Consider the following 144,179-nt stretch of genomic DNA (forward strand, 5'->3'; position numbering starts at 1 on the left):
ATAAGGGAATTTGGCGGTTCCACTTCAAAAACGTCGACTTAATAGGGTTGGCGAGTTAGCTGAGGTCGAGATAAGTGGGTTCGACTGTGTATTATACAGTCCTCACTCATGGTGCTTTGATTACATTTGAAATATCTAAGACTAAAATTGAAATACAAGCAACTATAAGGGTAATGTAGAGTATATCTGTGCACATATGTACATTTCCACACTTCATAAATAGTCATATTTTAACAATTTACAAAAAGTCCCATGAGTCTTTGCTTATATTGTTGCTACTGTTGTTGTGATGCTGTTGGACATGCACTCTTTGACATTTTGCACTACATGTGATTACAAAAGTTTAGACGTGCTCTAAATGCCTATATATGACTTATTTGTCATATTTTGTTTAATGTTATTTACACAGAAAGGAAGGTTAGATAACTGTTTGATAAATAAAAGTAGCCTACTTTACTTTACTATTAGTGTTTGTATTTTGTGTAAAATATTACATTTGGCCCGCGGTCCTCCGATAGATTTTCATTTTGGCCCACTAAGGGAAAATGTTTGGGCACCCCTGGTATAGACCCTCTGAAATCTATCCTTGGCCCCCAGGTTAAGAATCCCTGCTTGAAACAAAAATACTGATGTAACATCACCTGATTCCTTGCTGATACACTCATAATATTCATTAGTTACAATCAATAGGTATATATATACACACACACACACACACAGACCTGCTCATTCATTTCTATAGGAAAAATGCTAATGCTAACTATGACAACCTTAACTTCTACCCAGCCCTAACCTTAACCATAAGTTATCAAAGAAAACTGCCAGACTTTTGCCATTTTCAGTTTTTTGATTGCATCTTGCCGGATGCAGATTTGCCAGCTCCAGACCCTGAGTCACCAGCACCTGACTCTGAGGGGGCTGCGCTGCCAGCACATTACTCTCCTGTGTCTGTGTTCTCATCTGTGCTCAATGAAGGCTCATCCACCCAACGCCCCTCATCCAAGCCTACGCCAGTCCTCAATGCCCAGCCTCCTATGTCTCGCTCGACATTTGTTGTTTGACCACAAACGTCCCATAGATTCCAGTCTGGCACTGCACTTCCCAGAGTCCTTCCCCCTTTGTTTGCTCACTTGCCTCCGGACCCTGTCCCCATAGGCCCTCAACCCTTTTATCTGAGCCAGCCATGATGCCTATTTTTGTCCCCTGGCTGTGTCCCTCCTGCTTATCCTCATTTGCTACATCCTGCCCCCAGTCTAGTAAACCCAAGTCCCCAAATCCAGATCCCATTGGTCTTCCCCTATCTTTTGGGTCTGCTCCAACTCCTCTTGTTCCACTTGTCTGTCCCAGTCCCTCTCTGTAATGTTTCGGTCCAGTCTTTCCTATTCCCCAGATGTTGCTAGGTCCTGGTGGTTGTCCTATCTAGTTCAGTTGTGTCCCATGTCCCTGTCCCAGTCATGGTCCTGGTAGTACCTCTTGCACCCAGAGTTTGGTCATAGAGAGGGGGGTACTGTAAGGATCGGTCCCTGTCTTGTCCTGTCCCATCGTTGTTCCCTTGTTAGGCCAGCAGGTGTCACTGGTCATGCTGTCTTTTCTGTGTTTAGTATCTGCCACAGTCCCTAGTGTTTGCCCCAGTTCCCAGTTCCCAGTGTCTAAGAACCATGTTCCCTGGCGGCCGTGAGATCGACCCACTGCCTTCTGGGAGACATTTCAGGTCTCGGCACTGACTTTAAATTTACATTTATATCTATGTTCACATATTTACATCTATGTTTCTATTTGCACTTTTGTACATTTATTTCCTATCACATTCACAGCAACCCAGGCTTCATCGTGCAATATCCTGAAATGCAGTATTTCAGCTGCTATTCAGATTACAATAACATACATTCTATTCAACAATATACATTCTTACATACAAAACCAGACAAATATACGTGCACATTTTGTCACAGGACGGGGCAGGAAGAACTACTCCCAAGATGGTGTAGCAGATTTTATTAGGGTAATCAAAGTCAAAAGGAAAAACAGGTCAAAAGCCAGGTGGTCAGATACATTAACAAAAAGGAGCAACAAATCCAAATCATCAGGCAAAATCTCAGAACCAAAGGAGAAAACAGATTAAAGATACCAGAATAAGACAATCAGAAAACAATCACTCAAAAGTGCAAACCAGGGAAATAATCCCATAAGGAGTCAAACCAAACAAAGGGTTTAAATAGCAGAGGTAACTAGGCACAGGTGTAACTGGTTGACTGATTTTCTTTTTCTGCCCACCACCACCATCCCCTCTTCGGAGGACAACTTTATTTTAAATTAAAGTTACAATGCAAAGATATTCAATTCCAGTGTGGCCACTCCGAACTCACGCACCCTAGTACCGTGATTATACAAAAACAAAGGCTATGAAACATCAGCACAATACTTTGCGAGGAGTATTGGGTTTGGTTCTGCTTTTATACGTGGCTAATCATTAGCGGATGCGTTGCACCTGCGCGTTTTTTGTGTTTGCAGCGCGTTCGTGTGTTTGCTGCGCGTTCGTGTGTTTGCAGCGTGTTTCCGTATTTGCAGCGCCTGTGTTGTCAAACTGATGGAGACGTTTTCTTAATTTGTTGTGGTTTTTTTATGTTTGCATGTGTTTTCTGAAGTTGCAGCATGGTTTTTTTCTGTTTGCATGTGTTTTCTGACGTTGCAGCGCGTTGAGCTCTCTCAGCCACCGTATATCCTGAATTTGAATATCGTTACAGAAAATTTGCTCGATATCCAACCAGTTAAGGTCTAAATTATTTTGCGTAGTCCATTTTAGGACATACATCAATCTATTGACAAGAAAGTAGTTGTTCAAATTAGGAAGCTCCATACCACCACAATTTTTGGGTTTCTGTAAAGTTTTTAAACTTATTCGTGCTGATTTGGATTTCCATAGATATTTTGAAATTAAGGAGTCCAGTGATTTGAACCATGCCAGCGGGGGTTGACTCGGAACCAATGAGAAGATGTGGTTAATTTTTGGCAAGATCATCATTTTGATTGTTGCTACTCTTCCCATAAGTGATGTGGGCTGATTATTCCACCGTGCAAGGTCATCTTCTATCTTTTTAAGCGGACTGTGATTTAATCGCGTCGGATCTGACAGCTAATGTTCCCTGATTAAAGTGGGATAGTTGGATTGAACTGGAAGGCACAAGATATTGGAAGTATAATTGACTTGTTACAATTAATACAGTAATCTGATATGGAGGAGAACTTACCTACAGTATGAGTCTTATTGTCCTACCCCGCTCGTCCGCTCCTTCCGTGTACCACGCCCCCTCCTTAACCCCATGTGGATTCCCCATGTTTACGAGCTGTTTTTGATTGTTGTTATTAGTCCAATGTATTTAAGTCTGCATTAGGTATGTTTTACCCAGTCCGGTCATTGAGCGGCTACAGCTTCGTTCCCCATGGTTTCAGTCCCTGCTTCCCCCCTGGGGTTCCAGTTTCTGCTCAGGGTCCCGTGGCTCCTGCACCAGCGGTGGATGCCCAGTCCCAGGAGGTTTCTGCGCCACCCATTCCGGCTGTGCCCCCGGAGGTTTCTGCTCAGCCCCCTGTGGTTCCTGCTCAGTCCCCCGTGGTTCCTGCTCAGTCCCACGTGGTTCCTGTGCAGGCGGTGGATGCCCTGCTCCTCGTGGTTCCTGCTCTGTCCCCCGTGGCTCCAGGTCCTGCTCTGTCCCCCGTGGCTCCAGACCTGGCGGCTTTGGCTGTGCCCCCGGAGGTCCCTGCTGCGCCGCCACCCAAGGTTCCTGGCCCGGCGCCTCCTGCTGCACCCTCGCCTAAGGTTCCTGGCCTGGCGCCTCCTGCAGCTCCCCCACCCAAGGTTCCTGGCCCGGCGCCTCCTGGCCCGGCGCCTCCTGGCCCGCCACCCCCAGACGCGCAGCCCAGGGAGGCCCCAGTCGCGCCGGTCGATGCGCCGCCCAGGACCCCAGTCCCGCCGGCTGACTCGCCCAAGGCCCCAGTTCCGGTGCCTGATGCGCTGCGCCTATTGGCTCCAGTCCCAGCGGATGATTTGGTGGCCTCAGCCCCAGCGGCCGACGAGCCACCTCCTGGGGTTCCCATCCCGGCGGTCCTTACGGCGCCTTCCCTATGTCCTGACCCCTCAGCCATCATCCGCCCAGTCCCTGACCCCCAGGTTTCAATCCCTCAAGTCCCCTACCCTCTGGTTCCAATCTCCCATGTTCCTAACCCCGCTCCCGTGTTTCCAGCTTACATGGCCCCAGTCCCTGTCCCCAAGAAGATCCCTGATGGCTGAACCACCGCTCCTCCCTCCTGGATGGAGCTGGTGGAGGAGCTTGAGTGGCACCCCTTGGGGATAACTCTGACCACACCCTTGGACCCCTCCAAAGGGTTACCCCAGCCAACGTCACTGTATCATGGCGGATCTCGGCTGGATTCCTGCCTCTCTGTCTCCCAGAAAGGGAGGGGACACCGACATCGGGGTCAACTCCCTGGCTCGCCTTTGCTCCCCCAGACTCCAGCTTAGCAGGTGCCCCTGACCTCACCCATGGAGCCTTGTCAGCCGGCTGTGGCCCGGTCTTCGATGCCTCGTCGGTCGCTTGTGTCTGGGCTGGCTGTGCCCCCGCCTGCCATGGCTACAGTTTCCTCCTCCCCTCTGCCACAGTCTCCTTTGGCTCCCTCCTCGCCATTTCCACCAGCCCCTTTACCTGCCTCCTCACCACCCTCGGCGTCACCAGCCCCTGTTCCGGCCTCGTGGTCACCTGCTGCTCCAGGGACCCCCGCCTTACACACACCTAGGGTCCCCTCAGCTCCCCGTTGCCCCTTGGCTTCCTTGCCCCCTGTGTTTACTCCCCGTCCTGCTCCACCATTGTTCCTTTCTGGTTCCTTTGTGCCCCCTGTGTTTCCTTCCTGTCCCTCTGTGTCTTTGTTCCCTGCTGGTCCCTCTGTGCCCCCTGTGTTTCCCCCTCGCCCTTTAATGCCTAGTGGTTCCTTTGTGCTCCCTGCACTTCCTCCTCGTCCCTCTGTGCCTTTGGTCCCTTCTGGTCCCTGTGTGCCTCCTGTCGGTGTGGTCCCTCCGTTGTCTCCTTTAGTGTTCCCGTCTTTGGTGTCTTTGTGTTTGTCTGCGTTCCCCGTGATTTGTAGCTTATTGTTTGAGTTGTCCTCCCTGTGCCTATTCTGTGTGTCCGTGCTGTTCCCTGTGGTGCATTGATGTTTTTTGCTTTTGTTTCCCCAGGTTTCATTGTGTCCCCGGTCTCGTCCTTCGCTCCCCTTATGCTACGTTCACACCGCGAGTGTCAAAGACGCCAGCCGTCGCTCCCGCCGCCCTGAACGCGACACTAGCCAACGCCGGAGACGCTCTCTGACGTCATAGAGTGGGTGGGGACAAGGCCGCTCAGAATACCAGGCTCTGAGAACTTTTTAAAGGGGCCGCAAAACAAACAAACGTGTAGCTTATATCTTTGCGCCGACTCCTGATAGGACATAATTTGTCAAATAAATATTGTTGTGAGCCAGTTATTTGCATTCCCACTTAAAATCAAGCGTTCTGGAGGGAAAATGTTACCTATAAATAGTGTAGCGCTTCTTTACAAATTTACCTTCTCACAATGGATGATCGCCAAGTAGTTGCTTGTGCAGCACTGATTTACCTGCAGCGACGGAGACGTAGGAGATCGCAGTGGGTGCACCCGATTCTCCAGGCGCGTCAGCAGCACGGGGAATATCACCGGCTGGTGCAGGAGTTGCGTCTGGATGATGGCAGGTTCCAGACGTATTTCAGGCTGGACAAGGGGCAGTTTGACAGCCTGCTGTCAAAAGTGGGGCCCCGCATTACGAGGCTGGACACCAGCTATCGGTGTGCTATTTGTCCCGCTGAGCGCCTCGCAATTTGTCTACGGTGAGTTTTTGAATAAATAAAATTATAATCATAATTTGCTTTGCGTTTTACATGATCTAGACATGTCATTCAGCTATGGTACTATTTACTGATTGATAATATTGTTTAATGCTCATTCTATCATATGTGTGTGTGTGTATTTTTCTTCCCCCCTTCCAGATTCTTAGCCACTGGTGATTCATACCGCACCATAGCTTTTAGCTATCGTGTCGGAGTTAGCACCATGGCAGGAATTGTGGCTGAGGTTGCCAGGGCCATATGGGATGCCTTGGTGATGGAGTTCATGCCAGTCCCCACCACAGAGGACTGGCAAAGGATTGCCACTGACTTTCTCCATCGGTGGAACTTCCCCAATTGTCTTGGGTCCATTGATGGGAAACATGTGGTGATCAGGACTCCTGATAACTCTGGGTCCCTGTTCTATAACTATAAGGGAACTTTCTCTATTGTGCTCCTGGCAGTGGTGGATGCCCAGTGCTGCTTCCGGGTAGTGGATGTGGGCAGCTATGGGAGGACGAGTGATGGTGGCTCACTGTCTAACTCCACCTTCGGCCAGGCACTCCGAGATGGGACCCTTGGCTTGCCAGAAGATGCTCTGCTGCCAGGTGCAGAGCATTTGGGGCCACAGCCACATGTGTTTGTGGCGGATGAGGCCTTTCCGCTCCGTCGAGACCTCATGCGGCCTTATCCAGGAGCCAACCTCTGTAGCAGGCACAGAGTTTTTAATTACAGGCTGATTGTTGAAAATGCCTTCGGCATTTTGGCTGCTCAGTGGCGCATATACAGAAGGGTCATTGGCATCAGTCCTGCCAATGTGGACATCTGTGTAAAGGCTACCTGTGTCCTGCATAACTTCCTGAGGAGGACCGCGAGCACCAGGGTGATGCCCATGGAATCGGCTGGAGATGGAGAGGCTGCAGGTCTGCAGGAGGTCACCCAAGTGGGCAGCAACAACTCCTCACAGGAGGCTCTCCGTGTCAGGGAGACATTTGCTTCATATTTCTCTGCAGAAGGAGCTGTCCCCTGGCAACCCATGGCATAATCCATGGCTGCTAAAAGGCTTTTTTAAGAGCCACCAATTACTCAAAAAAGAGCATTTTCTTTTCAATTTAATCATAAGATCCTACTTTGATGTCTAGAACATCCCCACACTGTCAGTTAATAACCAGCCTATAGACAGGGTTGATTCATGCAGATACCTCAGGATAATAATTGATCACAGTGTCACCTTTCATCCAAACACTGAAAGCATCTTTTCTAAGTGTCAGCAGCCTCTACTAAAATGTATTAGTTACTGTGCTATTTATTGTGCTTTACAAGTTTTACTTACCACTGCTAATTGCTTTATGTGGTATGCTGTATATGATATGTGCAGGTGGGTGGGTAAACTGGACACTGATCTCTCGTACTTGAGATGCTGAGTTTAGTTACAGTAATATTGGAGTACAATTAGCAGCTGGGAAATGAAATATAACAAGTCTACATTCACAATTAATTACCACCGTTTGGAGCAGGCTGCCAGAGGTGCACTGTTAGATAATAAATGTTGCACTGAAAAATCATATGACAAATCTAATGAACACAGCAGTGCCCAAGATTAAGATATTTTCAACACTGATGTATTCTTCACAGTCATTTAAAAAAACTGTGACAACACCCACTCTCCCCCACGTTTTCTGTTATAGTATGATACATTTTGAAAATAATATAAAACACAGAAATGTTGTGAATTTTTTTTTATAGAAAATATTACAAAAACAATTGTATGAATAGGGCCTCGAACAAAATGAACATGTTGGCAACTTTGTGTGTCTGTCTGCGGGTGTGTGTGTGTGTGCGCATGTGTCTGTGTGGGAGAGAGCACAAGGTGCAGCTGACAGCGCTGTGAGGGAATTAAGCTCACACCCTCACAGCGCTGACAGCAGCACCCCGTTACTCTCTTCAGTGTTAGATGCTGTCTGTGTGTCCATCCTCTTCACATTTAGCCTCATACACTAATTTGTGTATCTGAAACTTCAGGTCCTGCCTTTTCCTATGAGACAGTGACCTGAAGTCCTCCAAGAGACTTTTAAAAAAAAGGCTGTCACTGTCCTCAGGAGGAGGGCTCTCCCTTCTATTCACTGTCTCCAAAACAGTGAGCATCCGCTCCTCAAATTCTGTGCCCTGCTGCCTCTTTCTCCTTTTCTGTTGGGGCTCTGCCTGCCCCTCCAGACCTGACTGGCTCTGGCTTGGTAGTGGTGGGCTCTGGCTACGACTTGGACTCTGCCTCAGCTCTCCCTGGATCCCCTGGGCTGCCTGACTATGCCCGGCCATGGCATCCTCACCTTCCTCTGGGGTCAGGGCAGCCCCCCACCCATCCATATTACTGGACGTGGCCCTGTCGTCCAGAAAGGGGTTGAGGAAGCTTATGACCCCACTGTAGCGCCATGGCCTGGCACTGCTCGCTCCTGCACCACTCCTCTTCCTCTCTGCCTCCCTTTTCCTCTCTTTCCTATAGGTGTCCCTCAATGATTTCCACCTTTTTTTACACTCGTCAACTAGTGAAAAGACAATTACCTACATTTCAAAATGCACAGTTCAGCTTGTTTGCATGGTAACATGTAATTGTATCAGAATCCCAAAAAATTGCTTAATTTTCCCTAAAATGTCACATGTGCTTAATTAATAATATAATGCTCGAACTATACATGTGCTATCGCTTAATATTTTAATGCCATTTTTAATGCCATTAATATTTGAATGCAATATCATTATTTTCTTTAGTTAACATAAATAGTACTTAAAATGTATCACGACAGTTCTACTACAACACATAATTATGTTTTGACAAACACTAATGCTATAAATAGGTTTAACATTACCGACAATTTGTACAGTTTTCTCTGCTATGGCGCCAAAATTACTACTGCTCTCCTTCCTTTTTCACAAAAAAATATATTATGCACTTCTCACCTGGAACATCGACTGTTTCGGACACTCTGGTCCATGCCTCATTTTTTTTATTTATGTCCCTGTATGCAAAAAGAGACACATCATATATAACTGGGTACCCGGCCACAGCAATAACAAGTATCTCCTCCATTGTGCCTAGGAACGGTTGGGTCGGAACAAAAGTTTACACGCTGTGATGGTCTGCTGGCCTTGCCTGCGGTTGTTTTGTGTTGTGTTTTGTAGGTGCGGCCGCAGCCCCTTTGTGGAATTGGTGACACCTGGGCCCGGTGTCCTAATTTCCTTAAAACCACTCCTACTTCACCATCTGGGAGGCTTTTCTTGTTTCTACTTCCCATTGTTTGCTTCGTTATGTGCTCTTTGTTACACTTTTGTTGGTTATGTAGACCCTCGCGGTTGATTGTTTTATATGTAGTAGGTAATGTAATAAATTGTTTTGGCTTTCATCGCTGCGTCCTTCGATTTTGCCATGGTCTCTGAGCTGGGTCATGACAAAATGGGGGCTCGTCCGGGATTTTTCGTTTTCGTCTTTTTTTTTCGTTTTTTTTTTTCGGCCGGAGGGGGGAGGTTTCCTTGTTGGTAGAGACGCAGTGTGTTTGTATGGGTTACATGGTGCCTTTTGAAAGCTCGATTTCTGTGCGCAACGATTGAGGCAAGTAAGTGTTTGACTTTGGTATTGTATTTTGGGTAAGTTGGCGGTGGTACGTAAGGTATGTCCGTGATTTAGTGGAGTAGCGCTGTCCTTTTTGGACTGCGTCGGGGGTGGGTTTGGTGTTGCGGTGAAAGCGGTTAGAGCAGTTGTCTGAGTTGTCTGTTCCATGGTGTGAGAGGAGTCGCCAGTTTCTGGTTACTTTTTCTCCCTACTGGGTTCTTGCACTTAATTTCCCACCGCTAGTAACTGCATGAAGAAGTTGGTCGCGTCTTTGGTGGGTAGGTTGAGGGGTTTGTGTATGGAGTTACGCACTTGCTTTTAGCCTCTAGCGTTGCGCACAGTGGTATAATGCTGACGGTGGAAGAGTTTATTGCTTCTCCGTCGGAGGACATGTTAGATCTGTATACCAAAGAGCAGCTGCTTAAATTAGCGGAATATTATAGGCTTGATGTAAGCAGTTAGTTTGTGAAGGATAAGGTGAAGACAATTGTTAAAAGTAATTTGGTTGCGGCCGGGATTTTAGTTGAGTATAAACCTGTTCATGCTTCCTCCCCTTTTTCTATGTCGGTAGAGGGTTTGAGCTTCGACCAACGTAAGGAGTTATTGTTGTTACAGATAGAGCATGAAAGGTATAAGGTAAACGCCACGTTGGAAAAAGACTTGGCGCTTGAAAAGTTGCGTCAGGAGACGGAACAGACACGTTTGGATTTAGAACACAAATTGCAGGTCATGCGTGAGGGTAATGTGCCACCGGTACCTAGGTTAGGTTCTGGCTCACAGTCGAGTGTTGATTTGTTAGATCCAACTAATTTCGATGTCTGGGGAAATTTGCGCTTGGTGCCTAAATTTTCCGAAAGTGATCCGGACACATTTTTTCTTTTGTTCGAACGTTTAGCTGATGCTCGGAGCTGGCCCAATGCCGCTCGAGCATTAATGCTTCAGTGCGTGGTAACGGGTAAAGCGCAAGAGGCGCACTCAGCTTTGTCGACTGACGACAGTCAGGATTATGACAAGGTAAAATCAGCCGTGTTGAGGGCTTATGAGCGAGTTCCTGAACATTATCGGCAGAAATTTAGAACGTGGAAAAGAGGTCCAAAACAGAGTCATCTGGAATTTGCACGTGATTTGACAATGCACTTTAATCGCTGGTGTGTGTCGGTTGAGGTCACAGATTTTGATGCTCTTTGCGATTTGTTGGTGCTGGAACAGTTTAAAAACTCTGTTCCTCGTCATGTTGCTACTTATGTCTGTGAACAGAAGGCGCGCACGGCAGCTGAAGCAGCCGCTTTAGCTGATGATTATATGTTGATCCATCAGAACGTTTTCGTTGAGCGCCGATTTCAATCGAGTGGTGGGGGGAGCGCACCCGCTGAGGGTTTTGGTCGTGCAAACGGATCTTTTCTGCCTGGTAGGGGGCCTAGTGGGTCCGGTGAGGCAGATAAGATTTGTCAATTCTGTCATAAACGGGGGCATTGGAAGGCTGACTGCTTTATGCTTAAGTCTAGTAAAAACAAACATCCTTTAGGTTTGCGTCCTAAGGGTGTTGGTTTGGCTGCACCTGGTGATGTTGAAACGCCTGCTGCGATTGATGTTAAAGCACTGTTAAAACATTCATGTGGCGCTGCGCTTAACTCTTATTTGCCATTCATTAGATCAGGGGTCGTATCTATGGTAGGCAGTGATGTGAAAGTGCCAGTTAAAATCTTAAGAGACGCAGGGGCCTTTGATTCTTTTATTAAAGCTGGTGTGTTGCCTTTATCTAAAGCTTCTGCGTTGGGCAGGTCGGTACCCGTTCAAGGTATGAATTTGAACATTCTGCGGGTGCCCCTTCATAAAGTAATGCTTGATTGTGATTTGTTGCAGGGTGAGGTTGCACTTGCCGTTCGCCCCGCACTGCCCATTGAGGGGGTCTCTGTGATTCTCGGGAATGGCCTGGTGGGTGCTCGGGTCTGGCCTGATGTTATTCCACCTTTGGTAGTGGATCCTGTGCCCCAACGGCCGTCAGGGGTAGATGAATGTGCGCAGAACTTTCCTGAGACTTTTGCGGCCTGTGTGGTAACCCGTGCTATGGCGCGGGGGAAGTCTGAGCGTCAGCCTCAGCCTGGTGAGGGCAAGATGTTGAAATTTTTTTTGCCTTTGACTGACCTTCCGGTGCCTCTGGCCCGTAGTGAGTTGGTTGCGGAGCAGCAGGCTGACCCTTCACTGGCTGGGTTGTTTGAATTGGTGCGACCTGAGAGTGAAATGAGGGACAGTGCCTGTGGATATTTTCTTCAGGGTTCGATGTTGGTGAGAAAATGGGTTTCGCATACAGGTATGTTTATTGGGGATCCGGTGTTTCAGCTTGTTTTACCAGCTAGGCTACGTCAGTCTGTGTTACAGGTTGCTCGTGATGAGTCGGGACATTTTGGGGTTCGGAAGACTTATGATCGGTTGTTGACATTTCTTTTGGCCTCGTATGAAAAGGGATGTCTCTGCGTATGTTAAGACTTGTCACACGTGTCAACTAACTGATAAGCCGAATCAAGTTTTAAGGCCGGCCCCGTTATATCCCATTCCTGTTATTGGCCAACCGTTTGAGTATCTGATAATTGACTGTGTGGGACCGCTGCCGCGTTCTAAGGCTGGTGCTAATTACTTGTTAACTATTATGTGTCAGAGCACCCGATATCCGGCGGCGTACCCGCTGCGAACTATTTCGGCTAGGGCAGTAGTGCGTGCACTATCGCAGTTTATTTCCATTTTTGGTATCCCCAAAATTATCCAATCGGATCAAGGTTCAAATTTTTTGTCCCATGTGTTTGCTCAGGTTTTAAAACAGCTTCGTGTTCAACATAACCGAGCTTCAGCTTACCATGCCCAAAGTCAAGGGGCGTTGGAGCATTTTCATCAAACGCTCAAGTCTCTCCTTCGTGCATATTGTGCAGAGTTGGGTAGGGACTGGGAGGATGGGTTACCCTGGTTAATGCTGGCAGCTAGGGAAGTAACACAGGAGAGTTTGGGGTTTAGCCCGAATGACCTTGTGTTTGCTCATTCTGTGCGGGGCCCGTTGGCGGTCCTGGCCGATGCCTGGAGGGAAGTGACACCTCCAAAGAATTTGATTGATTTTGTTAATGGGTTTCGTCATCGTCTTTATATGGCAGGTACCCTGGCAAAAGAAAAGTTGGGCAGGTCGCAACAAAAAATGAAGTCCTGGTATGACAGACAAACGGAGCGTAGGGTGTTCGCTTCAGGGGATCAGGTGTTGGTTTTGTTTCCCACTCTTCAGTCCCCATTTCAGGCAAAGTTTTCGGGGCCGTATGTGGTGGTAAAACAGGTGTCTGATCAGAATTATTTAATCTCTACACCTGGGCGTAGGAAAGGCACACAGCTCTGCCATGTTAACATGATGAAACCGTTCTACACCCGTCCATCTTGTGGAACCCAGTTGGGTAATGTTCCACAAGCGGCTTGTGTCGCTGGGCCTGTTCATTTGTTTACTGCTAGTGATGAGGAGCGGCTTGATGAATGTATGGTGCCTGAGCAGGCGTTCCGGTCCGGCCGTTTAAAAAATTCTGAGTCCCTCTCTAATCTTGGTGTGTCGTTGGCACACCTGCCCACATTGCGTTTGACTGAGTTGATGGATTTGATACATAGTTTCCCTTGTCTGTTTTCTGATATACCGGGCCGCACACATCTGATTGAACATGACATTGAGGTTGGGGATGCTAAGCCGATAATGCAAAGGTTTTATCGTGTCAATGCAGATAAACTGAAATGGTTGGACAGAGAAATTGCATACATGTTTGGGAATGGCATAGCAGAGCCTAGTTCATCTAGTTGGGCATCGCCTTGTTTGCTGGTTCCAAAGGCTGATGGAACACCACGCTTCTGTACTGATTTTCGCCGAGTCAACGCCATTACTAAGCCTGATCTGTTCCCTCTCCCTAGAATGGAAGATTGTATAGATCAGGTAGGCTCCGCAAGGTTTGTCAGCAAGCTGGACCTTTTGAAGGGGTATTGGCAAGTGCCTTTGTCAGACCGTGCTCGGGAGATTGCCGCCTTTATAACCCCTAAAGGGTTGTATTCCTACTCGGTTATGCCTTTTGGTCTTCGGAATGCACCGGCAACGTTTCAACGGCTTATGAATCGTGTTATTGGTGATATGGAAGGCTGTGCAGTGTATTTGGATGATGTGGTGGTGTTTTCAGATACTTGGGACGTTCATATTCGCCGGCTGCGGGAACTTTTCACACGTTTGGCGGAGGCAAGGCTAACAGTCAACCTCGCGAAGTGTGAGTTTGTGAGGGCGACTGTGACCTACCTTGGCCGCGTGGTGGGGCAGGGGCAGGTTCGTCCTGTTGAGGCCAAGGTCCAAGTTGTTCAGCAGTTTCCCGCACCAACAACAAAAAAGGAGTTGATGCGTTTTCTTGGCTTAGTGGGCTATTACAGGGGTTTTTGTAAGAAAAAGGTGGCCCCTCTTACCAACTTGTTGAGGGAGAGGGAGAAGTTTGTTTGGTCTCCTGCTTGCCATGTGGCCTTCCAGCGGGTGAAGAATCTTCTTTGTGAGGCTCCAGTTTTGGCGGCACCACGATTTGATCGATCTTTTAAACTTTTTGTGGATGCTAGCCTTGAGGGGGCTGGGGCCGTTTTGGTGCAGGAGGATGATCATGGTATAGATAAGCCTGTTAGTTTCTTCTCCAGAAAGTTTAACTCTTATCAGCGGAATTATTCTGTTGTGGAGAAGGAAACGTTGGCATTGGTTTTGGCTTTGAAGCATTTTGACGTATATGTTGGTAGTACTCCGGTCCTGGTTTTTACGGACCATAATCCAGTCACATTTCTTAATTCTTTACATTGTCCTAACCGGAGGTTAGTCAGATGGTCTCTCTTTTTGCAGTCCTATTGCCTGGAGATCAGTCACATCAAAGGGACTGACAACGTGGTGGCAGACGCGTTGTCTCGGATTCCCTAGGGTGGTGGCCACCTGTTGTTGCTGTTTCTTTCTTTTTGACCCTTCCTGTACTCTTAAATGTGCTTCCTAGGTGCACCGGTTGCTGGGTCAGGGAGAGGACGAAGGGGTACCGAGCTGTGGAACAGGGGGGTATTCCAGAAAGCTTGGTTAACTTACCATTTGGTAAATCTTAACCTCTGGGTTGATATACCCCAAACCCGCATACCATGAGTATGTCGGTTCCAAAACACCTGAGAAGAGTAAGTTCAATCAACCTCCTATTGGTTACCCAGAGTTAATGCGCGTGCACCGTGCATACATAAAGACGTTTTCAATTGATCGCCGATTTCACGAGTCAGAATGGAAAATCAAAATGAAAAAAAGAGAGCGGCATACTTCACAGAGGCGGAGTTGGAAGTTTTAATGCACGCATATGAGGAATTCAAGCCAATAATAATGAAAAAAAGCAATACGGCTGCATCGGCTAAAGAAAGAGTTGGCTTGGCAAAAAATAACGGACAGAGTAAATGCGTGTGTATTAAATTGCAAATTTGACATCGCCTCCCCTTTTATTATAATGCAAAATAATTAAACAGATAACCCTTCCGCATCCTTTTTACTGTTAAATCACTATGAAAGCATTTACTTTTCCTGCCATTCATTTCTTTAGGTTAAAATAACAATGTGTATCGACTAGGAATATATGGTTTCTTATTTAATAAGGTGTAATCCTTCTGGAGACAGAAGAACTTTGAGCCAAGTCAAAATGAAACACAAAAACATTCTGCAAAAAGGTAATTGATTACACGATCACTTAACTATTTATTAAACACGATTTAGTATATTCTTTCTGTCATGTAGCTAATAGAAAAAAGGCTGAAGCCCGTCTAACTGGCGGGAGCCCACCACCACCTCCCCTCACCCCATCTGAGGGCAACCAGTGGTAACCAGCATTGTACTGTCCTGTAATGATTACCTATAGTTAGTGGAAAAAAGTAATGAGTTTGATGATTTTAACAAGGCAAAAAATTAAGGATACAAAATCAAGTTACCTGCACATTGATACTATGAATAGATTTTCTCCGCTATCTTGCTGTACTTGTATAGTGACAATAAAGACATCTATCTATCCATCTATCTATCTATCTATCTATCTATCAACATAGTCTCCCTCATTTATTGAAGGAGCTTTAATAGGAATGTAGGTGCCATCAATGCACCCAATTATGAATGAATGAATGAATGCCTTTTATTGTCACTATACATGTATTACATGTATTCCAAATTACATTTGGAAACCCTGAAATAGAAAGTCATATAGGGAAGTATCAAGTGTGTGTGTGTGCAGGATGAATACATGTAGGCTATAGATATAAATAGTATGACTACATATTAAATATGCATCATAGATTTTACTACAAAGGACAAACCTACCACTCTGTGGAATTCCTCTTTAATAACACGCAGAGCTTTATGGACAGGGAACTGTACAAACGTGTGTAAGAAGTGTTAAGTACCAGACATACTGTGCGAACGGCTCTACACACAGTTGCCTTTCCTATATGCTCTGCGTCGCCCATATTGTACAAAAAATGCCCTGACGCAAAAAAAAATGTTTTCTGTGCTAAGCGCAGACCCGCGGTTTGGGTTTGTGACATTTGCAATATGCGGTTTCAAGAGATGTTAAGTAAATGAACGATTCTTTTGAAAACTGATAACGCTTTTTCAAATAATCATTAGGAAATGACAAGACATCAATACGCGGTCTTATAACTCTCTCCCGGCGAAAAAAACCTTGTATAATTTATGCCTCCACGTTCACAGGATCGTCATCAAAAGGGCACGCCATGCTCAGTAACCTTCTGCAACAAACTTACCCTGGAACATAACCTGCTCAGTAGCAGGTTATCTTCAGAGAGTAAGCTGCTATGGTTACGTACATACCCAGAAAGTTAACCTCCGTTTTTGGAACCGAAAGTTGAGGTTATCCACTAACTTACCCTTAAACTTACCCGGGTATGTCACATAACCTGCTTTCTGGAATACCCCCCAGGTGTCAGGTATCACCAGGGTACGGGTCTGAGTGTTTATAGCAGATCTATTATCCTGTGTTTTAACTAAGATAATTAATAAATAAAGTTTTGGGGAAATGTGTTGTTTTGTGTATTGCTAATGATTGGATAGCTCTTTATTGCAGGTAGAACTTTTATGGGGAGCCTGTTTTTGTGGGAGGGGGTGTGATGGTCTGCTGGCCTTGCCTGCGGTTGTTTTGTTTGTGTTTTGTAGGTGCGGCCGCAGCCCCTTTGTGGAATTGGTGACACCTGGGCCCGGTGTCCTAATTTCCTTAAAACCACTCCTACTTCACCATCTGGGAGGCTTTTCTTGTTTCTACTTCCCATTGTTTGCTTCGTTATGTGCTCTTTGTTACACTTTTGTTGGTTATGTAGACCCTCGCGGTTGATTGTTTTATATGTAGTAGGTAATGTAATAAATTGTTTTGGCTTTCATCGCTGCGTCCTTCGATTTTGCCATGGTCTCTGAGCCGGGTCATGACAACGCTTATGTTCTGCGGCGCTCTCTTTAGCGAAGCATCTCTACATTCCCATTGGTTGCCGCCCAACCGCGTCACAGCTCATTACCATAAAGTTGACTGGGATTCAACTTCTGTCTGACGCTCCCGCCGCTCAGATCGCGCCGCGCCGCTCCTCGACGCCTTCCGACGCTCCCTCCCATAGAGAATGAATGACTTCCGGTCGCTTTGACGCTCTCGCCGCTCGCAGTGTGAACGTAGCAACGCAGAAGATGGACGCTGTTCATGCCGCGTGAACGGTCTTTAAAGAAGGAAACCGGAAATGGCGAAGCCCGTAACTGCCCCCACTACGTCATTCCACGTGACCTGGGTGTAGCCCGGTATCTCTCCACCCCAACACGGCCGATGACCACGCCCACCTGTCACACGTATTTCGTGTTTGTTTCAGCCATATCCTCCTGAGACCCATTCATTTATGTCCATTGCAGTGGACATTTTATTTTTGCATATATCTTTTAACTGACGTAAGGAAACATATGTATTCCTGTTGTACACTAAAGAGGACATGCTGTGAAATTAAAAATAAAAATAAATTTGAAAAAAGATGTCTTATTTCCTCCAAAGACATAGAAAATCACAATTAACCTAAAACTGAAGGACACTTTTTTTCCTTGGGTCTCAGGAGGATATTTATATACAGGGATGCGCATAACTAATACGCAAACACGCACTCAGACACAAGTGTATGTGCTATACAGAACTTTTATTAAACATACAGAGAACACAAAGAATCCAAAATCAAAATATCTGGCTGATATTCTGGGTGTTACGATCCAGTCTAGGGTTGGACCGCAACAAAGTGAAAGGGAAGGAGGGACTGGGGAGGACAGGACAACTAGGGCTAGTAGAAAGGAACACTGGACACAGAGGGAGTCTTTTTTTATAGTTTTTCACAAACACTAGGTGTAACGAACGTCAGGATTGACAAAGGCCAAAGAAACAAACAAAAGCACATCTACCGAGTATCAACACAAGCTGAGCTACCTAAGCGAACACAAAAAAGGTGAAACGAAACAACAATGCCTAAATCTATCTCCCTGACCAAACAAACAATAATCCCCACGTTAACGAATAAACAAAAAAAGCAGACACTCCCTACACACCTAGTGAACACGAAACACAAAGCCAAAGCAAAGGTATCAAAAGGGAAAACCGAGAGGCGAAGTCGAAACACAGGCGAAAGTCCAAAACCAATCAAGCAATCAGAAACCACGGCAAAAGTACAAATAAGGGCGAGGCGAGAATCGAAAGTCAAGGGCAAAACAGTCATACACAATCAATCAATCAATCAATCAATCAATCAAACAAACAAAGTAAAGCGAACGGAGAGCGAGCTAGCAGGCGAGAAGCAAGTAGCGGGCACTCGAAGGGACGAAGCGGCGATCTCTTCAGCCGATGAACCAGAAACGGCTCCGAGGGCAAGGGAGGCGGGGTCAGGTCCAGAGGGCGGAGTCGAGCGGGCGGCTGACCAATCGGTGAGTGGGCAGGACGTCCGAAGGACCTGCAGGCATCCTCCTAAACTTACGGCACGTAACTCTTACGGCACGTACCCGAAACTTACGGCACAAATTCCTTACGGCACGTAACCCGAACTTACGGCACGTAACACCCCCCCACACAAGAGTGAACCCACACGGGTCACCAATATACACAGATCCCAAACAAAAAACAACAAAAACCACAAAATAAACATAAGAAAACAAACAGAACGGAACTTCAGGGGCGGTAACAGAGTTATCAGGAACCGGGGCCACAGACTCAATTTTCAAAGGTTTGTCCAACACTGGCACGGACATGAACGTGTCCTCGAGGTCAATGTCGGAGAGCTGGCGCCGCTGTGCACGAGTAAGCACACACGCAGGAAACACCGTTGGGTGTTCCACCGCTACTGTACATCATTTTCACAAAGCACAGGGTCCGGAACGACTTCGGGTAGAGGAACGATTCTCTTCCCCACTATATCATTCCCAAGAATAAACGTAATGCCTGGGACAGGTAACTGGGGCTGGACAGCTACTCGCACGTATCCCGAGAAATCGGGAGTACTCAAATGTACAGTGTGCAGGGGAACTCCAGCCACACATAAATCGATTCCCTGCACCAACACATCCGTACCACAGTACGTATTGACAGACAGGGGAATAACCCCTTCCACCAAGAAGGACTGAGCGGCTCCCGTATCCCGCAGGATAGTCACAGGGTGCCGAGCATCAGTCACACTAAGCGAAACCAAACCAGAGAATACAAACGGTTCGAAAGCAGCATCAACACGAGAGGGCGAAGAACTGTCGGGCAGGCAGCAACATTCACTTTTCTAGCTGCTGTGCGAGCTTCCTTGCGCTTTAACGCAGGACAAACAGATATAATATGGCCCACTTCGTGGCAATAGAAACACTCGCGTTTCTCCACGGGTGGTGGAGACGATGCTGACGAGGGGGAGGATACAACTGGACGAGGGTGAGTTTTGCGAGGGAAAGGAATCGGAGTAAACACAGTTTTGTGGGTCAAAATGAACTCGTCAGCGAGGGTGGCAGCTTCAGTTAGCGAAGTGACCTTTTGCTCATTCAGGTACACTACCACTCGATCAGGAACACAGTTCTTAAATTCTTCTAACAGGACCAGTTCCTTAAGCTGGTCATGATTAAACACACCACTAGCGCCGCACCACTTATCAAATAAGACGGCTTTCTCGCGTGCGAACTCCACGTATGTTTGGCTGGCGGATTTGGGAAGCTTTCGAAAGTTCTGCCTATAAGCTTCCGGCACTAACTCATAAGCGCGAAGCACAGTAGCCTTCACAATGTCGTAATCCAGGCTCTGCTCTAACGCAAGAGCCGAACAAACCTCCTGTGCCTTACCCACAAGCTTACATTGCAGTAACAATGACCAGAGATGTTTGGGCTAGTTCAACGTCATGGCAATGCACTCAAAAATGGAAAAGTAGGCGTCTACCTCGTTTTCCCGAAACACAGGAACAAGACCGATGTGTCGGCTCACATCAAAGCTCGATCTACCAATTTCCGGGGAGACAGGCGAGCTCAAGGGAGACCGGGGACTGGGTCTAGGAGCGTCTTTGGCGTCAGCCTGGTCTCGGGCGGAGCGAGCTGCGGGTGGAGGCGTACCTGGTGTGGGTGCTTTACGCGGAAGTGGCATCGGTTTTTGGTCGCCCATGCTCATCCAACGTAACTCCAGCTCCTTCTCAGCCTCCATCTCCATAGCCCGGACACGGAGTAGCTGAGCCTGGTACTCCTGTCTCTTAATCTCAAGCTCGAGCTCCCGTAGCTTAATCGTCAGCAGTAGGTCCTCCCTGGTTGAGCGGGGATCTCCAAGATCCATGCGGTGTCCACTCCCTGGATCGTCGCTGCTGGCCTCCGCTACAGCAGACATCCGAACCGGGGTGGCAGCAACACTAGGGGATCCACTCAACTCAGGCAGTATACCTTGCTGAACCAATTCATCGAGCAAAATTTTCTTAACGACCCGCTTGGAAGCCTCAGCGGGAACCAAAATGTTAAAGTCTGCTATCTGCTATCTATCTAGTGGAGATCGGGCTGGGCTGGTGGGGATCGTTCAGAAGTCAAATATTACATTGTAGAAAACGATGTGGAAAAAAGAGATAGAAATATGCAGGTTCTGTCTCATCCAACTATTTTCATACAGATGGAGACGATTCTAACGATTAAGCAAAAATTAATCGCGGCCATTTCAAATAATCGGAATCAGGTGATTATGTAATAATTGTGACAAACCTAACTGTGTGTACTTGTATATGGCTGGGCTGACAATAAACATTCTTAAGTCTTGAGTCTTAGTCTTGAATTCACTGAGCTCTTCAGAATGACTCATTCTTTCTCAAATGTTTGTAAACCTGACTGCATGGCTAGGTGTTTGATTTTATACACTTGAATGAAACGCCACGACTTAAGTGATTAAATAGTGTGCCCCAATAATTTTGTCCTTATAGTGTACATCCCCCAATTTTACATCTCCATTGCCTGTTGAAACACTTCGACAGCCATTCCAACTTGAATTGTTTGCATGCTTTATTTACCCATATGTTTTTGCTGGATATGCTACTTAGTTTACTGATGTCCATAAATCGGAACCAGGAAAATTCACGCTCCTCTCACAATAGTTATTCCCAGTTGCATGAACAAGATAACTTATTTGGTTAAGTTAGGCATGCACTTTCAGAAAATACGTGATGTTTCTTTGCTTGATTGGCTGAGAGATTATAGGTCTACTGGTCACTCAAGAAGAAGGATACTTTCAACATTGACAAGTGTTTTTGTAATAGCCGATAATTATTATTCCAAACGTTTTGTTTTTCTAGAAAATAAAAAACAGCAATTACAGTTTAAAATTTATATCAGACTATAAAGACAAATAAAAATACAGTTTATTGCGGGCGCGGGTTTGTATAATAAGCGAGAGCCCCCGCAGTAGTGCGCAGCTGCGTTAACGCGGAGCTTAAAGGGAACATTTCCCACAACCTCTGAGATGGAAAACCTCAAGTATGCTGGCTGAGCCACTCAGACACGTGCAACAAATACAGCACAATGTCGTTTCTATGCAAATATTCTGAATGGTTACAGGAGTTTCCTGTAAGAGTTTCTCCTTAAGAAGGGGGTGATGTGATCTCGCTTGACATTTGGGAAAAGCCTCGCGGTTTCTGTCATCTGGGTGTTAATTCACATATTATGGATGCAAGACACAGGAGATTATGAAGAAATACTGAAAAAGATAGAACTTCGCAATTCTACGGCATTTAATTTTGAGGAACACGGGAAAGGATGACGCGCCATTCAGGTAAAGCAGGCAGGATTTAATTTTGGCAAAATACAAACTCGAGGTCGACAGCCCAAATCAAAGACAGATGGCAAGACTATAGGATCCGAAACACAAGGCAAGCCGCAGGCGAGGAACAGGCGATGGTCGGTTGACGCGCGTCGTTCAGCAGAGGGGCGAGACGGAGACGGTGATCGGTAGGCAGACAGAGGTCGGGCGATGTGCGTCGTCAGGACTGAGGGCAGGACAGGTCACGTGGTCCGTAGACAAGCTCGGGTCAGATGAAAGGAAGGCAAACAGAGAAACAAATGCGCTTGAACTCATGAGAACCTGGGAGATAGAAACCTGAAATGGCGTCAGCTGGGGGAAGGCGTAGCCTCCAAACAAGAAACACCTTCAAGGGAAACTGCAGACAGGACGGGACTCCAAAAATGAGAAGACCGAGACAGACAGGGATTCTCTAGGAGGTGCTGGGGATTCCCTGTGATGTCACTGCATGGGGGATCCCCAAGGACGATCCCTGACATTAACAGAATCACAGGCAGAAGTTTATTTAAAACATCAGTCATATACTCGCTTAGGTCAGATAACATATATTTGTAACACAGGCTTTTTACTTGTTAATAATACACTTATAATATTCTTAAAGTTTTCAGCATATTTAGTTTGTCTAAGTGATAAATATTATGTCTGTTTACTGGAGGTTTTATGCATATAAAAATGTTAGATATATTTGAAACGGATTATTAGTTGCCTGTATTGCGCTGCTGTGAGGTTTTTGTACAGCGGCTGAAGCGCCGTGAATCACTGTGGGTCACTTTCGGCGGCGGTACCAGGCTGGACGTTGGAAGTAAGTGCGTCTCTTTGTGTAATATTGTTTGAACTTTAGTATTAATAATTCGGATCAATCAGAGCTCTAGCTCGGCAATGACATGTCGACAAATAGTTTTCAAACGAAATAAGGAGATTCTGACTGCTGAACCTTCATTGTTCTATAGACACAACTTTTGCGGTGCATATCTCATGCTGCGAATGTTCTGTTGGATACTCTGCAATATTTCTAAGTGTCTAAATGTGTCAATAAACGTTCATAAGTGTATGGAACATAGATATTTATTATTATAAACAATGTTATTATATAAAGTTAGATTTTTATAATCAGCCGAACGTATAATATCCAGTGATAATGTTTAACGTCCTTCACTTTCGGAGTTATATATACGTCCTACATATTTTAAACGTTCGTTTCAAAAACCCATATGAAAAAGAATTGGTTAAGCTGTGATACCCGACAAAGGCAACATTGTTTATGGAAAGCTCCCGGTTTATGGTACACGGGAATGTTTATGCAGTCTTAGATTCGGTCCACTATGTCATGCTGCACTTTGTATATCGTTATATCAACGTAGTTTGGATCGGAATCTGACCTAAAGTCTAGCTCTTTGGTGCCTCATAGGTAACAGAGCCCCCACCCTGACGATCCTGCCCCCCTCCACTGTGGAGGTGTCCAGCAAGAACACGGCCACCCTGATGTGCCTGGCCAACAAGGGCTTCCCCTCCGACTGGAAGCTGAGCTGGAAGGTGGACGGTAACAGCAAATACTCGGAGACGAGCCGCGGGCTCCTAGAGAAGGACCGCCTGTACAGCTGGAGCAGCAGCCTGAGCCTCACTGCGGACGAGTGGAAGAAGGCGGGTTCAGTGGTCTGTGAGGCCCATCAGGGCTGCCAGGCTCCTGTCACTCAAATGCTGAGGGGCGGCGACTGTTCAGAGTAGATGAGCTCAGTGTCACCTGTGATGAGCGGCTGATTACTGTGTTTTTACTGTGCTGTGCTACAGGCTTCTGATTTACTAACTGAATATATATTGTGCTTTGCTTGATCCATGAGTGAATATCTTTACTGATATTTTATTAGTTTTGGTGTCTCCTTGTATTATCTTCTGTGTCTTATTCCTGAATGCTTCATAGATAAATAAAGATTTTATTCTGTCTGATACACCGACCAACATAATTGGTTATTTTAACATGCACACAATGGTGCCATCATGACATAGAATATGATCCTGAACTACAGTATTCAGGGTAGATTTTTTTAAGTCTGAATGTAAGTCTTCTGTCAGAAGGACAAAATCTTCCCTGTTTATCTTCCACATTATGAGGAAAGTAAAGTATAGATACATTGAGGGACTTTTCATTTATGTTTGATAAGGTTCATACTGAGCAGTTCCTCTATACTGATTTTGCAAACCACACCCCAAAATCATTTCCAATGAAGAGTATACGGCAGGGGTGGGCAATCTTATCCGCAAAGGGCCGGTGTGTATGCAGGTTTTTGGGATAACCTGTAGGTCAGTTGTTCAAACCCAGGTGTGAGGACTCTTCAGCCTAATTAGGGAGTTGCAGCGAAAACCCGCATACACACCGGCCCTTTGCGGATAAGATTGCCCACCCCTGGTATATGGTCTCAAGAAATATATTGTCATGACGTATCAAAAATATAATACATTTTTAAACAGCAACAACAACAACAACAAATTTATTTTTGTATAGCGCATTATCACAACATTACATTGTCCCAAAGCGCTTTACAGCATCCCCACCCAAAGCCCCCAGTGAGTAAGCCATAGGCGACAGTGGCAAGGAAAAACTCCCTAGAAGGAAGAAACCTTGGGAGGGACCAGACTCAAAGGGGGAGCCCATCCTCCAGGGGCCGGCAGGGAGAGTCAAATACAGTTTAGTCTGAAACACAAACGGGGAGCAGGGGGGAGATGACAAGCCGGTGCCAACACTTCCTCCAATCGCCAGGCAGCCAGAAGGCAGGGAGCGGGTCATACAAGGAAGATGACACTGGCAGAACGGCGAGCTGGATGCACGGTCGTCATTGGCAGTGGCGACGTCACATGTTGCAGGGTGTGCTGGACATCTTGATAGATTGAAAGCTCCAGGTAGCACCACCCAGGAGAAGGTGGTGGAAATAAATGCAATTAGTCAAAGTAAGGGAGACTATAGGCAGTGCTAAAAGTTAGATGAGTGCAATATGAAGTGCAATGCTCCGGCAGATATGGCTATGGCAGCATAAGTAGGAGGGAGAGGCAGGTGGGAATGCAGGCACGGGGAGTCCCTGAAATGTCAGCACTCCAATCCCACAAGCAATTGTGAAGCTAGAGTGACAGCACTGTCAATTCAGTTTATCCAAAGCCAATGGCACCGATCCCCACCCAGCTCTACACCTCACACTATAGGTTTAACTGGGAGTGAGAAGCTAGCTAGAGCTAGAACTAGTGTCCCTATAAGCTAAACTAAATAGGTGTGTTTTTAGTCTAGACTTGAATATTGAAAGTGAGCCTGAAACCCGCACATCCGGTGGAAGACCGTTCCACAGCTGAGGAGCTCTATAGGAGAAAGCTCTGCAGCCTGCCGTAGATCTTTCTACCCTAGGTACTAACAGATATCCCGCACCTTGAGATCGAAGCAAGCGTGGGGGATTGTATGTGGTCAGCAGATTATTAAGGTAGTCTGGTGCAAGGCCATTCAGTGCTTTATAGGTTAGCAGCAGTATTTTATAGTCAATCCGAGACTTAACTGGTAACCAATGAAGGGAGGATAAGACTGGTGTGATGTGATCAAATTTTTTAGTGTTTGTGAGAACTCTGGCTGCCGCATTTTGTACCAGCTGAAGTTTATTTAAGGAACCAGACGGGCAACCAGAAAGGAGGGCATTACAGTAGTCTAGTCTGGTAGTTACGAAGGCATGTATTAATTTTTCTGCATCACGAAGTGAGAGCATCTTACGAAGCTTGGCTATGTTTCGTAGATGATAAAACGCAGTTCTAGTAATACTTCTTATGTGAGCATCAAAACATAGATCTGAATCTACTAGAAGACCAAGATTTCTAACCACTGTGTTAGGTTGTGTAGGAAGGCCACTAATGCTGAGGTGGTGAAACTTATTTCTTGCAGCCTTGGGACCAATCACCAGTACTTCTGTTTTTTCTGTGTTTAACATTAGAAAATTTTTTGCCATCCAGCACCGAATATCTAACAGACAATCTTCTAACCGAGATAGGAGTGATGTATCATCAGGGTTAACAGATATATATAACTGTGTATCATCTGCATAACAATGAAAACCAACACCATGTTTTCTAATAATGTTACCAAGCGGTAGCATGTATAGTGTAAACAGTAGTGGGCCCAGTACTGATCCCTGTGGGACACCGTATGTGACTTTGGTGGCCTTGGATGATTCGTTGTTCACATGTGCATACTGATAGCGATCAGTTAAATATGAGCGGAACCAAGAGAGTGCTGTCCCTGTAATGCCAACTACACCTTCTAACCGGTCCAAGAGGATATTATGGTCCACAGTATCAAATGCTGCAGTTAAATCCAGTAATACCAACAGCGATATCAAGCCACGGTCAGAAGCCATAAGTAAATCATTCATTACTTTGACTAGAGCAGTTTCTGTGCTATGGTTTGGTCTAAAGCCAGACTGATACAATTCATTATTATTATTTTTTTGTAGGAAAGTAGACAACTGACGAACTACAACCTTTTCCATGATCTTTGAAATGAAAGGAAGATTTGAGATTGGTCTATAGTTTCCTAAAACACTAGGGTCAAGATTTGGTTTCTTTAGAATGGGTCTAATAACAGCCAATTTAAAAGGTTTAGGAACATATCCAAGCTTAAGAGAAGAGTTTAACACATTTAACAGGGTATTGCTAATCTGTGGTGCGATTTCCTTGAAAAATTTTGTAGGAATTGGGTCTATGAGGCTTGTAGAGGATTTACAGGAGGAAATTAAGCTCAGGAGTTCTGGGTGTTTTATAGGAATGAAAGATTCAAAAGTCTCATTATTGATAGGCATAAGACTAGCAGGAGTCTGGCAGTCATAGGTAGCTAAGGATGTGCACTGGATGGTCTGTCTAATCTTAGTTATTTTACCATTAAAGAATGTAATAAAGTCATTACTCTTAAGAGATTGTGGGACTTGCGAGTTTAATGGAGAATTCTGTGTTAACCTAGCCACGGATTCAAATAGGAATTTTGAATTGTTTTTGTTCCCGTCTATTAATCTGGAGAGATACACAGACCTAGCAGACACTAGTGCTTGTCTGTATTTAGACAGGCTCTCTTTCCATGCAGATTTGAAAACTTCTAGTTTAGTTGAGCGCCATTTGCGCTTTAGCTTGCGTGATGCCTGTTTGAGTTCACGTGTATGATCAGAGTACCAGGGGGCAGGTTTCTTATCTCTATGCTTTATTTTCTTAAGTGGAGCTACAAGATCTAGTGTGCTACGAAGGGATTTATCCATGTTTGCAGTCGCCTGTTCAAGTTCATTTATACACGATGCTTCAGATGTAAGGCTGAAGGACTGTGGAAGTTGTTTCATAAATGTTGTTGTAGTTAGTGAGGCAATGGAACGTCTGATTCTGTACTTTGGAGCTGCGGTCAACGGAAGGCTATACTGGATTTCAAACGTTAACAAGTAATGATCAGAGAGAAGGGGACTCTGAGGCATAATAGATACATGTTCCACCAAGATGCCATGACTAATAATAATAATCAAAGACAGTCAGTTATCGTGTGAGACAATCTGCTGCTCTGTGATACGGGCTGAGCCCCCACCTCACTCTAACCCCAGGGGGACTGGGGGACATTTGCCTGCTCTATTCTGGGGGCAGCAGAACCTGCTCAGCTCATGCAAATATGAGTTTCGCTCCAACGGCTCAGAGTTTAGTTTCATGGCTTAAAACAGGCTGGACTGGGGCAGCTGTGAGGGGGAGGGACTGACCCCATTTCTGATCAGGGGACAGGAAGCAGAAATGTCAGGTACTGACTGGGTACATTAGTACTTTTTCTATTCAATTGTACATGAAGAAATATTTAGTCTGAGTGCAGAAAATTATCCCCATTTTAGAATCATTTTAAATAATATATTCTATTTTAAAAAGCTCTGTAACACCTGGAACAGTGTACTATTGCTTAAAATACCTTTAGTAAAGCACGAGTACAGGGATGTCAGCACCTTCCCATAACAATCCGCAGTGCTGGGCATCGCCGCCTGCCAACCCCAGCTGCCCACAGCCGATGGCTAATATACCCACCCAGCTGCCCACAGCCGATGGCTAATATACCCACCCAGCTGCCCACAGCCGATGGCTAATATACCCACCCAGCTGCCCACAGCCAATGGCTAATATACCCACCCAGCTGTGGCCCATTTCAGGCCGTCAGCCTCAGATGAAATGTTCGGCTGTGTGACTCCCCTCAGTTAAGATCACAAACACATATCGATACTCCTTTCGTAGATTGCTACCTTCAGGAAAGTCCCTTGAAAAGTTGCCGTGGACCTTGGTGAAATGGCTCTCCACATTACATCTTTTACCGACTGACATGCTTGCACCGCAGATCAGACATACACTCTCGTCATTTACATTTGTGAACTCTGTTTCCCATTCTTCATGAAAATAATACGTTTTCAGCCTCTTATTGGTATGGCTACCTGCCGCGGTCATGGTTGCTGCCCATCTCACATCATCACCCCTGAATCATCAAGCTTGACAGCAGCGCAACTATTTGATCGATAACTAATGGGCAAATAATAATTTAGTGTAAGAAGGGGGCGGATATGATTGGATATACATGCAAGTTGGTTTTCCGAGTGACTAATCAAATTTGACTGGTCAAGTTTTCAAATTTATGTAGATTCGTTAACCCTTCGGCGAGCTACTTGGAGAGGGGTTGCGAGCTACTGGTAGCTCGCGAGCGACATGTTGGAGACCCCTGTTCTAGAGAATGAAAAGGGTTCTGTTTGTAGGGGAACATAATAATTTGGCCAAACAGAGCTGCCCAAACTGAACCATCCATCCACAAAACCAGGTTTTCTGCTCACTGGCCCCCGAGAGCTCAAACAGGTAACCAGCCAAACTTGAGGCTGCTATGCACAAAAGGCAGCGTCAAGTGCAGAGCACTGGAAAAGCAGGAATAGGAAGCAGTACCCAAGAAAAAGGAAGTGGTTCTGAAACACAAACCAGCATGCTCACGGCAAACCTAAGAACAAGAGACCAGTTTCCCAGCATACCGGCTGTGGAAATTTGGCTAATGAGGACCATGAACCCAGGAACAAGACACAGGCTAACCAGGACCAGGAACTCAAGGCAAGATACCGGTCATCAAGAACCACTGACCCACAAACAAGACGCTAGTACACAAACCAGTCACCATGCTGGCATCCAGTGCCAATCAACCCATTGGGTGACATAGGAAAACACCTTGGGTGCCATCTTCTGAGGGGGCACCAACCAAGAGAATCACTAGAAACTTATGAAAAGGGGGGATAAGCCTTTACTAACAGAATCTGATCATAATGAAAATTAATTATATCACACTATTTAAGCTAAGTACTGTAGAATTACTGGGGGGGTAGAAAGCCCTAGTGATGCCCTTGATGCCGAGTTAGCAAGACAAACACCCAAGAATAACACAAGCTAAGCTACAGCAAGACACACAGGCACACAGCTCAAGCTCTGAGCCCTATGATCTAAGAGCAATGACAAATTACATAAGATTCAGAGCTCAGTACCACAGGCTCAGAGTAAGATCACACAGTACAGGCTCAGGCACCTGACCACCAACTGAGGACAGGTGTGAGTTACTGACATCCTGGCTGAAGGAGACAGTAAGAGTGTTTTCTTATATCAGCAGAGACTCAGGTGATGTTATCATGTCAGTGTGTCTGTTTAGAGAGATGCAGCACAGATACACTGAGGTTTATTTCTCTTGTGGTTTGTAACAGTGACAGTGTCGCCTGATCAGGTTATTTTATTTGTATCTTATTACATATTAGTGCATATATCTGTTGTATACATAACCTATTATCTTGTTTGCCTATAGGGTATCAGCAAACCTCTTAAGCAAAGGTGCAAAGTGCCAAAGCGGTTCATACGATAATACATCTCCATTATTACTTTTTAATCTTGATGTACCTTTAGTTACTATAATATGTCTTAGAGTTGACAGGTAGTGTAGTAACAACTTGGGATTTCAAGCATAAGTCTGGTGGAACATGGAACTGCTGTGGGCGGGGTATTTTAAGGCTTAAAGTATATAAAAAAATGTTTATTTACATGGTCTTCCTATATCGCGGATTTTCACCTATCGCTGATGGGTCTGGAACGCATCTTCCGCGATAGGCGGGGGATCACTGTAATATGTGATTTGGAAGAAAAGAATGCCACATGCTACCACTAGAGGGAAGCAAAAGAACACAGAGTGCGATACAAACCCCTATAAAGGCATTAATGCATGTTTACTTTGTAATCACAATAATCATACAATGAATTATTTAATCCTAATTCATCACAGCATTTTAGCATTTAAGGGTGATGAAATTGAAAGGACAGGAAGCAGGAAGGACAGAAACCAGGGCTACAGGACTGAAGCTGTATTGGGTTTGAGACTGACAGTCTCTGTAGGGGCAGATGGTAACAGATTTATATCAGATTTATATCAGTCATCACTGTGACAGTCTGGGGTGAACAATCTGCTGCAGAGCCTGGTGGAGGTGGGCGGAATGATCCGGAACCTTTATCCAGATGGAAGGGGGGTGAACAGGCTCTCTCACAGGTGCCCGGGGTCACACATGACAGAGTGGGCTCTGCTGCTACAGCCTTAAATATGTTCATTGTTGAGGGTAGAGAGGTTCCTGCCATCTTCCCTGCTGACTTTGGTCTGAGGCTTTGTGGTGCCCGTAGCAGGCGGTGATGCCGCTGGTCAGGATGCTCTCTATGGCTCCTCTGTAAGAACCTGTGAGAACTGGGGGGAGACGAGCTCTTCTCAGTGTCTGGGGGAGATGTAGTTTATATCTATGACTGACTGTATAAAACAGGGCTGAACAGCTTAAATAGGCATATAGACACATCACTATATACAAAGGTATGCAGACTATTAAAAGGTTTGCATCATTTTGAATAACACAAGTTTCATGTTTCCTCTGTAGTTATGATGTCAGTCAGAAGGTACTTTGCATTTCCAGCTCATGCCTCAGTGCTCTGGAAGGGTTTATATTCCAGGAGGTTTAACACTTCATGACTGACAGCTGCCCTTCATCACAACAGACTCCAAACAAACATGACTTTGATCAGCCTCAGCATCTTGCTCTTCATCCTCACTCACGGTAAAACAGAACAAGCTTGTCTTTTTTGCAACATATTGTTTAATGACTTGTGAGTTTTGCTAAAGATTTATATGTGTGAAGATTCTTAGTGTGGTAATTTTGTATGTTTTTACATACAAGAGATATCTGGTGTGACTTACAATTATCTTAATGTTGTATTAATTCTGTTAAAAATTTATTTTCAGAATCCAGAGGACAGGTGACTGTGACTCAGACTCCAGGGCTGATATCAGCTTCCTCAGGACAGACAGTCACTATAAACTGTAAATGCAGCAAGCCAGTGTATACTAATAGAAATGGCGAGCACATGTATTGGTACCAGCAGAAACCTGGAGAAGCTCCTAAACTCTTAATATATTTTGCAAGTACCCGTAACTCTGGGATTCCATCTCGATTCACTGGCAGCGGATCTAGTACTGACTTCACTCTGACCATCAGTGGAGTCCAGGCTGAAGATGCAGGAGATTATTACTGTCAGAGTTTCCACTACCTCAATAGCGAATATGTGTTCACACAGTGATACAGAGCCATACAAAAACATCCCTCAGTCAGACTGCACAGTGACTGCACTGCTGCAGCTGGGACTCACTGCAGGTGCTGAGGGGGAAGATAAAATAAAATCTCCCAGGAGATCAAACCAATTTAACAGACTGAATACACACAGGTATCTTCCATTTTACTGTAATCATCCAGTATAGTAAATACATAAACTAGTAACATAGTTATTTTCATTACCAAGTATTATACACTTTATATAATTCTGTGTGCTATATATTTATATGTTTGGCAGTGCAGTAGGTTTGTTTACACCAGGATCATCACAACATTACAATGGCTAGGACTTGTCTAAAACATAGGAATTTTTCAGCTTCATCATTGTATAACCTTACAGGCTTATCAGTTTGTGGTGGTGTGGGGTGGTTAGCACTGTTACCCCATGCCGCTGGGACTTGGGTTTGAGTCTCCGCTGGGGCTTCATTTATGTGGAGTTTGCATGATTTCCCTGTGTTGTAATGCAGTTTCTGCCAGGAACTCTGGTTTCCCCCCCCACAGTCCAGAAACATGCTGAGGCTACAGTAAGTGGAATGACCTAATTGCCTATAAGTGTGAGTGACTGGTGTGAGTGTGCCCTGTGATGGGTTGGCATCCCATCTTGGGTTGTTCCCTGCATTGTGCCTGTAGCCTGTGGGATAGGCTCTGGACCTCCTGTCACCCAGAATAGGATAAGTGGTTTCAATAATGGATGGATCACCAATGTATATCTGGTCTATCGCTGACTGATACATCATTATCCAGCACATGACTTTATGCATGGTTACTACTGTAGGAGTTCAGTGGGATCAATCCAATTGAAACGACATTTTAAAGCCATTGTCCTGCTTTGGTGTCTATCACAGTTTTGCATGATAGGTTTGATCTTGATCTATTTTCATGTATCATTTGAGTAGGATGGTGCTTTGAACATCTCAGTCCTGTGCTATTAATCAGCAGAATATAAGTTTAGGTACTAGCAGAAGGTGGAAACTCCTTAAAACTTCTCAACCTAACAACCATTAAGATCCAACTGGCCACCAGCAGTTTCCACAGAGGCCACATCTAACTGTGACTGGCTGCAGCAAGGCCACCAGTGACTGAGGTTTCCAGGCCCTGGGTAACATTACTGCTGATCCCTTCTGCAGCAATAATTCTTCATCCATCAGGAAGCCCCCTGAGAACCGGACCACTGCTCCTGCTCTCTCTCTCTCTGTCTTCATAAACTTAACACTTGATCACCGGTGTGCAGATGGGCTTGTTCCCTGACCTCATCCCTCCCCTGAACTATCCACACCCTCCCTGTGTCTGACATACACACTCACAGTTTTCTGTTATATCACACTGATCCTGCTCCCCCAGGTTATTATTACTAATATTACCTCAGTGAACCATCAAGTAAGTAAACCTCAGTGTGTTTATGCTGATGTGTTTCATCTCCATCTCACTAGACCAGGAATTCCTGACCTTTCTGTATCATGAACCCCTCTGTGCGTCTGGCCTGTGGGCCTCATCAGAATATTGTTTTTAACACTTTATTGCTAGAGGTCACTGGAGATTAAGATACAATTTTCCCATCCAAGTTCACAGACCCCCTGTAATCTATCCTTGGCCCCCAGTTTAAGAATCCCTGCTTGAAACAAAAAGACTGACATGACGCAACATCACCTGATTCCCTGCTGATGCACTCATAATATTTATTACTAGTCACAGTTAAAAGGTACACACACACACACACACATAGATCTGTAATCATGTCTTTGTGGGGACCACTCATTCATTTCTATGGGAAACATGCTATTGCGAACTATGACGACCTTAACCCCTACCCAGCCCTAACCATAACCGTAAGTAACCAAACAAAATATGAGATTTCCGGCATTTTGAGTTGTTTTGATTACATTCACAGATTTTTATAAATTTGACGTTACGGTAAAATGGTTTTTATCACAATGTGGGGAAATTGGGTCCAAAATCACGTACATAAACACACATACACACATACTGTATGTGATACATCATATCACTCATTTGCTGAAGTTGCCGACACCTTAATACAGTATGAAATCCACAGCAGCATGTTTATTGTGCCTCAAACAGCTGTCTGTCCCCTGTGCTGCATTGTTCTGCTTCTTTATTTAATGTGAGGCACACATAAAGAACAGAGATATGAACTATTATCTATCTATTAGGCAAGGCAAGATAATTCGTATAACACATTTTCATACATAAAGTCATTCAAAGTGCTTTACAGAAAAAGCATAAATTAAAAGAAAATGCTTGTTACCAATAAAATCATAAATTAAATTAAATTTGATAATTAAAAAATGAAAACAAAATGAATGAAATTAAGATAAGGAAAAGACAAACATTGCTCAGTCGAAGAATCAGAAGAATGATCTTTTTCCCCCGTATCTAAGGTTTTCTTGATTGACAATTTTATTTATGTACACAGTTATGCACGACAAACATACAGTGACACATAAGCCGGACCCACTCCTGAGACTGTGTAATAAAGAGAACAAGAGATGATTTAGAAAGCTAAGGGTCAAAATTAAATTAGCCTATTAGAAACCTAAAGATGAAAACTATAGCCTAAATGGCTAACTGCAAAACTTAATAAATAAGAGAAAATTAAAGACAAATAAACGTATACTCTACGTAACCACTGAGTAACATCCGATCCCAATTAGGTAGTAATAAGAATGCATTACATGACCGCAAATCACCTACACGGCCGTTGTAATGACCTGCTCGTCCGATCCTCCTGTGTGCCACGCCCCCCTCGTTACCTCGTGGTTATTCCTGATTGGTATCACCTGTTGCCTGTTATTCTCTGCTTGTCTTGTGTATTTAGCCCGCGTTCAAGTCTGTTTCCCTAGGTCTGTCATTGATGTTCGTTGCCATGTACAGTACCTCTGTTTCCCTGCTAATAAACCCCGTTTGCCTGTATTTACAGCTCGACTCGCCTGCACATGGGGCAGTGAGGGAGGGGGGCATGGCACACGAGGATCAGACGAGCGGGGCATGACATATTTGGCATCAAATTTTATTTTTTGCTCTTAAAAACTTGACTTCCGGACCTCAGTGACCTCATAGCTGGCTACTGCCCTGATCACCAATATTATAAAAACTGCAAGCAACACATAAAACCTTTAGTCTTAAGATGTGAATTCTCAGCAATGATTCGCCGAGATGGGAAATCTTGGACAAAGGCAAAGCTCATTCGCTGTGAATTGTTTTGTCAGAAAGATGGAGATTCTCAGAGGTGATTGGCAGAGATGGGCAATATTGGACAATGGTCGAGCTCATTGGCCATAAATGTTGGAGAAAGGCACAGATAATTAGCTGTGAATATTGGAAAGCTGTAGAAGTGTTGGCTGGAGATGCACAGGCAATCGGCTTCCAGGTAGAAACACTAGGAGCTAAGGACACGGGATGGCCAGCGACACCTGCTGGCTAAACAGGGAACAGACATACCGAAGGGGTAGGACAGGGCCTGATCCTGACATTTCCCCCCAGAAAGTAGAAAAACAAGCTGGTCTCTCTGGACTGATAAAACATACTCAGCAGCTTGCTACACACCAAAAGATCAGAGCTTCCTCAGAGTAGGGTCAACAAAATAGAGTCTGCTGTTGCATTTCTTGTACAGAGCCGCTGTGTGTCTGCCCAGTCCAGTCTACTGTTCAGGTATTTAAAGCACTAAAGTTTGTGAGGACATGCATGCTAAAAGCTGCAGAAATCTATCATTTTGGTGACATATATGGTTGCAGATAGATCTCACCTCTTTTCATTGTTTTCTTTAGTCAGTATCGCCAGTTCAATATCTCTAGATTGATTAACTGATATGCATCAGATTGAGTCCAGCATGACCCATTAAGAACATAAGAACATAAGAACATAAGAACTATACAAACGAGAGGAGGCCATTCGGCCCATCGAGCTCGCTTGGGGAGAACTTAACTAATAGCTCAGAGTTGTTAAAATCTTATCTAGCTCTGATTTAAAGGAACCCAAGGATTCAGCTTGCACTACGTTATCAGGAAGACTATTCCATACTCTGACTACACGCTGTGTAAAGAAGTGCTTCCTTAAATCCAGTTTGAAATGTTCTCCCGCTAATTTCCACCTATGGCCACGAGTTCTTGTATTTGAACTAATGCTGAAGTAACTATTCGGTTGAACAGCATCCAAACCTGTTAGAATCTTATAGACCTGGATCATGTCCCCCCTCAGTCTCCTTTGCTTGAGGCTGAACAGATTTAGCTCAAATAACCTTTCCTCGTATGACATTCCTCTAAGACCAGGAATCATTCTTGTGGCCCTACGCTGCACCTTTTCTAAGGCCGCTATGTCCTTTTTAAGATATGGTGACCAAACCTGTACACAATATTCTAGGTGAGGTCTCACCAAGGAATTGTATAATCTTAGCATTACCTCCCTTGACTTAAACTCCACACACCTGGAGATGTACCCCAACATCCTATTGGCCTTTTTTATTGCTTCCCCACACTGGCGAGAATGAGACATGGAAGCATCAACATACACACCAAGGTCTTTCTCATAATCAGCTACCTTTATTTCAGTAGGTCCCATAAAATACCTGTACTTTATATTTCTGCTCCCTACATGGAGTACCTTACATTTGTCTATGTTAAATTTCATCTGCCAGGTGTCAGCCCAGTCACTAATTAAATTAAGATCCCGCTGTAGCTGCTGAGCCGCTAGTTCAGTATCTGCTACACCACCCACCTTGGTGTCATCTGCAAATTTCACCAGTTTACTGTATATATTGGTGTCTATATCATTTATGTAAATTAGGAACAAAAGTGGTCCTAAAATTGAACCCTGCGGTACCCCACTATGAACGCAGGCCCACTGTGACATCGAGCCTCTTATAACTACTCGCTGCTTCCTATCCGTTAACCAGTTATCAATCCAAGTCGCTACAGTTCCTAAAATACCTGTCGCTTTGAGTTTAAGTGAGAGCCTCTTGTGGGGAACAACATCAAAAGCCTTTTGGAAATCTAAATAGATGACATCATAGGCCTTCTTATCATCAACTTCCTGAGTAGCTTCCTCAAAAAACTCCAACAGATTTGTTAAACAGGATCTACCTCTCCTAAATCCATGCTGGCTATCCCTCAAAATGTTATTTGAGTCCAGGTAATCTACCATTTTCTCTTTGATTATAGCCTCCATAACTTTACCAGTTATACAAGTTAGACTGATTGGCCTATAGTTTGACAAATTACTTCTATCCCCTTTTTTGAAAATGGGCGTTATGTTGGCATGCTTCCAATCAGAAGGTACCACACCTTCAGATAAGGATTTTTGAAACAGTAATGTTAAGGGTCGGCAAATAATATCCCTCATCTCTTTTAACACTATAGGTAAGATGCCATCAGGGCCCTGTGATTTATTTATTTTGAGCTTAGCTAGGCTTTGCAAAACATCAGCTTCAGTTATATATATATTAGTTATAGACGATGTTGAATTAGTAATAAGAACTGGTAAGTTACTAGTGTCCTCGACAGTGAATACCCGTGCAAAACTATCATTGAACTCATTTACTATGTCAATGTCGTTTTCAATTATAAGACCCTTACTATCCTGCAGATTAGTAATTTCAGCTTTTAGAGCTCTTTTAGAGTTAAAATACTGGAAGAAACTTTTAACGTCATCCTTAGCCTCCAATGCGATCTTCCTTTCGACATTCCTTTTAGCTCGTCTAATGTCATTTTTTAATTCAGCCTGTAGATTTAGATACTCTTGCTTTATTATGTCATCATCAGTTATTTTCCATCTCTGGAACAAAGCCCTTTTCCTCCTTACTTTATACTTTATGTCCCTATTAAACCACCTAGGTTGCAATTTCCTAGATTTATTCTTGCTAGAAACAGGTATAAAGTCCTCTTGTACTTGCAATAATGTGCTTTTAAAAAATTCCCATGCCTCTTCAACAGTTTTGTTATTTAACTCCATCCAGTTCACGGTTTCTAGTTTTAATCTCATACAATTGAAGTTAGCCTTCCTAACATTATATATTTTTGATTTGGACTTTGCTCTTCGGGCACTAAACTTAACCTCAAATTTAACCATGTTATGATCGCTACTGTCAAGTGGTTCTAAAACATCTAATTTACCAATCCTGTCCTGGTTATTAGACAAAACAAGATCAAGAATGGCATCTCCCCTGGTAGGGGTGTTAACAAACTGAGTAAAAAAACAATCCTGTACTAATTCCACCATCTCAAGTTCATTTTCAGAAGAGCCAGCAACAATGTCCCACTGTATCCCCGGTAGATTAAAATCACCCATAACTACCACATCATTTTTATTGCTCATAATCCTAATATCACTGTATAACAATCTGCTTTCCTCAGCAGCTACATTGGGTGCTCTGTAACAAACACCGACAATTAGGCTATTTGAGTTTGTAGCATCTAATTTTACCCATATAGCTTCCGTACTTTTACTTATATCAGTAAGCTCCCTTGCCTGCAAGATTTCCTTTACATATACTGCAACACCACCTCCCTTCTTACCTATACGGTCTTTACGGAACAATGTGTAACCATCCATATTATATTCTTGTCCATCCTTATCACTCAACCACGTTTCAGTTATTGCTATAATATCATAAGAGTCCGATGAGATAAGAGCCTCTAAATCATGAATTTTATTCCTAATACTCCTGGCGTTTAAATACAGACAACAAAGGGTAGGCTTATTACAGTGCCTACTTATAATATGATTTTTTTGGGCTTTCCGTTTCCCCCCAGTTACATACTTAACTAACCTCCCTGCCCCCCCAGTCCCTAGTTTAAACATTCCTCAACTACTCTACAAATACGCCTTCCCAGTACACTGGTTCCCCTCCGGTTCAGATGCAACCCATCCGGCTTGAACAGGTCCCACCTGTTCCAGAAGGTCCTCCAGTGCCCCATAAACCTAAACCCCTCTTTCCTACACCATCCTTTTAGCCACGCATTTAATCTCCTTATCTCAGCTAACTTAGCCTCACTTGCGCGTGGCACGGGGAGTATTTCGGAAAATACCACCATGGACGTTCTGCTTCTAAGCTTATTGGCGACTTCTATAAATTTATCCTGCAGAACAGCCCTTCTACCCTTGCCTATGTCGTTGGTGCCAACATGCACCACGACAACTGGATCCACCCCAGCTGGGGCCAAAAGCTTGTCCACACGATCTGGAAGGTCTCCTACCTGGGCACCAGGCAGGCAAGACACCGTACGGGACCCTCTATCACGCGTGCACACATAACTGTCTACTCCCCTAATAATTGAATCCCCCACTACCACAACCTCCCTCTTTCTGGGGGGAGGGGGCTCCTCAGTGCCCAAGGGCCCACCTGCTTCCCCAGTCCCTTCCGGCTCTAAAGCTGGAAGCACCTGAAACCTGTTAGACACAGACACCTCAGGTGATGCCGCCTCTGTAACGTGTGTACGCCTTTTCCTGCGTCTACGACCTACGGTCACCCAGCTCTCTCGACCTCTCTGCTCTTCATTTTCCCTCCCCCCCGTTAGTGGCGTACACACCGTCTCCCTAAACGGCGTATCAACTAGCTCATCTAACTCACTGTTGCATTGGATGCGAGCCAGTTGCTCCTCAAGGTCGCGAACCTTGACCATGAGTGAGTCCACTAGCTTACATCGCTCGCAGATGAAGTCCGACTGGACACTAACGTCCAGAAGGGCAAACATCTTGCAAACGCAACACTGAGCTGGCCCCATAATTAACTAACTCACTATGACCCCGTACTCCCAGCCCAGTAAATTTATATAGTGTATTTAACTATAAAGATTAATTTGCGTAACAATAAATGCAGTAACGTGCGGAGTACACTAAAATAAGTTATTACTTGTGTTAAAACGGAACTTAATTATTATTTTATTAAAAATTTTAAACCTGATAAACTTACTACTACTTACCAGAAGAACTTCTGCCTGAACCAAGTATGAACTAAAAACAAGGCGAAATCGAAGTTGCTCTTGGGAGGTCGAAAAACCACAAAAACCCCCTCACAGCAGGCTACTGCCGGAGCGGGAAAAAAGTGGAAAATGTCCTCCCGGCCCCGACTGGCGACCGAGCAAAGCTCAGGAGCAACTGTCCTTTTCCGACGCTTGGTAGCGATGCCGACGTTAGATGTTATTAGTTATAATCGCCCCGCGGGTGTTTGTTACGAGTTTAAACGCGGACAGAAAAACGCCGCGCACGCGACACCCGCAGCTCTCTGTCGGTAATAATCGCGCTGTTGATTAACAGACAGGACAGACAAGCACTCACGCTGACCGAAATAAGAACAATAAATAGAAATAAACAGCCACCCACGTAAACAGGTAAAGCACACAAACACTCAAAACACTCCAAAAAAACAATCCCAAACAATCGCTGCAGCTCAACACCACTCTCTCGCAGCAATCCCAGCAAACCTCGCAGCAATCCCAGCAATCCCTGCGCCTATCGTGTGGACAAGAAGCATTCTGCTTCGCAACTTTCACTCTATGGGCTTGAATGCCCAGGATGGTAATTTGCATAGAGGAAACACTTTGCATAAGCAGCACATGCTTCAGTGCCTTGATGGTGCTTATAATCCTGTTCATAACACTTCATGACTGACAGCTGTCTGTACTTCACAGCGACAGACACCCACACAGCTATGGCGTCTATCAGCATCTTCATTGTGGTCTTTGCCTTTTTTGCTCAAGGTAATATTCTGTACTTTTTATTGGCAAATAATGCTCATTATTCATATAGAGATTCAACAATGATATGCAAACTTAATATAGATATTCAGTTCATTGTGTTTTCGCTAAGGACAATCACTGATATTCTTTTGTTATAAATAATTTGGGTTTGCATATGGATTTATTTACAAAATTTAAAATAAAAAATTTGACCTGTTATTACTTATCTTTTTATTTTTACTAACATGTTTACATTTTGATCTTACTTGCAGAATCCAGTGGTCAGTTCATTGTGACTCAGACTCCTGCAGTAAAGGCTGTTCTCCATGGACAGACTGTCACTATGAGCTGTAAAGTCAATACAGCTGTGTATAGCAATAATTGGTTAGCATGGTATCTACAGAAACCTGGAGAAGCTCCTAAACTCCTGATATATTATGCAAGTACCCTTAACTCAGGGACTTCTTCTAGATTCACTGGCAGTGGATCTGGTACTGATTTCACTCTGACCATCAGTGGAGTCCAGGCTGAAGATGCAGGAGATTATTACTGTCAGAGTTTCCACTACCCCAATAGTCAACATGTGTTCACACAGTGATACAGAGCCGTACAAAAACCTCCCTCAGTCAGACTGCACAGTGACTGCACTGCTGCAGCTGGGACTCACTGCAGGTGCTGAGGGGAAAGTTAAACCAAAGCTTCACTTTTCTCTAAGTGTAACATGGTTAAAAACACTTAAAAAATATTACATGTCTTTCATGAATATGCGAAAAACCTTGAAAAACTTAGAATTCAAAACAGCAAGATCTGTGCCAACTAATTATTATTAATTAAGACAATTCAATTAGCATGTTTATTTTAAACATGATAGTAATAAATAAGAGTTGGCACATGTTGAGGATCCCTATGGGAGAAATCTCTTTTTGTGATGGGTTGGTGCCCCATCCTGGGTTGTTCCCTACCTTGTGACTGTATCCTCTGGGATAAGTTCTGGACCCCCACACCCCGCCCCAATAGAATAAGTGTTTTCAGAAAATAGATGGAACACCATTGTATATGTAGTCCATCGCTGACTGACACGTCATTATGCAGCACATGACTTCATATGCATCATTAGTTCTGCAGGAGTTCAGTGGGATCAAACCAACTGGAATGACATTTCAAAGTTATTGTCCTACTTTGGTGACTATCACATTTTTGCATGATCATTTTCATGTTGTTGATTGTCATGTATCATTTGAGGAGGACAGCGCTTTGAACATCTCAGTCCTGTGCTATTAATCAGCAGAATATAAGTTTAGGTACTAGCAGAAGGTGGAAATTTCTTTAAACTTCTCAACCTAACAATCATTCACATTCAACTGGCCACCAGCAGTTTCCACAGAGGCCACATCTAACTGTGACTGGCTGCAGCAAGGCCACCAGTGACTGAGGTTTCCAGGCCCTGGGTAACATTACTGCTGATCCCTTCTGCAGCAATAATTCTTCATCCATCAGGAAACTCCCTGAGAACTGGACCACTGCTCCTGCTCTCTCTCTCTCTCTCTGTCTTCATAATCTTAACACTTGATCACCGGTGTACAGATGGGCTTGTTCCCTGACCTCATCCCTCCCCTGAACTATCCACACCCTCCCTGTGTCTGACATACACACTCACAGTTTTCTGTTATATTACACTGATCCTGGTCCCCCAGGTTATTATTACTAATATTACCTTTATGAACCATCAAGTAAGTAAACCTCAGTGTGTTTATGTTGATGTGTCTCATCTCCATCTCATTAGACCAGGAATTCCTGACCTTTTTGTATCATGAACCCCTCTGTGCGTCTGGCCTGTGGGCCTCTTATCAGAATATTGTTTTTAACACTTTATTGCTAGAGGTCACTGGAGATTAAGATACAATTTTCCCATCCAAGTTCACAGACCCCCTGTAATCTATCCTTGGCCCCCAGGTTAAGAATCCCTGCTTGAAACAAAAAGACTGACATGACGCAACATCACCTGATTCCCTGCTGATACACTCATAATATTTATTACTAGTCACAGATAAAAGGTACACACACACACACACACACACACACACATAGATCGGTAATCATATCTTTGTGGGGACCACTCATTCATTTCTATGGGAAACATGCTATTGCGAACTATGACGACCTTAACCCTTACCCAGCCCTAACCATTACCGTAAGTAACCAAACAAAATATGAGACTTCTGGCATTTTGAGTTGTTTTGATTACATTCACAGATTTTTATAAATTTGACGTTACGGTAAAATGGTTTTTATCACAATGTGGGGAAATTGGGTCCAAAAACATGTACATAAACACACATACACACATACACACATACTGTATGTGATACATCATATCACTCGTTTGCTGAAGTTGCTGACACCTTAATATGAAATCCACAGCAGCATGCTTATTGTGCCTCAAACAGCTGTCTGTCCCCTGTGCTGCATTGTTCTGCTTCGTTATTTAATGTGAGGCACACATAAAGAACAGAGATATGAACTATTATCTATCTATTAGGCAAGGAAAGCTAATTCATATTACACATTTTCATACATAGTCAGTCAAAGTGCTTTACAGAAAAAGCATAAATTAAGAGAAAATGCATGTTACCAATAAAATCATAAATTAAATTAAATTTGATAATTAAAAAATGAAAACAACATGAATGAAATTAAGATAAGGAAAAGACAAACATTGCTCAGTCGAAGAATCAGAAGAATGATCTTTTTCCCCCGTATTGTCACGCCCCGCTCCGTCCGCTCCTGATGTGTGCCACGCCCACCTCGTTACCTCGTGTTCAGCCCTATTGTGATCACCTGTGTCCTATTAAGTCTAGCTTGTCTTTTGTATTTAGTCCTCGTCTGAGTCAGTCTTCCCCAGACTTGTCATTGTATTGTCCGTCGATGTCCGTGTCTTGTGCATTAAACCCAGCTTTACCTGAAGTCCTGGCTTGCTCGCCTGCTTCCCTACTCGCTCACCCGCGAACCGTGACAGAATGACAAGTCTCTACAAGAAAGGATCCCCCCTAGCCGAGGAGGAGTACCTCGGCTTGGTAGAAGAGGTCCTATACTGGCTGACCCAGCCCGAGATCCAGGAGGATCCCGCGGCTCGCCGGTTAGCTCACCGAAGCCGGGATATCCTGGAGGGGATGTCTTTACCCGGCGACGCGCACCAAGCGAGCGTGGTGCGCGAAAACCTCCAGCAACTTCGGGAGGTAGCGGCTGCAGCCATGCAGAGGCAGGTAGAACATGACAGCGGGCTGGTGTACAGCTCGCCACCCGCTGATGCGACCCCGCTGCCGCCTACCGGTTCCGGACGGAGAAAGAAGAGGCGAAGGGGAAAGGCGGAAGAAGCCGCCCCGACTCTCTTCTTGGGAGCGTGCTCCCTTCTCCCCGCCTTGGAGGACGCCTGGGTGATAGGTGAGCCCCAAGACGCGGAGGACCTGCCTCCTTTGGAGACTGGGGATGCCTGGCCAGAGCGCTGTCCCGGGAGATGGATCAGCGCTGTCAGAGACGCCAGTCCCCGGGTCCCTAAAGCGCGGAAAGGGAGGGCGCATACGCGCTCAGCACCCCTCCTTCCTGCACCGGACCAGTTCGATCCGGACCTGCCGGCTGCGCTGCCTGCTGCCGCCGCCGATCTGCCCGCGGCTGCGCTGCCTGCTGCCGCCGCCGATCTGCCCGCGGCTGCGCTGCCTGCTGCCGCCGCCGATCTGCCTGCAGCACCGCCTGCTGCAGCCGCCGCTCTGCCTGCGGCACCGCCTGCTGCAGCTTCCGCCGCTTTGTCAGCGGCACTGCCTTTCCTGCCTGCTGCAGCTTCTGCCGCTCTGCCCGCGGCACCGCTTGCTGCAGCTACTGCCGCTTTGCCAGCGGTCCCGCCTGTCCTGCTTGACCCGCCTGTCCTGCCTGGTTTGCCTGCAGTCCCTGTGGCTGGCCCCGCTCTGCCTGCTGCACTAACCGCCGCGGCGCCCCCTGCCGGCTGCGTGGAGGCCGCGCCCGCCGAGGCGCCCCCTGCTGGCCGCGTGCTGGTGGCGCCCGCCGAGGCGCCCCCTGCTGACCGTACGCCTGAGGCGCCTACCCAGGCGGCCCCTGCTGGTCGCACGCCTGCTGCTGCCTCCGTTCTGTCTAAGGCGCCTCCTGCTGGCCACACGCCCGCGGCCCCGCCTGAGGCCGCATCTCCTGTCCTGCCCGCGGCCCTGCCTGAGGCCCTGACACCCTCGCCAGTACCCCGGCAAGGCCGACGCCCCCCAGGACCCCGCCTCTCCGTCTCCAGCAAGGGACGGGGACATAGGCGTAGGGCCCGGGTCCCACCCGCCCTGCCCCCTGGCTCGCCCGTTCAGCCCCTGGCTGTGGCTCGGTGGCTGCCTGCGGGTCCTCCGGCTCGGGGTCGGCGGTCCCCTCCGGGTCCCCCCCTGGATCCTCGGTGCCGGTCCTCGGTCCCGCCTCCGGGTCCTTGTCGGTCGCCTCCGGGCCCCCCTGCTCCGGCTGGGCGTCGGACGGCGCCTTCGCCGGCTCCGGCTGCGCCTCCGCCTGCCGCGGCTTCCCCCTCCTGCCTGCCTTCCTAGGTGTTCCCTCCGTGTCCCCTCCGTCACTCTCTCGTCCCGTTCCCTTGGCCCCTGGGTGGTCCCCTCCTGCTCCCTCCTCCCTCTCCCCTGCGGCCCCTCCGGCCGCTGCCTGTCGCCCGCCTGGGCTCCCTCGTGCTCCCCTTGCTCCTCCTCCCTTTCCCTTTCTGTCTCCTGTGTTCACTCCTCGCCCTGTGGTTCCTCCGTTTTCTGTCCCCTCTGTGTCTCCTTTCTCTGTCTGCCTGTCTGCGTTTCCTGTTCTTTGTCAGGTCCTGTCTTTCTGTTGGTCCTTGTTTCTGTTCTGTGTCTCTGTCCTGTTTCCGGTGTCTCCTTGATGTTTTTGCTTTTGTCTTCCAGGTCCTGTTCCGTCTCGTCCGTCGCCTCCTCTCGGGCGCGCCCGGTGTGCGCGCCTTTGGGGGGGGGTTATGTCACGCCCCGCTCCGTCCGCTCCTGATGTGTGCCACGCCCACCTCGTTACCTCGTGTTCAGCCCTATTGTGATCACCTGTGTCCTATTAAGTCTAGCTTGTCTTTTGTATTTAGTCCTCGTCTGAGTCAGTCTTCCCCAGACTTGTCATTGTATTGTCCGTCGATGTCCGTGTCTTGTGCATTAAACCCAGCTTTACCTGAAGTCCTGGCTTGCTCGCCTGCTTCCCTACTCGCTCACCCGCGAACCGTGACACGTATCTCAGGTTTTCTTGATTGATGATTTTATTTATGTACACAGTTATGCACGACAAACATGCAGTGACACATAAGCCTGACCCACTCCTGAGACTGTCTAATAAAGAGAACAAGAGATGATTTAAAAAACTAAGGGTCAAAATTAAATTAGCCTATTAGAAACCTAAAGACGAAAACTATAGCCTAAATGGCTAACTGCAAAACTAATTAAATAAGAGAAAATTAAAGACAAATAAACATATACGTAACCACTGAGTAACATCCGATCCCAATTAGGTAGTAATAAGAATGCATTACATGACCGCAAATCACCTACACGGCCGTTGTAATGACCTGCTCGTCCGATCCTCCTGTGTGCCACGCCCCCCTCGTTACCTCGTGGTTATTCCTGATTGGTATCGCCTGTTGCCTGTTATTCTCTGCTTGTCTTGTGTATTTAGTCCAAGTCTGTTTCCCTAGGTCTGTCAATGATGTCCGTTGCCGTGTACCTCTGTTTCCCTGCTAATAAACCCCGTTTGCCTGTATTTACGGCTCGACTCGCCTGCACATGGGGCAGTGAGGGAGGGGGGCATGGCACACGGGGATCAGACGAGCGGGGCATGACATATTTGACTTCAAATTTTATTTTTTGCAATTAAAAACTTGACTTCCGGACCTCAGTGACCTCATAGCTGGCTACTGCCCTGATCACCAATATTATAAAAACTGCAAGCAACACATAAAACCTTTAGTCTTAAGATGTGGATTCTCAGCAATGATTCGTCAAGATGGGAAATCTTGGACAAAGGCAAAGCTCATTCGCTGTAAATTGTTTTGTAGAAAGACGGAGATTCTCAGAAGCGATTGGCAGAGATGGGCAATATTGGACAATGGTCTAGCTCAGTGGCCATAAATGTTGCAGAAAGGCACAGATAATTAGCTGTGAATATTGGAAAGTTGTAGAAGTGTTGGCTGGAGATGCACAGGCAATCGGCTTCCAGGTAGAAACACTAGGAGCTAAGGACACAGGATGGCCAGCGACACCTGCTGGCTAAACAGGGAACAGACATACCGAAGGGGTAGGACAGGGCCTGATCCTGACATTTCCCCCCAGAAAGTAGAAAAACAAGCTGGTCCCTCTGGACTGATAAAACATACTCAGCAGCTTGCTACACACCAAAAGATCAGAGCTTCCTCAGAGTAGGGTCAACAAAGTAGAGTCTGCTGTTGCATTTCTTGTACAGAGCCGCTGTGTGTCTGCCCAGTCCAGTCTACTGTTCAGGTATTTAAAGCACTAACTTTTGTGAGGACATGCATGCTAAAAGCTGCAGAAATCTATCATTCGGGTGACATATATGGTTGCAGATAGATCTCACCTCTTTTCATTGTTTTCTTTAGTCAGTATCACCAGTTCAATATCTCTAGGTTTATTAACTGCATATATATGCATCAGACTGGGACCAGCGTGGCCCATTAACCTTCACTCTATGGGTCTGATGGCCCAGGATGGTAATTTGCATAGAGGAGACACTTTGCATAAGCAGCACATGCTTCAGTGCCTTGATGGTGCTTATAATCCTGTTCATAACACTTCATGACTGACAGCTGTCTGTACTTCACAGCGACAGACACCAACACAGCTATGGCATCTATCAGCATCTTCATTGTGGTCTTTGCCTTTTTCTCTCAAGGTAATATTCTGTACTTTTTTATTGGCAAATAATGGTCATTATACATATAGAGATTCAACAATTATATGCAAACTTAATATAGATATTCATTTCATTGTGTTCTCACTAAGGACAACCACTGATATTCTTTTGGTATAAATAATTTGGGTTTGCATATGGATTTATTTACAAAATTAAAAATAAAAAATTTGACCTGTTATTACTTATCTTTTTATTTTTACTAACATGTTTACATTTTGATCTTACTTGCAGAATCCAGTGGTCAGTTCATTTTGACTCAGACTCCTGCAGTAAAGGCTGTTCTCCATGGACAGACTGTCACTATGAGCTGTAAAGTCAATTCAGCTGTGTATAGCAATAATCGTTTAGCCTGGTATCTACAGAAACCTGGAGAAACTCCTAAACTCTTGATCTATTATGCAAGTACCCTTATCTCAGGGACTTCTTCTAGGTTCACTGGCAGTGGATCTAGTACTGACTTCACTCTGACCATCAGTGGAGTCCAGGCTGAAGATGCAGGAGATTATTACTGTCAGAGTTTCCACTACCCCAATAGTCAACCAGTGTTCACACAGCGATACAGAGCCGTACAAAAACCTCCCTCAGTCAGACTGCACAGTGACTGCACTGCTGCAGCTGGGACTCACTGCAGGTGCTGAGGGGAAAGTTAAACCAAAGCTTCACTTTTCTCTAAGTGTAACATAGTTAAAAACACTTTAAAAATATTACAATTTTTACATAAAATAGCTTATTATTTATACACTGAAAAAAGAAAAAGTTAAGACAACTTAAAATTTCAAGGCAATTTACTGCATCAGATTTTTAAGTTTCGATTCCATTTGAAAATTTTAAGTTTTGAAGAAAATCAACCAAAGCCAACTAAGTGTTTTTGGTTCAGATAATTTATCTTTCAAATCTATAAAAACTTCAAATTTTTGCTTTTACATACTATTTTTACATGAATATTCTGCCGCACACCATCCCTGCCATAGAATGCATGCCGGTGTTCTGATAAGGTGAGCTTTTAGGGGGGTTTTTGGGGCTTAGGGTTTTAGGGCTTTAGGGGTGTTTTGGTGTTTAGGGTTAGGGTTTTACGGGTTTTTTGGGGGTTAGGGTTAGGGTTAGGGCTTTCAATTAGCACTACGGTAGCGTAACTCGACAAAGTAGCTCAACTCGTTTCAGATCAGCGACCAATCGGTCATTTAGTGACAGGCACGCATTCTACGGCAGGGATGCCTTTTTCGGCATAACACCGGTTCCGGTTCACAGTACACAGCGTAGCTACCGCTTCTCACCGGCGTCTTTTTGTTTTTGTTTTGTTCCTGTTCACTTCGTCTTCTGCTTAGTTTCGTGCTGTTTATAATTTACGTTGGATTCTCACTGGATTCATGCTGGAGTTTTTCGGAGTTTTATTCTGCTCACTCCCTATTCCACGAGCTCTCTCCCCCTATACTCTCCCTGTGCCAGCAATGTTGGTGGGTAATGAGGGAATAATTAATAAAATAAAGGGAATGATTCTATAAGGCTGTAACTAATAAAAACGAGAACTGACTTGCGCGCCGGCAAGGCAAGGCTACCTAATCGGAACAGATAGGGGGGCGACAGAGAATATCAGCGGCCCCTACTTATCTTTTAGCCTTCCAGAAGGACAACTACGAGCTGGCTGGAGTCACACATGTGGTTGTCATGTACACGGAAGGTACCGAGAAAGAGGGGGGGGGATGCCCAAAGGGCTTGAAAGGGATACAGCTGATACATATGGCAGAGCCTCCTCCTGTACATGCTGAATGTATGTCAGACGGCCGCTCCCGGATTGCAATCTGTCAGACAATAAACCGGTGATTTGCAACTTCTCCCCGTGTCAGCTGTGAATCTCTTCTCATCCACGGACCCGGTGGAGACGCCGTGCTCCAACAATTTGGGGGCTCGTCCGGGATCCCCAGGAGATTCGCAAGATTCGGCTAAGGGTTGACTTGGCCTACTTGGACACAGAGAACTGCGAGGCGCCGACTAGAAGAGGTGAGCAGAGCCTGTTACATCAAAATCTGCACATTGGATATGTCAAATTGAGCAGTTTGAAGTGTCCAGGGGCCCGTCGGTAAATAAAGACGGAGGAGAGGTTGCACGCACTGTGTTTATACAGTATATTGTGTTGTCTATGTATTGTGTATGCATTGTGTCCAGGTATCGTGCGCAGAGAAATAGAACCTTAAGGAGCGGAGGGTACGGGACCCCCGCATTGTCCTTGGTGTGGCAACCCCACTATTTGCTGACAACAACAACAACAACAACAAATTTATTTTTGTATAGCGCATTATCACAACATTACATTGTCCCAAAGCGCTTTACAGCATCCCCACCCAAAGCCCCCAGTGAGTAAGCCATAGGCGACAGTGGCAAGGAAAAACTCCCTAGAAGGAAGAAACCTTGGGAGGGACCAGACTCAAAGGGGGAGCCCATCCTCCAGGGGCCGGCAGGGAGAGTCAAATACAGTGTAGTCTGAAACACAAACGCAGAGTAGGGGGGAGATGACAAGCCGGTGCCAACACTTCCTCCAATCGCCAGGCAGCCAGAAGGCAGGGAGCGGGTCGTACAAGGAAGATGACACTGGCAGAACGGCGAGCTGGATGCACGGTCGTCATTGGCAGTGGCGACGTCACATGTTGCAGGGTGTGCTGGACATCTTGATAGATTGAAGGCTCCAGGTAGCACCACCCAGGAGAAGGTGGTGGAAATAAATGCAATTAGTCAAAGTAAGGGAGACTATAGGCAGTGCTAAAAGTTAGATGAGTGCAATATGAAGTGCAATGCTCCGGCAGATATGGCTATGGCAGCATAAGTAGGAGGGAGAGGCAGGTGGGAATGCAGGCATGGGGAGTCCCTGAAATGTCAGCACTCCAATCCCACAAGCAATTGTGAAGCTAGAGTGACAGCACTGTCAATTCAGTTTATCCAAAGCCAATGGCACCGATCCCCACCCAGCTCTACACCTCACACTATAGGTTTAACTGGGAGTGAGAAGCTAGCTAGAACTAGTGTCCCTATAAGCTAAACTAAAAAGGTGTGTTTTTATTCTAGACTTGAACATTGAAAGTGAGCCTGAAACCCGCACATCCGGTGGAAGACCGTTCCACAGCTGAGGAGCTCTATAGGAGAAAGCTCTGCAGCCTGCCGTAGATCTTTCTACCCTAGGTACTAACAGATATCCCGCACCTTGAGATCGAAGCAAGCGTGGGGGATTGTATGTGGTCAGCAGATTATTAAGGTAGTCTGGTGCAAGGCCATTCAGTGCTTTATAGGTTAACAGCAGTATTTTATAGTCAATCCGAGACTTAACTGGTAACCAATGAAGGGAGGATAAGACTGGTGTGATGTGATCAAATTTTTTAGTGTTTGTGAGAACCCTGGCTGCTGCATTTTGTACCAGCTGAAGTTTATTTAAGGAACCAGACGGGCAACCAGAAAGGAGGGCATTACAGTAGTCTAGTCTGGTAGTTACGAAGGCATGTATTAATTTTTCTGCATCACGAAGTGAGAGCATCTTACGAAGCTTGGCTATGTTTCGTAGATGATAAAACGCAGTTCTAGTTATACTTCTTATGTGAGCATCAAAACATAGATCTGAATCTACTAGAAGACCAAGATTTCTAACCACTGTGTTAGGTTGTGTAGGAAGGCCACTAATGCTGAGGTGGTGAAACTTATTTCTTGCAGCCTTGGGACCAATCACCAGTACTTCTGTTTTTTCTGTGTTTAACATTAGAAAATTTTTTGCCATCCAGCACCGAATATCTAACAGACAATCTTCTAACCGAGATAGGAGTGATGTATCATCAGGGTTAACAGATATATATAACTGTGTATCATCTGCATAACAATGAAACCCAACACCATGTTTTCTAATAATGTTACCAAGCGGTAGCATGTATAGTGTAAACAGTAGTGGGCCCAGTACTGATCCCTGTGGGACACCGTATGTGACTTTGGTGGCCTTGGATGATTCGTTGTTCACATGTGCATACTGATAGCGATCAGTTAAATATGAGCGGAACCAAGAGAGTGCTGTCCCTGTAATGCCAACTACACCTTCTAACCGGTCCAAGAGGATATTATGGTCCACAGTATCAAATGCTGCAGTTAAATCTAGTAATACCAACAGCGATATCAAGCCACGGTCAGAAGCCATAAGTAAATCATTCATTACTTTGACTAGAGCAGTTTCTGTGCTATGGTTTGGTCTAAAGCCAGACTGATATAATTCATTAGTATTATTTTTTTGTAGGAAAGTATACAACTGACGAACTACAACCTTTTCCATGATCTTTGAAATGAAAGGAAGATTTGAGATTGGTCTATAGTTTCCTAAAACACTAGGGTCAAGATTTGGTTTCTTTAGAACGGGTCTAATAACAGCCAATTTAAAAGGTTTAGGAACATATCCAAGCTTAAGAGAAGAGTTTAACACATTTAACAGGGTATTGCTAATCTGTGGTGCGATTTCCTTGAAAAATTTTGTAGGAATTGGGTCTATGAGGCTTGTAGAGGATTTACAGGAGGAAATTAAGCTCAGGAGTTCTGGGTGTTTTATAGGAATGAAAGATTCAAAAGTCTCATTATTGATAGGCATAAGACTAGCAGGAGTCTGGCAGTCATAGGTAGCTAAGGATGTGCACTGGATGGTCTGTCTAATCTTAGTTATTTTACCATTAAAGAATGTAATAAAGTCATTACTCTTAAGAGATTGTGGGACTTGCGAGTTTAATGGAGAATTCTGTGTTAACCTAGCCACGGATTCAAATAGGAATTTTGAATTGTTTTTGTTCCCGTCTATTAATCTGGAGAGATACACAGACCTAGCAGTCACTAGTGCTTGTCTGTATTTAGACAGGCTCTCTTTCCATGCAGATTTGAAAACTTCTAGTTTAGTTGAGCGCCATTTGCGCTCTAGCTTGCGTGATGCCTGTTTGAGTTCACGTGTATGATCAGAGTACCAGGGGGCAGGTTTCTTATCTCTATGGTTTATTTTCTTAAGTGGAGCTACAAGATCTAGTGTGCTACGAAGGGATTTATCCATGTTTGCAGTCGCCTGTTCAAGTTCATTTATACACGATACTTCAGATGTAAGGCTGAAGGACTGTGGAAGTTGTTTCATAAATGTTGTTGTAGTTAGTGAGGCAATGGAACGTCTGATTCTGTACTTTGGAGCTGCGGTCAACGGGAGGCTATACTGGATTTCAAACGTTAACAAGTAATGATCAGAGAGAAGGGGACTCTGAGGCATAATAGATACATGTTCCACCAAGATGCCATGACTAATAATCAAATCAAGGGTATGGTTACAGGCATGAGTAGGCCCGACTACATTCTGACATACACCTAGAGAGTCAAGAATAGCTGTAAACGCTATTTTTAAAGGATCACTATCTTTCTCCATATGAATGTTAAAATCACCCACAATAACAGCTTTGTCAGTACTGACCACAAGGTTAGTTAAAAAATCAGCGAACTCCTTAAGAAAATTACTGTACGGCCCAGGTGGTCTATAAACAATAACAATGGTGATTTGGGGTGAAGAGCAAGAAAGAGATGAGCCAGCAAGACTAAGAACAAGAGTTTCAAATGTGCTGAAACTAAGACCACATTTCTCAGTCACTCCTAGGCTGGATTGAAAAATTGCAGCAACACCACCACCTTTGCGATTTGGTCGAGGGTTATGCTTGTAACTGTATTCAGCTGGAGTAGATTCATTCAGTGCCATGAATTCATTTGGTTTAAGCCAGGTCTCCGTGAGGCATATGGCACCAAGACTAAAATCAGTAATTATTTCATTTATTAATAGTGCCTTAGGAGCCAGTGATCTTACATTCATAAGTCCAAGTTTAAGTTTAAGCCCTGCATCACAGCTGTTTTCTAGTAACGGATTCATTGTAATTTTTATTAAGTTATTATGGCACACACTACGGTGGAATCGGCTTCCATGATTAAAAACGCGGGGAACAGACACAGTCTCAATAAAATGAACCCTAGGTGAACCCTAGGTAGCTCGTCTACCGCTACTGACGAGCGGTAGAAAAGCTGGGTGGGAGACCTGGGGAATTCAGGACCCCGAACTCTAGATTGGGAGGAGGGAATAAGGTCCCCCTCTCTAACAAACAAAAAAAAAAAAAAAAAAAAAAAAGAAAGGGTGAATCAAAGCACCAGCTTGGGTGCAGTTGTACTGGTTTGTGTGTGAGCAGCGTTGTGGGTTCTTCCTGTCCAGGGGGGTCGCCATTCTCTCTCTGTTGGTTGAACTTGCCCGTGGCTCTGCTGTCACTCCTTGTGGTCTTACGGTTTGTCAGAACCGAAGGTTCTCAGCAATTGGACGCCCAAAAGCGTGCCAGCCCGGCCGCACCCGCTGACTCAGTACGGGCATGGTCGAGTGGTACCTCGGGCGTTCATTACAACTGCCGAGCAGGACCTCGCCTGGGGTGAGTTCTAAGAACACCCCTAGCTTGGACTCTCGGGAGGGTGGGTGACGCCTGAAGGCTATTTTGCCGGCCTTGGTCGAGTCAGAACACCGGTAGTGCGGCCGATAAGCTGACTCCCACCTGGGTTGTCTCAGTTGTGCGTACAGAACACCCCCTTCCAAGTTGACATTGCTGGAGATCGGGGGGGGTTTCGGCTGGGAGCGGGCCTGTTTGACTGGGATTGAGCTTGTGGGACGTGCCCTGTTCAGGGGGGACACAACAGTAAGCTGCTCTGAATACAGTCTTATTATGTTAGAAGTTGTTGATTTATGTATTGATGGTGTTTGTTGGTAGGACATTCGACTAGGATAAGGAGGTGTACTAAGTGTGGGTGGCTGAACCGAAGGGCTGTTAGACGAGGGATTAAAACAGTCAGGACTGATTAAAGATGGACCGCGAGTTTGATCGGGAGCTAGATGATGGGGGATGGGAGCCCCCGGAAAATACATTGTGGAAGCCACTAGGAAAGCAGATCCAGGTGGTGAAGGAAGCCATAGAAGGGGCAAGTGGTGAAGAAGATAAGGATAAGGAGGTAGCTGACGCCTGGGGGCGTATGTGTGCAGTGGTCCGGGGTGCTGGACAACAGATAGGAGACAGGCGCTCATTGGGAGAGCTATTGTGGAAAACGGAGAGAGAGCATGCTAGGCTGAGGGACGAAGCAGCACGTAAGAGAGAGAGCACTAATTTGATGCAGAAGTGGGGAAAATAATTACGTACGCAGTTTTGGGCTAAATCGGGGGAAGCCCACGTATATGTTCAACAGATAAGTTGCAAGTAAAGATGTATAAAGCAGAAATAAGTACAAAGTAGAAGAGATCAAGTTAGCAGGGGTCTGGATAGAGCATTTGTGCATTTCCATAAAACGTCATTGACAGTAGTGGAAGTGCGGGTTGGTAAATTTAGAACTTTGATAAATCTTAAAATAATGTATTTGAATAAAATATTGTGATTAATAGATTTTATGGATTATAGAGACTAAGTTTAGAGATAAAGGGTATTAAAGCACATCTATGTGAGAAAAATAACAGTTTATAGACAAGAGGTTTTAGTATACTGTATGTGTGCCCGTAGATAATTGGGTGCAGTGTTAGGGATTTTAGTTAGGAGAGGAAATAAGTAGAAAATAAATAATAATAAAAAATAACAACAAATAATTTAGAGCCACACATCAAGGTGAAGTAGCTACAGTCAGGGAGAAAATTTAAAAAAAAAAAAAAAAAAAGAATAGAGCATGGGTTGACTGTGAGGAACTCTGTTCATTTTTAGACAGGAAAACAGTTGAAGTGACAGTAGAGTGCAGAAAAGCATTAAAATGCAGGCCCCGGTAAAGGCAGCAGAAACACCAGTACAGCAGTTGGGGAGAGAGCACCCCCTGCTTAAAGCGAGGATAGAAAAGATGTGTAAAAAGTGGGGGGATAGAACAAAGGCCCTGGTAACTAAGTGGCCTAAAGGGGGCACATGGGATGTGGCAGTGTGTGAGGAGATGGAGACTCTGATAAAGTATCATAAGGCTAATAAGAACACAGAAAGGCGTAAAAAGAAAAGGAGTGAGGAACTGGAGGTACTGAGGTTATTTAAAGCAAAGGGAGAGGCCTGGAGAAGGGAGCAGAAAGCCATGAGAAAGGCACTAAATGAGAAGAAGGGGGGTGAGAAAGAAGAGATGAGGCTGGAAGAAATATGGCCACTGTCATATCAAAGTCAGTGTCCGTTAGTGGAAGCCCCCCCTCCTTCATACAAGGGTCAGTTTCCAGTAATAGAGGGGAAGGTAGAATTCAGAGGTGAGGTGACACAGAAGGATGAAGGAAGTAGGGAGCAGAAAGGAACGGCAAGTTGTTTAGATGGATACAGGGAAGTGAGTGCATTGCTGCGGCAGGCAGTGCAGGAAGGACTGCGAGGGAGTGAGAGAAGAACAGAAGGCCAGGCATGTGGGCCTGAGAAACAAGGGAGTGAGATAAAGGTGGGGTACGGAGCAAGTGGTAGTAATGCAGAAGGGCTGGTGCATCTGCTGGACACCCCTAACCCTCCATCTAAAGGATGGAGTCAGTTTCAGGAGAAGGAGACAGAAACAGAGAGTGAGGAAGGAGTAGAGGAGGATAATGCAGATCATAGAATAGTGAGAAGCAGGAGGGCTGTGAAGCCCCCCACCAGGGACACTCCGATGCTTCCGCTGAGGGTGAATGGAGCACAGACACAGTATGTGCCGTGGGCAGGACAGGATCTGGAGGGCCTGATTCTCAGACTCCCAGTTCTGGCAGAAGGGGCCGGAAAATGGATAAAAGCATTTGAGGAGGAAAGTATGGGTCAGCTCCTGGCGATAGGGGACATAAAGGCGGTTCTGACTCACGTTTTGGGGGCAGACGGAATGGAGAGACTGCTGCGAAGCAGTGGCCTGGCAGCGGTGACAGGGACTCCTGTGAATGAGGCATGTCACTTTGACGGTTACCGTGCTAACTGCTGGCATCAGCTGCGACTAATGTTTCCTCCACGGCTGAGTGTGGTTGAAATGAAGGTGGAGCCCATCAAGGAGGGGGAGAGCCCAGCTGCCTATCTGCAAGCTCAAGAAAAGCGGTGGCGCACTGAGGCGGAGCAGGACCTGCAGAATCCGGCATTCAGAGGTCGGTACCGGAGGGCACTGCAGGACGCGCTCCCTAAGCCAGTGAGTAGCAGGCTAAGGCAGGTTGTGGGGCTCGTTACTATGCCTGAGGAGCAGTACCGTGAGCAGCTGATCCATGCTATTGACTTGTACAGTGAGGAGGAGGACTTTGCTAAAGAGCGTGAGAGGGAACTGACAAAGAAATGGAATCAGATGCAGCTGGAGGAGCTGACCGCTAAAAAGAAAAAAGTCCAGGCCCCAGTGGTCTCTCCGGACCCAAGCCCCGGGGGCAGCCTGTGGACAGCCGACAGTCTCCTGTCGCTAGGGCCCCCCAGGACACTAATTGGCCTCAGGTCCCTAATTGGAACAGAGTGAGTAGATACAATGGATGGGGGTTTCCTCAGAGGGCATCCATTTACCCACAAATTTGATGATCCCAGACTCTGGAGAGACTGGGGAACAGGGTGGTTCAGCTGGTGTGCTGGAGCTGTGATCAGCCAGGACACACCTGTATGTTCCAAAATCTTGTTTAGTGGAAGTTCAGATAGGTTACAAACATGTAAATATGCCTATACTAATATTAGAGCATATCCCAGTGAATTTGTCAGGCAGAGATGCTTTGTGTCAGCTGCAGATAGACATAAAATGTGCAGAGGGGGGCGTAGAGGTGCTCAGTGGACAGTACAGCCTTCTGCGACAAAATTTGTTGTTCAATAGGGGACAGCATAGTTCATACGGGATTGAAGATGTTACTGATAAAGTTGGGAAATTCTAGAACAGTGGGGCCCATTTATACAGGAACAATATAGCAATATGTAGTGTGAAGGGAAATAAAGTGTAGAGGAATGTTGGCAGGAGACAAAATGTGGAGGTTAGTTTATGATTTGTGTGCAGCGAAATAGTTAGTGGAGGACAAACAGTGGGAGATCCCAGTCCTCACACCCTGCTAACAGATGTGCCACCCAGTGCAGAGTGGCTCACAGTTGTGGATTTGTAGATGGAATTTTTCAGGGTGTCCCTAACACAACAGTCACAGTTTTTGTTTGCGATCACCTATAGGGGTCAGCAGTTCATCCACGTGAGGATACTGCAAGGATGTGAACACATGCTTAGGGCAGATTTGGATGGATTGAAGTTAAGAAGCACAGTGCTACAGTATGTGGGTGATCTGCTCTGTGTTATATGCACAGGCACTGAAGCCGCCGTTGCTGAAGGTCTTAGCGAAAGGGGGGCTTGAGGTGCCCAAAGCTAAGCTGCAATAGTGATAAGAACAGGCTGCATGCTTGGGGGGTGAGTTCAGCCATGGGAGGGGCCCTTATGAGGCCTCTGTGTGGAAACAAAGGGGATGCTAAGGACTCTGAGGGTCTGTTTCACGACCGTGATGGATTTTTGGTTGTGCCTTTGTCGTGTGGTTGACACCTTAATAATGCATGCGCATGGTCTTGACCATTGCGCAAGGGGGAGTGCTATGAAAAGAAAAAGAAAAAAAAAACAAGGTTTATGAGTTGAAGTTGTACATGGGGTGTCTAACTCAAATATGCAAAGTTATTTTCAAGCAGGAAGAGGGGAAAGCAAGACGGCAAGAGAAGAACAGACACAGGAGGTTTGCAGGCAGGGTATGCAGTGGTGGCCAGACAAGGCCAGGATTATGTAACCTTGAAGGCAGACAGACTGGGGGGAGCCCAGTCAGCCCAGAGAGCCGAGGTGATAGCGGTTATCGAGGCCCTGAAATTAGCAGAAGGGAAAGAAGTTACCATAGACTCAGACTCAGCATATGCTGTAGGCGCAGTGCATGTGGAACTCAGCCAATGGCTGAGGGCAGGATTCTTGACCGCGGGAAACAAGCCAATAAAACACGAAGCAGAAATGAGGGAATTGGCAAAGGCCTTGATGCTTCCCAAAAAAGTGGCAGTGGTCAAGTGCAAGGGACATGAAGGGTCAGGAACATTGGTAGCGAAAGGAAATCAGGCCGCAGATGAGGAAGCCAAGAGGGTCGCAGGGTACGTGGTGTCCAAACAGATGATCACGGTAGAGGAGGAAGTTCACCCGAATTACCGACTGACCCTGGAGAAAGCGTTGGGATTGAGACATGCGTTTGGAACTGTGTATCATCCGCAGTCCCAGGGAAAAGTGGAGCGAATGAACCAAACAATAAAACAAAAATTGGCAGAAATCTGCGCGCAGACCAAGATGAATTGGGTTGACGCACCCTGATGTCAGTGAGGTGTTCCATAAACAGGGGGACCGGGTTCACCCCCTTTGAGCTCCAGACAGGCAGGCAGTTCCCAGGACCCCAGAAAGGGTTAACCTGGACCCCCGACAAGAAGGGGGAGCAAAATCCTAGGGCATATTATAATTGTTTGCAAGGTCTCGTTGCAGATTTCTCTAAACAGATCCAGGAGGCGAGACCAGAGAACCAGCCGGCCAAACCACACACGGCGGAGTGGGTCCTCCTGAAAGTCATCAAACGGAAGTGGTCAGAGCCCAGGTGGACGGGCCCCTTCCAGGTCACTGAGGGGACGTCACACGCGATTCGTCTGAAAAGCAAAGGTGACACGTGGTTTCACAGGAGCCACTGCGCGGCTGCGGAGGAGCCAGGGAGAACCACAGCAGGGATCCAGGAGGCCCTGAGGGAAGGAATCCAGAGCGTCAGTTCGGCTGAACTAGACGCAACTCAGGTCTCAACAGAAGGGGCAGAATAATCCCCTGAACTGAGCAACCAGAGCAGGGTAGTCCACCCCTGCTCCAACGACCAGAAAGAACAAAAGCACCTCATCCACCACCAGACAACACTAGGACCAGGATGAAGATCAAGATAAAAAGGGGAATGTTGGGGGAAACAAGTGTGTTATGTGTGATGCTTAAAATGCTTAAAGTGCTAATGATTAGTGGTTTGTGAGCCATGCCAGCCATGGACCCCGAAGGGGGGCCGCGCCTGTGGCGGGCTGGGAGTGGAATTTCCCTGAAGCTCAGGGTTTTTGCCCTCCTTCCTAGGCTGGATGGACAGGATTGTGTGTGGAACTCTTTGGAGTCCTAAAGGGGGGAGTGTGCGCTATGTTTGGGGAAGAATGCTGTACTTACATTCCCAATAACACAGCACCAGACGGCTCAGTGACCAGGGCACTCGAGGGTCTCCGGACCCTCTCCAAAACGATGCATGCACACTCCGGGATCAATAACATCTGGGATGCTTGGCTGACCTCAGCGTTCGGACAGTGGAAAGGCTTAATGGGCTCGCTTTTATTATCCTTTGCTACTTTTGCTGCGATTTTAGTTACTTGCGGGTGTTGTTGTATTCCCTGCCTGCGCGCACTGTCAGTTCGTCTCATCACTACCGTGAGAGAGAAGCGGGATGGCACCTATGCGCAGATGATGCCTCTCCTGCCTGTCGGGCCGGAGATGGGTAATGGTCATCTGGACAGCTTTGAACTACAACTCCCCCACCAATAGGGTGATCTCCTTGCGGAGATCAAAAGGGGGAATGCAAAATTTCATAAATAAGGGAAAATATTACTAATCAGCATAATCAGGGTGATCTCCTTGTGGAGATCAAAAGGGGGAATTGAGGGAATAATTAATAAAATAAAGGGAATGATTCTATAAGGCTGTAACTAATCAAAACGAGAACTGACTGGCGCGCCGACAAGGCAAGGCTACCTAATCGTAACAGATAGGGGGGGCGACAGAGAATATCAGCGGCCCCTACTTATCTTTTAGCCTTCCAGAAGGACAACTACGAGCCGGCTGGAGTCACACATGTGGTTGTCACGTACACGGAAGGTACCGAGAAAGGGGGGGGGGATGCCCAAAGGGCTTTAAAAGGGATACAGCTAATACATATGGTAGAGCCTCCTCCTGTACATGCTGAATGTATGTCAGACGGCCGCTCCCGGATTGCAATCTGTCAGACAATAAACCGGTGATTTGCAACTTCTCCCCGTGTCAGCTGTGAATCTCTTCTCATCCACGGACCCGGTGGAGACGCTGTGCTCCAACAGTAAGTCTCTGCTTTCTTAACTGACTATGTTTATTGCTTGGTTGAGTATAGTTTTTGGGTTCTGGCTAACATGGAGGTGGCTGGTGATTGCCTATTCCTCGGCACAACTATGTGCTTACTGCAAGCACTCCAGATTAAATGCGGGGCCATATGGCTTATGCATGCAGCTTTAGTTGGTATTGCTCGTCGTCTGCGGTACATTCACCGCTCCACTCCACTTCGTTTCATTATTACCTCTACACCCGCTGACGCTATTCCAACAGTTTGGTCTGTAAGACCTGTCTTCTCTTCAGGAAGCAGGTTTAGGCAAATGAAATGGCTGAGGCACCTGCCGCAGGAACCGGACTGGAGTAACCAAGGCCTACATACTGCCTTAACTCTCCGCTGTGCGCTCCTGAACTGTAGGTCACTAACAGATAAAACTACTTTCCTGAATGACCTGTCTATTTCTAAAAATCTGGACATGTTGCTGCTTATAGAAACATGGAAAAATCCTGGTGATTACTTGCAACTAAATCTGCTTAGACCTCCTGGTTATAGTTTTTTTTAAATCTAAACCCCGTCTGACGGGCAGGGGTGCTGGTCTAGTGGTGATTGATCGTGACTGTGTTAAAACTATTGTTGATTTTCATGAGATTACATCATTTGAATATCTGCTGGATCTTATTTGTTCCACTGGTTTACAGAATGTTTGTACATCTGGTTCTGTCATTGGTATTTCAGATCACAAGCTGGTTGAATTTAGTTTAAATTATCCGCTGCCTACACTAAGTCAAAAATCTAAAATAACCTATCGTAACATTAAGAATGTTGATCAATTATCCTTCTCTATGTCTCTCGATGCTTCCTGTCTCCATGATGTTTTTCAGTTGTCTTGCCCAATGCAGATTCTGTCTCTGTATAATTCCACAATGTCACAAGTTTTAGACCATCATGCACCTATTAGATCCCTACTACACGGACTTCCCCATGGTTCACATCTGAGCTGCATACTAGAGCCCTGCGCGGGACTATTTTTTTAATCCCGCTCCCGCCCACTCCTGCTGAATTTCTGACCATTACCGCCCAATCCCGCTGAATTTCTGACGATTCCCGCCCAATCCCGCCCGCTGTCTCTGTCACTCCCGCCCGCTCCCGCCCACGACAATCTAAAACCCGCCCAATCCCGTGAGATTTGCGTTGGGTCCCATGGGACCCGCGGGATCCCGCTCCCAATGCAGGGCTCTACCTGGGAGTACAGCAACGGGGCAGGTGTGTCGCCTCAATCCTGAAGTGCCAGATTTGTGCCTGTTGTACACTATCGCTTTGCCGCACTTCACACAACACACAAAGTTCAGCTCTTTACCCTCTTTGTTTGTTACAATTTTAAAGTTTTTCCATATCTCCGATTTCCCCAATTTTAGTTTTGTTTTATATTCTCCCTTTGCAATTTTATTAACAACATCAGCTGCATCCTCCATCCTGCTAAGCTAACAATTTTGGGACCCGCTGTCTATTTTTATCCTGCCCGCTATCTCTGTTGCTCCCGCCCGCTCCCGCCCACGACAATCTAAAACCCGCCCAATCCCGTGAGATTTGTGTTGGGTCCCGCGGGACCCACGGGATCCCGCTCCCAACGCAGGGCTCTAATGCATACCTTGAAACAAGTTGGTCGTCACTTGGAGATGCTATGGAAGAAGACTGGTCTGACTGTTCCTGCTCTGGCTTACACCGAACACCTGAAGGATTACAAAAGTGCCTTATCTGCTGCGCGTTCAAAGTACTATTCCGCCCTTATTGACTCTGATACTTGTTGCCCTAGATCTCTTGTCACTACAGTTAACAGACTCTGTCAACCCCCTGTTAAAACTCCTAATCCCTCTGCTGAGCGCTGTAATTCATTTGTGGACTTCAAGTCAAAATTGTGACCATATATCAAGGCTTCTCTGCTAATCGTACCTCACCTCCGACAACTGATCCTATTCCTGGATCTCCAATCTGCTTAACTAAATTTAACCCCACTACATCAACTTATATTGCTGAGCTAATCTCTAAATCAAATTGATCTACTTGCCACCTAGACCCCACCCCGAGGGGGTGTGGTCTAGGTGGGGTCTAGTTAAGGAAACAAAGAAACAAGTCTGGGTACTAAAATACAACACACCAGGTGTGCTCACATGACAGCAGTCGATATAGATAAATTAGAGAAGAACAAAAATGAAGTTAAAACTGAGAATCAATCCGCATGGGCTTTGAACTGCTTTCAGACATGGCTAAGGTTTTAAAAATAAACATCAACAATGGATCAATGGATCAATCCGGACAGCTAAAGATGAGCAGCAGCTAGCTTTGCAAGGAACACATGCCAGTGAGGAGAAATATTCGCAAAGCTGAGTTTATTTCAGCAGCGAGGCAAACATGCACAGTAGGGGCGGGCAGAATCGTGGTCAGAGAGGCGAGGAGGCTGAGATCCGGAGAGGAGGGAACGCGGCGATCACAGGTTAAGTCGGTATGCAGAGTCATAGACAGGAGAGCAGGGTCCAAAGGTCCTGGAGCCAGGGCGGTCTGTCCGTTGATGCAGATGATGCACACAAGGAGACCACGAGAGGGACGAGGGAGGAGAGGGAAGACTGGAAGGGGCTTGGGCCAGAGGAGCAGGAAGATCAGGCAGGGCTGAGCGAAGCTGGGCAAAAGACAGGGGTAAACATGCTCAGTATGTTTCTTGAAGTACTCGACAATACCTTACACTGAGCTGGGGTTTGGACCAACAACTTTACTGAGGGACACTTCTTACACCAGCACCTGATAGGGTCTGGCAAAGAATTGGGATGGATTTGTATTGGTGGCAGTGTCATACGTACTTGCTGATCAGACTAATTTTCTCATTACATTGAGGTGGTTCGCCTCAAATCCATAACCTCAACATCAGTGATTATAGGATTGAAGCAGATATTTGCAAGACATGGAATTCCTGAGATTGTTGTTTCAGATAATGATCTTCAGTTTACCTCAGACATTTTCAAAGAATTTACTTCTGCCTTTAAGTTTGACTACATTACAAGCAGTCCTCACTTTCCACAGGCCAGCGGGGAGGCAGAATGATTGATAGCAACAGTCGAAAGGCTGTGGAGAAAAGGAGGAGATCACAGTGAGGCGCTGCTGGCCACCCGGGCAGCTCTGCTAGAAGATGGCATCTCAACTGCACAGTTCTTAATGCACCACAGTGCTGCGGTTACTGGCCACGCTTAATCCGAAGTGGTCAAACCTCCAAAAACATAACGCAGCAGACAAGGCAGTATGACAGTGTCAGACAATGTACTGTAATCGTCGCCATCAAACCCGACAACAGTCTCTACTGCCAACAGGCCAGAAAGTCTGGCTTACAATGGAACAGAGCACAGCTGCTGTAATCAAGGCACAGGGGCACCCAGGTATTACCCTGTGTCTACTGGCAGGGATTTGCTGAGGTGCAATAGAATCCATTTGTGCCCATTACATCAGCACCATGAAGAAAACCCCATGAGAGACTTTGCTCAGAGTTACTTATAAAAAACTCCACAAACAATAATGACGACCAGGTCAGGGCACATCTCTCACCCTCCAGACAGATTAAACATGGGAATATTAGAGGCAGAACAAAAAGCTGCTGTTGCAGTAGAATTTGAAGGGAATATTGCAAGATAGACAAAATGATCAGCTTCAGCATCTTGCTTTTCATCCTCACTCACGGTAAAACAGAACAAGCCTGACAATTCAGCAACATATTGCTGGATGAGTTTTGGGAAATATTTGAAATAGACATCTGAATCGTCCCTGTCTGACTTAATTTTAAGAGTTCATTCTGTTGTTTTTATTTTGTATTTCTTTTCAGAATCCAGAGGACAAGTGACTGTGACTCAGACTCCAGAGCTGATATCAGCTTCCTCAGGACAGACAGTCACTATAAACTGTAAAACCAGCAGCCCAGTACATGTTCATTATAATAACCCCTGCATGGCCTGGTACCAGCAGTACCTCCATTACAATTAGGCTACATTTTTAAAGACGGAGAGAAAGAGTCTCTCCGTCCAGCCCAGAGAATTTTAGAATTTAGTCTTTGTTGATCAGTGGTCATTGTTGACACACCACAGCACACAGTGCACAATAACGAAATGTGTCCTCTGCATTTAACCAATATGTCATATCATGACGTACTGTAGCAGGGGGCAGCTAATTCAGTGCCCGGGGTGCCGACACTCTGCCCAAGTCTCCAGCGCCCGGCTCAGAGGCAGTTGCTTTGCTCGGGTCACCAGCACCCGTCTTGCCAGACTCAGGTTTGCCAGCTCCAAACCCCAAGCAAGTTGCCAGCAACTCAGAAGAGGCCATGTCGTCAGCGCATCACACTCCTGTGTCTGTGTCTCCAATCTCAGACCTGAACACCCCAGGTGGCCACACTCAGGTGCAGCAAGCACCTGTCCAGCCTTCACAGTTGCCCAGCAGCAGACTTTGGTCCTGGTCTTGTGTTTCCATGTTCTGGAGAGGTCGCCTGGGGTATGGACGCCATCAGTGCCCTCCGGATCCTCTGCAGGCAATCTTTCCTACACCCACAGATCCTCCTCTGATTCCCCTTGTGCCTGTGGTCCCTACATCCCTCCCTCCTGTCTGGTGCTCATCTGCCCCGGCAGTGTTGCTGCCACTCAATGAAGGCTCAACCACCCAATAACCCTCAGCCAATCCAGTGACAGTCCTCAATGCCCAGCCCCCTGTGTCTCACTCCCTACTCATTGTTAGACCCACAGTATAGTGTAGTGACACAAATATACAGTATTGTTCAGGTTCACAGTTCAGCAGCAGGTACTGAGGGTTGCAAGGGTGTTGAGGAGCTGGACGGCGTGGGGCAATAGGCTACTACACAGTCTGGCTGACTTGGCTCGAATGCTGTGGTACCGTCTGCTGGACAGCAAGAGCACAAAGAGCCTGTGTGCAGGATGTGTGGGGCCGGCCACAATGCTGGACGCCTTTCAGAGGCTGCGTGTGCAGTAGACATTCTGTATGGGGGGAAGAGAGACACCGATGATGTCCTCTGCTGTCTTGATAATCTTCTGTAGTAACTTGCGGTCGTCAAGCCTTTCTCAGCTGTCGCGGGAAGTAAAGCCGCTATTGTGCTTACGTGGCAACAAATGAGCAGTTGAGGCACCAGTTGAGGTCCTCAGTGATGTGAACACCGAGGAGTTTGATGTTGTCGACCTTCTCTATGGTTCTGTCATTTATGCGGAGTGGAGCTGGGCAGGACTTCCTGAAGTCGATAATCATCTACTTCGTTTTGTCGACATTGAAAGACAGGTTGTCAGCGCACCAGGCTGTCAGGTGTCTGACCTCTTCTCTGTACTGTATGAGCTGTGTTTATTTTTATTCTTACCAAATTGGTCTTAATTCATGCTAAGCACAAATCACTTAAGTTCCTTTTGGAAAAGCCCTGAGCTCCACAGTTCTGTTATTGTTGCCTGTTCGCGCATGTGCTCCTGTTAATAAAGTCCCCTGTGAGAGGTTTGCATATGTATGTTTTATGAAATGAATAAATGAATGAATGAAAATTACATTTATACAGTGCTTTTCAAGACACCCAAAGCGCTTCACTGAAGCAATAGGGAGGCACTTCAACCCCCACCACTGTGTAACTCCCACCTGGAAGATGAGAAGGCAGCCATTCTGCACCAGTACGCTCACCACACAGAGGATGATTAGGAGGTCATATCTGACAGGGGCACTGTCAGGGTCAGCCCCCACTGTGGTCCTTTCGTGCCCCTTCCCCGTTTGACCAGCAGGTGGTGCTGGTCATTCCGTCCTTCACGTCAGTCCTTGTTCTCCCCTGTCTCCTGTCTGGTCTCGTGGCTTAATGTATTTAGCATGTGCTGTCTGTTTGCCCCTCGGTCCATGAGTTCCCTCTTGTCTTGTGTTCGAATCCCACCTCCTCTGTTTTTGTATTTAGCTCCCTGGTGTTTTTCTTTATGCTTAATTATTCCTGGTGTTTGCTTTGTTATTGGTTTTGGTTTTGTTTCTTGTTCCCCTGCCTTTGTTATTGCCTTTGTACCTTCCGTGTGTTGATGTATGCTTCCTTGGTTAGTGTTTAGTTTCCCTGATTTAGTAGTGTCTTTGAGTTAATTGGTTTCACCTGTGTCCTGTTTCCCTAGTCTTTGTTAATCAGCCTCACCTGCCCTGTGTTAGTCATTACCCCGTGTATATTAGTTCCTGCCTTTGTTCTGTTCCCCGCTGGTTCATCGTGTCTAAACTCTTGTTCATCGCGTCGTGTCTGGTTCTCCTTTGAGTGTAGTTTACCTAGTTTGTTAGTTTTCCTTGTGTGTATTTAGTCTAGTTAATTCCTCCCTGTTTTAGTTTTGACCCCTCGTGGTCCTTTGTTTTTGGTTAGTCGTTTGTAGTGTTTATCTGTTTTCTTTAATAAACCCCTTTTCTGTTTCCTGGAGCCGCAAGTGGGTCGTCCACCCTTCTTTTGTGCCTGTGATGCCTCGTTCCCGTTCCCGTGCCGTCCAGAAACATGATAGGCACAGTGGGCAATTGTAGCCAGTACATCAGGGTACCACCCCTATTCTTTTGAAAGACAGAGTATCTATGAGCATAAATGTTTAATTTTGTGTGTATAGCAATTGCACAAAAGTTATATTATAATTTTTACCAAAGTTGCCTTTTATGTTAAATTGTTGTGTCGCAATAAACAGTGATAAATTCACATTGAACTTCTGGTTGTCTTGTGCTATATAATCAATTAGTACATTAAATATGATTTTAAATGAAATCAACAGGTGGTGATAACACCTTTGAAATGCATAACCTGTGCATGGAATGTAATTGAGCTAAATGTTTTTTGAGTGCAGAGAATATTTTGAGGGCTTAATACTGTTTGAGTGTCTCTACACAGAACACGTGTCATGCCGTCATCGTCCGCTGCTTCAGTGTGCCACGCCCCCCGTTAACCCCGTTTGGATTCCCAGTGTTTACCAGCTGTTTCTGATGGTTGTCATTAGTCCAATGTATTTAGTCCACATTTCTGTTTGTTTCCCCAGTCCGGTCATTGTAATGTTACTGCGTGTTTCCTTGCCTGCCCTTTTTATATTATTATTATTTATTAAATCCCGTTTTCCCTGATTTCCGGACTGACGCTCCTCTGTCTCCTCTCCGCGTCCCGCGTACGGCACAACAACGCATTTCCACTGCACCAGAGCCTGAGTTTCTGACCGCTGTTCCTAAACGCTTCCTCTTTACAATAATTCCTCTTACATTTCACCGTGGAATATCTATCAGGGAAGAAATTTCACAAATTGAATTATTGCAAAGGTAGCATACTATGACTAATGACCCATTATTTCACAAATGTTTGTAAACTTGACTGCATGGCTAAGTGCTTTATTTTATATGCCTGTGGCAATGGGTCTGAATGGAACACTTGAATTCAATGATTAAGAGGTGTGTCGCAATACTTTTGTCCACATAGTGTACCACCCCCAATTATATATCTCCTTTGCCTGTTGAAACACACATTGACAACCATTCCTACTTGAACTGTTTGCATGGTTTATTTGCACTTTTGTCTTTGTAGAAGGAAATTTTCAATATTGACAAGTGTTTTTGTAATAGCCTATAATTATTATATAAATATAATTATAATTATAAAAAAACCGCAATTACAGTTAAAATTCATAATCAGACTATAAAGACAAAGAAAAACCAATTTTATCGTCCGCGCGGGTTTATATCATTACGAGCGCGTGCCCCAGAGTATTGCGCAATTGCGCGCGGGGATTATAGGCATGGTTCGAATTACAGGGGGTACTGTACCCCCCGATCAAGACCCAGACCCCCCCAAAGAGACCAAAACAGCAGTTGGGGGGGGGGGGGGGGGGTCTTAACATTTTTGTTTTGTTATAAAAAAAAATATTACCTCACCGTGTAGGAAAATTTTATGTAAAACGATTTCAGACACCCCTAATGTGGACCGTACCATTTTAAACACCTCGGCGCTAGAAGCAGCCAGTCGGTTGCGTCATTCATTGTCATTGAGTAACCTGTTCATTGTGTTTGTCTGTTATGTTACTGTTTGTTGTGCGTTGGTATATGTGAGTAGCCAGCTGAAGTCTAGCCTGTTGAAAATGTGTTATTTTAAAACCTTCATTTATTATTTTACGTATTTCATCGACTAATGCAACCTGACGTCTTTATAAGTTAAATTACTATACCATTGTCCTTCTGAGACCGGTGTTCTGTCGAGTTGAGCTACTTTAACTTTGTCGAGGTAACCTACCGTAGTGCTAATCGATAGACCTAACCATAGCTTACCTCGACAAAGTAGCTCATCTCTACAGAACAGTTGTACAGTCAACTTTAGCGACGTTAACTAGCAAGATAAGCTAAGTTTTCTATTTAAACCAGGCTTATTTGGTGAGGTAAAATCGCTCATGGTCATTTTCCAAGGAGATGAGCTCCCTATGTTTTCATTCTCATTTTATCATGAATAAATCGTGCCTTTCTTGAAATTAATTCCCCACTTAGCGTGTGTGGTTTGTTATTAGGCTAATGTTAATGCATAAGGAGGTCTAACGTTATGCTCTGAAAAAACATTATTATAAGTGAAACCTATAGGGGCAACGTAAAAAAACTAGTTAGCAAATAATAAGCCCTATTATTTGAATTTTAATGGTATTGATTCTGCATTCCACAATTTCATATTTATAGACATTTTCTATCGTCTGATAGCCCAGATACTGTTTTGTTAAATATAGATAAGATTTTATTCACAGTCACAATATGAGGAAAAGGAAAGATGGAGACAGACACTTTTTTGGTGGTAAAAGAAGAGTAAGTAGGAAATATTAGTGTTAAGAGCTACAGAACATTACACGAAAAGTATAGATGCTGTTTTGCAAACAGCTAATGTGTATGAAGGAAAGTGGTGGTCAGCAGAAGGCAAGAGAGGCACAGGAGCAGGCAGCAGGGAGATGGCAGGATGAGGACAGTGAGCAGGCAGCAGGAAGAAGATGGCAGGATGAGGACAGTGTGCAGGCAGCAGGGAGATGGCAGGATGAGGACAGTGAGCAGGCAGCAGGGAGATGGCAGGATGAGGACAGTGTGCAGGCAGCAGGGAGATGGCAGGATGAGGACAGTGTGCAGGCAGCAGGGAGATGGCAGGATGAGGACAGTGTGCAGGCAGCAGGGAGATGGCAGGATGAGGACAGTGTGCAGGCAGCAGGGAGATGGCAGGATGAGGACAGTGTGCAGGCAGCAGGGAGATGGCAGGATGAGGACAGTGTGCAGGCAGCAGGGAGATGGCAGGATGAGGACAGTGTGCAGGCAGCAGGGAGATGGCAGGATGAGGACAGTGTGCAGGCAGCAGGGAGATGGCAGGATGAGGACAGTGTGCAGGGAGATGGCAGGATGAGGACAGTGTGCAGGCCGCAGGGAGATGGCAGGATGAGGACAGTGTGCAGGGAGATGGCAGGATGAGGACAGTGTGCAGGGAGATGGCAGGATGAGGACAGTGTGCAGGGAGATGGCAGGATGAGGACAGTGTGCAGGCCGCAGGGAGATGGCAGGATGAGGACAGTGAGCAGGCAGCAGGGAGATGGCAGGATAAGGAGAGTGAGCAGGCAGCAGGGAGATGGCAGGATGAGGACAGTGTGCAGGCAGCAGGGAGATGGCAGGATGAGGACAGTGTGCAGGCAGCAGGGAGATGGCAGGATGAGGACAGTGTGCAGGCAGCAGGGAGATGGCAGGATGAGGACAGTGAGCAGGCAGCAGGAAGATGGCAGGATGAGGACAGTGTGCAGGCAGCAGGGAGATGGCAGGATGAGGACAGTGAGCAGGTAGCAGGGAGATGGCAGGATGAGGACAGTGAGCAGGCAGCAGGGAGATGGCAGGATGAGGACAGTGTGCAGGCAGCAGGGAGATGGCAGGATGAGGACAGTGTGCAGGTAGCAGGGAGATGGCAGGATGAGGACAGTGAGCAGGCAGCAGGGAGATGGCAGGATGAGGACAGTGAGCAGGCAGCAGGGAGATGGCAGGATGAGGACAGTGTGCAGGCAGCAGGGAGATGGCAGGATGAGGACAGTGTGCAGGCAGCAGGGAGATGGCAGGATGAGGACAGTGTGCAGGCAGCAGGAAGATGGCAGGATGAGGACAGTGAGCAGGCAGCAGGGAGATGGCAGGATGAGGACAGTGTGCAGGGAGATGGCAGGATGAGGACAGTGTGCAGGCAGCAGGGAGATGGCAGGATGAGGACAGTGTGCAGGCAGCAGGGAGATGGCAGGATGAGGACAGTGTGCAGGCAGCAGGGAGATGGCAGGATGAGGACAGTGTGCAGGCAGCAGGGAGATGGCAGGATGAGGACAGTGAGCAGGCAGCAGGAAGATGGCAGGATGAGGACAGTGTGCAGGCAGCAGGGAGATGGCAGGATGAGGACAGTGTGCAGGCAGCAGGGAGATGGCAGGATGAGGACAGTGTGCAGGCAGCAGGGAGATGGCAGGATGAGGACAGTGTGCAGGCAGCAGGGAGATGGCAGGATGAGGACAGTGTGCAGGCAGCAGGGAGATGGCAGGATGAGGACAGTGTGCAGGCAGCAGGGAGATGGCAGGATGAGGACAGTGTGCAGGCAGCAGGGAGATGGCAGGATGAGGACAGTGTGCAGGCAGCAGGGAGATGGCAGGATGAGGACAGTGTGCAGGCAGCAGGGAGATGGCAGGATGAGGACAGTGTGCAGGGAGATGGCAGGATGAGGACAGTGAGCAGGCAGCAGGGAGATGGCAGGATGAGGACAGTGAGCAGGTAGCAGGGAGATGGCAGGATCAGGACAGTGAGCAGGCAGCAGGGAGATGGCAGGATGAGGACAGTGAGCAGGCAGCAGGAAGATGGCAGGATGAGGACAGTGTGCAGGCAGCAGGGAGATGGCAGGATCAGGACAGTGAGCAGGCAGCAGGGAGATGGCAGGATGAGGACAGTGTGCAGGCAGCAGGGAGATGGCAGGATGAGGACAGTGTGCAGGCAGCAGGGAGATGGCAGGATGAGGACAGTGAGCAGGCAGCAGGGAGATGGCAGGATCAGGACAGTGAGCAGGCAGCAGGGAGATGGCAGGATGAGGACAGTGAGCAGGCAGCAGGGAGATGGCAGGATGAGGACAGTGTGCAGGCAGCAGGGAGATGGCAGGATGAGGACAGTGTGCAGGCAGCAGGGAGATGGCAGGATGAGGAGAGTGAGCAGGCAGCAGGGAGATGGCAGGATCAGGACAGTGTGCAGGCAGCAGGGAGATGGCAGGATCAGGATAGTGAGCAGGCAGCAGGGAGATGGCAGGATGAGGACAGTGTGCAGGCAGCAGGGAGATGGCAGGATGAGGACAGTGTGCAGGCAGCAGGGAGATGGCAGGATGAGGACAGTGTGCAGGCAGCAGGGAGATGGCAGGATGAGGACAGTGTGCAGGCAGCAGGGAGATGGCAGGATGAGGACAGTGTGCAGGCAGCAGGGAGATGGCAGGATGAGGACAGTGTGCAGGCAGCAGGGAGATGGCAGGATGAGGACAGTGTGCAGGCAGCAGGGAGATGGCAGGATGAGGACAGTGTGCAGGCAGCAGGGAGATGGCAGGATGAGGACAGTGTGCAGGCAGCAGGGAGATGGCAGGATGAGGACAGTGTGCAGACAGCAGGGAGATGGCAGGATGAGGACAGTGTGCAGGCAGCAGGGAGATGGCAGGATCAGGACAGTGTGCAGGCAGCAGGGAGATGGCAGGATGAGGACAGTGTGCAGGCAGCAGGGAGATGGCAGGATGAGGACAGTGTGCAGGCAGCAGGAAGATGGCAGGATGAGGACAGTGTGCAGGCAGCAGGGAGATGGCAGGATGAGGACAGTGTGCAGGCAGCAGGGAGATGGCAGGATGAGGACAGTGTGCAGGCAGCAGGAAGATGGCAGGATGAGGACAGTGTGCAGGCAGCAGGGAGATGGCAGGATAAGGACAGTGTACAGACAGCAGGGAGATGGCAGGATGAGGACAGTGTGCAGGCAGCAGGGAGATGGCAGGATCAGGACAGTGTGCAGGCAGCAGGAAGATGGCAGGATGAGGACAGTGTGCAGGCAGCAGGGAGATGGCAGGATGAGGACAGTGTGCAGGCAGCAGGAAGATGGCAGGATGAGGACAGTGTGCAGGGAGATGGCAGGATGAGGACAGTGTGCAGGCAGCAGGGAGATGGCAGGATGAGGACAGTGTGCAGGCAGCAGGAAGATGGCAGGATGAGGACAGTGTACAGACAGCAGGGAGATGGCAGGATGAGGACAGTGTGCAGGCAGCAGGGAGATGGCAGGATGAGGACAGTGTGCAGGCAGCAGGGAGATGGCAGGATCAGGACAGTGTGCAGGCAGCAGGAAGATGGCAGGATGAGGACAGTGTGCAGGCAGCAGGGAGATGGCAGGATGAGGACAGTGTGCAGGCAGCAGGGAGATGGCAGGATGAGGACAGTGTGCAGGCAGCAGGGAGATGGCAGGATGAGGACAGTGTGCAGGCAGCAGGGAGATGGCAGGATGAGGACAGTGTGCAGGCAGCAGGGAGATGGCAGGATGAGGACAGTGTGCAGGCAGCAGGGAGATGGCAGGATGAGGACAGTGAGCAGGGAGATGGCAGGATGAGGACAGTGAGCAGGCAGCAGGGAGATGGCAGGATAAGGACAGTGAGCAGGCAGCAGGAAGATGGCAGGATGAGGACAGTGTGCAGGCAGCAGGGAGATGGCAGGATAAGGACAGTGAGCAGGCAGCAGGGAGATGGCAGGATGAGGACAGTGTGCAGGCAGCAGGAAGATGGCAGGATGAGGACAGTGTGCAGGCAGCAGGGAGATGGCAGGATGAGGACAGTGAGCAGGCAGCAGGGAGATGGCAGGATGAGGACAGTGTGCAGGCAGCAGGGAGATGGCAGGATGAGGAGAGTGAGCAGGCAGCAGGGAGATGGCAGGATCAGGACAGTGAGCAGGCAGCAGGGAGATGGCAGGATCAGGACAGTGAGCAGGCAGTAGGAAGATGGCAGGATGAGGACAGTGTGCAGGCAGCAGGGAGATGGCAGGATCAGGACAGTGAGCAGGCAGTAGGAAGATGGCAGGATGAGGACAGTGTGCAGGCAGTAGGGAGATGGCAGGATCAGGACAGTGAGCAGGCAGCAGGGAGATGGCAGGATCAGGACAGTGAGCAGGCAGCAGGGAGATGGCAGGATGAGGACAGTGAGCAGGCAGCAGGGAGATGGCAGGATGAGGACAGTGTGCAGGCAGCAGGGAGATGGCAGGATGAGGACAGTGTGCAGGCAGCAGGGAGATGGCAGGATGAGGACAGTGTGCAGGCAGCAGGGAGATGGCAGGATGAGGACAGTGTGCAGGCAGCAGGGAGATGGCAGGATGAGGACAGTGTGCAGGGAGATGGCAGGATGAGGACAGTGTGCAGGCAGCAGGGAGATGGCAGGATGAGGACAGTGTGCAGGCAGCAGGGAGATGGCAGGATGAGGACAGTGTGCAGGCAGCAGGGAGATGGCAGGATGAGGACAGTGAGCAGGCAGCAGGGAGATGGCAGGATCAGGACAGTGAGCAGGCAGCAGGGAGATGGCAGGATGAGGACAGTGAGCAGGCAGCAGGGAGATGGCAGGATCAGGACAGTGAGCAGGCAGCAGGGAGATGGCAGGATGAGGACAGTGTGCAGGCAGCAGGGAGATGGCAGGATGAGGACAGTGAGCAGGCAGCAGGGAGATGGCAGGATGAGGACAGTGTGCAGGCAGCAGGAAGATGGCAGGATGAGGACAGTGTGCAGGCAGCAGGGAGATGGCAGGATGAGGACAGTGAGCAGGCAGCAGGGAGATGGCAGGATGAGGACAGTGTGCAGGCAGCAGGGAGATGGCAGGATGAGGAGAGTGAGCAGGCAGCAGGGAGATGGCAGGATCAGGACAGTGAGCAGGCAGTAGGAAGATGGCAGGATGAGGACAGTGTGCAGGCAGCAGGGAGATGGCAGGATCAGGACAGTGAGCAGGCAGTAGGAAGATGGCAGGATGAGGACAGTGTGCAGGCAGTAGGGAGATGGCAGGATCAGGACAGTGAGCAGGCAGCAGGGAGATGGCAGGATCAGGACAGTGAGCAGGCAGCAGGGAGATGGCAGGATGAGGACAGTGAGCAGGCAGCAGGGAGATGGCAGGATGAGGACAGTGTGCAGGCAGCAGGGAGATGGCAGGATGAGGACAGTGTGCAGGCAGCAGGGAGATGGCAGGATGAGGACAGTGTGCAGGCAGCAGGGAGATGGCAGGATGAGGACAGTGAGCAGGCAGCAGGGAGATGGCAGGATGAGGACAGTGTGCAGGCAGCAGGGAGATGGCAGGATGAGGACAGTGTGCAGGGAGATGGCAGGATGAGGACAGTGTGCAGGCAGCAGGGAGATGGCAGGATGAGGACAGTGTGCAGGCAGCAGGGAGATGGCAGGATGAGGACAGTGAGCAGGCAGCAGGGAGATGGCAGGATCAGGACAGTGAGCAGGCAGCAGGGAGATGGCAGGATGAGGACAGTGAGCAGGCAGCAGGGAGATGGCAGGATCAGGACAGTGAGCAGGCAGCAGGGAGATGGCAGGATGAGGACAGTGTGCAGGCAGCAGGGAGATGGCAGGATGAGGACAGTGTGCAGGCAGCAGGGAGATGGCAGGATGAGCACAGTGTGCAGGCAGCAGGGAGATGGCAGGATCAGGACAGTGTGCAGGCAGCAGGGAGATGGCAGGATGAGGACAGTGTGCAGGCAGCAGGGAGATGGCAGGATGAGGACAGTGTGCAGGCAGCAGGGAGATGGCAGGATGAGGACAGTGTGCAGGCAGCAGGGAGATGGCAGGATGAGGACAGTGTGCAGGCAGCAGGGAGATGGCAGGATGAGGACAGTGTGCAGGCAGCAGGGAGATGGCAGGATGAGGACAGTGTGCAGGCAGCAGGGAGATGGCAGGATGAGGACAGTGTGCAGGCAGCAGGGAGATGGCAGGATCAGGACAGTGTGCAGGCAGCAGGAAGATGGCAGGATGAGGACAGTGTGCAGGCAGCAGGGAGATGGCAGGATGAGGACAGTGTGCAGGCAGCAGGAAGATGGCAGGATGAGGACAGTGTGCAGGCAGCAGGGAGATGGCAGGATGAGGACAGTGTGCAGGCAGCAGGGAGATGGCAGGATGAGGACAGTGTGCAGGCAGCAGGAAGATGGCAGGATGAGGACAGTGTGCAGGCAGCAGGGAGATGGCAGGATGAGGACAGTGTGCAGGCAGCAGGGAGATGGCAGGATGAGGACAGTGTGCAGGCAGCAGGAAGATGGCAGGATGAGGACAGTGTGCAGGCAGCAGGGAGATGGCAGGATGAGGACAGTGTACAGACAGCAGGGAGATGGCAGGATGAGGACAGTGTGCAGGCAGCAGGGAGATGGCAGGATCAGGACAGTGTGCAGGCAGCAGGAAGATGGCAGGATGAGGACAGTGTGCAGGCAGCAGGGAGATGGCAGGATGAGGACAGTGTGCAGGCAGCAGGGAGATGGCAGGATGAGGACAGTGTGCAGACAGCAGGGAGATGGCAGGATGAGGACAGTGTGCAGGCAGCAGGGAGATGGCAGGATGAGGACAGTGTGCAGGCAGCAGGGAGATGGCAGGATGAGGACAGTGTGCAGGCAGCAGGGAGATGGCAGGATGAGGACAGTGTGCAGGCAGCAGGGAGATGGCAGGATGAGGACAGTGTGCAGGGAGATGGCAGGATGAGGACAGTGTGCAGGCAGCAGGGAGATGGCAGGATGAGGACAGTGTGCAGGCAGCAGGGAGATGGCAGGATGAGGACAGTGTGCAGGCAGCAGGAAGATGGCAGGATGAGGACAGTGTGCAGGCAGCAGGGAGATGGCAGGATAAGGACAGTGTACAGACAGCAGGGAGATGGCAGGATGAGGACAGTGTGCAGGCAGCAGGGAGATGGCAGGATGAGGACAGTGTGCAGGCAGCAGGAAGATGGCAGGATGAGGACAGTGTGCAGGCAGCAGGGAGATGGCAGGATGAGGACAGTGTGCAGGCAGCAGGAAGATGGCAGGATGAGGACAGTGTGCAGGGAGATGGCAGGATGAGGACAGTGTGCAGGCAGCAGGGAGATGGCAGGATGAGGACAGTGTGCAGGCAGCAGGAAGATGGCAGGATGAGGACAGTGTACAGACAGCAGGGAGATGGCAGGATGAGGACAGTGTGCAGGCAGCAGGGAGATGGCAGGATGAGGACAGTGTGCAGGCAGCAGGGAGATGGCAGGATCAGGACAGTGTGCAGGCAGCAGGAAGATGGCAGGATGAGGACAGTGTGCAGGCAGCAGGGAGATGGCAGGATGAGGACAGTGTGCAGGCAGCAGGGAGATGGCAGGATGAGGACAGTGTGCAGGCAGCAGGGAGATGGCAGGATGAGGACAGTGTGCAGGCAGCAGGGAGATGGCAGGATGAGGACAGTGTGCAGGCAGCAGGGAGATGGCAGGATGAGGACAGTGTGCAGGCAGCAGGGAGATGGCAGGATGAGGACAGTGAGCAGGGAGATGGCAGGATGAGGACAGTGAGCAGGCAGCAGGGAGATGGCAGGATAAGGACAGTGAGCAGGCAGCAGGAAGATGGCAGGATGAGGACAGTGTGCAGGCAGCAGGGAGATGGCAGGATAAGGACAGTGAGCAGGCAGCAGGGAGATGGCAGGATGAGGACAGTGTGCAGGCAGCAGGAAGATGGCAGGATGAGGACAGTGTGCAGGCAGCAGGGAGATGGCAGGATGAGGACAGTGAGCAGGCAGCAGGGAGATGGCAGGATGAGGACAGTGTGCAGGCAGCAGGGAGATGGCAGGATGAGGAGAGTGAGCAGGCAGCAGGGAGATGGCAGGATCAGGACAGTGAGCAGGCAGCAGGGAGATGGCAGGATCAGGACAGTGAGCAGGCAGTAGGAAGATGGCAGGATGAGGACAGTGTGCAGGCAGCAGGGAGATGGCAGGATCAGGACAGTGAGCAGGCAGTAGGGAGATGGCAGGATGAGGACAGTGTGCAGGCAGTAGGGAGATGGCAGGATCAGGACAGTGAGCAGGCAGCAGGGAGATGGCAGGATCAGGACAGTGAGCAGGCAGCAGGGAGATGGCAGGATCAGGACAGTGAGCAGGCAGCAGGGAGATGGCAGGATCAGGACAGTGAGCAGGCAGCAGGGAGATGGCAGGATGAGGACAGTGAGCAGGCAGCAGGGAGATGGCAGGATGAGGACAGTGTGCAGGCAGCAGGGAGATGGCAGGATGAGGACAGTGTGCAGGCAGCAGGGAGATGGCAGGATGAGGACAGTGTGCAGGCAGCAGGGAGATGGCAGGATGAGGACAGTGAGCAGGCAGCAGGGAGATGGCAGGATGAGGACAGTGTGCAGGCAGCAGGGAGATGGCAGGATGAGGACAGTGTGCAGGGAGATGGCAGGATGAGGACAGTGTGCAGGCAGCAGGGAGATGGCAGGATGAGGACAGTGTGCAGGCAGCAGGGAGATGGCAGGATGAGGACAGTGAGCAGGCAGCAGGGAGATGGCAGGATGAGGACAGTGAGCAGGCAGCAGGGAGATGGCAGGATGAGGACAGTGTGCAGGCAGCAGGGAGATGGCAGGATCAGGACAGTGAGCAGGCAGCAGGGAGATGGCAGGATGAGGACAGTGAGCAGGCAGCAGGGAGATGGCAGGATCAGGACAGTGAGCAGGCAGCAGGGAGATGGCAGGATGAGGACAGTGTGCAGGCAGCAGGGAGATGGCAGGATGAGGACAGTGTGCAGGCAGCAGGGAGATGGCAGGATGAGCACAGTGTGCAGGCAGCAGGGAGATGGCAGGATGAGGACAGTGTGCAGGCAGCAGGGAGATGGCAGGATGAGGACAGTGTGCAGGCAGCAGGGAGATGGCAGGATGAGGACAGTGTGCAGGCAGCAGGGAGATGGCAGGATGAGGACAGTGTGCAGGCAGCAGGGAGATGGCAGGATGAGGACAGTGTGCAGGCAGCAGGGAGATGGCAGGATGAGGACAGTGTGCAGGCAGCAGGGAGATGGCAGGATGAGGACAGTGTGCAGGCAGCAGGGAGATGGCAGGATGAGGACAGTGTGCAGGCAGCAGGGAGATGGCAGGATGAGGACAGTGAGCAGGCAGCAGGAAGATGGCAGGATGAGGACAGTGTGCAGGCAGCAGGAAGATGGCAGGATGAGGACAGTGAGCAGGCAGCAGGGAGATGGCAGGATGAGGACAGTGAGCAGGCAGCAGGGAGATGGCAGGATGAGGACAGTGTGCAGGCAGCAGGGAGATGGCAGGATGAGGACAGTGTGCAGGCAGCAGGGAGATGGCAGGATGAGGACAGTGTGCAGGCAGCAGGGAGATGGCAGGATGAGGACAGTGTGCAGGCAGCAGGAAGATGGCAGGATGAGGACAGTGTGCAGGCAGCAGGGAGATGGCAGGATGAGGACAGTGTGCAGGCAGCAGGGAGATGGCAGGATGAGGACAGTGTGCAGGCAGCAGGAAGATGGCAGGATGAGGACAGTGTGCAGGCAGCAGGGAGATGGCAGGATGAGGACAGTGTGCAGGCAGCAGGGAGATGGCAGGATGAGGACAGTGTGCAGGCAGCAGGGAGATGGCAGGATGAGGACAGTGTGCAGGCAGCAGGGAGATGGCAGGATGAGGACAGTGTGCAGGCAGCAGGGAGATGGCAGGATGAGGACAGTGTGCAGGCAGCAGGGAGATGGCAGGATGAGGACAGTGTGCAGGCAGCAGGGAGATGGCAGGATGAGGACAGTGTGCAGACAGCAGGGAGATGGCAGGATGAGGACAGTGTGCAGGCAGCAGGGAGATGGCAGGATCAGGACAGTGTGCAGGCAGCAGGGAGATGGCAGGATGAGGACAGTGTGCAGGCAGCAGGGAGATGGCAGGATGAGGACAGTGTGCAGGCAGCAGGAAGATGGCAGGATGAGGACAGTGTGCAGGCAGCAGGGAGATGGCAGGATGAGGACAGTGTGCAGGCAGCAGGGAGATGGCAGGATGAGGACAGTGTGCAGGCAGCAGGAAGATGGCAGGATGAGGACAGTGTGCAGGCAGCAGGGAGATGGCAGGATAAGGACAGTGTACAGACAGCAGGGAGATGGCAGGATGAGGACAGTGTGCAGGCAGCAGGGAGATGGCAGGATCAGGACAGTGTGCAGGCAGCAGGAAGATGGCAGGATGAGGACAGTGTGCAGGCAGCAGGGAGATGGCAGGATGAGGACAGTGTGCAGGCAGCAGGAAGATGGCAGGATGAGGACAGTGTGCAGGGAGATGGCAGGATGAGGACAGTGTGCAGGCAGCAGGGAGATGGCAGGATGAGGACAGTGTGCAGGCAGCAGGAAGATGGCAGGATGAGGACAGTGTACAGACAGCAGGGAGATGGCAGGATGAGGACAGTGTGCAGGCAGCAGGGAGATGGCAGGATGAGGACAGTGTGCAGGCAGCAGGGAGATGGCAGGATCAGGACAGTGTGCAGGCAGCAGGAAGATGGCAGGATGAGGACAGTGTGCAGGCAGCAGGGAGATGGCAGGATGAGGACAGTGTGCAGGCAGCAGGGAGATGGCAGGATGAGGACAGTGTGCAGGCAGCAGGGAGATGGCAGGATGAGGACAGTGTGCAGGCAGCAGGGAGATGGCAGGATGAGGACAGTGAGCAGGGAGATGGCAGGATGAGGACAGTGAGCAGGCAGCAGGGAGATGGCAGGATAAGGACAGTGAGCAGGCAGCAGGAAGATGGCAGGATGAGGACAGTGTGCAGGCAGCAGGGAGATGGCAGGATAAGGACAGTGAGCAGGCAGCAGGGAGATGGCAGGATGAGGACAGTGTGCAGGCAGCAGGAAGATGGCAGGATGAGGACAGTGTGCAGGCAGCAGGGAGATGGCAGGATGAGGACAGTGAGCAGGCAGCAGGGAGATGGCAGGATGAGGACAGTGTGCAGGCAGCAGGGAGATGGCAGGATGAGGAGAGTGAGCAGGCAGCAGGGAGATGGCAGGATCAGGACAGTGAGCAGGCAGCAGGGAGATGGCAGGATCAGGACAGTGAGCAGGCAGTAGGAAGATGGCAGGATGAGGACAGTGTGCAGGCAGCAGGGAGATGGCAGGATCAGGACAGTGAGCAGGCAGTAGGAAGATGGCAGGATGAGGACAGTGTGCAGGCAGTAGGGAGATGGCAGGATCAGGACAGTGAGCAGGCAGCAGGGAGATGGCAGGATCAGGACAGTGAGCAGGCAGCAGGGAGATGGCAGGATGAGGACAGTGAGCAGGCAGCAGGGAGATGGCAGGATGAGGACAGTGTGCAGGCAGCAGGGAGATGGCAGGATGAGGACAGTGTGCAGGCAGCAGGGAGATGGCAGGATCAGGACAGTGTGCAGGCAGCAGGAAGATGGCAGGATGAGGACAGTGTGCAGGCAGCAGGGAGATGGCAGGATGAGGACAGTGTGCAGGCAGCAGGGAGATGGCAGGATGAGGACAGTGTGCAGGCAGCAGGGAGATGGCAGGATGAGGACAGTGTGCAGGCAGCAGGGAGATGGCAGGATGAGGACAGTGAGCAGGGAGATGGCAGGATGAGGACAGTGAGCAGGCAGCAGGGAGATGGCAGGATGAGGACAGTGTGCAGGCAGCAGGGAGATGGCAGGATAAGGACAGTGAGCAGGCAGCAGGGAGATGGCAGGATGAGGACAGTGTGCAGGCAGCAGGAAGATGGCAGGATGAGGACAGTGTGCAGGCAGCAGGGAGATGGCAGGATGAGGACAGTGAGCAGGCAGCAGGGAGATGGCAGGATGAGGACAGTGTGCAGGCAGCAGGGAGATGGCAGGATGAGGAGAGTGAGCAGGCAGCAGGGAGATGGCAGGATCAGGACAGTGAGCAGGCAGCAGGGAGATGGCAGGATCAGGACAGTGAGCAGGCAGTAGGAAGATGGCAGGATGAGGACAGTGTGCAGGCAGCAGGGAGATGGCAGGATCAGGACAGTGAGCAGGCAGTAGGAAGATGGCAGGATGAGGACAGTGTGCAGGCAGTAGGGAGATGGCAGGATGAGGACAGTGTGCAGGCAGCAGGGAGATGGCAGGATGAGGACAGTGTGCAGGCAGCAGGGAGATGGCAGGATGAGGACAGTGAGCAGGCAGCAGGGAGATGGCAGGATGAGGACAGTGTGCAGGCAGCAGGGAGATGGCAGGATGAGGACAGTGAGCAGGCAGCAGGGAGATGGCAGGATGAGGACAGTGTGCAGGCAGCAGGGAGATGGCAGGATGAGGACAGTGTGCAGGCAGCAGGGAGATGGCAGGATGAGGACAGTGTGCAGGCAGCAGGGAGATGGCAGGATGAGGACAGTGAGCAGGCAGCAGGGAGATGGCAGGATGAGGACAGTGTGCAGGCAGCAGGGAGATGGCAGGATGAGGACAGTGTGCAGGGAGATGGCAGGATGAGGACAGTGTGCAGGCAGCAGGGAGATGGCAGGATGAGGACAGTGTGCAGGCAGCAGGGAGATGGCAGGATGAGGACAGTGAGCAGGCAGCAGGGAGATGGCAGGATCAGGACAGTGAGCAGGCAGCAGGGAGATGGCAGGATGAGGACAGTGAGCAGGCAGCAGGGAGATGGCAGGATGAGGACAGTGTGCAGGCAGCAGGAAGATGGCAGGATCAGGACAGTGAGCAGGCAGCAGGAAGATGGCAGGATGAGGACAGTGTGCAGGCAGCAGGAAGATGGCAGGATGAGGACAGTGTGCAGGGAGATGGCAGGATGAGGACAGTGTGCAGGCAGCAGGGAGATGGCAGGATGAGGACAGTGTGCAGGCAGCAGGAAGATGGCAGGATGAGGACAGTGTACAGACAGCAGGGAGATGGCAGGATGAGGACAGTGTGCAGGCAGCAGGGAGATGGCAGGATGAGGACAGTGTGCAGGCAGCAGGGAGATGGCAGGATCAGGACAGTGTGCAGGCAGCAGGAAGATGGCAGGATGAGGACAGTGTGCAGGCAGCAGGGAGATGGCAGGATGAGGACAGTGTGCAGGCAGCAGGGAGATGGCAGGATGGGGACAGTGTGCAGGCAGCAGGGAGATGGCAGGATGAGGACAGTGAGCAGGCAGCAGGGAGATGGCAGGATGAGGACAGTGTGCAGGCAGCAGGGAGATGGCAGGATGAGGACAGTGTGCAGGCAGCAGGGAGATGGCAGGATGAGGACAGTGTGCAGGCAGCAGGGAGATGGCAGGATGAGGACAGTGAGCAGGCAGCAGGGAGATGGCAGGATGAGGACAGTGTGCAGGCAGCAGGGAGATGGCAGGATGAGGACAGTGTGCAGGCAGCAGGAAGATGGCAGGATGAGGACAGTGTGCAGGCAGCAGGGAGATGGCAGGATGAGGACAGTGTGCAGGCAGCAGGGAGATGGCAGGATGAGGACAGTGTGCAGGCAGCAGGGAGATGGCAGGATGAGGACAGTGTGCAGGCAGTAGGGAGATGGCAGGATGAGGACAGTGTGCAGGCAGCAGGGAGATGGCAGGATGAGGACAGTGAGCAGGCAGCAGGAAGATGGCAGGATGAGGACAGTGAGCAGGCAGCAGGAAGATGGCAGGATGAGGGCAGCGCGCAGGAGCAAGAGGTGAGTTAGAAATTAGGCTGTACTTTAAGATCTACTGTATCATCAAGACAGATATTAGCCTAATAGGCAAATATTTATTTCTGAAGGCTGTTGGAGCTGGGGGGACTGAGAGGGCAGGAATAACACCAGACTGCTGGACCAGACCAGGCTGTTTGTAAATGTATAGGCTTATTACTTTTACTAGCATACTTCTCCTAGGATAATTCCTGGGAGTTATCAAAACCAAGTTCTTTTGGATAGGGATAAGGATAATGAGATCTTCTGTATTGATTCTCATTGTGTCGCATGTCTAGACCATGACCGTGTGTTGCATACATGTTAGTAAACACTCCTAGCACATCTTTCACTCTTAACATTGATCCTGGTGGCTATTCGTATTGACGCGGTAGCGGACCATAATGGTCATAGAAGTGTTATGAAGGCAGTACCCCCCAATTATGGAGGGGTAATTCGCACTCTAATTATACGGATCATTGCCCACAACCCCTGAGGTGGAAAACCTCAAGGCTGCTGGCTGAGCCACTCAGACACGTGCCATCAATACATTACAGTATTGTTTCTATGCAAATACTCTGTCCGGTTACAGTAGGTTACTGTACATACAGAATTTCTCCTTATGCAGAGGGTGATATGATCTCACGTGCCATTTGGATATTCAGTAATTCTAAAGCCTTGCGGTTTCTATCATCTGGATGGAAATTCACATATTATGTCTGCAACAAACAGGATCGGTTTGAAGGAGATTTTGAAGAAATACGGCATTTAACAGAATCACAGACAGAAGTTGCTGTTATTTCTGCAAAGCAATACTGGTTTGAACAGTCGAAGTGTTGTAAATTACTGTGATTCCTACATTCATAGAAAGAGAAACATACGTACCACGTGTATTTTATTAAATGTGGGCGTAAGTAGAGTATTAACCGTCCATTAATGTGTAACTGCGACGAGAAACACGGCTGTAACACTAGGAGGTTTTTGTACGGCGTGTCAATCAGATTCAGTTACTGTGGTGGACTTTCGGCAGCGGGACCAGACTTGATATTGGCAGTAAGTATCCAGCTTTTTATAAGAATTATGCAAGTAGAAATCTTTAACACATACGCACAATTACTGTAAGTTCTGTTGTTATCGCAAATGTATTAGGGTGAATATCTGGGACTTCAATAGGAATATGATTCGGGTGACGTATAGGCTATATAGACCTACAAGATAGAAAATATTTAAAACATCAATTACATGTATATACTCGCTAGCGTTAGATAACACATTAGTTGTAACACAGCTAGGCCTATTACTTGTTTATAATATAATAACCGTCAAGTCGTACCTACAGTATAATATCAGATATCGAACAGCACGTTACTTTTCAGCATACTTAATTTGTCCAAGTGACAGAAAACGTGACATTTTCACTCGTTAGGTTTATACCGATAGAATATTAGGTATATAACGGTAAGTTGCCTGTACTGCGCTGCTGCGAGGTTTTTGTACGGCGGCTGATGCGCCGTGAATCACTGTGGTACACTTTCGGCGGCGGTACCAGGCTGGACGTTGGAAGTAAGTGTCTCTCTGTGTAATATTAATGCTTGAACATTAGTATTAATATCTATAGTCGACACATGGTTTTAACGTGATAAGGCGGTTCTGACAGATATTAGATCTGCAAACAACTATTATCATAACTGATAACGATCGTCGTTGTCCCAAAGACAATGCCTTGTAGTTTAAGATTTGCGATGCATTTTTCGTGGTGTGTATGTTCGGTGGGATACTTCGCATTATTTCGAAGTGTCTGAGTGAGTGAACAAGCGGTCATCAATGCATGTAAAAAGGATCTCTATCATAAACAATGTGATTGTTATATAAATTTGGATTTTGATACACAGTCTGACATAATAACCGGTAACAATATAGGATACTTAACGTATTTCATATTCACAGTTAGATTGTTCTACACGTGCATTTACGGATTCATCTTAAGACCCATATAAAAGGGAATATGTTAAGCTGAGATAAGGCACAATTAGACTATTTACTGTATATTTTAAGAATGGGTCTGTTTTGTCACATGCAGAACTACTTATTTAATCACAGATTCTGTTAACCAAGGTGAGTATTGCTAAAATGGGATACCTGGCAAAATGGGACAGTTAAACTTTGCAATAAATATATATGTTTAGTAATACTTTAATATTTTCTCTTCTATATAGTGTTCTATAGGGCATTAATGTATTTAGAATGGTATCAAGATATTGAGATGGTTCTGTAATTTTTTCCAGAAAGGAAATTTTCAAAAGTGTCCCATTTTAACAATACCCAACCTATGTCATATTCCACTTAGTGTATCTATTTATACTTAAAGTTTGTATTAAACTCTGACCTAAAGTCCCTTTGGTGTCCCCTAGGTAACAGAGCCCCCACCCTGACGGTCCTGCCCCCCTCCAGTGTGGAGGTGTCCAGCAAGAACACGGCCACCCTGATGTGTCTGGCCAACAAGGGCTTCCCCTCCGACTGGAAGCTGAGCTGGAAGGTGGACGGTAGCAGCAAAGCCGCGGAGACGAGCCGCGGGCTCCTGGAGAAGGACGGCCTGTACAGCTGGAGCAGCAGCCTGAGCCTCACTGCGGACGAGTGGAAGAAGGCGGGCTCAGTGGTCTGTGTGGCCAATCAGGGCTCCCAGGCTGCTGTCACTCAAACGCTGAAGAGGGCCGACTGTTCAGAGTAGATGAGCTCAGCGTCACCTGTGATGAGCGGCTGATTACTGTGTTTTTACTGTGCTGTGCTACACGCTTCAGATTTACTAACTGAATATGTATTGTGCTTTGCTTGATCCGAGTGAATATCTTTTCTGATGTATTATTAGTTTTGGTGTCTCCTTGTTTTATCTTGTGTGTTTTATTCATGAATGTTGCATAGATAAATAAAGATTTCATCCTGTCTGATACAGAAACTGACATCAAAACTGGTTATTTTAACACGCACACAGTGATTCCACAGTGATTTCACAGAACATGATCATGAAACTTTCAGTTTAGATTTTTTTTTCTCTGAATATAAGTCTTCTGTCAGAAGTACAAAATCTTCCCTGTTTATCTTCACTATTTTGCAGAAAGTAAAGTAGATGCATTGAGGGACTTCTAGTTTAAGTTTGAAAAGGTTCATACTGAGCAGTTGATATTGCAAACCACATAATGGGCTCATTCTTCATAAAACAGAAAACAATTCTAATTAAACTCAATTAACATCCCATAATTATCTCCAATGTAGAGCATACACACTCAATAAATATATTGCCACAATGTATCCAAATTATAATAAATTTTTAAACAGTAAAGGCAGTCAATGCTCGTGTGAGACAATCTGTCGCTCTGTGACACGGGCTGAGCCCCCACCTCACTCTAACCCCAGGGGGACTGGGGGATATTTGCCTGCTCTATTCTGGGGGCAGCAGAACCTTCCTGCTCAGTTTATGCAAATATGAGTTTCGCTCCAACGGTTGAGAGTTTAGTTTCAGGTCTTAAAACAGGCTGGACTGGGGCAGCTGTGAGGGGGTGGGACTGACCCCATTTCTGATCAAGGGACAGGAAGCTGAAATGTCAGCTACTCACTGGCTACATCAGTACTTTGTACATTATACTACATGAACAATTGTTTATTCTGCATGAGTAATCACTCATTTTCTGATCTCTGAGTGCAGAAAATCATCCCCTTTGCAGAAAATTTTTTAATGATATAGTTTAATAATAAATAATCTCTGCAACTATCTGAACAGTGTACAAATTGCAAAAATCCTGACATTAGTATTAATAGTTTTTGCTTAAATACTGTTGCAGTTCTTAGTTCAGTAAAGCTTTATGTCTCAGCAATGCAGGCCTACAGCACACAGGGAAACAAAAAAAAACGTTCCTCCTGATCTCAGTGCAACACTCACGACAGCAATGTGTCCCTCTATTGGCTATTGAAGGAAGTTACATGGGAAAGCATTATCTCTGGCCTTGATCAACTGGAACTAAGGGGCCAAGCCCAACCCCTGAATAACAACCCCACACCATAATCCCCCCTCCACCAAACTTTACACTTGGCACAATGCAGTCAGGCAAGTACTGTTCTCCTGGCAACTGCCAGACTTGTCCATCAGACAACCAGACAGACAAGCGTGATTCGTCACTGCAGAGAACACGTCTCCACTGCTCTAGAGTCCAGTGGCGGTGTGCTTTACTCCACTGTATCTAATGCTTTGTATTGCACTTGGTGACCTAAGGCTTGGATACAGCTGCTCGACTATGGCAACCCATTCCAGGAAGTTCTCTACGCACTGTTCTTGAGCTAATCTGAAGGACACACTAAGTTTGGAGGTCTGTAGCTATTGGACAGTTGGCGACTTCTGCACACTGTGCACCTCACCAAGCTTTGTACTCACTGTGATTTTACGTGGCCTACCACTACGTGGCTGAGTTGCTGTTTTTCCCAGTTGCTTCCACTTTGTTATAATAACACTAACAGTTGACCGTGGAATATTTAGTAGCCAGGAAATTCCATGAACAAACTTATTGCAGTGGTGACATCCTATCACGGTACTACGCTTGAATTCACTGAGCACCTGAGTGCGACCCATTATTTTGCAAACGTTTGTAGAAGCAGTCTGCATGCCTAGATGCTTGCAATATAGTGTATATACAGTATGCAGTCAGGGTCAAGATGTTCAGTCACTGTGTGGTTAAGCATTACATCTGCTAAGACATGATTTTAAATTTTAAGCATCAGAACGAGTATGACCTCTCCTGGAGCCGACACCTTATCGTGGTGGAGAGGTTTGCGTGTTCCAATGATCCCAGGAGCTAAGTTGCCTGGGGCTTTAAGCCCCTGGTAGGGTCACCCAAGGCAAACAGGTCCTGGGTGAGGAACCAGACGAAGTGCAGCTCACAAGACCTCTTATGATGAGTTATAACATGGATCCACGATTTCCCTTGCCCGAACGCGGGTCACCGGGGCCCCCTCCTGGAGCCAGGCCTGGGGGTGGGGCTCGATGGCGAGCGCCTGGTGGCCAGGCCTACACCCATGGGGCCTGGTCGGGCACAGCCCAAACAAGGCACGTGGACACCAGTGGTGAGGGATGCCATCAAGCTGAAGAAGGAGTCCTATCGGGCCTTTTTGGCCTGTGGGACTCCGGAAGCAGCTGATGAGTACCGGCAGGCTAAGCGGAACGCGGCTTCGGCGGTCGCTGAGGCAAAAACTCGGGTATGGGAGGAGATTGGCGAGGCCATGGAGAATGACTTCCGGACGGCTTCGAGGAGATTCTGGTCCACCATCCGGCATCTCAGGGCGGGAAAGTGGTGCAGCATCAACACTGTTTATGGTGGGGATGGTGCGCTGCTGACCTCAGCTCGGGACGTTGTGGGTCGGTGGAAGGAATACTTTGAAGACCTCCTCAATCCCACCAACACGCCTTCCAATGAGGAAGCAGAGTCTGGGGACTTGGGGGTGGACTTACTTATCTCTGGGGCAGAGGTTGCTGAGGTGGTTAAAAAGCTCCTTGGTGGCCGGGCCCCGGGGGTGGATGAGATCCGCCCGGAGTTCCTCAAGGCTCTGGATGTTGCGGGGCTATCTTGGTTGACACGCATCTGCGGCATTGCGTGGACATCGGGGGCGATGCCTCTGGATTGGCAGACCGGGGTGGTGGTCCCCATCTTTAAGAAGGGAGACCGGAGGGTGTGTTCCAACTATAGGGGGATCACACTCCTCAGCCTCCCTGGTAAGGTCTATTCGGGGGTGCTGGAGAGGAGGGTCCGTCGGATAATCGAACCTCGGATTCAGGAGGAGCAGTGTGGTTTTCGCCCTGGAACAGTGGACCAGCTCTATACTCTCGGCAGGGTCCTGGAGGGTGCGTGGGAGTTTGCCCAACCAGTCTACATGTGCTTTGTGGACTTGGAGAAGGCATTCGACCGCGTCCCTCGGGGAGTCCTGTGGGGAGTGCTCCGGGAGTACGGGGTGCCGGACTTCCTTATAAGGGCTGTTCAGTCCCTGTACGACCGGTATCAGAGCTTGGTCCGCATTGCCGGCAGTAAGTCGGACTCGTTCCCGGTGAGGGTTGGACTCCGCCAGGGCTGCCCTTTATCACCGATTCTGTTCATAACCTTTATGGACAGAATTTCTAGGCGCAGCCAGGGCGTTGAGGGTGTCCGGTTTGGTGACCACAGGATTAGGTCTCTGCTTTTTGCAGATGATGTGGTTCTGTTGGCCTCATCAGACTGTGACCTTCGGCTCTCACTGGAACAGTTCGCAGCCGAGTGTGAAGCGGCTGGAATGAAAATCAGCACCTCCAAATCCGAGACCATGGTCCTCAGCCGGAAAAGGGTGAAAATGAGTTTTCTCCGCAGGGTGGCTGGGCTCTCCCTTAGAGATAGGGTGAGGAGCTCGGTCATTCGGTCATTCGCCGCTGCTCCTCTGCATTGAGAGGAGCCAGATGAGGTGGCTCGGGCATCTGCTTAGGACGCCTCCTGGACGCCTCCCTGGTGAGGTGATCCGGGCATGTCCCACTGGGAGGAGAGCCCGGGGGAGACCCAGGACACGCTGGAGGGACTATGTCTCTCGGCTGGCCTGGGAACGCCTCGGGATCCCCCCAGAGGAGCTGGAGGAAGTGGCTGGGGAGAGGGAAGTCTGGGTTTCCCTGCTGAGACTGCTGCCCCCGCGACCCGACCTCGGATAAGCGGAGGTAAATGGATGGATGGATGGAGAACGAGTATGATATGATTTTAAATGTCATATCATAGCTTGTGCCAGCTGCTGTGGTTCCAACATCACAGAAACAGGCACCTTCCTGAGATTCTCACTTACTACAGTGTCTACAGACAATGGTGTGATAAATAAAACATCCAGGCAGCGGCAGGTCTGCTGAGGAAAACACCTCGTTAATGAGAGCGGTCAGAGGAGAACAGCCAGATTCCTCAGAGCTAACAGGAGAACCACAGGCAGATAAATAACAGCTCAGCGCATCAGTGGTGTGCAGAAAGGGATCTCCAGGCACACAAGGGTCTTACTTGTAGTGCTATGAAATAAATAAAGTGTATGTTATACAATTTGTGAATATTAAGCGTCTGTTTGATATTCAATATTTCAATAAGATGGTCACTATGAGCAGTTAATGTCACGACTGGAACTTATTCAGTTAAAAACATATTTGTTGGCTTTCACAAGCATCGTCTGAAAGAGAGCTGCCCAAACTGGATCATTCATCCACAAAGGCAGGTTTTCTGCCTTCTGGCCACTGAGACCTTAAACAGGTTACCAGCAGGACTAGGGGCTGCTGATTGGTTGGCCGGCTCCAGGATGAGGTGCACAAAAGGCAGACTCATGTGCAGAGGACTGGAAAAGCAGGAACAGGAAGCAGGACCCAGGAAATAGGAAGTGGGGCTGAAACACAAAACCAACATGCTCATGGAAAACCTAAGAACAAGACACTAGTTTGTGCCCAAGTGAGCCAAAGTGATGCCCTTGATGCCGACTTAGCAAGACAAACACCCAGGAATAACACAAGCTAAGCTACAGCAAGACACACAGGCACACAGCTCAAGCTCTGAGCCCTATGATCTAAGAACAATGACAAATTACATAAGATTCAGAGCTCAGTACCACAGGCTCAGAGTAAAATCACACAGTACAGGTTCAGGCACCTGACCAGCAATGGAAGACAGGTGTGACAGTTAATGATATCCTGGCTCAAGGAGACAGTAAGAATGTTTGTTTCGAGAGATGCAGCACAGATACACTGATGTTTATTTATCTGGTGGTTAGTAACAGTGACAGTATCATCTGATCAGCTTATTTTATCTGTATTCTCTCCAGAGCTTACAGTGACTTTACTGAGACCCATAGGTCTCCAACCACCGGCTTCATGGTCTACTGCCCCCTGTCTGCTGCAAATGGAATTGGTGCCATTTTAAGCTGAAGAACAGAACTGTCAACATTATCAAATGAGAAACAGAGTAATCAGGAGCAGAGGCCCAGTTCTCAGAGGGTTTACTGATTGATATAACATTTATAATTATTGGTGCAGAGGGGATCCGAAGTAATCTTACCCAGGGCCAGAGAACCATAGACGTAGTTTGTTGTTTGCACTTGGGGGGCAAAAAACCTGCATCCTGCTTCCCTTATTACCTCATTACATGTTACCGCATGTGTCTGATGCAAACACAACCTATTATTCTGTCTGCCTATAGGGTACCAGCCAAAGGTGCAAAGTGCCAAAGCGTTTCATACAATAATGCATCCCCATTATTACTTTTTAATCCTGATGCACCTTTAGTTACTAATCTGTCAGACGTGACAGGTAGTGTACTAGAGAGTGTACACACAACCTATTACTAGAGTAATAACAGGGGCTTTTCAGTATAAGTTTCTTGGAACATGACATGTAAAGATGATAACATGTTGAAATATGCAATTTAGGAGAAAAGAGTCATCAAGTCAAGTCATTTTATTTATACAGCACAATTAAAAACAACCAGTGACTGACCAAAGTGCTTTACATCAATAAAAACAATAAGCGTGAAAAGCGAGGGGGGGGGGGGGAGCAAATTACATAAAACAAATAAAACAAAGTAAAATGTAAAATATAATAAAACAAACATTACACTTTTGTAATAAAACACACCGCACATTTATCTATAAAACCTCAGCAAATAAGTGAGTTTTCAGCCTCGACTTAAAACATTCAATGGTGGGGGCAGATCGGACATGGAGAGGGGGGTTGTTCCACAACTTGGACCCGGCTACAAAGAAAACGCGGTCGACTTTCCTCCTCAAACAGCTGGTTGGTACGGAGAGCAGCGGCTGATCACATGACCTCAGGGCTCTCGGTGGACAGTATGGATGTATGAGGTCACTGATATAGGTCTGTCCTCCCCCTTTCAGTGCTTTAAAAATGAACAATAAAATTTTAAATTCTACTTGAAGTTTCACCGGCAGCTTTTTACTGGCAAGATTATTTGGATCTGGTTAGTAGGTGTGCGGCAGCATTTTGCACAAGTTGCAGATGAGACAGCGCAGTTCAGGCACTAGGAAATAAAAGCAGGGATCAATGCTTCAAAATCACTATACACCTACCACATGCTACCACTAGAGGGAGCAAAAGAACACCTAGTGTGACACAAACCCCTATTACAAGGCTATTCAAATCATGGTCCTCGAGGTCCGAGCACTGCTGGTTTTCCAGCCTTCCTTTACCTCTCAGTCAGGTGTGAAGCCTCTGACGAATCAGAATCAGTAATTATTAAACTAACTACCTGGGAGAACTGAAAACAAGGCCTGGATTTGGAATCGAGGTCCAGATTTGAAGAACCCTGCCCTATAACGTATAGATTAGTATCGACTACTCTACATCTGTTGAGAGTGTTCTCTAAGGCTCTTGCCTTTTCTGTTTCAGAGAATCGTGGAACTACATGCTGACAGAGTGCATCATGAGTACATCTATCTATAAAACTGTAATGGCCGATTACTTAATCACAATGAGGCAAAAGTATGAAAGTTAACAGCCTAATTCATCACAGCATTTTAGTTTCTTATTTAAGGGTGATGAAATGTAAAGGACAGGAAGCAGGAAGGACAGAAATCATGGCTACAAGACTGAAGCTGTACTGGGTTTGAGTAGAGAGGCTCTTGTCATCTTCCCTGCTGACTTTGGTCTGAGGCTTTGTGGTGCCCATAGCAGGCGGTGATGCTGCTGGTCAGGATGCTCTCTAAGGCTCCTCTGTAAGAACCTGTGAGAACTGGGGGGAGACGAGCTCTTCTCAGTGTCTGGGGGAGGTGCAGTTTATATCTATGACTGACTGTATAAAACAAGGCTGAACAGCTTAAATAGGCATATAGACACGTCACTATATACAAAGGTATGCAGCCTATTAAAAGGTTTGCATCATTTTGAATAACACAAGTTTCATGTTTCCTCTGCAGTTATGATGTCAGTCAGAAGATACTTTGCATTTCCAGCTCATGCCTCAGTGCTCTGGGAGGGTTTATATTCCAGGAGGTTTAACACTTCATGACTGACAGCTGCCCTTCATCACAACAGACTCCAAACAAACATGACTTTGATCAGCCTCAGCATCTTGCTCTTCATCCTCACTCACGGTAAAACAGAACAAGCTTGTCTTTTTTGCATCATATTGTTTAATGACATGAGTTTTACTAAAGATTTGAACGAGATATCTGGTGTGACTTACAATTATCTTAATGTTGTATTAATTCTGTTTTAAATTTGTATTTATTTTCAGAATCCAGAGGACAAGTGACTGTGACTCAGACTCCAGGGCTGATATCAGTTTCCTCTGGACAGAGAGTCACTATAAACTGTAAAACCAGCAAGCCAGCATATGTCTATAGTAATGGTCCTGGCATGTCCTGGTACCAGCAGACACCTGGAGAAGCTCCTAAACTCTTGATCTATTATGCCAGTACCCGTAACTCTGGGATTCCGTCTCGATTCAGTGGCAGTGGATCTGGTACTGACTTCACTCTGACCATCAGTGGAGTCCAGGCTGAAGATGCAGGGGATTATTACTGTCTATGTGAACCCCCCCCTTACTAGTACAGATGTGTTCACACAGTGATACAGAGCCGTACAAAAACCTCCCTCAGTCAGACTGCACTTCTGCAGCTGGGACTCACTGCAGGTGCTGAGGGGAAGAATGACTTTAGCCATTTTTTAAGTAGAGTAGTTAGTACATTTTACAGAAGCAGCTGCACAGTAAAATAAGTTCACACCCTGATAGTGCTGCTGATGACTACGAAAGTATCAGCTGCTATTGTCATGGATCCGGGCGGCTCGGGCACGGAAACGAGGCATGGTGCACGAAAAAGGGCGGACGACCCACTTGCGGCTCAAGGAACAGAAAAGGGGTTTATTAAATAAAACAGAAAACACAACAAAACCAAAAGGACCACGAGGGGTCAAAAAACCAAAGGGAATAAACTACTGTAACACTACAAATACAATTAAACCAAACTGGGCAGGTAAACATACGACAGAGCTAACTTAGACAAGCAACAACACACCAGAACACATCATAGACAATGAACCACTAAGGAACTAAACAGAAGCAGGAACTAAAATACTAAAGGGGTAACAAGACTAACACAGGACAGGTGAGACTAATTAACAAAGACCAGGGAAACAGGGCACAGGTGAAACTAATACACAAAGGAACTAAACTGGGAAACTAAGAACTAACCAAGGACACAGGGAAACAGAAACCAATACTAGGGAATTAAACAGGTGAAGACACAAGCAGAGGGCACAAGGAACAAAACCAAAAACCATATACAAAATCACCAAATATGACTAGACAAACTCAACTGAAACACTAGGGAGCAAAATACAAAAACAGGAGGTGGGATTCAAACACAGAACAGATGATACAAAGACAACCGGACGCTCAAGGTGTTGAGCCATGAGGCCAACAGAACAGGGGAAACTCAAAGACAAACTTGATGGACAGGATGACCAGCAATGCCTGCTGGACAAACGGGGAAGGGACACAGAGTGAGACAACAGGTGCTGACCCTGACAGCTATTTACTATATTTACAGTTTTTTTTCTGAATGCTTAAACACAGAAAGTAGAACCTGATACACGATCACAGAAACAATCAACTCATACCAAATATCTTTACCAAGACTGCAAAGAACAATATGCTCATTCTCTGCTCTCATCAATTTTAAAACACACATTTTGCAAAACATTACATACGGTTCTCTGCAAGACACACAGTTTGCAAAATGGAACCATCTGGTCTGTTTATTGGAAAACACAGCCAATTAAAATGCAATGATCAACTGGTTATACCTGATTCTCAGAACACTCACAGCTAATTTTTCCACTTAGACAGCAGAGCATGAGCACAATTCAACTCAATTAATTTTTTTTTTTATATACAGCGCCTTTCACAACAGAATCGTACCAAGGAGCTTTACATGGATGTGTTGTGATCCAAGGTCAACTGGCTGCGCAACCCCCCTGGGCATGCTGACATTACTGAAAACAGAAAAGAGTGGACATGTTTGCTCAAAGCTCAGTGTAAACTCTGATTAAGGATCAAGACAAAGTCCATCAATGAGTCTTGTTGTAGAAATTTCGCGATGTAGGACTCAGGACAGTGTAAAGTCTTTCCAGCCTTCAGTTTATTGTGGTATCTTACAGCACGGGCCCGGGGAGATACCTCAGGAGTTCTCCCCCAAGCCTCTTCTCACAGTTCTTTTTATCCTTTTTTTCACGCCCTTTTTTGGCAACACACTCTGCTTTGCTCTGAGGGCCCCCCCTTATGATGCCACCTGTTTCTACTGCCCTTTCCATCTCATTCTTAGTTACCTTGAGTTCTACTGTGTGTTTCCATATATGGTTTGTTCCGGTATTTCAGTGCTTGCTATTTCTTGACTAGGGCCTGATGCTATCATCCAACCTTGAGCACATGGTTTCTACTGGCCTAGTGCATTCCTCTATTGCTAAGAGATTATACATATACATAACATTCACTACTTTTGTATTACATTTGGATTTTTCTCTCACAGTCTGTTCTCCATGCTGGCCTGTGTAGGGTGGCATTGAGGGCTGCACCCACAATGATACAGCTTGTAGGTCCCATTTGCGATATCACCCCTCCATGGGGCTGAACTAGTACACCAGCTCAGATGGTGCCCACCCCATTCACCACCCAGGCATGTGGGAAGGCAGAGACCATGGATGGTCAGAACATGCGTTGTCACATAAATAGACAAGCATAGTAGATAAAACTGACATGTACAACAGCACCAGCAGCCATAGTTCCGGAGCATTAGGCTGCAGGTATACTAAACTAAAGTAATAGGTCCTCAATCAAGATTTAAAGATTGAGACCGAATCGGCATCCCAAACATAGGCTGGTAAACCAGACGACAATACAGGGGCCCTGTAGCAGAATGCTTTACTGTAACTGTCACTGTATTTGCATGTAGAACGACAAGGAAACCTGCATTCTGTGATCTGAGTGGACGATGTGGCTTGTAAACTTGAAATAATTATGTCAGGGAGCAGTTAGACCTTTAAGTGCCCTATATGTAAGTAGGAGAACTTTGAAGTCAGCTCTAAACCTAATAGGAAGCTAATGCAGGGAACTAAGAACGGGGGTGTTCAAATATCCTACTCCTGGTGACAATCCGAGCTGCTGCATTTTGAATGTGCTGCAAGGTATTTAATGTGCAGTGTGTGCTGCCAGATAACAGAGCATTACAGTGGTTTAACCTACTGTATACAAAGGGAAGGTGGGAGTGCACAATTTCTCTTTGTAAGAAATCGTTGCAGGTTGGCGATGTGGCGTAGCTGTAGGAAGCATGTCTTCAATACTGCATCCACATGTGATTTGAATGAGAGGCTTGTATCTAAGATGACACTTAAATTACACGCTGAGCTGCTGAGGGAAAAGTTCAGCCCTTTGGAGGGGAGTTCGGAGATTATAAATTTCCTAACTGCAGATCTGCCTTCAAACAACAGAACTTCGTTTTTTTGAGTGTTTAGTGATAAAAAGTTTCCAGCCATCCAGGTCTTGACTTCGTTAAATCAATTAGCTAAGGTGACAATAGATGTGGTGTCATTAGGCATACAGTAACTGAAATGTATATTTGGGTGTCGTCGGCATAGGAGTGATAGTTGACATTATGTTTTCTCACTATGTTTCCTAATCGCAGCATGTGGAGGAAAACAATAAAGGATCAAGTACTGATTCCTGTGGTACTCCATATTTGACCAGTGACATTAACGATGGAGTACAAATATCTGACACTTGAAGATATTGATAACAATTAGTAAAATACAATTAGAACCACTTCAACTCTGTTCCACAAAACCCAACCTCAAATTTACTGCTCTTTATCCGCGGTGGCTTCTGCTCAGGCACCTCTTTCAGATCGGGACGCCACTTGCTTGTTAAAAGACACCCAATCCTCCGAACACGAAGTCCTGCTGACAAAGTTCCCGCGTATTCCACAAGTCTTTGTAATAAGATAAGATGGTGAACCGTGTCAAAAGCTGCACTAAGGTCCAGAAGCATTAGCACAGTCGCGCTGTCAGCATCAGTTGCCATTGTTACGTCATTTACGACTTTAGTCGAAGCAGTTTCAGTGCCGTGTCCTGGGTGGAAGCCTGTGTCTCTCCAACATGAATGAAGTTGAGCAACAAGTATCTTCTCCAGAACTTTTGACAAAAATGGTACATTAGAGCTCTGTACTGGTGGTGCCCCGATCCTGCAACTGAACCAATTTTAGGAGACGGTCCTGGTGTTTGCTGGACTTTCCTGGGTGCCCTGAAGCCTTCTTCACAACAACTGATCCTCTCTCCATGAATTTCTTGATGATCCGATAAATGGTTGATTTAGGTCTAATCTTATTAGCTACAATATCCTTGCTTGTGATGCCCTTTTTGTGCACGACTGCATGTGTTTCCTTGCGGGTAACCATGGTTAACAGAGGAAGAACAATGATTTCAAGCACCACCCTCCTTTTAAAGCATCCAGTCTTCTATTCTAACTCAATCAGCATGTCAGAATGACCTCCAGCCTTGTCCTCATCAACACTCTCACCTGTATTAACGAGAGAATCACTGAAATGATGTCAGCAGGTCCTTTTGTGGCAGGGCTGAAATGCAGTGGAAATTGATTTTTTTGGGATTAAGTTCATTTTCATAGCAAAGAGAGACTTTGCAATTAATTGCAATTCATCTGATCACTCTTCATAACATTCTGGAGTATATGCAAATTGCCATCATAAAAACTGAGGCACCAGACTTTGTGAAAGATAGTATTTGTGTCATTCTCAAAACTTTTGGCCATGGCTGTAGAAAATTTTACTGTGTGAAAAAACGTTTGACTGGTAGTTTGTACACGTCACTGTCCACAAAGGTGTACAGATAATAAAAAGGTTTGCCTTTCTCCAGGGCATAATGAAACCTTTTTCAACATCTTGAATGATGATACTTTGCATTTTCAGCTCATGCCTCAGTGCTCTGAGAGGGTTTATACCAACTGGATCAAACTAACTGGAATGACATTTCAAAGTTTTTGTCCTACTTTGGTGTCTATTGCACTTTTGCAAGATCATTTTGATGTGTTGTTAGTCTTTCATGTATCATTTGAATTGAACAGTCCTTTGAACGTCTCAATTCTGTGCTACTAATCAGCAGAAAGGTTTAGCTGATGCCATCTGCAGCAATAATTTTTCATAGACAGCATCCATCAGGAAACCGCCTGAGAACTGGACCACTGCTCCTGCTCTCTCTCTCTCTGTCTTTATAATCTTAACAGTTGATCACTGGTGTGCAGATGGGCTTGTTCCCTGACCTCATCCCTCAACTCCTCACTGGCAGCCCCCAGCAGCACACGGCACTGCCCCCTGTCAGCCCCAAGGGCCCACAGCTGGTCTGCCCCCCCAGCTAGACCCCACTGGGTCCCCAGGGCCGCACGCCATGACCCAGCGCTGTCCGTGTGCCTCATGCCTTTAGTTAGAGCATTTAGCTTAACAAAACACCATAGATTATAACACCTCTACAATATAAGTATGATAACTGACCTATAAAACTTTTACTGCAGTATATTTTACTGGAGCATCCAGACATATATATCATCTTAAATGCAGATCATTACATGATAATTGAACATTTTAAATTTATATTTTTAAATCTATAATTCAGAAGAAACACTTTATATTGGTTGATATATTAGTTATCAAGGTTATTTTATTCTCTTTTTGCAATATAATTGTATTTAGAGTCTCTGACAGCACAGATCTGTGAGTCACTTTTAGCCCCAACATTCTTCTCCAAGCACAGCTCAGCTGGACCTATGAAGACCATTTGCATAGACGGGACACTTTGCATGGGCTGTGCATGCGTCAGTGAACTCTGACTGTTTATAGTCATACGATACAGACGCTTCGTGACTGACAGCTGTGTTTTACATCAGCAGAACCTACAGGAGCAATGAATTCAATCACCATTTGTATTTTGACACTTACTACTGTCATTATAGGTGAGTAGGATAACAGCATGCTCTTAAATATTTAGAATCACAAATTGAATCACTGATATATATAATTATATTGTTCTTTTTATTTTATTCTTTTTTTCAGAATGTGAAGGACAGGTCACTGTGACGCAAACCCCAGTGATAAGGGTTGATGCACGAGAAACAGTCAGTCTGAGCTGTAAAACCAGCAGTGATGTTTATGATGACTGTGGCCCATCTGGACAGTCTTATCCTTGTATGGCCTGGTACCAGCAGAAACCTGGAGAGGCACCTAAACTGCTGATATATTATGCCAGTACCCGTAACTCTGGGATTCCATCTCGATTCACTGGCAGTGGATCTAGTTCTGACTTCACTCTGACCATCAGTGGAGTCCAGGCTGAAGATGCAGGAGATTATTACTGTCAGAGTGTTCATAACATTGGTAGTAATTGGTCGTCCACACAGTGATACAGAGCCGTACAAAAACCTCCCTCAGTCAGGCTGCACAGTGACTGCACTACTGCAGCTGGGACTCACTGCAGGTGCTGCTCAGGTCGCTTTTTGAATTTAAATCAGCAAGTTCATAACAGCTGATTGGATCATTACTACAGCTCAGAAATGTTATGGAGCAATAAAGTGAAGTCAGCTGAGTACCTGAATCTACTCAACAGCAAGGTTATATCATCAATGAATTTTTTCTTCCCTAAAGAATCATCTGACTCAAATTGAGTGGTTGATGGAGCATGAGGACACTTTAATACATGAATTGGCCACCACACAGTCGTGACCTTGACCCCATTAATAGTCTTTGGGATGTGCTGAAGAAGACTTTATGGAGTAGTTCAACTCACTGGATGTTAATTCAAGATCTTGGTGAGAAATTTATGCAAATTTGCATGAAAATAAATGCTGATATTCTGCATAAACCTGTGGAAACAATGCCATGACAAATATGCACCACAATCAAAACTAAAGGCAGTCCAACAAAATAGTAAAGTGTGACCTTTTATTTTTGGCTGGGCAGTTTCCGTTATATATATATAAAAAAAAAAAATGCGTGAGGTGGGGGGGGGGGTGACCTAAGTGTGTAGCACTGTTACCTCACACCTGCAGGGTTGGGGTTCCTATCCTGCCTCATGTCTTTGTGGGGGGGGGGGGGGGGGTTTGCTTGCTCCCACCATGCTGTGTGAGTTTCCTCTGGGGGCTGCAGCTTCCTCAGCCACCCAAAGACATGCAGTTCAGCTCCTCTGCTTCTGTAAACTGCATGTAGTGTTTGAGTGTCAGTGTGTCTGTGCCCTGCAATGGACTACCATCCCCCCCCCCCCCCCCCAGACCCACTAATGCCTGGGAAAGCCCCCCTAACTGCCCCCACCCCTGTCGGTGACCCTTTCCTAATAATATGGACTGAATGACGGATGGATACAATGTGAAAGAATATTTTCAAATTTCAGGGTGAGTGACTACTGCTGTTTAAATAGATCTAATCTTGAATAAACCTTGAAGAGGAAAATAGCATTTTGTAGGTTTTAACATCTTTAAGTTGCTTGTATGTAAGAAGATGTACAGTGACATCCATGTTTATTACCCATGGATTGAAAGTGAAATGAAAACGACCAATTAAACACTGAGATAATAATTATTTGTCAGTATGATTTGAACACAGACATGTAAGATGTCATTGGTGTGTCTGTCTACTAGAGGTAAGCCTCAGTTTGACAGTGGAATCAATGAATGAAAAAACCGCAGCTCAGCCTGAAGATCCATCCAACGTGGAACAAGGATGAAGAACATGCAGAACATGAAGATCTGTAACGTTGAAGCTAATCTGTCTAATATTTACTATGTTTCAGTGATGCTGGACACAAAATTGACTTCACTCACATCATCAGTGGTGTAAGTCTCAGCTCTGATCACCACTTGCACAACAACCATCTCATTCCTCAAAATACTGACAGCTGCAATTCATTCCCGTGTGAACTGTCATGATTATCCTGGGCTATATAACCATTCTGTCCACTGTACAAAGTGAGAGGAACTGGCCCAGGTACACTTACCAAGGGTTCCTCTCTCTCCCCATTTCCTGCCGTGTGCCTCTGCATGCTGCCCCTTGAGTGTGATTCCTGATCCCCCTCTTGGTGAGATTGTGGGAACGATCACATGACTCCGATTAGGCTTGATGATCTCCCTTGATATACTCAGCAGATGGAGGGCTGAGGCGATGATCACGGTCAGGTAATCGGACATGGGCTATTGGCCTCGGTCATACAGTAGATGAGCGGGGGCAAGAATCTGAATCCTAGGGATGGGCAAGAGTTGTACGATCGGTGTTGGGCAGGTATTGGGGTCTACGTACCAAAGCAGAGGTCGGAACACAGAGTAGCAGACTCAGAAGAAAACGTTCAAATTTAGGTAACACCATGAAGATCTCACAACAAGCAGCTGAGCCTGACTTCCCCATATAGACAACTGATTCAGGGGAGATGGAGGGCAGCTGGGCAGTCATGGAGAGGTCGGGATCTCCCAGTCAGGCGTATCTGAAAGACGGGGATTCCCCAGGGGGCGTGGCCATAGTGATGCAAGCAGGATACCTATGGGGTGGTCCCTGAGTTCATCATTGTGTACCCCATGACAAATGGAGCCCTGTCTATAGTATTAAAGCACAGAGAGTTATTTGAATGAATGAATGTTACATTTATGTAGCGCTTTTCAAGACACCCAAAATGCTTTACAGAAGCAATGGGGGGACACTTCCACCACCACCACTGGGTAGCAGCTACCTGGATGATGCAACAGCAGCCATTCTGCATCAGTACACTTACCACACAGTAGCTAAGGTGGTAAAGAGAGAAGTTGGTTTTATTGTGAGTCTGCACAATAATGACATGACATATTTAGCTCACAAGAGAGAATTCACCAATCAGATATTGGGGATGATTATTATGCCTGATTTGATAGGGTCACAGTGAGCTATTTTAGCCAGGATATTGGGGTACCACTCTGGCTCCTTCAAAAGATGCCCAGGGATCTTTTATGAGACAGGACCTCAGTTTTACGTCTCACTCAAAGGACAGCACAACGTCCCCATCACTGCACTGAGACAATGGGACCCATACAGGCAACAGGATAGGCTACCTTGGTGGCCACACCAACACCTCTTCCAGCAGGAATCCAGCTTTCCTAGGTGGTTTCCCATCCAAGTATTGGCCAAGTGAAAACCTACATCTAGCTTTAGATGGATTACATAGTCTGAACTGTAGGTGAGAGTACCTTCATTTTAATGCATTTTGATTGGTTACCTGGTATGTTTATATCTATGACTGACTGAATCAATGTAAAAAGTTTAAATGATTTTATAAACTTGTGACTGCATAAACAGGCATATAGACTATGGAAGGCTTTGCCTTTCTCTAGGGTAGGGGTGTCAAACGCCAGTCCTGGGGGGCCGGAGCTCTGTGTAGCTTAGTTCTTTCCCTGTTCCACCACAAATGATTCGGCTCAACAGCTATGTGGTAATTAGCACAAGAAGTTGAATCAGGTGTGTTAAACGAGGGGAAACCCAAAAATGTGCAGGGCTCCGGCCCCCCAGGACTGGAGTCTGACACCTGTGCTCTAGGGCATAAAGATTTTTTTCTCATTAGCAAAAGCAAAAGTTCCTTATTTCCTCTGCGGTTATGATGTCAATCAGAAGAAACTTTGCATTTCAGCTCATGCCTCAGTGCTCTGGGAGGGTTTATATTCCAGGAGGTTTAACACTTCATGACTGACAGCTGCCTTTCATCACAACAGACTCCAAACAAACATGACTTTGATCAGCCTCAGCATCTTGCTCTTCATCCTCACTCACGGTAAAACAGAACAAGCTTGTCTTTTTGCAACTCATTGCATGATGAATTGTGCATTTTTCCAAACATTTAGATGTCTGAAGTTTCTTAGTGTGGTAGTTTTGTATATGTATTCAGTTGTTCATATGTTTTTATTTTGTATGTATTTTCAGAATCCAGAGGACAAGTGACTGTGACTCAGACTCCAGAGCTGATATCAGTTTCCTTAGGACAGACAGTCACTATAAATTGTAAAACCAGCAGCTCTGTGTATACTGATAGTAATGGCCACCACATGGCCTGGTACCAGCAGAAACCTGCAGAAGCTCCTAAACTCCTGATCTATCGTGCAAGTACCCGTAACTCTGGGATTCCATCTCGATTCACTGGCAGCGGATCTAGTACTGACTTCACTCTGACCATCAGTGGAGTCCAGGCTGAAGATGCAGGAGATTATTACTGTCAGAGTTTCCACTACCTCAATAGTCAATATGTGTTCACACAGTGATACAAAGCCATACAAAAACCTCCCTCAGTCAGACTGCACAGTGACTGCACTGCTGCAGCTGGGACTCACTGCAGGTGCTGAGGGGGAAGATAAAATAAAATCTCCCAGGAGATCAAACCAATTTAACAGACTGAATACACACAGGTATCTTCCATTTTACTGTAATCGTCCAGTATAGTAAATACATAAACTAGTAACATAGTTATTTTCATTATCAAGTATTATACACTGTATATAATTCTGGACCACTGCTACTGCTCTCTCTCTGTCTTCATAATCTTAACACTTGATCACCGGTGTGCAGATGGGCTTGTTCCCTGACCTCATCCCTCCCCTGAACTATCCACACCCTCCCTGTGTCTGACATACACACTCACAGTTTAACGTTATATCACACTGATCCTGCTCCCCCAGGTTATTATTACTAATATTACCTTTATGAATCACCAAGTAAGTAAACCTCAGTGTATTTATGCTGATGTGTTTCATCTCCATCTCATTAGACCAGGAATTCCTGACCTTTTTGTATCATAAACCCCTCTGGGTGTCTGGCCTGTGGGCCTCTTAGCAGAATATTGTTTTTAACACTTTATTGCTAGAGGTCACTGGAGATTAAGATACAATTTTCCCATCCAAGTTCACAGACCCCCCTGTAATCTATCCTTGGCTGCCAGGTTAAGAATCACTGCTTGAAACAAAAAGACTGACATGACGCAACATCACCTGATTCCCTGCTGATACACTCATAATATTTATTACTAGTCACAGTTAAAAGGTACACACACACACATACACACACACATAGATCTGTAATCATATCTTTGTGGGGACCACTCATTCATTTCTATGGGAAACATGCTATTGCGAACGATGATGACCTTAACCCCTACCCAGCCCTAACCATTACCGTAAGTAACCAAACAAAATATGAGACTTCTGGCATTTTGAGTTGTTTTGATTACATTCACATATTTTTATAAATTTGACGTTACGGTAAAATGGTTTTTATCACAATGTGGGGAAATTGGGTCCAAAAACATATACAGTGTACATAAACACACATACACACATACTGTATGTGATACATCATATCACTCATTTGCTGAAGTTGCTGACACCTTAATATGAAATCCACAGCAGCATGCTAATTGTGCCTCAAACAGCTGTCTGTCCCCTGTGCTGCACTGTTCTGCTTCTTTATTTAATGTGAGGCACACATAAAGAACAGAGATATGAACTATTATCCATCTATTAGGCAAGGCAAGCTAATTCGTATTACACATTTTCATACATAGTCAGTCAAAGTGCTTTACAGAAAAAGCATAAATTAAAAGAAAATGCATGTTACCAATAAAATCATAAATTAAATTAAATTTGATAATTAAAAAATGAAAACAAAATGAATGAAATTAAGATAAGGAAAAGACAAACATTGTTCTGTCGAAGAATCAGAAGAATGATCTTTTTCCCCCGTATCTAAGGTTTTCTTGATTGACGATTTTATTTATGTACACAGTTATGCACGACAAACATGCAGTGACACATAAGCCGGACCCACTCCTGAGACTGTCTAATAAAGAGAACAAGAGATGATTTAGAAAACTAAGGGTCAAAATTAAATTAGCCTATTAGAAACCTAAAGATGAAAACTATAGCCTAAATGGCTAACTGCAAAACTAATTAAATAAGAGAAAATTAAAGACAAATAAACGTATACGTAACCACTGAGTAACATCCGATCCCAATTAGGTAGTAATAAGAATGCATTACATGACCGCAAATCACCTACACGGCCGTTGTCATGACCTGCTCGTCCGATCCTCATGTGTGCCACGCCCCCCTCGTTACCTCGTGGTTATTCCTGATTGGTATCGCCTGTTGCCTGTTATTCTCTGCTTGTCTTGTGTATTTAGTCCGCGTTCAAGTCTGTTTCCCTAGGTCTGTCATTGATGTTCGTTGCCGTGTACCTCTGTTTGCCTGTATTTACAGCTCGACTCGCCTGCACATGGGGCAGTGAGTGAGGGAGGGAGGGAGGGAGGCGTGGCACACGGGGATCAGACGAGCGGGGCATGACATACAGTATTTGGCTTCAAATTTTATTTTTTGCTCTTAAAAACTTGACTTCCGGACCTCAGTGACCTCATAGCTGGCTACTGCCCTGATCACCAATATTATAAAAACTGCAAGCAACACATAAAACCTTTAGTCTTAAGATGTGGATTCTCAGCAATGATTCGCCAAGATGGGAAATCTTGGACAAAGGCAAAGCTCATTCGCTGTGAATTGTTTTGTCAGAAAGATGGAGATTCTCAGAAGCAATTGGCAGAGATGGGCAATATTGGAAAATGGTTGAGCTCAGTGGCCATAAATGTTGGAGAAAGGCACAGATAATTAGCTGTGAATATTGGAAAGCTGTAGAAGTGTTGGCTGGAGATGCACAGGCAATCGGCTTCCAGGTAGAAATACTAGGAGCTAAGGACACGGGATGGCCAGCGACACCTGCTGGCTAAACAGGGAACAGACATACCGAAGGGGTAGGACAGGGCCTGATCCTGACATTTCCCCCCAGAAAGTAGAAAAACAAGCTGGTCCCTCTGGACTGATAAAACATACTCAGCAGCTTGCTACACACCAAAAGATCAGAGCTTCCTCAGAGTAGGGTCAACAAAGTAGAGTCTGCTGTTGCATTTCTTGTACAGAGCTGCTGTGTGTCTGCCCAGTCCAGTCTACTGTTCAGGTATTTAAAGCACTAAAGTTTGTGAGGACATGCATGCTAAAAGCTGCTGAAATCTATCATTCGGGTGACATATATGGTTGCAGATAGATCTCACCTCTTTTCATTGTTTTCTTTAGTCAGTATCACCAGTTCAATATCTCTAGGTTGATTAACTGCATATATATGCATCAGATTGAGTCCAGCGTGGCCCATTAACCTTCACTCTATGGGCCTAATGGCCCAGGATGGTAATTTGCATAGAGGAGGCACTTTGCATAAGCAGCACATGCTTCAGTGCCTTGATGGTGCTTATAATCCTGTTCATAACACTTCATGACTGACAGCTGTCTGTACTTCACAGCGATAGACACCCACACAGTTATGGCGTCTATCAGCATCTTCATTGTGGTCTATGCCTTTTTTGCTCAAGGTAATATTCTGTACTTTTTATTGGCAAATAATGGTCATTATTCATATAGAGATTCAACAATGATATGCAAACTTAATATAGATATTCAGTTCATTGTGTTCTCGCTAAGGACAACCACTGATATTCTTTTGTTATAAATAATTTGGGTTTGCATATGGATTTATTTACAAAATTTAAAATAAAAAATTTGACCTGTTATTACTTATCTTTTTATTTTTACTAACATGTTTACATTTTGATCTTACTTGCAGAATCCAGTGGTCAGTTCATTGTGACTCAGACTCCTGCAGTAAAGGCTGTTCTCCATGGACAGACTGTCACTATGAGCTGTAAAGTCAATACAGCTGTGTATAGCAGTAATTGTTTAGCCTGGTATCTACAGAAACCTGGAGAAGCTCCTAAACTCCTGATATATTATGCAAGTACCCTTAACTCAGGGACTTCTTCTAGATTCACTGGCAGTGGATCTGGTACTGATTTCACTCTGACCATCAGTGGAGTCCAGGCTGAAGATGCAGGAGATTATTACTGTCAGAGTTTCCACTACCCCAATAGTCAACGTGTGTTCACACAGTGATACAGAACCGTACAAAAACCTCCCTCAGTCAGACTGCACAGTGACTGCACTGCTGCAGCTGGGACTCACTGCAGGTGCTGAGGGGGAAGATAAAGTCCCTCAGAGGAGATCAAACAGGGTCAACAGACTGAATGCACACAAGTATCTTACATTTAGCTCCTTATAAATTACCTTTTTATTTTCCTGTAGGTCACTTCAGTAGGTAACTGAAACTTTTAAGTTTTGAAGAAAATCAACTAAAGCCAACTAATTATTTTTTGTTCAAATACTTTATCTTTCATATCTATAAAAACTTCAAATTTTTGCTTTTACATACTAAGAATTCCTAACAATGAAAGAGCCAACTTAGTCTTTTGTTCGGACCATGTCTTTCATGAATATGCGAAAAACCTTGAAAAACTTAGAATTCAAAACAGCAAAATCTGTGCCAACTAATTATTATTAATTAAGACAACAAAACAATTCAATTAGCATGTTTATTTTAAACATGATGGTAATAAATAAGAGTTGGCACATGTTGAGGATCCCTGTGGGAGAAATCTCTATTTGTGATGGGTTGGTGCCCCACCCTGGGTTGTTCCCTACCTTGTGCCTGTAGCCTCTGGGATAAGCTCTGGACCCCAATAGGATAAGTGTTTTCAGAAAATAGATGGAACACCATTGTATATGTAGTCCATCGCTGACTGACACGTCATTATGCAGCACATGACTTCATATGCATCATTAGTTCTGTAGGAGTTCAGTGGGATCAAACCAACTGGAATGACATTTCAAAGTTATTGTCCTACTTTGGTGACTATCACATTTTTGCATGATCATTTTCATGTTGTTGATTGTTTGTCATGTATCATTTGAGGAGGACAGCGCTTTGAACATCTCAGTCCTGTGCTATTAATCAGCAGAATATAAGTTTAGGTACTAGCAGAAGGTGGAAATTTCTTTAAACTTCTCAACCTAACAATCATTCACATTCAACTGGCCACCAGAAGTTTCCACAGAGGCCACATCTAACTGTGACTGGCTGCAGCAAGGCCACCAGTGACTGAGGTTTCCAGGCCCTGGGAAACATTACTGCTGATCCCTTCTGCAGCAATAATTCTTCATCCATCAGGAAGCCCCCTGAGAACCGGACCACTGCTCCTGCTCTCTCTCTCTGTCTTCATAATCTTAACACTTGATCACCGGTGTGCAGATGGGCTTGTTCCCTGACCTCATCCCTCCCCTGAACTATCCACACCCTCCCTGTGTCTGACATACACACTCACAGTTTAACGTTATATCACACTGATCCTGGTCCCCCAGGTTATTATTACTAATATTACCTCAGTGAACCACATAATTAAACCTCAGTGTGTTTATGTTGATGTGTTTCATCTCCATCTCTTTAATCCAGAAATTCTTGTCCTTTTTGTGCTATGGAGCCCTTTGGCCGTCTGTCCTCTTATCAGAATATTGTTTTTAACACTTTATTGCTAGAGGTCACTGGAGATTAAGATACCATTTTCCCATCCAAGTTCACAGACCTCCTGTAATCTATCCTTGGCCCCCAGCTTAAGAATCCTTGCTCGAAACAAAAAGACTGACATGATGTGACATCACCCGATTCCCTGCTGATAAACTCATAATATTTATTAAAAGTCACAATTAAAAGGTACACACACAGAGACCTGTAACACTGGGCAACAAAAACTGATGTTCCTAAAGAAGTTTTTCTTGCTGAATTCAAATCTAACTTTGGTTCCTTTCTAGCATGTACAGTTTTTGAGAAAAATGGAAATGAAGTTTTTTTTATAGTCAATCTATAAATAGTAATGCATTTTCCCCGGCTTACACGTCTGGAAACACTGATGTTTTGCAAAGCCTAGCTAAGCTCAAAATAAATAAATCACAGGGCCCTGATGGCATCTTACCTATAGTGTTAAAAGAGATGAGGGATATTATTTGCCGACCCTTAACATTACTGTTTCAAAAATCCTTATCTGAAGGTGTGGTACCTTCTGATTGGAAGCATGCCAACATAACGCCCATTTTCAAAAAAGGGGATAGAAGTAATTTGTCAAACTATAGGCCAATCAGTCTAACTTGTATAACTGGTAAAGTTATGGAGGCTATAATCAAAGAGAAAATGGTAGATTACCTGGACTCAAATAACATTTTGAGGGATAGCCAGCATGGATTTAGGAGAGGTAGATCCTGTTTAACAAATCTGTTGGAGTTTTTTGAGGAAGCTACTCAGGAAGTTGATGATAAGAAGGCCTATGATGTCATCTATTTAGATTTCCAAAAGGCTTTTGATGTTGTTCCCCACAAGAGGCTCTCACTTAAACTCAAAGCGACAGGTATTTTAGGAACTGTAGCGACTTGGATTGATAACTGGTTAACGGATAGGAAGCAGCGAGTAGTTATAAGAGGCTCGATGTCACAGTGGGCCTGCGTTCATAGTGGGGTACCGCAGGGTTCAATTTTAGGACCACTTTTGTTCCTAATTTACATAAATGATATAGACACCAATATATACAGTAAACTGGTGAAATTTGCAGATGACACCAAGGTGGGTGGTGTAGCAGATACTGAACTAGCGGCTCAGCAGCTACAGCGGGATCTTAATTTAATTAGTGACTGGGCTGACACCTGGCAGATGAAATTTAACATAGACAAATGTAAGGTACTCCATGTAGGGAGCAGAAATATAAAGTACAGGTATTTTATGGGACCTACTGAAATAAAGGTAGCTGATTATGAGAAAGACCTTGGTGTGTATGTTGATGCTTCCATGTCTCATTCTCGCCAGTGTGGGGAAGCAATAAAAAAGGCCAATAGGATGTTGGGGTACATCTCCAGGTGTGTGGAGTTTAAGTCAAGGGAGGTAATGCTAAGATTATACAATTCCTTGGTGAGACCTCACCTAGAATATTGTGTACAGGTTTGGTCACCATATCTTAAAAAGGACATAGCGGCCTTAGAAAAGGTGCAGCGTAGGGCCACAAGAATGATTCCTGGTCTTAGAGGAATGTCATACGAGGAAAGGTTATTTGAGCTAAATCTGTTCAGCCTCAAGCAAAGGAGACTGAGGGGGGACATGATCCAGGTCTATAAGATTCTAACAGGTTTGGATGCTGTTCAACCGAATAGTTACTTCAGCATTAGTTCAAATACAAGAACTCGTGGCCATAGGTGGAAATTAGCGGGAGAACATTTCAAACTGGATTTAAGGAAGCACTTCTTTACACAGCGTGTAGTCAGAGTATGGAATAGTCTTCCTGATAACGTAGTGCAAGCTGAATCCTTGGGTTCCTTTAAATCAGAGCTAGATAAGATTTTAACAACTCTGAGCTATTAGTTAAGTTCTCCCCAAGCGAGCTCGATGGGCCGAATGGCCTCCTCTCGTTTGTATAGTTCTTATGTTCTTATCTATTTTTTTCTAGTTTTGCTTCCTGGAAAGTTTTTGCTGATTGAGACAGGTACCTGTTGGGTATGCACAAATATAATTTTGGTTTTGCTGCATCACGTAGGAACTCTGAGAAATAGACAGTTAACTCTTTGCCAGCAATAACACATTTAATTGCGTTTATGTTTCTCATACGCTATTAAATTCAACATAATTAGAAGTGTTTTGCTCTTGATTTTCGTTTGTATTCAATGTCAGGTACATCACGTTGCAGAAAATATTCGTACCTGGTGACATCTGTCACGCCCCGCTCCGTCCGATCCCGATGTGTGCCACGCCCCCCTCATTACCTCGTGTTCTTCCCTGATGGATCTCACCTGTTGCTCGTTTCCCTCAACTTGTCTAGTGTATTTAGTCCTTGTCAGAGTCAGTCATCCCCAGATCGGTCATTGTTATGTTACGTGTCGTTGCTTCCTGGTTGCCCTTGTCCTGATTAAACGTCCTGTTTCCCCGAACCTCCGGCTCCGTGCGCCTGCTTACCCGCTCGCTCACCCGTGAAACGTGACAGAATGACCGATCTCCGCGAGAGCACAAAGCAGCAGGCCGAGCACACCCGGCTCGGTCTGCTGCAAGACTTTGTGCATTGGCGATCGGAGCCCGAGGTCCAGGAGGACCCGGTGGCCTTGGAGCTGGCCGACCGGGGCACGGAAGGAGCGCCCGAAAGGAGCGCCCGCCTGGACAGGACTATCCGCTCCAGAGGGCACGGAAATGCCTCCGCCGCCTGATGCACCGGCTCACCGAGCGACGGGTGGCAATCCCAACGCTCTCCCTGGGAGCGTGCTCTCTGCTCCCCGCCTGGGAGGACCTTGCCGCTACCAGCCTGACCCGGCCCCACCTGGAGAAGCCGCCTCCACTAGAGGCATACTTTTATCGGCCGGAGCGTCTGGGACACGGCGGCATAAGCGCCGTTAGGGACGCTATCCCTCGGGTCCCTAGAGCCCTTACAGGGAAGGCGCATCCGCGCTCAGCATCCCTCCTGCCTGCTCCGGACCAGTCCGATCCGGACCTGCCGGCTGCGCTGCCTGCTGCTGCCGCCGATCTGCCCGCGGCTGCGCTGCCCGCTGCCGCCGCCGATCTGCCCGCGGCTGCGCTGCTTGCTGCCGCCACCGATCCGTCCGCGGCTGCGCTGCCTGCTGCCGCCGCCGATCCGCCCGCGGCTGCGCTGCCTGCTGCCGCCGCCGACCTGCCCGCAGCACCGCCTGACTCGCCTGTCCTGCTAGACCCACCTGACCCGCCTGTCCTGCTGGACCCGCCTGTCCTGCCTGCTGCAGCCGCTCTGCCCGCGGCACTGCCTGCTGCAGCTTCCGCCGCTTTGTCAGCGGAACCGCCTGTCCTGCCTGTCCCACCAGACCCGGCCGTCCTGCCTGCTCTGCCTGCAGTCCCTGCAGCGGCCACCACTCTGGCTGCGGCACCTGCCGCGGTGCCCCCTGCTGGCCACGTGATGGCGGCACCCGCCGCAGTGGCCCCTGCTGGCCGCGTGATGGCGGCGCCCGCTGCGGCGCCCCCTGCTGGCCAAGTGACTGTAGCGCCCGACGAGGCGCCCCTTGCTGGCCACGTGACGGCGGCGCCCGTCCTGCCGGCACCTGAACTGCCTGTCTCGTCTGTCCTGCCGGCTCTTGACCCGCCTGTCTCGCCTGTCCTGCCGGCTCCTGAACTGCCGGTCCTGCCGGCGCCTGAACTGCCTGAGGTGGCTGCGGTTGCGCCCCCTGCTGGTCGCGTGCTGGCGGCACCCGCCGAGGCGCCCCCTGCTGACCGGACGCCCGAGGCGCCTGCCCCGGCGGCCCCTGCTGGTCGCACGCCTGCAGCTGCCTCCGCTCTTCCTGAGGTGCCCGCTGAGGCGCCTCCTGCTGGCCACACGCCCGCGGCCCCGTCCGAGGCCGCCTCTCCCGTCCTGCCCGCGGCCCCGTCCGAGGCCGCCTCTCCCGTCCTGTCCGCGGCCCTGCCGGAGGCCGCCTCTCCCTTCCTGCCCGCGGCTCTGGCTGCTCCGCCTGCGGCCACGTCCGCGGCTCTGGCTGCCCCGCCCGAGGCTCCGGCTGCCCCGCTGGTTGCCTCCCTCCTGACTCCCTCGCCCTTTCCCCGGCAAGGCAAGTGCCGGTCCTCGGTCCCGCCTCCGGGTCCGTGTCGGCCGCCTCCGGGCCCCCCTGCTCCGGCTGGGCGTCGGACGGCGCCTTCGCCGGCTCCGGCTGCGCCTCCGCCTGCCGCGGCTTCCCCCTCCTGCCTGCCTTCTCTGGTGTTCCCTCCTGCTCCCTCCGTGTCCCCTCCGTCACTCCCTCGTCCCGTTCCCTTGGCCCCTGGGTGGTCCCCTCCTGGTCCCTCCTCCCTCTCCCCTGCGGCCCCTCCGGCCGCTGCCCGTCGCCCGCTTGGGCTCCTTCAGGCTCCCCTTTTTCCGCCTCCCTTTCCCTTTGTCCCGCCTGTCTCTGCTCCTCGTCCCTTTGTTCCTCCTCCGTGCACTCCTGGCCCCTTCGTGTCGCCTGTGGGTGTCCCCTCTGTGTCTCCTTTTTCTCTCTGCCTGTGTGCGTTCCCCGTCCTCTGTCGTGTCCTGTCCTTCTTCTCGTCTTTGTTCCTGTTTTGTGTCTCTGTCTTGTTCCCTGGTTTTGGTTGATGTTTTGCTTTGTCTTCCAGGTCCTGTTCCCCGGTTCCGTCTCGTCCGTCGCCTCCTCTTGGGCGCGCCCGGTGTGCGCGCCTTTGTGGGGGGGTTATGTCACGCCCCGCTCCGTCCGATCCCGATGTGTGCCACGCCCCCCTCATTACCTCGTGTTCTTCCCTGATGGATCTCACCTGTTGCTCGTTTCCCTCAACTTGTCTAGTGTATTTAGTCCTTGTCAGAGTCAGTCATCCCCAGATCGGTCATTGTTATGTTACGTGTCGTTGCTTCCTGGTTGCCCTTGTCCTGATTAAACGTCCTGTTTCCCCGAACCTCCGGCTCCGTGCGCCTGCTTACCCGCTCGCTCACCCGTGAAACGTGACAACATCAAACGCCATTCTAACTGTGTTGAACCCAACAATTTGCCTTTTGCTTTTGACAGACGAGTACGGTTCAAAATCCAGATCAATGTCCCTGCCAGTTCCCTGCATTGCAGTTTCTTCATCTGGCTTGTCTAAGATACGCTCCTCTGATGGTTTCGGAATTGGAAGACTGGTTATGTGGCACGGATCTCATTGCTGAAGGCAGACTAGGATATTCAATTGACTACTTGTTTTTGGCAGAGAAACCAGACACATTAATCAAACAGAAGTAACAGTCCGTCACATGGTCTTTCTGTTCTTGCCATATCATCAGGACAGCAAATGACACTGTCTTTCGAGTGCCTCTGAGGCAGGGTCTCAGACAGACAGCACATGTCGCACAACAAATGTGAGGCGCTCATTACTTGTCTTGATCACTGATTTTACAGCTGTATAGATGATATGCTTTCTTCACAAGAGCTGTATAAATCTGTAATTCGGGTGAGAAACATGGTTACAGATGGATCTCACCTCTTTTCATAGTTTTTTTTTCTTTTTAGTCAGCCTCACTTCAATATCTCCAGGTTGATTAACTGCATATATATATATATATATATATATATATATATATATTTAATAGGGTCCAGCGTGACCCATTAACTCCCAACTATGGGCCTGATGGCCCAGGATGGTAATTTGCATAGAGGAGACACTTTGCATAAGCAGCACATGCTTCAGTGCCTTGATGGTGCTTATAATCCTGTTCATAACACTTCATGACTGACAGCTGTCTGTACTTCACAGCGACAGACACCAACACAGCTATGACGTCTATCAGCATCTTCATTGTGGTCTTTGCCTTTTTCACTCAAGGTAATATTCTGTACTTTTTATTGGCAAATAATGGTCATTATTCATATAGAGATTCAACAATTATATGCAAACTCAATATAGATATTCAGCTCATTGTGTTCTCGCTAAGGACAACCACTGATATTCTTTTGTTATAAATAATTTGGGTTTGCATATGGATTTATTTACAAAATTTAAAATAAAATATTTCACCTGTTATTACTTATCTTTTTATTTTTACTAACATGTTTACATTTTGATCTTACTTGCAGAATCCAGTGGTCAGTTCATTGTGACTCAGACTCCTGCAGTAAAGGCTATTCTCCAAGGACAGACTGTCACTATGAGCTGTAAAGTCAATACAGCTGTGTATAACAGTAATCATTTAGCCTGGTATCTACAGAAACCCGGAGAAGCTCCTAAACTCTTGATATATTATGCAAGTACCCTTAACTCAGGGACTTCTTCTAGATTCACTGGCAGTGGATCTGGTACTGATTTCACTCTGACCATAAGTGGAGTCCAGGCTGAAGATGCAGGAGATTATTACTGTCAGAGTTTCCACTACCCCAATAGTCAACGTGTGTTCACACAGTGATACAGAGCTGTACAAAAACCTCCCTCAGTCAGACTGCACAGTGACTGCACTGCTGCAGCTGGGGCTCACTGCAGGTGCTGAGGGGGAAGATAAAGTCCCTCAGAGGAGATCAAACAAGGTCAACAGACTGAATGCACACAGGTATCTTACATTTAGCTGTATGATTACTCCTTATAAAATACCTTTTTATTTTCCTGTAGGTCATACTAATTTCTTCATTCAATTCAATTCAATTTTATTTATATAGCGCATTATCACAACATTACATTGTCTCAATGCGCTTTACATTTCTGCCTCGTAAGGTAAAAAAAATGGTAAAAAAAAAAAACACATAAAATATTACAATTTTTACAGATAATAACTTATAAACTGTAAAAAGAGAAAGTTAAGACAACTTAAAATTTTAAGGCAACTTACTGCACCAGATTTTTGAGTTTTGAGGCTAACTGAAACTTTTAAGTTTTGAAGAAAATCAACTAAAGCCAACTAATTATTTTTTGTTCAAATACTTTATCTTTCATATCTATAAAAACTTCAGATTTTTGCTTTTACATACTAAGAATTCCTAACAATGAAAGAGCCAATTTATAGTCTTTTGTTCGGACCATGTCTTTCATGAATATGCGAAAAAACCTTGAAAAACTTAGAATTCAAAACAGCAAAATCTGTGCCAACTAATTATTATTAATTAAGACAACAAAACAATTCAATTAGCATGTTTATTTTAAACATGATAGTAATAAATAACAGTTGGCACATGTTGAGGATCCCTGTGGGAGAAATCTCTCTTTGTGATGGGTTAGTGCCCCATCCTGGGTTGTTCCCTACCTTGTGCCTGTAGCCTCTGGGATAAGCTCTGGACCCCCCCCCCCCGCCCCAATAGGATAAGTGTTTTCAGAAAATAGATGGAACACCATTGTATATGTAGTCCATCGCTGACTGACACGTCATTATGCAGCACATGACTTCATATGCATCATTAGTTCTGTAGCAGTTCAGTGGGATCAAACCAACTGGAATGACATTTCAAAGTTATTGTCCTACTTTGATGTCTATCACATTTTTGCATGATCATTTTCATGTTGTTGATTGTTTGTCATGTATCATTTGAGGAGGACAGCGCTTTGAACATCTCAGTCCTGTGCTATTAATCAGCAGAATATAAGTTTAGGTACTAGCAGAAGGTGGAAACTCCTTAAAACTTCTCAACCTAACAACCATTAAGATCCAACTGGCCACCAGCAGTTTCCACAGAGGCCACATCTAACTGTGACTGGCTGCAGCAAGGCCACCAGTGACTGAGGTTTCCAGGCCCTGGGTAACATTACTGCTGATCCCTTCTGCAGCAATAATTCTTCATCCATCAGGAAGCCCCCTGAGAACTGGACCACTGCTCCTGCTCTCTCTCTCTCTCTGTCTTCATAATCTTAACACTTGATCACCGGTGTGCAGATGGGCTTGTTCCCTGACCTCATCCCTCCCCTGAACTATCCACACCCTCCCTGTGTCTGACATACACACTCACAGTTTTCTGTTATATCACACTGATCCTGGTCCCCCAGGTTATTATTACTAATATTACCTTAGTGAACCACATAATTAAACCTCAGTGTGTTTATGTTGATGTGTTTCATCTCCATCTCTTTAAACCAGGAATTCTTGTCCTTTTTGTGCTATGGAGCCCTTTGGCTGTCTGATCTCTTATCAGAATATTGTTTTTAACACTTTATTGCTAGAGGTCACTGGAGATTAAGATACTATTTTCCCATCCAAGTTCACAGACCCCCCTGTAATCTATCCTTGGCCCCCAGCTTAAGAATCCCTGCTTGAAACAAAAAGACTGACATGATGTGACATCACCCGATTCCCTGCTGATAAACTCATAATATTTATTAAAAGTCACAATTAAAAGGTACACACACACAGACCTGTAACACTGGGCAACAAAACTGATGTTCCTAAAGGAGTTTTTGTTGCTGAATTCAAATCTAACTTTGGTTCCTTTCTAGCATGTACAGTTTTTGAGAAAAATGGAAATGAAGTTTTTTTATAGTCAATCTATAAATAGTAATGCATTTTCCCCGGCTTACACGTCTGGAAACACTGCACATCTATTTTTTTCTAGTTTTGCTTCCTGGAAAGTTTTTGCTGATTGAGACAGGTACCTGTTGGGTATGCACAAATATAATTTTGGTTTTGCTGCATCACGTAGGAACTCTGAGAAATAGACAGTTAACTCTTTACCAGCAATAACATATTTATTTGCGTTTATGTTTCTCATACACTATTAAATTCAACATAATTAGAAGTGTTTTGCTCTTGATTTTCATTTGTATTCAATGTCAGGTACATCACGTTGCAGAAAATATTCGTACCTGGTGACATCAAACGCCATTCTATCTGTGTTGAACCCAACAATTTACCTTTTGCTTTTGACAGACGAGCATGGTTCAAAATCCAGATCAATGTCCCTGCCAGTTCCCTGCATTGCAGTTTCTTCATCTGGCTCGTCTAAGATACACTCCTCTGATGGTTTCGGAATTGGAAGACTGGTTATGTGGCACGGATCTCATTGCTGAAGGCAGACTAGGATATTCAATTGACTACTTGTTTTTGGCAGAGAAACCAGACACATTAGTCAAACAGAAGTAACAGTCCGTCACATGGTCTTTCTGTTCTTGCCATATCATCGGGACAGCAAACGACCCTGTCTTTCGAGTGCCTCTGAGGCAGGGTCTCAGACAGACAGCACATGTCGCACAACAAATGTGAGGCGCTCATTACTTGTCTTGATCACTGATTTTACAGCTGTACAGATGACATGCTTTCTTCACAAGAGCTGTATAAATCTATAATTCGGGTGAGAAACATGGTTACAGATGGATCTCACCTCTTTTCATTGTTTCTTTTTCTTTTTAGTCAGCCTCACTTCAATATCTCCAGGTTGATTAACTGCATATATATATATATATATAATAGGGTCCAGTGTGACCCATTAACTCCCAACTATGGGCCTGATGGCCCAGGATGGTAATTTGCATAGAGGAGACACTTTGCATAAGCAGCACATGCTTCAGTGCCTTGATGGTGCTTATAATCCTGTTCATAACACTTCATGACTGACAGCTGTCTGTATTTCACAGCGACAGACACCCACACAGCTATGGCGTCTATCAGCATCTTCATTGTGGTCTTTGCCTTTTTCTCTCAGGGTAATATTCTGTACTTTTTATTGGCAAATAATGGTCATTATTCATATAGAGATTCAAAAATAATATGCAAACTTAATATAGATATTCAGCTCATTGTTTTTTCGCTAAAGACAACCACTGATATTCATTTGTTATAAATCATATGTTTGCATATGGATTTATTTACAAAATTTAAAATCGAAAAATTTGACCTGTTAGTGCTTATCTTTTTATTCTTACTAACATGTTTACATTTTGATCTTACTTGCAGAATCCAGTGGTCAGTTCATTGTGACTCAGACTCCTGCAGTAAAGGCTGTTCTCCAAGGACAGACTGTCACTATGAGCTGTAAAGTCAATACAGCTGTGTATAACAATAATCATTTAGCCTGGTATCTACAGAAACCCGGAGAAGCTCCTAAACTCTTGATCTATGGAGCAACACAACTTTTCTCTGGGACTCCGTCTCGATTTACTGGCAGTGGATCTAATACTGACTTCACTCTGACCATCAGTGGAGTCCAGGCTGAAGATGTAGGTGATTATTACTGTCAGAGTTTCCACTACCCCAGTAGTCAACGTGTGTTCACACAGTGATACAGAGCCATACAAAAACCTCCCTCATATCAGACTGTACAGTGACTCCACTGCTGCAGCTGGGACTCACTGCAGGTGCTGAGGGGAAAGTTAAACCGAAGCTTCACTTTTCACTAAGTGTAACATGATTAAAAAAACTTTAAAAATATTACAATTTTTACAGAAAATAGCTTATTATTTATACACTGAAAAAAAAGAAAAAGTTAAGACAGCTTAAAATTTCATGGCAATTTACTGCATCAGATTTTTAAGTTTTGATTCCATTTGAAAATTTTAAGTCTTGAAGAAAATCAACCAAAGCCAACTAAGTGTTTTTGGTTCAGATAATTTATCTTTCAAATCTATAAAAACTTTTTGCTTTTACATACTATTTTTACATGAATGTTCTGCTGCACACCATCCCTGCCGTAGAATGCATGCCGATGTTCTGACAAGTTGAGCTTTTAGGGGTTTTTTTTAGGTTTAGGGTTTTAGGGCTTTAGGGGTGTTTTGTTGGTTAGGGTTAGGGTTTTACGGGTTTTTTGGGGATTAGGGTTAGGGTAAGGGTTAGGGTTAGGGCTTTCAATTAGCACTACAGTAGAGTAACTCGACAAAGTACCTCAACTCGTTTCAGATCAGTGACCAATCGGTCATTTAGAGGCAGGCACGCATTCTACGGCAGGAACGCATCCCTGCCTTAGAATGCATGCTGGTGTTCCGACGAGTTGAGCTTTTAAGGGTTTTTTAGGGGTTAGGGTTAGGGTTTTAGGGGTGTTTTGGGGGTTAGGGATTTAGGGGGGTTTTGGGGGTTAGGGTCTTAGAGGTTTTTTGGGGGTTAGGGTTAGAGTTTTACGGGTTTTTTGGGGCTATTGATTAGCACTACGGTAGCCTTACTCGACAAAGTAGCTCAACTCGTTTCAGATCAGCGACCAATCGGTCATTTAGAGACAGGCATGCATTCTACGGCAGGGATGCCTTTTTTGGCGTAACACCGGTTCACAGTATGCTGTGCGCGCTTTAGCTACCACTTCTCACCGGCGTCTTTTTGTTTTTGTTTTGTTCCTGTTCACTTCGTCTTCTGCCTTGTTTCGTGCTGTTTATAATTTACGTTGGATTCTCACTGGATTCATGCTGGAGTTTTTCAGAGTTTTATTCTGCTCACTCCCTATTCCACGAGCTCTCTCCCCCTATACTCTCCCTGTGCCAGCAATGTTGGTGGGTAAGTCTCTGCTTTCTTAACTGACTATGTTTATTGCTTGGTTGAGTATAGTTTTTGGGTTCTGGCTAACATGGAGGTGGCTGGTGTTGCTTTCCTGAGCATGATTGCCAATTCCTCGGCACAACTATGTGCTTACCGCAAGCACTCCAGATTAAATGCGGGGACATATGGCTTATGCATGCAGCTTTAGTTGGTATTGCTCGTCGTCCGCGGTACATTCACCGCTCCACTCGACTTCGTTTCATTATTACCTCTACACCCGCTGACGCTATTCCAACAGTTTGGTCTGTAAGACCTGTCTTCTTGACCCGCCTGTCCTGCTGAGCCCGGCTTCCCCTGTTATCCAGCTCGCCTGTTCCCCCGTCCTGTGTGTGCCTGTTGGACTGACTCCCCGGCTTTCGACCCCTGCTCCTGTTTTACGACCACGATTTCCGCTCCCCGTCTCTGGACTTGTTAGCCTGATTAAAGCTCTGTTTCCCCGTGCTTCTGGATCCGTGTCTCCCTTATCTACCCGGTGTGACAGAACACTTCGCCTACGGATGGATCCAGCAGGGAACCTGGAGACGCGGGTCTCCGCAGTGGAATGGATTCTCTCCTCTCAGGCGGCGCAGATTCCTCTTCCGGCTTCTCCCTCTCGCCCCAGCGCTCCGCTGCCAATTGCCCTTCTGGAGCGATATGACGGGAACCCCGACCAGTGCCGGGGATTCTTGATGCAGGTGGGCTTCTATGTGGAGGAGCACCCAGAGATGTTCACCACATCTGGAGCAGAGGTGCGTTTTACTATCTCGCTGCTGACGAAGAGCACGCGAGTGGGCAACCGCCCTATGGAGCGACAACATAAGAACTATACAAACGAGAGGAGGCCATTCGGCCCATCGAGCTCGCTTGGGGAGAACTTAACTAATAGCTCAGAGTTGTTAAAATCTTATCTAGCTCTGATTTAAAGGAACCCAAGGATTCAGCTTGCACTACGTTATCAGGAAGACTATTCCATACTCTGACTACACGCTGTGTAAAGAAGTGCTTCCTTAAATCCAGTTTGAAATGTTCTCCCGCTAATTTCCACCTATGGCCACGAGTTCTTGTATTTGAACTAATGCTGAAGTAACTATTCGGTTGAACAGCATCCAAACCTGTTAGAATCTTATAGACCTGGATCATGTCCCCCCTCAGTCTCCTTTGCTTGAGGCTGAACAGATTTAGCTCAAATAACCTTTCCTCGTATGACATTCCTCTAAGACCAGGAATCATTCTTGTGGCCCTACGCTGCACCTTTTCTAAGGCCGCTATGTCCTTTTTAAGATATGGTGACCAAACCTGTACACAATATTCTAGGTGAGGTCTCACCAAGGAATTGTATAATCTTAGCATTACCTCCCTTGACTTAAACTCCACACACCTGGAGATATACCCCAACATCCTATTGGCCTTTTTTATTGCTTCCCCACACTGGCGAGAATGAGACATGGAAGCATCAACATACACACCAAGGTCTTTCTCATAATCAGCTACCTTTATTTCAGTAGGTCCCATAAAATACCTGTACTTTATATTTCTGCTCCCTACATGGAGTACCTTACATTTGTCTATGTTAAATTTCATCTGCCAGGTGTCAGCCCAGTCACTAATTAAATTAAGATCCCGCTGTAGCTGCTGAGCCGCTAGTTCAGTATCTGCTACACCACCCACCTTGGTGTCATCTGCAAATTTCACCAGTTTACTGTATATATTGGTGTCTATATCATTTATGTAAATTAGGAACAAAAGTGGTCCTAAAATTGAACCCTGCGGTACCCCACTATGAACGCAGGCCCACTGTGACATCGAGCCTCTTATAACTACTCGCTGCTTCCTATCCGTTAACCAGTTATCAATCCAAGTCGCTACAGTTCCTAAAATACCTGTCGCTTTGAGTTTAAGTGAGAGCCTCTTGTGGGGAACAACATCAAAAGCCTTTTGGAAATCTAAATAGATGACATCATAGGCCTTCTTATCATCAACTTCCTGAGTAGCTTCCTCAAAAAACTCCAACAGATTTGTTAAACAGGATCTACCTCTAAATCCATGCTGGCTATCCCTCAAAATGTTATTTGAGTCCAGGTAATCTACCATTTTCTCTTTGATTATAGCCTCCATAACTTTACCAGTTATACAAGTTAGACTGATTGGCCTATAGTTTGACAAATTACTTCTATCCCCTTTTTTGAAAATGGGCGTTATGTTGGCATGCTTCCAATCAGAAGGTACCACACCTTCAGATAAGGATTTTTGAAACAGTAATGTTAAGGGTCGGCAAATAATATCCCTCATCTCTTTTAACAATATAGGTAAGATGCCATCAGGGCCCTGTGATTTATTTATTTTGAGCTTAGCTAGGCTTTGCAAAACATCAGCTTCAGTTATATATATATTAGTTATAGACGATGTTGGATTAGTAATAAGAACTGGTAAGTTACTAGTGTCCTCGACAGTGAATACCCGTGCAAAACTATCATTGAACTCATTTACTATGTCAATGTCGTTTTCAATTATAAGACCCTTACTATCCTGCAGATTAGTAATTTCAGCTTTTAGAGCTCTTTTAGAGTTAAAATACTGGAAGAAACTTTTAACGTCATCCTTAGCCTCCAATGCGATCTTCCTTTCGACATTCCTTTTAGCTCGTCTAATGTCATTTTTTAATTCAGCCTGTAGATTTAGATACTCTTGCTTTATTATGTCATCATCAGTTATTTTCCATCTCTGGAACAAAGCCCTTTTCCTCCTTACTTTATACTTTATGTCCCTATTAAACCACCTAGGTTGCAATTTCCTAGATTTATTCTTGCTAGAAACAGGTATGAAGTCCTCTTGTACTTGCAATAATGTGCTTTTAAAAAATTCCCATGCCTCTTCAACAGTTTTGTTATTTAACTCCATCCAGTTCACGGTTTCTAGTTTTAATCTCATACAATTGAAGTTAGCCTTCCTAACATTATATATTTTTGATTTGGACTTTGCTCTTCGGGCACTAAACTTAACCTCAAATTTAACCATGTTATGATCGCTACTGTCAAGTGGTTCTAAAACATTTAATTTACCAATCCTGTCCTGGTTATTAGACAAAACAAGATCAAGAATGGCATCTCCCCTGGTAGGGGTGTTAACAAACTGAGTAAAAAAACAATCCTGTACTAATTCCACCATCTCAAGTTCATTTTCAGAAGAGCCAGCAACAATGTCCCACTGCATCCCCGGTAGATTAAAATCACCCATAACTACCACATCATTTTTATTGCTCATAATCCTAATATCACTGTATAACAATCTGCTTTCCTCAGCAGCTACATTGGGTGCTCTGTAACAAACACCGACAATTAGGCTATTTGAGTTTGTAGCATCTAATTTTACCCATATAGCTTCCGTACTTTTACTTATATCAGTAAGCTCCCTTGCCTGCAAGTTTTCCTTTACATATACTGCAACACCACCTCCCTTCTTACCTATACGGTCTTTACGGAACAACGTGTAACCATCCATATTATATTCTTGTCCATCCTTATCACTCAACCACGTTTCAGTTATTGCTATAATATCATAAGAGTCCGATGAGATAAGAGCCTCTAAATCATGAATTTTATTCCTAATACTCCTGGCGTTTAAATACAGACAGCAAAGGGTAGGCCTATTACAGTGCCTACTTATAATATGATTTTTTTGGGCTTTCCGTTTCCCCCCAGTTACATACTTAACTAACCTCCCTGCCCCCCCAGTCCCTAGTTTAAACATTCCTCAACTACTCTACAAATACGCCTTCCCAGTACACTGGTTCCCCTCCGGTTCAGATGCAACCCATCCGGCTTGAACAGGTCCCACCTGTTCCAGAAGGTCCTCCAGTGCCCCATAAACCTAAACCCCTCTTTCCTACACCATCCTTTTAGCCACGCATTTAATCTCCTTATCTCAGCTAACTTAGCCTCACTTGCGCGTGGCACGGGGAGTATTTCGGAAAATACCACCATGGACGTTCTGCTTCTAAGCTTATTGGCGACTTCTATAAATTTATCCTGCAGAACAGCCCTTCTACCCTTGCCTATGTCGTTGGTGCCAACATGCACCACGACAACTGGATCCACCCCAGCTGGGGCCAAAAGCTTGTCCACAGCCCGTTACTGCGGTCCGGTGGTGAGTTCCACCGCGCTTTAATGGAGGTGTTTGATTATCCGGCTGTTGCCAGAAGCCCGGGATTCCGACTACTTGAGTGTCGTCAGGGTAACCGGACAGCGGCTGATTTCTCCTTAGAGTTCCGTACTATCGCCGCTGCGCTAAGGTGGCCAGATGACTGCCTTCAGGTAATCTTCCTGCGTGCCCTGAACCCTGACTTACAGGATGAACTCTCCACGAGAGGAGAGGCCCCCTCGTTTGAGGAACTGGTGCATCAAGCCGTGCGAATAGACAGTACGGTGAGAGACCGTCGACGCAGAAGAACCCAAGCAGAAAGCATGCGGGCCGTGGCCGGTCCCGGGCCAGACACCTCCGAACCCATGCAAGTCAGACGATCCCCTCTCACCTCAGCAGAACGCCGAAGAAGAACGCACGGGGGGTTGTGCCTGTACTGCGGAGGCGCAGGTCATGCTGTCGCTGCCTGCCCCATTCGGCCCCTACGAGAGGACCAACCTCTGCCGGTAGGTGCTTTCTCTTTGCCACTTTCCTCGCTAACACAATTCACGGTGCCGGTGTTAGTGGGGTGGAAGGGGAGGCAACGACCTGTGAGGGCCCTCATTGATAGCGGAGCAGCGGGTAACTTCGTGGACGCTAACCTGGCCTGCCAGTTGCGTATTCCCCTCAAAAGGCTAGCGTACCCCATCAATGTGCAGGAAGTGACTGGAGAACGCATGATGGAGGGAACACTCAGGCACCGGACACACCCCTTCGGGCTACAGGTGGGAGCCCTGCATGTTGAAAACGTAGAGGTGTTTGTCCTACCGCAGGCTAAGGATCCATTAATTCTGGGCCTTCCCTGGTTAAGGAAGCACAATCCACACATAGACTGGCGGACCGGAGAGATAATGTCTTGGTCGAATCGATGCCTGCGAGAGTGCATGTCTCTTCCTTGTAAGGCTACAGGAGTGGAAAGCCCTGAACCGGAGAATCTGGCCCTCATTCCGGAGGAATATCAGGATTTCAAGGACGTCTTTAGCAAGGAGAAGGCCTTCTGCCTTCCCCCCCCCCACCGTGATTGTGATTGTGCCATTGATCTACTGGAAGGAGCTACGTTGCCTCGTGGAAGGTTGTACCCTGTTTCCCTACAGGAGCAGGACTCCTTGGAAACTTACATCCAAGAAGGACTACGACAAGGCATAATACAGCCTTCTACCTCGCCCATGACAGCTGGATTCTTCTTTATCAAGAAGAAGGATGGGGGCCTTCGACCAGTGATTGACTACCGAGCCCTGAACGCTATTTCAATCAAGAGACGTGAGCCCCTTCCCTTGATTCCGTCCTCATTGGAGCAGCTACGTGAGGCAGTGATATTCACCAAGTTGGACTTGCGCAGTGCTTATAACTTGGTGAGAATCCGTAAAGGTGATGAATGGAAGACGTCTTTTATCACCAGTAGGGGGCAGTATGAGTACCGGGTTATGCCTTATGGATTAGCAAACAGCCCGTCGATATTTCAGTCATTTATGAATCGGGTGTTTTATGACATGCTGGACAAATTTGTAATTGTGTACATCGATGACATTCTCATTTACTCACCATCCGAGCAGGCACATGTTCAGCACGTGAGGCAAGTACTGCAGAGGCTCCGGGAACACAAGCTGTACGCCAAGGGTGAGAAGTGCGACTTCCATCAAAAGAAGGTGAAGTACCTGGGATATGTTATTCAACCAGGGGAGGTAGCCATGGATGACCAAAAGGTCACTGCCGTTATGGAGTGGCCAGCGCCCCGGACTCTGGAGCTGCAGCGCTTCCTTGGTTTTGCTAACTTCTATTGCCGTTTTATTCGAAACTACAGCCAGATTGCAGCGCCTCTCACGTCCCTCACCCGCGGCAAACAGACCCGATTACCCTGGACACCAGTGGAGGACCGAGCCTTCACCCGTTTGAAACATGCCTTTTGTGCTGCTCCTGTCTTAACACAGCCTCGGCCAGAGCTCCCGTTTGAGGTGGAAGTGGACGCGTCAGAAGCTGGGGTGGGTGCAGTGTTGATCCAAAGGAACCCAACTTCCGGACGGCGCCATCCTTGTGCTTATTTCTCACGAAAATTGTCCTCTGCCGAACGCAATTATGAGGTGGGTGATAGAGAGCTCCTGGCGATCAAACTGGCCTTGGAGCAATGGCGGCATTGGTTGGAGGGGGCACGGCATCCCTTCTTAGTACTAACCGACCATAAGAACCTGGAGTACCTCCAATCCGTGAAACGTCTCTCCGCTCGACAGGCTCGATGGGCACACTGGTTTTCTCGCTTTTCATTTCGTGTAAGCTACATTCCCGGGAAGACTAACCTAAAAGCCGACGCCTTATCCAGACAGTTTGACCCCCCCGAGAGTGAGGATCGCGCTAGCCCCATCCTCGATCCGTCCTGTTTCGTTTCTTCTATTACCTGGGGTTTAGAGGAGACCATCCGGATGGAGAATGAGCATAGAGCCACCCCCTCGGGGTGTCCACCTGGCCTAAGGTACGTCTCTAAGGCTCATCGACTAAACTTGTTACAATGGATTCATTCCTAACCAGGTACTGGTCACCCTGGAATCTCAGCTACTCAACGCCTGGTATCACGCCGTTACTGGTGGCCTGGGTGGCGCCAAGAGGTTCAAGCCTTCGTGGAGAGTTGTCCTGAGTGTGCCCGTTGTAAGGCCTCAAACCTTAGCCCTGCAGGGCTTCTGCAGCCTCTACCTGTCCCCTCCAGACCCTGGTCCCACATAGTGATGGACTTCATCACAGATCTACCTCGTTCTGCCGGTAAGACCGTGATTCTTACTATCGTGGACAGGTTCTCCAAGATGTGCCGGCTGGTCGCTCTCCCGAAGTTACCTTCTGCCATAGAGCTCGCTGAGGTCTTGATCCAGGAGCTCTTCCGGTTCACCGGCATACCCGAGGACATTGTGTCGGACCGAGGGCCACAGTTTGCTTCCCGGGTATTCCGGGAATTCTGCCATAAATTGAAGATTACTCTCAGCCTTACCTCAGCCTATCACCCCCAGTCGAATGGACTAGCCGAAAGAACTAACTGTGAGGTATCCAAGGCGCTTCGCTTGCTGGTCCGAAATGACCCCACCAAGTGGACGTCTCACCTGGTGTGGGCTGAATACTCCCTCAATTCCCGGGTGAGTCCTTTAACTGAACTTACCCCGTTCCAATGTGTATTAGGGTTTCAGCCTCCCTTGTTCCCGTGGGATGCTCCTGTTGGGGCTATTCCTACAGTGGAGACCTGGTTCCGGGAGAGCAGAGACACCTGGCAAAACATACAACACGCTCTACGCACACAGGCAGCGCGAACCAAGACCCAAGCAGACAAAAGTCGACGCCCAGGGTTCCCCTTTCGAGTCGGACAGCAAGTTTGGTTATCTACCAAGAACCTTCGGATCCCGGGATGTCGTAAGCTTACGGCCAGGTATATAGGGCCCTTTCGGATACTGCGAAGGGTAGGTCCAGTGACCATGAGGCTCCTGTTGCCTAGAGTGTACCGGATATCTCCCACGTTTCCCTTCTGAAACCAGTCAAGTACAGCTGCCTGCGTCCTGGCTCGGACTCACCTGAGGTGGTCCTCCCTCCGGTGACCACTGCCTCTCCTTCCTCCAAGATGCACGCCCTCCTCGACTCCCGACGCAGGAAAGAAGGCCTGCAGTACCTCGTCGACTGGGAGGGTGAAGGGCCTGATGAACGTAGCTGGATTCGGGCTGTGGAGGTGACGGACCCTGCCCTGAAGGAAGACTTTCACAGGGCTCATCCCGCCAAACCCGCGCCCCGGCCCCGAGGGCGCCCTCGCAAGCAACGTAGGCCTCCAGGAGGCGACCGTCAAGGGGGGGTTCTGTCACGCCCACGTCTGTCACGCCCGTCACGCCCACAGGGGCGGATCAGACAGGTGCGGGGCATCAGGGACTGATTACCTCCTCAATATAAGGAGAGTACCTCACACAAACAAACCGCGAAGTATTGCGCTATGTACAGCCTTACTGAGCGTTATTCTGTCCTCTGTCTCCCTTTAATCCCGTCCCTTGCCTGTCTGCCTGTTGTACAATCCTTACCTTTCATTCCTTGTCTCCTCAGTTCAGCTCCCGTCCTTGACCCGCCTGTCCTGCTGAGCCCGGCTTCCCCTGTTATCCAGCCCGCCTCTGGACTTGTTAGCCTGATTAAAGCTCTGTTTCCCCGTACTTCTGGATCCGTGTCTCCCTTATCTACCCGGTGTGACAGTAACATTAAGAATGTTGATCAATTATCCTTCTGTATGTCTCTCGATGCTTCCTGTCTCCATGATGTTTTTCAGTTGTCTTGCCCAATGCAGATTCTGTCTCTGTATAATTCCACAATGTCACAAGTTTTAGACCATCATGCACCTATTAGATCCCTACTACACGGACTTCCCCATGGTTCACATCTGAGCTGCGTACCTTGAAACAAGTTGGTCGTCACTTGGAGATGCTATGGAAGAAGACTGGTCTGACTGTTCCTGCTCTGGCTTACACCGAATAGCTGAAGGATTACAAAAGTGCCTTATCTGCTGCGCATTCAAAGTACTATTCTGCCCTTATTAACTCTGATACTTGTTGCCCTAGATCTCTTGTCACTACAGTTAACAGACTCTGTCAACCCCCTGTTAAAACTCCTAATCCCTCTGCTGAGCGCTGTAATTCATTTGTGAACTTCAAGTCAAAATTGTGACCCTATATCAAGGCTTCTCTGCTAATCAGACCTCACCTCCGACAACTGATCCTATTCCTGAATCTCCAATCTGCTTAACTAAATTTGGCAAGTAGATCAAGGAAATAAGTCTGGGTACTACAATACAACACACCAGGTGTGCTCACATGACAGCAGTCGATATAGATAAATTAGAGAAGAACAAAAATGAAGTTAAAACAATTACAAAAATCAATCCACATGGGCTTTGAACTGCTTTCAGACATGGCTAAGGTTTTAAAAATAAACATCAACAATGGATCAATGGATCAATCCGGACAACTAAAGATGAGCAGCAGCTAGCTTTGCAAGGAACACATGCCAGTCAGGAGAAATATTCGCAAAGCTGAGTTTATTTCAGCAGCGAGGCAAACATGCACAGTAGGGGCAGGCAGAATCGTGGTCAGAGAGGCGAGGAGGCTGAGATCCGGAGAAGAGGGAACGCGGCGATCACAGGTTAAGTCGGGGTGCAGAATCATAGACAGGAGAGCAGGGTCCAAAGGTCCTGGAGCCAGGTCGGTCTGTCCGTTGATGCAGATGAGGCACACAAGGAGACCACGAGAGGGACGAAGGAGGAGAGGGAAGACTGGAAGGAGCTTGGGCCAGAGGAGCAGGAAGATCAGGCAGGGCGGAGCGGAGCTGGGCAAAAGACAGGGGTAAACATGCTCAGTATGTTTCTTGAAGTACTCGACAATACCTTACACTGAGCTGGGTGTAGCGGCGGCACTCCGGCTCTGTTTCACTCTTCTGTACCACCTTTAGAAGTTAATTCAACAACAAGCATTTGAAACGCGAGTAAGTCCAGGTTCTTTTCCTTTAAAAGAAGATGTTTAATTAAAATTTAGATTAACATGGCATGACTCGGTCAAAAACTGTGCTGCTTCCAGCTTATCTAACTCCCCAACTACGTAAGCACGTAGTTACCGTGCGCCAGAAGCCCAAAATACCAAAAGCGCATTAGAATTTCACATTTGTACATTCTATGCCTTTAACATAACAATATTTGTGAATTTTTATGAGTCTATTTTTTAACAACAAAATATATATATATATATATATACCTTCCTTTTTAACCCCCTTTTACCAGTACCAATAAACTAGCCTTTAATTGGCTCTTACACTGGGGTTTGGACCAACAACTTTACCGAGGGACACTTCTTCTTACACCAGCACCTGATAGGGTCTGGCAAAGAATTGGGATGGATTTGTATTGGTGGCAGTGTCATACGTACTTGCTGATCGGACTAATTTTCTCATTACATTGAGGTGGTTCGCCTCAAATCCATAACGTCAACATCAGTGACTATAGGATTGAAGCAGATATTTGCAAGACATGGAATTCCTGAGATTGTTGTCTCAGATAATGATCTTCAGTTTACCTCAGACGTTTTCAAAGAATTTACTTCTGCCTTTCAGTTTGACTACATTACAAGCAGTCCTCACTTTCCACAGGCCAGCGGGGAGGCAGAATGAGTGATAGCAACAGTGGAAAGGCTGAGGAGAAAAGGAGGAGATCACAGTGAGGCGCTGCTGGCCCCCCGGGCAGCTCCGCTAGAAGATGGCATCTCAACTGCACAGTTCTTAATGCACCACAGTGCTGCGGTTACTGGCCACGCTTAATCCGAAGTGGTCAAACCTTCAAAAACATAACGCAGCAGACAAGGCAGTATGACAGTGTCAGACAATGTACTGTAATCGTCCCTGTCTGACTTAATTTTAAGAGTTCATTCTGTTTTTTTTATTTTGTATTTCTTTTCAGAATCCAGAGGACAAGTGACTGTGACTCAGACTCCAGATCTGATATCAGCTTCCTCAGGACAGACAGTCACTATAAACTGTAAAACCAGCAGCCCAGTACATGTTCATTATAATAACCCCTGCATGGCCCGGTACCAGCAGTACCTCCATTACAATTAGGCTGCATTTTTAAAGACGGAGAGAAAGCTGTGCACACTCTAGGCCCAGAAGGAGCCAGAGTCTCCAGCGTCCAGCCCAGAGAATTTTAGAATTTAGACTTTGTTGATCAGTGGTCATTGTTGACACACCACAGCACACAGTGCACAACAACGAAATGTGTCCTCTGCATTTAACCCATATGTCATATCATGACATAGCAGGGGGCAGCTAATTCAGTGCCCGGGCTGCCGCCACTCTGCCTAAGTCTCCAGCGCCCGGCTCGGAGGCAGTTGCTTTGCTCAGGTCACCAGCACCCGTCTTGCCAGACTCAGGTTTGCCAGCTCCAAACCCCAAGCAAGTTGCCAGCAACTCAGAAGAGGCCATGTCGTCAGCGCATCACACTCCTGTGTCAGTGTCTCCAATTTCAGACCTGAACACCCCAGGTGGCCACACTCAGGTGCAGCAAGCACCTGTCCAGCCTTCACAGTTGCCCAGCAGCAGACTTTGGTCCTGGTCTTGTGTTTCCATGTTCCGGAGAGGTCGCCTGGGGTATGGACGCCATCAGTGCCCTCCAGATCCTCTGCAGGCAATCTTTCCTACACCCACAGATCCTCCTCTGATTCCCCTTGTGCCTGTGGTCCCTACATCCCTCCCTCCTGTCTGGTGCTCATCTGCCCCGGCAGTGTTGCTGCCACTCAATGAAGGCTCAACCACCCAACAGCCCTCAGCCAATCCCGTGACAGTCCTCAATGCCCAGCCCCCTGTGTCTCGCTCCCTGCTCATTGTTAGACCCACAGTATAGTGTAGTGACACAAATATACAGTATTGTTCAGGTTCACAGTTCAGCAGCAGGTACTGAGGGGGGCAAGGGTGTTGAGGAGCTGGACGGCATGGGGCAATAAGCTAGTACACAGTCTGGCTGGCTTGGCTCGAATGCTGTGGTACCGTCTGCTGGACAGCAAGAGCACAAAGAGCCTGTGTGCAGGATGTGTGGGGTCGGCCACACATCCTTTCAGAGGCTGCGTGTGCAGTAGACATTCTGTATGAGGGGAAGAGAGACACCGATGATGTCCTCTGCTGTCTTGATAATCTTCTGTAGTAACTTGCGGTCGTCAAGCCTTTCTCAGCTGTCGCGGAAAGTAAAGCCACTATTGTGCTTACTTGGTAACAGACGAGCAGTTGAGGCACCAGTTGAGGTCCTCAGTGATATGAACACCGAGGAGTTTGATGTTGTCGACCTTCTCTATGGTTCTGTCATTTATGTGGAGTGGAGCTGGGCAGGACTTCCTGAAGTCGATAATCATCTGCTTCGTTTTGTCAACATTGAAAGACAGGTTGTCAGCGCACCAGGCTGTCAGGTGTCTGACCTCTTCTCTGTACTGTATGCTGACTGTATTGCTACTGATGAGCTGTGTTTATTTTTATTCTTACCAAATTGGTTTTAATTCATGCTGAGCACAAATCACTTAAGTTCCTTTTGGCTCCTGTTAATAAAGTCCCCTGTCAGAGGTTTGCATATGTATGTTTTATGAAATTAATAAATGAATGAATGAATAAATGAATGAATGAAAATTACATTTATATAGTGCTTTTCAAGACACCCAAAGCGCTTCACTGAAGCAATAGGGAGGCACTTCAACCCCCACCACTGTGTAACTCCCACCTGGAAGATGAGAAGGCAGCCATTCTGCACCAGTACACTCACCACACAGAGGATGATTAGGAGGTCATATCTGACAGGGGCACAGTGGGCAATTGTAGCCAGTACATCAGGGTACCACCCCTATTCTTTTGAAAGACAGAGTATCTATGAGCATAAATGTTGAATTTTGTGTGTATAGCAATTGCACAAAAGTTATATTATAATTGTTACCAAAGTTTACTTTTATGTTAAATTGTTGTGTCGCAATAAACAGTGATAAATTCAAATTGAACTTCTGTTTGTCCTGTGATATATAATCAATAAGTAAATTAAATATGATTGAAAATGAAATCAACAGGTGGTGATAATACCTTTGAAATGCATAAACTGTGTGTGGTATGTAAGTGAGCTAAATATTTTTTGAGTGCAGGGAATATTTTGAGGGCTTAATACTGTTTGAGTGTCTCTACACAGAACATGTGTCATGCCGTCATCGTCCGCTCCTTCCGTGTGCCACGCCCCCTCGTTAACCCAGTTTGGATTCCCAGTGTTTACCAGCTGTTTCTGATGGTTGTCATTAGTCCAATGTATTTAGTCCACATTTCTGTTTTTTCCCCAGTCCGGTCATTGTAATGTCACTGCGTGTTTCCTTGCCTGCCCTTTTTATTAAATCCCGTTTTCCCTGATTTCCTGACTGCCGCTCCTCTGTCTCCGCTCCGCGTCCCGCGCACGGCACAACAACGCTTTTCCACTGGTCCAGAGCCCAGTGGCGGCGTGCTTCACACCACTCCATTTGACACTTGCCATTGTGCTTGGTGATGTGAGGCTTGCATGCTGCTGCTCAGCTATAGAAGCTCATTCCATGAAGCTCCCGGTGCACAATATGTGCCTCAGCACTCGGCAACCCTGCTCTGTTACATTACGTGAGATTCTGTTGTTCCTAAACGCTTCCACTTTAAAATAATACCACTTACAGTTGACCGTGGAATAGGCCTATCAGGGAAGAAATTTTACAAATTGAATTATTTGCACTTTTGTCTTTGTAGAAGGAAACTTTCAAGATTGAGTTTTTGTAACAGCCTATAATTATTATTTCCAGCGTTTTGTTTTTCTAAAAAAACCGCAATTACAGTTAAAATTCATATTCAGACTATAAAGACAAAGAAAAACCAATTTTATCGTCCGCGCGGGTTTATATCATTATGAGCGCCTGCCCCAGAGTATTGCGCAATTGCGCGCGCGGGGATTATAGGGATCATTGCCCACAAACCCTGAGGTGGAAAACCGCAAGGCTGCTGGCTGAGCCACTCAGACACGTGCCACCAATACAGTACAGTATCGTTTCTATGCAAATACTCTATATGGTTACAGTAGGTCCCTTTACATACGGAGTTTCTCTTTATGCAGAAGGTGATGTGATCTCACGTGCCATTTGTATATTCAGTAATTCTAAAGCCTTGCGGTTTCTGTCATCTGGGTGGAAATTCACATATTATGTCTGCAACAAACAGGATCGGTTTGAAGGAGATTTTGAAGAAATACTGGAAAGCCTAGAACCTGGCAATTCTACGGCATTTAACAGAATCACAGGCAGAAGTTGCTGTTATTTCTGCAAAGCAATATACTGGTTTGAACAGTCGAAGTGTTGTAAATTACTGTGATTCCTACATTCATAGAAAGAGAAACATACGTACCACGTGTATTTATTAAATGTGGGCGTAAGGAGAGTATTAAACGTCGATTAATGTATAACTACGACGAGAAACGCGGCTGTAGCGCTGAGAGGTTTTTGTACGGCGTGTCAATCAGATTCAGTCACTGTGGTGGACTTTCGGCGGCGGGACCAGACTGGATGTTGGCAGTAAGTATCCAGCTTTTTATAATAATTATACAAGTAGAAATCTTTAACACATACGCACAATTAAGTTGTGTTGTTATCGCAAATGTATTAGGGTGAATATCTGGGACTTCAATAAGAAAATTATTCGGATGATGTATATACAAGATAGAAATATTTAAAACATTAATTACATACTCGCTTGGGTCAGATAACACATTAGTTGTAACATATGCCTATTACTTGTTAATAATAGACCTATAATAACCGTCAAGTCGTACCTATAATATATCAGATATCGAACAGCACGTTACTTTTCAGCATACTTAGTTTGTGCAAGTGACAGAAAACGTGATATTTTCACTCGTTAGGTTTATACCCATATAATATTAGGTATATAACGGTTAGTTCCCTGTACTGCGCTGCTGCGAGGTTTTTGTACGGCGGCTGATGCGCCGTGAATCACTGTGGTACACTTTCGGCGGCGGTTCCAGGCTGGACGTTGGAAGTAAGTGTCTCTCTGTGTAATATTAATATTTGAATATTAGTATTAATATCTATAGTCGACACATGGTTTTAACGTGATAAGGCGGTTCTGACAGATATATCTGCAAACAACTATTATCATAACTGATAACGATTGTCGTTGTCCCGAAGACAATGCCTTGTAGTTTAAGATTTGCGATGCATTTTTCGTGGTGTGTATGTTCGGTGGGATACTTCGCATTATTTCATATAGTGTCTGAGTGAGTGAACAAGCGGTCATTAATGCATGTAAAAAGGATCTCAATCATAAACCATGTGATTGTTATATAAGTTTGGATTTTGATACACAGTCTGACATAATAACTGGTAACGATAGGATACTTAACGTATTTCATATTCACGGTTAGATTGTATTTTACACATTCATTTTATGACCCATATAAAAGGGAATATGTTAAGCTGAGATAAGGCACAAGGGCAACATTAGACTATTTACAGTAGATTTTAGGAAGGTGTCTGTTTTGTCACATGCAGAACTACTTATGTAATCACAGATTCTGTTAACCAGGGTGAGTATTGCTAAAATGGGATACCTGGCAAAATGGGACAGTTAAACTTTGCAATAAATATATGTGTTTAGTGTTTATTTTCTCTTCTATATAGTGTTTTAGGGGCATTAATGTATTTAGAATGGTATCAAGACGTCGAAATGGTTCTGTAATTCTTTCCAGAAAGGAAATTTTCAAAAGGATCCCATTTTAACAATACCTAAGCTATGTCATATTCCACTTAGTGTATCTATTTATACTTAAAGTTTGTATTAAACTCTGACCTAAAGTCCCTTTGGTGTCCCCTAGGTAACAAAGCCCCCACCCTGACGGTCCTGCCCCCCTCCAGTGTGGAGGTGTCCAGCAAGAACACGGCCACCCTGATGTGCCTGGCCAACAAGGGCTTCCCCTCCGACTGGAAGCTGAGCTGGAAGGTGGACGGTAGCAGCAAAGCCGCGGAGACGAGCCGCGGGCTCCTGGAGAAGGACGGCCTGTACAGCTGGAGCAGCAGCCTGAGCCTCACTGCGGACGAGTGGAAGAAGGCGGGCTCAGTGGTCTGTGAGGCCAATCAGGGCTCCCAGGCTGCTGTCACTCAAACGCTGAAGAGGACCGACTGTTCAGAGTAGATGAGCTCAGCGTCACCTGTGATGAGCGGCTGATTACTGTGTTTTTACTGTGCTGTGCTACACGCTTCAGATTTACTAACTGAATATATATTGTGCTTTGCTTGATCCATGAGTGAACTGATATTTTATTAGTTTTGGTGTCTCCTTGTATTATCTTGTGTGTTTTATTCATGAATGTTGCATAGATAAATAAAGATTTCATCCTGTCTGATACAGAAACTGACATCAAAACTGGTTATTTTAACATGCACACAGTGATACCATCATGACACAGAACATGATCCTGAACCTTTCAGTTTAGATTTTTTAATTCTGAATATAAGTCTTCTGTCAGAAGTACAAAATCTTCGCTGTTTATCTTCACTATTTTGCAGAAAGTAAAGTAGATGCATTGAGGGACTTAAACTAAAAGTTTGAAAAGGTTCATACTGAGCAGTTGATATTGCAAACCACATAATGGGCTCATTCTTCATACAACAGAAAACAATTCTAATTAAACTCAATTAACATCCCATAATTATCTCCAATGTAGAGCATACACACTCAATAAATATATTGCCACAATGTATCCAAATTATAGTAAATTTTTAAACAGTAAAGACAGTCAATGATCGTGTGAGACAATCTGCTGCTCTGTGACACAAGCTGAGCCCCCACCTCACTCTAACCCCAGGGGGACTGGGGGACATTTGCCTGCTCTATTCTGGGGGCAGCAGAACCTTCCTGCTCAGTTCATGCAAATATGAGTTTCGCTCCAACGGTTGAGAGTTTAGTTTCAGGTCTTAAAACAGGCTGGACTGGGGCAGCTGTGAGGGGGAGGGACTGACCCCATTTCTGATCAGGGGACAGGAAGCGGAAATGTCAGCTACTCACTGGCTACATCAGTACTTTGTACATTATACTACATGAACAATTATTTATTCTGCATGAGTAATCACTCATTTTCTGATCTCCATTTTATACTACAGGAACAATTATTTAGTCTTAGTGCAGAAAATCATCCTCTTTGCAGAATAATTTTTAATGATATAATTTAATAATAAATAATCTCTGCAACTATCTGAACAGTGTACAAATTGCAAAAAATCCTGACATTAGTATTAATAGTTTTTGCTTAAATACTGTTGCAGTTCTTATGTAGAGTTCAGTAAAGCTTTATGTCTCAGCAATGCAGGCCTACAGCACACAGGGAAACAAAAAAACGTTCCTCCTGATCTCAGTGCAACATTCACGACAGCAATGGGTCCCTCTACTGGCCATTGAAGGAAGTTACATAGGAAAGCATTATCTCTGGCCTTCATCAACTGGGACTAAGGGGCCAAGCCCAACCCCTGAAAAACAACCCCACACCATAATCCCCCCTCCACCAAACTTTACACTTGGCACAGTGCAGTCAGGCAAATACCGTTCTCCTGGCAACCGCCAGACTTGTCCATCAGACTGCCAGACAGAGAAGCGTGATTTGTCACTCCAGAGAACACATCTCCACTGCTCTAGAGTCCAGTGGCGGCGTGCTTTACTACACTGCATCTAACGCTTTGCATTGCACTTGGTGACCTAAGGCTTGGATGCAGCTGCTCGACCATGGGAACCCATTCCAGGAAGTTCTCTACGCACTGCTCTCGAGCTAATCTGAAGGACACACTAAGAGCGTTTTTCCACCGCACCAGGTACCGTACTTTCGGTACTTTCGGTACTTCCATAAAGTGCCGAAAGTTTGGTACTTCTTTCATGTCGGTTTTCCACTGGCGTAAAAAATGGTACCGGGGTTCTGTCGATATATGCTGCCTTGTCGAAAAATGCTACCGTAGTGCTAATAGATAGCCCTAACCCTAAGCCTGTGTTTCCTCGTTTGTCCTTCCTTCAATTTTACTTTTTTATATTTTTGTTTCTACTGCTTTTTATTTTGTTTCTCGCTGTCAGGGTTGCCAGGTCCCAGAAATATTTCCAGCCCAATGACAACTCAAAATCCGCCCAAATGGAATGAAAGCTAGCCCAATTTTTCAGTGTCCAATCAGATTAGACAACGGCTGGATTCCCACAAAGGGCCTTAAAATAAATTTATATAAGTTTAAAGTATTGGCCTTTTGTCTTACCCAAATTCTTAATATCATTTGAGAAAGGAGCCGCATTTTTTTTTATGTTTCTCAGTCGCAGCATGAGCTACCAGATCACCGTGGTGAGCTCTTACTTCACATTTGCAATATTTGCAGAACGCTTTTCTATCATCATTTGGAACACTTCGAATCCACTCCTTTAATCCTTTCTCTGTCTCCCACTCTTTGCGATACTTCTTTCCATACCTTCCCCATTTACCTGACATTTTAGAATGCTGCTTGTTCATCCACAGACAACCGAACCGACGCTTCTGACTACAACGCTCTCATGGAGTGACGTGATGATGATGCTTGATTTGTGATGTCAAAAGCACATGTTTGTTGCCAAGTATTCATTCCCGGGGATCAACACCCAGTAATAAAAGGTTCCCTTTTATCTTTGTCCACAATTATTTTATTTTATTTATTTTTTTGCGGCCCCGGTACATTATAAATGTAGCCCAAAAAACCGCAACCCGCAACTCCGTATTTTTTCCCGCAACTCCTTTTCTAAAATAGCCCAATTGTGCGGGAAAACCGCTACCCTGGCAACCATGCTCGCTGTGATCGCTCTGTGTGTTTCAAAAGATGGCGGTTGTATTTTGTGTTTCAGCGGCAGGCTATTTGCATAACCAATCGACAGCAAATACGTTTGCAAGTCCCACCCCAAAGTACCGAAGTACCAAAGAAGTACCCCAACTGGTTTGGCACTTTTGGTACTCGAGATTTCGGTACTGGTACTCGACCGGAAGTCAATGGAAAAGCGAAAGTACCGTACTTTGTGCGGTGGAAAAGCGCCCTAAGTTTGGAGGTCTGTAGTTATTGACTCTGGGGACAGTTGGTGACTTCTGCACACTGTGCACCTCAGCAAGCTTTGTACTCACTGTGATTTTACGTGGCCTACCACTACGTGGCTGAGTTGCTGTTTTTCCCAGTTGCTTCCACTGTGTTATAATAACACTAACATTTGACCGTGGAATATTTAGTAGCCAGGAAATTTCATGAATGAACTTATTGCAGTGGTGACATCCTTTTTTTTTTTTTCCCCCTGTCGTGTCGGCAGTTAAGCAAGCAGGATGTTAGTCTGGGTGCCTTATTGTGCCAACACTTTTATTTTAACAAGTGGAGCTTCGGATTTAAGCTCCTCTTGTTACTTGAGGTATACTCTTTATTAATCAGTTATATGTCAATGCGCCACAAAGCCGGAGCTGACAGGGGGGGTTAGTGGGAAAAAAATCGAGAGAGAAAGTGAGAAAGGAGAGAAAGGGGTGAGAGACAGTAAAATAAATAAATGCATAATAAAAATAAAATAAGGAGGGGGGTCAGAGAGAGAGAGAGAGACAGGGAAAGAGAAATAATACATAACAAACAATAGAACAAAAAAGGAAAGAGTGATGAGGACAGCTTCTGCATCTTGCTGCTTTACACCGTATCATCACACCAGCTGCTGTATCTGAAAGATAAGATCCAGGGACACACACAAACAGTATACACACAAAGAAACCAGTGGTACCGCCACGACATGGGACCGTGCCTGTGCCAGTATCCGCTCCTGGAACCAAACACGTCAATACCAACGAAAGAAAATAAATATATACAGTAGGCACAAGCAGACCACCAGGAACACCGTCCAAACATTGTCGTACCCGCATCCGCATCCGAGAGGAGGGAGTGGAAGCCACACACCAACCCCCACACACACTCTCACACACACACACACACACCCAGACAAGGGGAAAGAGGGATAAAATAGGGGAAGAGAGCCCCAGGCGCTCGTGTGTGTGCGTGTGCGTGCATGTCTATGTGTGTGTGCGTTCTAAGTGTATGTGTGTGCGTGTGCATATGTACGTGCATGTGTGTGTACGCATATGTGTATGTGTGTATGTTTGTGTGTTGTGAGTGTATGTATGAGTGTGCAGGTTAACATGGAATGATTCCCAGTGTGTGTGCGAGGCCACAACAACGCCACCCCGGGGCCCCCAGACGGCCGGGAGAGCCCCGACGGGTCACGGACCCAGCCGCCCCACAGTGGCCAGGTACCTGGGCCCCCGCCACCGGAAGGCTGCGCGCCCACCCAAGGAAGGCAGGGAAGGAGGCACCGGGCGCCCCCCACCGGCCAGCACGAGGCAGGAACCCCACGGCCACAGGCGGTAGCGCGCCGGCCCCCCCTGGGGGCCGGCCACGCAGGCACGGATAGAGCCCGGAGCCCGGAGCACCCGCACACCCCGTGGGGGCCCCGCCAGCCCCGGGGAGACCCGCCCCCCCCCAAGAACCCCCACCCGGGGGACCAGGGGGACGCCCCGAGAGCCACCAAGCACACTCGCCCCTGGCTACCCCGACCCCCCCTCCCCCACCCAGATCCCAACCCTCCCTCCCCAGCCCCCGCACCCTCCCTCCCCCAAGTCCCCTAACTACCGCCCCCACACCGCCCCATGCAGTGGTGACATCCTATCACGGTACCACGCTTGAATTCACTGAGCACCTGAGTGTGACCCAATATTTTGCAAACGTTTGTAGAAGCAGTCTGCATGCCTAGGTGCTTGCAATATTGTGTATATACAGTATGCAGTCAGGGTCAAGATGTTCAGTCACTGTGTGGTTAAGCATTACATCTGCTAAGACATGATTTTAAATTTTAAGCATCAGAACGAGTATGGTATGATTTTAAATGTCGTATCATAGCTTGTGCCAGCTGCTGTGGTTCCAACATCACAGAAACAGGCACCTTCCTGAGATTCTCACTTACTACAGTGTCTACAGACAATGGTGTGATAAACAAAACATCCAGGCAGCAGCAGGTCTGCTGCGGAAAACACCTTGTTAATGAGAGCGGTCAGAGGAGAACAGCCAGATTCCTCAGAGCTAATAGGAGAACCACAGGCAGACAAATAACAGCTCAGCGCATCAGTGGTGTGCAGGAAGGGATCTCTAAGCACACAAGGGTCCTACTTGTAGTGCTATGAAATAAATAACGTGTATGTTATACAATTTGTGAATATTAAGCGTCTGTTTGATATTCAATATTTCAATAAGATGTCACTATGAGCAGTTAATGTCACGACTGGAACTTATTCAGTTAAAAGCATATTTGTTGGCTTTCACAAGCATCGTCTGAAAGAGAGCTGCCCAAACTGCATGGATCATTCATCCACAAAGGCAGGTTTTCTGCCCTCTGGCCACTGAGACCTTAAACAGGTAACCAGCGGGACTAGGGGCTGCTGATTGGTTGGGCGGCTCCAGGATGAGGTGCACAAAAGGCAGACTCCAGTGCAGAGGACTGGAAAAGCAGGAACAGGAAGCTGGACCCAGGAAACAGGAAGTGGGGCTGAAACACAAAACCAGCATGCTCACGGCAAACCTATGAACAAGACACCAGTTTCCCAGCACACCGACTGTGGAAATTCTAATCAGGACCATGAACCCAGGAACGAGACATAGGCTAACCAGGACCAGGAATTCAACGCAAGACACTGGTCATCAAGAACCACAAACTTGGAAACAAGAGGCTGGTACACAAACCACTAAGCTAGTGACCATGCTGGCAACCAGTGCGGATCCAACCCATTAAGCAACATAGGCAACCGACTAGGGCGCCATCTTCTGAGGGGGCACCAACCAAGAGAGTCACTAGAGATTTATGATAAGGGGGGCTAAGCCTTTACTAAGGGATAATGAAAAGGAATTATAGCACACCATTCAAACTAATTAGTGTACATATACTGGGGGGGGGGGGGGGGGGGGCTATGGAGCCCTAGTGATGCCCTTGATGCCGACTTAGCAAGACAAACACCCCGGAATAACACAAGCTAAGCTACAGCAAGACACACAGGCACACAGCTCAAGCTCTGAGCCCTATGATCTAAGAGCAATGACAAATTACATAAGATTCAGAGCTCAGTACCACAGGCTAAGAGTAAGATCACACAGTACAGGCTCAGGCACCTGACCAGCAATGGAGGACAGGTGTGACAGTTACTGACATCCTGGCTCAAGGAGAAAGTAAGAGTGTTTGTTTCAAAAGATGCAGCACAGATACACTGATGTTTATTTATCAGGTGGTTAGTAACAGTGACAGTGTCATCTGATCAGCTTATTTTATCTGTATTCTCTCCAGAGCTTACAGTGACTTTACTGAGACCGATAGGTCTCCATACACCGGCTTCATGGTCTACTGCCCCCTGTCTGCTGCAAATGGAATTGGTGCCATTTTAAGCTGAAGAATAGAACTGTCAATATTATCAAATGAGAAACAGAGTAATCAGGAGCAGTGGCCCAGTTCTCAGAGGGTTTACTGATTGATATAACATTTATAATTATTGGTGCAGAGGGGATCCGAAGTAATCTTACCCAGGGCCAGAGAACCATAGACGTAGTTTGTTGTTTGCACTTGGGGGGCAAAAAACCTGCATCCTGCTTCCCTTATTACCTCATTACATGTTACCACATGTCTCTGATGCACACAGAACCTATTATTCTGTCTGCCTATAGGGTACCAGCAAACCGCTTAAGCAAAGGTGCAAAGTGCCAAAGCGTTTCATACAATAATACATCCCCATTATTACTTTTTAATCCTGATGCACCTTTATTTACTAATCGGTCAGACGTGACAGGTAGTGTACTAGAGAGTGTACACACAACCTATTACTAGAGTAATAACATGGGCTTTTAAGTATAAGTTTCTTGGAACATGACATGTAAAGATGATAACATGTTGAAATATGCAATTTAGGAGAAAAGAGTCATCAAGTCAAGTCATTTTATCGATACAGCACAATTAAAAACAACCATGCAGTGACTGACCAAAGTGCTTTACATCAATAAAAACAATAAGCATGAAAAGCGAGGGGGGGAGCAAATTACATAAAACAAATAAAACAAAGTAAAATGTAAAATATAGTAAAACAAACATTACACTTTTGTAATAAAGCACATTTATCTATACAACCTCAGCAAATAAATGAGTTTTTAGCCTTGACTTAAAATATTCAAAGGTGGGGGCAGATCGGACATGGAGAGGTTGGTTGTTCCACAACTTGGGCCCGGCCACAAAGAAAACACGGTCGACTTTCCTCTTCAAACAGCTGGTTGGTACGGAGAGCAGCAGCTGATCACATGACCTCAGGGCTCTCGGTGGACAGTACGGATGTATGAGGTCACTGATATAGGCCTGTCCTCCCCCATTCAATGCTTTAAAAATGAACAATAAAATTTTTAATTCTACTTGAAGTTTCACCGGCAACTTTTTACCGGCAAGATTTTTTGGATCTGGTTAGTAGGTGTGCGGCAGCATTTTGCACAAGCTGCAGATGAGACAGTGCAGTTCAGGCACTAGGAAATAAAAGCAGGGATCAACACTTCAAAATCACTATACACATGCCACATGCTACCACTAGAGGGAGCAAAAGAACACCTAGTGTGACACAAACCCCTATAACAAGGCTATTCAAATCATGGTCCTCGAGGTCTGAGCACTGCTGGTTTTCCAGCCTTGCTTTACCTCTCAGTCAGGTGTGAAGCCTCTGACCAATCAGAATCAGTAATTATTAAACTAACTACCTGGGAGAACTGAAAACAAGGCCTGGATTTGGAATCGAGGTCCAGATTTGAAGAACCCTGCCCTATAATGTATAGATTAGTATCGACTACTCCACATCTGTTGAGAGTGTTCTCTAAGGCTCTTGCCTTTTCTGTTTCAGAGAATCGTGGAACTAGATGCTGACAGAGTGCATCATGAGTACATCTATCTATAAAACTGTAATGGCCGATTACTTAATCACAATGAGGCAAAAGTATGAAAGTTAACAGCCTAATTCATCACAGCATTTTAGTTTCTTATTTAAGGGTGATGAAATGGAAAGGACAGGAAGCAGGAAGGACAGAAATCAGGGCTACAAGACTGAAGCTGTACTGGGTTTGAGTAGACTCAGACTCCAGGGCTGATATCAGTTTCCTCTGGACAGACAGTCACTATAAACTGTAAATGCAGCAAGCCAGTGTATGTCTATAGTAATGGTCCTGGCATGTCCTGGTACCAGCAGACACCTGGAGAAGCTCCTAAACTCTTGATCTATTATGCCAGTACCCGTAACTCTGGGATTCCGTCTCGATTCAGTGGCAGTGGATCTGGTACTGACTTCACTCTGACCATCAGTGGAGTCCAGGCTGAAGATGCAGGAGATTATTACTGTCTATGTGAACCCCCCCTTACTAGTACAGATGTATTCACACAGTGATACAGAGCCGTACAAAAACCTCCCTCAGTCAGACTGCACAGCGCTTGCGCGGCTGCAGCTGAGACTCACTGCAGGTGCTGAGGGGAAGAGTGACTTTAGCCATTTTTTAAGTAGAGTAGTTAGTACATTTTACAGAAGCAGCTGCACAGTAAAATAA

General features: G+C 46.7%; 1 long non-coding RNA gene and 3 gene segments (V, D, J or C); all 4 read left to right on the forward strand.

The window, feature by feature from the left end:
• Positions 1-21,564: 21,564 nt before the first annotated feature.
• On the forward strand, positions 21,565-23,790 carry LOC140588288 (Ig kappa-b4 chain C region-like). The segment is given in 2 exon segments: positions 21,565-21,817; positions 23,253-23,790. Coding segments are annotated over 2 exon segments (333 nt in total).
• Positions 23,791-40,158: 16,368 nt separating this feature from the next.
• LOC140588286 (immunoglobulin kappa light chain-like) lies at positions 40,159-85,818 on the forward strand. The segment is given in 4 exon segments: positions 40,159-40,241; positions 40,493-40,805; positions 83,881-83,918; positions 85,277-85,818. Coding segments are annotated over 4 exon segments (717 nt in total).
• Positions 53,660-60,186, forward strand: LOC140588289 (uncharacterized). Its single transcript, XR_011989633.1, has 2 exons — positions 53,660-53,975; positions 54,192-60,186. It is a non-coding gene; the product is annotated as an uncharacterized lncRNA (long non-coding RNA).
• Positions 85,819-102,668: 16,850 nt separating the features above from the next.
• LOC140588283 (Ig kappa chain V-V region MOPC 21-like) lies at positions 102,669-135,912 on the forward strand. The segment is given in 4 exon segments: positions 102,669-102,738; positions 102,888-103,209; positions 134,020-134,057; positions 135,377-135,912. Coding segments are annotated over 4 exon segments (723 nt in total).
• Positions 135,913-144,179: the final 8,267 nt, after the last annotated feature.

The sequence above is a fragment of the Paramormyrops kingsleyae genome, chromosome 3 (genome assembly GCF_048594095.1).
Source record: "Paramormyrops kingsleyae isolate MSU_618 chromosome 3, PKINGS_0.4, whole genome shotgun sequence".
In the NCBI taxonomy this organism is placed as follows: Eukaryota; Metazoa; Chordata; class Actinopteri; order Osteoglossiformes; family Mormyridae; genus Paramormyrops; species Paramormyrops kingsleyae.